At 39.6% G+C, this 116,270-nt stretch overlaps 1 protein-coding gene and 1 long non-coding RNA gene across 11 annotated transcripts; both read right to left on the reverse strand.

Moving 5' to 3' along the window:
* Nucleotides 1–24,322: 24,322 nt before the first annotated feature.
* Nucleotides 24,323–66,352, reverse strand: LOC123379811. Its single transcript, XR_006584679.1, has 3 exons — nt 66,126–66,352; nt 38,099–38,177; nt 24,323–25,577 (listed from the first exon to the last, which is right to left on the reverse strand). It is a non-coding gene; the product is annotated as an uncharacterized LOC123379811 (long non-coding RNA).
* Nucleotides 66,353–79,599: 13,247 nt separating this feature from the next.
* OTOL1 (otolin 1) lies at nt 79,600–109,504 on the reverse strand. Of its 10 annotated transcripts, none has more exons than XM_045037343.1 (8): nt 104,361–104,894; nt 102,572–102,758; nt 101,410–101,515; nt 101,141–101,306; nt 89,007–89,378; nt 85,718–85,807; nt 81,447–81,518; nt 79,600–80,835 (listed from the first exon to the last, which is right to left on the reverse strand). In XM_045037343.1, the coding sequence occupies exons 5-8, from the start codon at nt 89,368–89,370 to the stop codon at nt 79,937–79,939; spliced, it is 1,425 nt and encodes a 474-aa protein (XP_044893278.1). In that variant the 5' UTR covers nt 89,371–89,378; nt 101,141–101,306; nt 101,410–101,515; nt 102,572–102,758; nt 104,361–104,894; the 3' UTR covers nt 79,600–79,936. The 10 variants fall into 10 exon arrangements, with proteins under 10 accessions (XP_044893278.1, XP_044893282.1, XP_044893280.1 ...); XM_045037347.1 differs by having other exon boundaries at nt 101,410–101,494; nt 102,624–102,768; XM_045037345.1 differs by having other exon boundaries at nt 102,624–102,768.
* Between the last annotated feature and the right edge of the window lie 6,766 nt (nt 109,505–116,270).

The raw sequence follows: 116,270 nt of genomic DNA on the forward strand, positions 1-116,270 counted from the left end.
TTCCAGAACATGAATCTTAAAGAATTTGCAAACTTATGTTGAAAAAAAAAAAACGGCAAAAAAAATTAAATATTTGTCAGAGTTTTTCAGTAGGGTGGCCTATGATATTACATATGAAACACGAGATAAAAATACCTTGTAGAAAGAAATATCTAAAGAAATTTAAATATGTTAGGAAAAGCAGTCCAGATGCCGATTTCCTCTTAGATGGAGAGCCTGGTGAAAATGTTTTATTTTGAAAACCTGCTTGAATTTCATTTGATGGTTAAGACATTAAATTTGACCATGTCAGTCCCTGCATAAAAGTTCCCCTAGTGTTCCATTTTACATGGAATTAAATGCAAACCTCATACTATAGCCTATCAGGTCCTACGTGATTTGACCCCCTATGATCACATTTTCTATTCCTCTCCCACTTCTCGCCTAGCTTCAGCCACACTGGCCTTTATCTTGATTTTTAAACATGCAAATCTTATTCCCACTGCACCCTAGAGCCTTTGTCCTGCTGATTCCTCCTCTGAAATATGTGGGCAAGCATTGCATAGGGACCAGAACTAGAGAGACCCAGCACTCTCCAGAGAGAAGCCTGCATAATATTAGAACCATCTGGGCCCTATCACAGTATGGGGATCCCGGAACTCCAATCCAACCTGCTGAATTAATTCTGTATGGGTCCCAGAACCGTATTTTTAAATATACAGATAATAAGGGTCACCACCCTTTTGAGACAGGAATAGTATGGGACACTTTCAGCCAGGCCCAGCAAAGGAACTGCATTACAAGGTGGTTGTGCTGCCTTCTTCACACCTAACTCTCAGGTTGGTATAAGTAATCTTGATGGTTAGATTTAGTATCTTGGAGAAACTGGTAGTATGGTCTAGTGGTTAGAAGCACATGTACCTCGGTGCCTAATACTAGCTCTGCCACTCTTTAGCGGATATACTTGGGTGTTACTTAACCCCCCAGAGCCTCAATGTCCTCACCTATAAACTGGCAAGGGCAAAATAACAAAGCTATCTCAAAGAGTTATGAGGATTAAATTATTGAATATACATAAAGTACTTAGAATTGTGCTTGGCCAATAGCAAGAGCTCACTAAATGTTGACCATGACTTGTAAAAGGCATCATGCTGGTAGGTCAGCCATCCTGGGTTGAGACATGATCTACTTTTTTTTTTTTTTTAACTTTTTTTTAATTGAGAGAAAGAGAGACAGAGTACAAGCAGGGGAGGGGCAGAGAGAGAGGAGACACAGAATCCAAAGCAGGCTCCAGGTTCCAAGCTATCAGCATGGAGCCCGATGTGGGACTTGAACTCACGAACTGTGAGATCATGACCTGAGCTGAAGTCGAACTCTTAACCGACTGAGCCACCCAAGTGTCCCAAGACATGATCTACTTTTAATGTAATTTGGGTAGTGTTTGAAAAATCCTCCCTTAGTATCTAAGCCCACCTATCTTTTATCTTTCAAAGATGTTTCAGGGTGCCTGGGTGGCTTAGTTGGTTGAGCATCCAACTTCGGCTCAGGTCATGATCTCACAGTCTGTGGGTTCCAGCCCCACATCGGGCTCTGTGTTGACAGCTCAGAGCCTGGAGCTTGCTTTGGAATTTGTGTCTCTCTCTCTTTCTGCGCCTCCCCTACTTGCGCCCTGTTTTTCTCTTTCTCTCTCTCTCTCTCTCTCTCTCTCAAAAATAAATAAACATTAAAAAAAATTTTAAGGCTGTTTCATGAAATAAAATGAAAATATCTATGCTCTTCCCATTATCTTCTAAACCACTTAATCAATGGTATTAGGCATACAGGCAGTGTAATCTTTACAATTGTATATAACGGTTACTTTTCTCTGCTGACATGTACTGGATTATCCAAAGCCACAGGAAAATAAAATGTCAATAAAAATTTCCCTTTTTATTCTTCCAGACTCCCTGCAGACTTCTCCTCTCTTCTCGTGGCTAAACCAAAAGGGCACAGATTACTGCAGAAGCTGTAGGATACACAAATATATATTCTAAAATAGGTAAATTCAAGTGGGATTTTACCACTGGCTGTCAGGCCCTAAATCCATAAAGGATGTGTAATAGTACTAACACTTTGGCCTTTTCCAACTCAAGAGATAAAAGGTTGTTTGAACCTAGACAAATTGGAGAAAGAAGGTGTTTGTCCAAATCCAATAGAGGGTAGCATTCAACTAGCCTACTCATGAAATTTTGGGATTCCTGAAGACCACGAGTTTAGAAATTTCAATGGTCTCCTTGTTCCCATAGGAGTCGGCTATGGGCTAGAGCATGCAGGCATGCCCTTTGGTGCTGGGCACTAAGAAAAGAGAACCATAAAGAAAGGGCAGTGTGATACAAGTACACAGAAAATGTAAGGACAGAAAGGACCTCTGCATGGTCTGGGTCTGAACTCTCTCTTTCCATCGCAGCTATGGAAAGATCCAGCAGTGCTTTGAGACCAGAGAATCCTTTTCAAATGGTAACTGGGAGGGGCGCTTGCGTGACTCAGTCAGTTAAGCATCCAACTTCCGCTGGCATCATGATCTCAAGTTCAAGCCTTGCATCGGGCTCTGTGCTGACAGTTCATTCCCTGGAGCCTGCTTCAGATTCTGTGTCCCTCTCTCTCTCTCTGCCCCTCCCCTGTTCACGCTCTGTCTCTCTCGCTTTTGAAAAATAAATAAACATTTTTAAAAAGAATAAAAACATAAATGGTAACTGGGAGCATGAATAGTAGAAGTACCCAGCCCCACAAGAAGGTAAAAGGGTCACACATTGGCGTTGGCATGGATTTGCTAGAAGCATAAGAAACAAGGCAGCCAGGTGTCCCACAATTAACTCAAGTGCCTTATGAATAGGATAACCGGGAGAGTCATTTTTTAAAGAACTAGCGGTAAGTTATGATCTGCACCAAAAACCAAGCCAGGATTTGCACAAGCATGTCCGGCTTGGTCCTCCATTGCAGGTGCCTTACTATAACATCATCAATGCTGTGGGAAAGCAAGGCAGGCAGGCAGGAAGTCGAAAAGAGAGTTTTCAAAGGAACAGTGCTGGGACCCAACCAGTGACTGAGTCAACAATACCCAAACTGGACTATAAAAACATATCTGAATCTGATGGACCTGAGAACAATTGTTTTAAACTAGAAGTGACTGGAATATGTAGAAATAAAAGATTCCAACTTTCTGCTGATGAGCAGTAATAAAGACTCAAAAAGGAAAATAAGTTCTTAGAAAAAGTTCTACTTTGCACACACCTGATAGGAAATTATTGAATTCATACATATTACACATTAAATCCTAACATCTCTTTTTCTCAAACCAACCTTTCATTTTCCAAACAATAAGCCAAAATTCGGGAGGGGGTGGGGGAATTCACAGAAGTCATTGTCAGCTGGCTCAAATGTAACTATCAGTGTTTTTCCCATGAAATAAGCACCTTGCACCTTACAACCTTGGTCAAATCATGGTTCCAGTTTTCTCATGTGTAAGATTAGGAAGTTGGACCTAATGGTCTAAATTTTCTTCCAACTCAATAATTTAATGACAAGGCAAAAACTTTCTCTCATGTCTTTGTTTAAAATCAAGCTCATAATTAAAGCACTTGAGAAATATGGGACTAGCTTCCCTCTGGGAAATTTGACTATCCCAAGATTCAGAAATGTCCAAGCATTTTAATATTTCACTGCAAGGTGTTTGTAGAATAATTATTCCATATATTTATCTAGGTTTACCTACCAATTTTTATTTGATCCAGGATTAACTCATAAATCAGACAAACATAAATGAGCCTTCATGAACGGGTCTCTTACAAGAATTAAACATTAGCATGTCATTAGCCACCTTCTTCAATTGAATGGAATGTTAAAGCAACATTTATACCTTGTATAGTACTTTCCTCTAGAACTTAAAATTTCCCACTGGAAAGATAAAAGACGTTATTTATTTTGCTTAATAAAGACTTACGAGAATAATAACATTTCCAGTATTAGCAAATTTGAAAACTCTATAAATCCCCCAGAGCTGTTCCCCTTTAAGTCTTTTAAATCGGGAGATTCTAAGTCTCTTTTAAATCTCACAGAATATGATTCCTGGTGATTTACTATAAATCCCAATGCAGCTAGGAAATGTTAATGCATTTTGTTCGATAAGACTTTCTTATGGATGCACAGCTATCATGTTTTCCAATATATGATTCTATTCACATCTGCTATAAGGTTGGGAGGAGAGGCAGGCATTGGCAATATTGTCAAGTGTTCTCGAAGCAACAGAAAGGAAAAAAAAAATCATAATTTTCTACGGGGATAATTTCTATGCCACACTGACACTTTTAAATGTTTTCAATAGTGTTGATTTATTGGAAAGCTTAGAAAGGTAGTGCTTAGAACCAGCTTTTCCCATAAAATCTCAGTGACAGAGAATAACTTTTACATCTTTCAAACTGTCCATTGTGAAAGATTTTTTCATTACGATGAAGGTGTTTAGAGGTTTTTGATTTAATGTAGAATGATAACTCCCTTGAGTCTCAGACTTCTGGAAAGAACAAACAACGAAACGTATCCTTCCCCTGAGTGAGCTCAATAATGAAATACGTTTGGCTATCCATGGCAACAAAGTACTTCCCTGACTTGGCTGGAGTTCTGTAATGCAGAATGCTTATTCTTACAAAATAAAATTTATTTATAAATATGGTACTTTGACCTTGTGTTTCCAAAACAAGAGAAGCTGTAGCTTCTGTCTATTCATCATTGTTATTGCAGTTAATTTAGGCAGTTTCCTACTTAACTCTTGGAGTGAGCAAACACAAAAGAAGCTCTAGAAGCTTAACATTCTTTAAAATGCTCTGAGAAGCTAACTTTGGAGTGTTCATCATGTCTTAAAAATTTGAAAGTACAAAGTGAAGAGAATACACCAGGGATGCCACGATATCTCAGATATGGCTATTTTAATAACTTATCTTTTTTTTTTCCAGTGAATGTGGGAGGGTTGCTCAAGTGCAATTAGTACCTGGGGAGTTTTTTGCCTTAAAAATAACTATATATGTGTGTGTGTGTGTGTGTGTGTGTGTGTGTGTGTGTATATATATATATGTGTGTGTGTGTGTGTGTGTGTGTATACATATATATACACATATATATGTGTGTGTATATATATGTGTATATATATACATACATATATATACACACACACACACACACATATATATATATATATTTTTTTTTTTTTAACCGCTCTTACATCCCCTAAGAGAATCTTCTGGGCCTCTTTGACCACCTGTACTCATAGCCCCTACTATGAGTAGTAAGTAAGTCTGGAATAAAGTAGCCAATGGTCCTGGTTTATCCTGGCCAGAGGATTTCTGGGGTGCTGGACTTTCAAGTGCTCAGAACAGAAGGGAGAAGCCAGATGGGTTGGTCATCCTGAGCAGTTTCCAAACTTTAGAGTGCCTCAGAATTACCTGTAGGGCTTGTTAAAATCCAGATTTCTGGGGCATCTGGGTGGCTCAGCTGGTTAAGCGTCTGACTCTTGGGTTCAGCTCAAGTCATGATCTCATGGTTCATGGGTTCAGGCCCCACATGGGGCTCTGCACTGACAGCATGGAGCCTGCTTAGGATTCTCTCTCTCTCCCTCTGCCCCTACCCTGCTCATTCTCATTCTCTCTCTCTCAATAAACTTAAAAAAAAAAAAAAAAAGACTCTCAAAACCTTAAAAAAAAATTCAGATTTCTGGGCCCTACCACCAGAATTCAGAAAAATTCAGAATTCAGAATGTCTGTGGTCTGGTCCAAGAATTTGCATTTCTAACAAATTCTCAGGTGATGCTGGTGCCCAAGGGCCAAACTGTGAGAAACCACTGCCATGACAGTACCTCCTGGTCATGAGCTGATGAGTGCAGGAGTCCACAGCTGATCCAAATGATATTAGGATGGCTTTCACAAGACTTTGATATTGAAGCTCAACGTTTATGTATCGCTTACGTCACTCATGTAGAAAGGATTTTACATATGATACTAGTTACCTAAAGAAAGGGGATATGTGGAGGATTGCCTTGATACCTAACGTATTTGCAGTTCCTCCTTCCAGCCTTCAGCAAGGCTCGATTGGACTTGAGGCCCTCCAGTTCCATGAACTTTCTTCATGGTCTACCGACACATTATTGGTTTTGACCTCAGCTACTTTTAATGTCTTATGTTATATAACTCGACATAACCCTGATTAAGACTGAAATGTTCTAAATAACCACAACAAACAGAGAAAATAATCAAGTCCAATAAAACACTATATTGGCTTGGAGCAACTTTAGTCCATAGCTAACTTTTTAAACTGTCAGAAAAACTTCTAATCGTTCATATTATGACAGAGCTGGAAAGTTCGATGCATTTCTTTTATAAATATCTCAACCAAATAAGGAAAAGACTGGAAGGAGAGAAGTAAATGGAAGAATTGCCAACTCAAGTTCGTTAAGGATGCCCAAGGAGGAAATTTTACCACAATGCCTGGGCCCACTGAAATCTCCTGAAACAGAATTTTTGAGTAACTGATGGATTAGACTGGGTGGACTTACACTCCGTGGAATCTTACAGGCCAATCTCAGGGACAAAACTGAGATTGTTAGGTTTTCTCCATCTGAAAAGGAAACACGTTTTGAAGAGGGTTGAAGAGGATTTTAAAACCACAGAGCCCTTTGCAGCCTGGGTCGTTAATTACTCTACCTCTCTCTATCACCCAACAAAATTACCACCTGTTTTTTTAAAAACCCTTAAGGAGATGGATTTTAAAATCTCCCCCCAATAAAGCTTTTCTAATAATTAACAGAATTCGCCGCCCAGAAATGTCTTTATGACTTTCCTCCTTCTCTCCTTCTCCATTTGTGGTTTGCTTCTTTTAGCCCAGGAAACAGCCGATCAGGAGCTCTAAGTGACAAACATGCCCTTCAAGGCCATTGTGATATTCTGTCTTTCATATTCTCTTGGACCCTGTACTGTTGCAATCCTCTGGAACTGCTTCATTTATTGTATTTTGTTACTCTATCCAAACCTACCTGTGTCTGAATTTCTTAGCATATTAAGTAGCACTCAGGAATCTATTCTCCCGAACACACTATTTTCTGTTATGGGTCCCTAGTTACTTTTAGTCTCCTTTGCATATTCAATATCTTTCTAAAATATGTCCTTGAATCTGACCACTGTGCCCATTACTTTAACCATTCTGCCATTCTAATCACATTTCATGGGTTCTACCGCCTTTCGTTAATCCGGCTAATTTTGAATCCCATTCTGTCATCCAACAAGCTACCCACCATCTCTTCATCCCCATTTCCCAAGTCATCAAAAACCTAGTATGTTTTCTTTCACATCTTTCAGATAAATACAGTACAATTTTCAAAATTCTGGACTTCGAATTGATCCCTAAAACTTGATTTGTGACCCACACAGAACTCAGGACGTTACAACTCACAGATAATATGCACAGCATTTGTTATCAGCTGCACTAGCAGTATAGAGAATGATTACACTGCTTTGCCATTTAAACTGCACTCTGTTTTTGCCCCAGGTTTCTCCCTTTTAGGAGTATTTATCAGAGTAATCCTCATCCAGTTTCATTATGTCCTCGTTAGTATGTGTCTGTTATCTTCTCACTGCCAAATCAAGAGTAAAGGTTCTTTTTGTTTTATGATCCCTGTGGGTGAATGTCATTCTTGGCTGAACACATCGAGTGCCCATAAGGTTCTAATAGTTGAAGTGCTTAAAGCACCTGCCATCCATCAAGGTTTATGATGTGGTTACCATAGCTACCAAAACCCCATGCATTCCTGATCACATGGGATCTGTTCTGTTAAAAAAAAAAAAGAGAGAGAGAGAGAGAGAGAGAAAGAAAGAGAAGACAGAGAGGTCTGCCAGGGAATAATCCACATGAATCCAGTTATAATTAAACAATTAAAATCAGTCAACAAATGAGTCAAAACATGAGAAAAACACAATGCGCAGGGTTGGTAGGATGAGCTGAGGCCAAATGAAGGCCACCCTGAGCCTAAAATAGATGGACAAAAATGAATCCATATCACTTCTCCTTTATGCTTCATCATATCAGCAGATGGCAACGTGTACAATTTTCAAGACTTCCTTGGAGATCGCCTTTGGAAAAAAGTACTGGAGTACATGACTTTTAATCAAAAGTTACTGTGAAAGCCTTTTTTCTTTCCCCAAAGAAAGTTTGCTTTTAAATAACAATACTAGAGTTGTAGTTTATACCCAACCTTTCATCCGAAAGGCACATAATGCTCTATAAATGTATTAATCCTCACAACCTTCCTGGAAAGCACAGGGGTAGCACACTCCCCAGATGCGCATATTGAGTTTTTAAAAAAGCAGGTTAAATTGAATCAATAGTCTATTCAGAAAGGAAGGTTAAAAAGGTAGGCCCTTCACCGTGTCTTAATAATCAAAGTCCACTGGGAATTTATTAGACTGTGATAAAAGAAAAAGAAAGAAAAAACTTAAGCTGTTATACATTGCCTATTTGGCTTATATTGAATGCTATCTACCATAGAAGGTCATTTAATATTGCTAACTTCAGCATGTTGCCATGTCACTTTGCAAACAGAAACTATTACCCAACCCTCAAATTATTCCCCAATAAGAAGTGAGAAAGAATGTATAATTCTACTATGTTATTGTTCAAAAACAAGTATTTAATAAAACTTGGACTGGAACTGTTAAAAACAGCAAACATTCTAATACATATTTGGGCAATATGTATCAAGAATCTTCAAAATATTTATGTTCTTTGTCCCAATAATTCCACTTCTGGGGATTACTTTTTTTCCATAGCAAAGAATGCAAGATTCAAATAAAGATTTATTATATGACTTATAGAATTATAGATAAGTAGTAAATTGAAAATATTTAAAATACTTAACCAAGAAGATTAAAAAATTCAGCCATCTGTTCATTTATTTACCACTTATTACAGATTCCAATGATCCAGGCAAAAGAAATACAAAGACAAATAAGACGTGCTTTCACAAACATCACAAACATCACCGCTGCTTTATGGTGAGTTATAGTCTAATGCGGAGAGAAAGACATGTAAATACAGTACGAATGTAGGTGCTCTGAGAAAAGGGATGCACAGTACGGCAGAAAATCACAAAGGAAAGAACGTTTAAGTTTACATTGGGATGAGGAAAATCAGGAAATTTTTCATGGGGTTGATCTTTAGTCTAACTTTTGAAATTTGAGGTGCTCGGCAAACACATTGAAGATCACTAACGTCCGTGATAAGAAGGGGCTGAGTAGCTGGATTCGGGAGACTACTAATACCATAGGACTCAGTTGGGACAGTGGCTTTGGAGAGGAGAGGAGGGACAGACATGAGCGGTGTGATGATGGCTTTCCTTCAGGACTTTATGACTTGCCAAACAGAGGGAATGAGAGGTGAGATGAAGGAGCAAATGTGATTGCCAACAGTCTGACTCTGGAACCAGGCGGGTGGGAGAGGAAATGCAAGAGAGAACAAAACAGAGAGAAGGGGAATAGTAGCACTTAAACATGAAGAGTTGGAATTATCAGAGGAGCATCTAAGTGATAATAACCACTGGAAAGAAAATTGGGTCTGGAGTTTGTCCTTGAGAGTGGACATATATGGGTTGTGAATGTGATCATTGGAGAGGATAAGTCTGAAAATTGAAAAAAAAGAAGCAAGGACAGAACCTCGGGGGACACCAGCACACTTAGGTGTAGGCAGAGGAAGAGTAGCCCTTCAAAAAAATATGGCACAGAAAAGATGGCAAAGAAACCGGTAGGTTGAGTAGGCCAACTGTCACTGGTGCCATTTTCCAGAGCAAGTTGTACAGACTTATGGAGGCAGAAGACTGAGTAGAATGGCTTTAAAAATGAGTAAGAGTTGACTCCCAGGAAGAGAAAGGGCAGTAATTAGAGTGGAATAGAGGATTACAAAATGATATGTTGAAGATGGGAGAGACTTGTACATGCTTTCACATGGCAGACACTAAAGTGATTTAAAGGAAAAGATTAAAATTACAAAAGAGAGATGTCTCTGGGTGGCTCAGTTGGTTAAGCATCTGACTCTTGATTTGGGGGCTCCAGTCATGATCTCAAGGTTCATGGGATGATAGGATCGAGCCCTGGGTTAGGCTCTAGGCCAACGGTGCAGAGCCTGCTTGGGATCCTCTCTCTCCCTCACACTCTACCCCTCCCCCGTCTCAAAAATAAATAAACTTTTTTTAAAAAATAATAAAATAAAATAAAATTCCAAAAGAGAGACAAGAGTAAATGCTGAAAGGATGCAGCCCTTTTAAAGCGTTTAACAAATAGCACACTCACGGGACAAATAATTTAAGGAACACTTTTTGAAGGGGTTTTTAATAAAACTATGATACTTGGCATTAGTAAAAAAGTGAAAAATACAGGGGCGCCTGGGTGGCTCAGTCGGCTGAGCGTCTGACTTTGGCTCAGGTTAGGATCTTGCGGTTCCTGAGTTCAAGTCCCGCGTCGGGCTCTGTGCTGACAGCTCAGAGTCTGGAGCCTGCTTTGGATTCTGTGTCTCCCTCCCTCTCTGCCCCTCCCCTGCTCACACTCTGTCTCTCCCTCTCTCTCAAAAATAAACATAAAAAAAATTTTAAGTGAAAAATATAAAATTGAATGTATATTATTTTGTCAGCTTTGTAAAACAAAACATTTGTTAAAAGGAAGAATGAAGAGAAATATATGGAAAGGCTAATGACGGTGGATGTTGAAGAATGCCATTTTTATCTTATACTCTTCCATTTTTATTAAAATTGTCCAAAATAAGCATGGATTAATTTTATAATAATTTCTTATAGTTCTCAAGAAGAAAGGCAGTTGAAAGGAGGGAGGTAAGAGAGAAAACAGAAAGGATGAAACAGAAGAGAGGAAGAGAAGGAAGGAAGGGGTGCAGGCAGGGAAGGTCCCCGTAACTCAGAATGTGAGGAACACCAGAGCGACACACACAGAACCAGGCACAGGACCCAGATTACAGGAAATCACAGCATTTTAGAGGTAACCTGTTTCTACTATTTTACATATAAAATCTTTTACTTCCGTTTGATCTCTAGAAATGTAAAAAAAAAAAAATTCTTTTAACGAGTAAACAAAACTGCATCTTCACAAATTGTGATACTTGCTACCTCTTAAATATTGGTCTTTTCGCCAGGGTGATGTTATGCAGTGTGAATGAAAACTCCACACTGTGAGGGAAAGGAATCAAAACTTCTATTGTTGGAAAAGAAAAATGTGGCCTGCGTAATAGTCACAGACTGAAGATGCTATTAAACCGTTAACTTCATCTGAAATAAAATGTGATACTCATGAACAAAACAGATAACAAAACTATCTTGAATTTAGGCATTTGTTCTACTTGGAAACTTTTTTTTTTAACCTGCCAATACATTCATACGGTTGACATTTTACAAACCAAGAAAATTAGAAGTCATTGATCCAACCGTATCATTACATATTGATCAGTAAGTACTACACCAGAGGTTTCTCCCCATCTTTTTTTTTTCAGATGTTTTGACAGAAACATGGCTACACTGAGTAGTCATTTCCCAGAAGGCTTAAGGCTTGGCTGCAGAGCCTATAAATAGAGAAAGCATCCCCAGCAAAAGGCAGCCAAAACAAGGGTTCTTTGTATGTGGTCGAGCCAACTACAGCTTTGTTGCACTCCTGGGTTATAAAAATATATTTCACTTTTATTATTTAGCACTGCGGCACCATAGGAACTTGGAACTGCAATCAGCATCACTTCATTTTCCTTGAGAACATTTAAAACTGGAATAGGAAAATCACATTCAACTTAATATTTCACCATTTGCTTGGACTGTTTTCATTTTTCCTTTAGGGGAGAAAAAAATAAAAGTTATATATTCAAATAATTGCAGCAATATCTTTAAAAACGAAATCACCAAAACAAAACTGTTTATTGTTCCGTTCAACATTTTAAGTCTATGTAGCTTTCTTGCTATAGAGGGGTATGTTTTTTTTCTACTAAGTGTAGGACTTGGGTAGACTTTTCTAGTCAGTTCTGCCATGTACTAGGTCCTAAGTAGGAAAAATACTGAAGAAATATACAAATGTTTACTGTCCGATTGCTACAGGTAGAGAACAGCTGACCTTAAAACTGAATTATATAGAATCACTTGGTTTATTTTTTTTTTAATTTTTTTTTCAAAGTTTATTTATTTTTGGGACAGAGAGAGACAGAGCATGAACGGGGGAGGGGCAGAGGGAGAGGGAGACACAGAATCGGAAACAGGCTCCAGGCTCCGAGCCATCAGCCCAGAGCCCGAAGCGGGGCTGGAACTCCCGGACCGCGAGATCGTGACCTGGCTGAAGTCGGACGCTTAACCGACTGCGCCACCCAGGCGCCCCTAGAATCACTTGGTTTAAAATGGAAGGCAAACCTAACAGTTTGTAACTAGAAAACTTTTTTTTTTAATGTTTATTTATTTTTGAGAGACAAAGAGACAGAGTGTGAGCGAGGGAGGGGCAGAGAGAGATGGAGACACAGAATCCGAAGCAGGCTCCAGGCTCCGAGCTGTCAGCACAGAGCTCCACGCGGGGCTCCCACCCACAAGCTGTGAGACATTTCCTGAGCCAAAGTTGGACACTTAACCAACTGACCCACCCAGGTTCCCTTACAACTAGAAAACTATCTACATTTATCTTACTATTTAAAGAAATCCTCTGCAGGGTGACCAGCTGGCTCAATCAATGGTACCTGTGACTCTTGATCTTGGGGTTGTGAGTTCAAGCCCCTGGGTGGCTCAGTCGGCTAAGCCCCTGACTCTTGATTTGGGCTCAGGTTATGATTACATGGTTTGTGGATTCAAGCCACACTGCCAGGACATAGCTCACTTTGGATTCTCTCTCTCTCTCTCTCTCTCTCTCAAAATAAATAAACTTAAAAATAAATAAATAAAAATTTTAAAATTAAAGAAATTCTCTCCAAAGAATGCCCTGACCTACTGCATTTTATTAAATGTTTCAGTACACTATTATTAGAAATTTTAATTCCACAGTGGAGGTTCTCAGAGCTTCTTTAAATTGACATTAAAAGATATGAGAAGGGGCACCTGGGTGGCTCAGTTGCTTAAGCATCTGGCTTCTGCTCAGGTCTGGATCTCATGGTTAGCGAGTTTGAGCTGCGTCAGGCTCTGTGCTGACAGCTCAGAGCCTGGAGCCTGCTTTGGATTCTGTGTCTCCCTCTCTCTGTGTCCCTCCCCCACTTGTGCTCTCTTTCTCTGTCTCTCAACAATAAATAAATGTTTAAAAAAAAATGATACGAGAAAATCTGCCTATTAGGACCTGGACAGGATTTCAACTCACAGTTATGGAAATGTCCATAACAAACAATAATAAAATCTGTTGTTGAATCCAGAACCCTACGTAATATAGATTAATATAAAAAATGGTTTCTCTGTGCAATCAATAAGGCACATAAATTCTTTCCTCTTGAGTGCCAGAAGTTCACCATATCCAGTAAGTGAAAAGAAATTTACATCTTTATTCTCTAAGAAATATTACTCTAGATTTGTAACATAGAAAAGAATTCTAGATTTGATTACTCGGAACAAGTGTTGGAGGGGAAAATAAGAAAAAGGCAGTTTAAATATATAAACAGGTAAATCATTGTTTTTCTTTACTCACATAAAAGCCTGGTATTCTGTTTAAATTTTGGTTAAGAATGGCTAGCTAGGCAACAACAACAACAACAAATTCCTGACATCAATTTTCTTAATAAACCAAAGTCAGTCTTAACCTTTACTTTTTCAAACAAGTGTTTTCATTTATATATCCCTCTGATAATAGAACATCTGGCACCTTCTATCTTACTGATGATACCTTCTAAAATGAACTGGATTTAGTCTCAAACACCATGTCTGCTCCTACTTTAATGTAGTACATTTTTTGCACGATTTCCCTTTCACCTCAACTCTTCTACCAGAGCCAACTTTAAGGCCCAAACTAAGTCTGCTTTCCTTCCATGAAATTTTTCTCAGTAAGTCAAGGCAAATTCATCCTCATTTCTCCTTACTTCCTCCAGCAATTTTCCTTTGTACCATACACATTGGCCAGTATACTCTATTATTTTATACTCTTTTCTAATTGAAACATGAAATCTTTATCTCCTTGTAAGGTTCTTGGGTTTTTTGAAAGCAAATCCCCTCTCACAAAGGTCTTTTACAGGTGCATAACATTTTGATGCCACTTTTGCAAACTGAAGTAATAAAAAACAAGTGATTACAATGCATTTTCAAATAAAGTTTGCTTTTTTTATTTTAAAAAAAGACACATACTCCTCGTAAAAGATTCAGGATTCGGTAATTCTATGACACTGAACTACATTTAAAAACATTAAGTGTTTATCTTTCCAAACTTTTTTCCCCTATAGGTACTTTTTCATGTGACAATATTAGACTTGCTTTCTTGTAACTTTATTTCACTCAATAATAGATCATGGAAAAAAACACAGATGCATAATAATATCTGTTGGAGTGATATAACATAACACCTGTTGGATCTATCTATTGGACTGATAGATGGGTTATTTAAGTGAGTCCCTGCCTGGTGGATATGTAAGCTATTTCCTATTTTTTTAATAATGTTTCTTACTCTAGAAAAAAATTTTTACACACATGTCAACTTATTTCCTTAGGATAAACTCCCCAAAGTAAGAACTAGGTATAATAAAGTATACGAATGTCTCAAGATGGCACTTGACACACAGTGAGTCTCAATCAAGTCTAGCTGAAATTGCCAAACCCAATCAGCTGCAAATTTTGTCAATTGTTTTACGTGACCACCTACAAAATTGAGCCAGTTCGTATACACCAGCAGTATACAGACTGCCCATTCCTTCACACCTCTGCTTATTTTAATACTTGATAATCATAGTAAATATACTACAGCACATCGATATTCCCCATTCCCCCTCTCCTTTCATGTACAGGGAAGAATTCTACTGCCTCGCCCTCTTGAAGCTGGCTGTAGCCAGAGGACTTGCTTTGGCCAATAAATGTGAGTAGAAATGATTTGTCACTTTCAGATCGAAGAATTTAAGAGTTGGTGCAAAACTCTGCCTGCTCTCTCTCCCCCATGATCCGTGGTCCAAGGAAGTCAGATCTTCAAGATGGAGCTTCTATAAGACGGTGGATTCCCTGAATTGCAGCATAGAAGACAGGTGCCCCAAACAGTCTTTCAGACCTGCAGAGGACTACATTCTAAGTAGAACATCGCATTGTACGCAGCCTCTAAAATTCAGAGGTTGTCTGTTATCCCAGCAAATCTAGCCTATCACACCTGAATTTTTCACCTTCTAGACAGCTCTGTCAGTTCTCTCTAGTTACTAATAATCTTGCACGTCCTTCCTATAATTTTTAAATAAGGGAGGGGACTGCCTATATGTGTTTTCTAGGAAATTGTTTTATTTTTAACAATTAACTTCTAGCAACTCTATACTAACCTATCCCTCACCTCACTCCAGACCCTCAGGAGTTCTGTGACACTTGAGAACAAAGTATCAGGGATTTTTCTCAAAACTGAAAAACACAAAATACTTTTTTTCATCTTCAGACACCTATTTGCATGGCACATCGGTATGTATGCATCGAAAGGTCCTGCTCCTTTCTTGTATACTCTCTACAGCATCTAGCACTTTGAATTATTATTGAGTAGCCATTAGATAATAAACAAACAAAATTTTCATAAGCTGACGCTAACAGAGACCTCAGAAGTGTTTAAGTTAAGTCTCCTTACTTTACAAGCAAAACCAAGATACCAAGGGAGGAAATAGCATGGCTCCCACAGGAAATGGAGCCAGCATGAACCTACCATATCCCCTTAAAACAAGTGCCCCCAAACCAACCTCCACTTTAGGATGAGCAAATCACATAATGAACTCAAAATGGTTTATTTAATTGTTAGACCATCCTTGAACACTTAAACACGATTTTATAGTTTGCTGATTTTTTTAAAGGAAGACAGAATAAAGAACTTAGACTCACTTTTGTTCTATAGCCAGCTAGCCTTCCATATGACTATACAATTACTGGCATACCACACAAAATCATCTCGTTCCAGAAGAGATGGTTAATCACAAACAGCAAGAGGTTAGCCAATTGTGAGTATTTTCCCCCAGGGTGAGTGGTGTTACCATACCTACCAATAAAATCCACCAGCTTCAGGTACATTTTATGAGGCCAGTTTTCATCAAGGTGTGACAGACTGAATCTTTGAACATCATCATTAAAATCAATGGGAGTTCTAACAGAGTCAGATGTGTGGAATTGGGTGCACTGGCTTTGAAACTGGTGATGTTCATTTAAGCCTACTGTTCATTTTGCAAGCAAAAAGATTTATCCCATCTGACAGAGCAATCCCAAGACTCTCTCTAGTCCAGACTATTCGGCCCTGAGCCGAAAATTACCAGAAGCGGATAACTGTATGTTAAATTATATTTCCCTGAACTTGTCTGCTCCCTTCTTATGTAGGAGTCACTCATCTTAACCATGTTAGGGAAAGGGATTCATTACCCAGAAATGACCCCAATATGCCCTGAGTGTAGACTGCCACAGAAGGAGAAAGCACCCCCTGATTACAGACAGAACAGACACCCACATGGATGAGATTGTTCCTGAACTGCTCCGGTGGCTAACCAAGATCCTACAGTCAGTCAAAAAATTACAAGTCACTAGCAGTTTTGTTCCAATGTATTTGAGAATCTCCTTCCAGGGCTCTGTTAGCCAAGAGGCAGATGGAGCATGTCCCTGAGGCCCAGAGAGACAGGGAAGAACATCTAGAGATTCTAGAATTTACATTTTGTGCTCTTTCCCTCCAAATTTTTATTTCGAACTCTAGGATTCTTTTTGTTTTTAATTGTAAGTAGTATGAGGTAATAGCATGACATTTTCAGACCCTGAGTCCCCTACAGCAATGTTTCTCTAGTGATCAGGGATGAAGGAACAGTTCTGTTGTTGTTTTTCCAATCCATCATAGACTGATTGAATGGTAAACTTCAATAAAAATTAACTACTGAAAAGAATAATTAAAAATAGAGACAATATAAAATCCAAAATACAGGGGCGCCTGGATGGTGCAGTCGGTTAAGCATCCGATTCTTGATCTTGGTTCAGGTCATGACCTCACAATTTGTGAGTCAGGCTCTGCTCTGGTAATTCTCTCCTTCATTCAAGTTTTTACTGAACGCAACTCTGGCAGGCGCTGCTGGGTTGCAGCAGTGAGCAGGGGCTCTACCCTCCAAGAGTTCCCCACCTTCAGTGAGTCCCCATCCAGTCAACAGACAGCCACTAGCTACTTCTGTACTTCTTTCGGCCAGGAACTTTAAAACCCCAGTCTTAACCCTACAGAACTGAAATTAGGTCATCGCTAATTCGCTAAGGCTGGTGCCATGATAACACCCTGTGTTTCTTTCCTTGGGGCCTGACTACCTCGCTCGAACTCCCCGCACATGCCCCCACTGCACACTTCAGCCATTACCTACTCCTCCTTGTGGTACCTGAACAAAAGTCTTTTAAACACGGTGACATCATGGACATTGGTGATTCAGGCAAAGCGTTACTGAAGAGGCTGGGCACCTCCCAGTTCCATCAGTCACGGCCAGTCCCAGTAAAGCCACCTCTATGGAGCTTACTCAAGTCACCTTTCATGTCATTGCTTTCTGCTTCTCTTTGTGTCTACAGGAGGCTAAGATTCATCAGGAATCTAATTAAGTTCTTTCTATTCTCCTTTTAAGGAAAAAAAAGGGGCCCCATATTCCCAACCAAGTATAACTTGAGATGTTCTGCAGATCATGAGCTTACAAACGTCATTTTCTTTATGTTTTATTATAAATTTGTTAAGTTTAACAAATAACATTTTCCTAGATTAAAGTTACATCTCCAAAACTAGAAACTGAACACCAAAAACATAAGGTTAAAAAACTTGTTCTAGGGGTGCCTGGCTGGCTCAGTCAGTAGAACATGAGACTCTTGATCTCAGGGGTCAGGAGTTCGAGCCTCACGTTGGGTGGAGAGATCACTTTTTTAAAAAATTGCTAAACACACTGTCATTTTAAAGTTTGGTTTTGCTATAGAAGAGCCAAATAAAACACTAATAGTTGTCTCTATTTTTTAAGTCCAGTATATTGCCCAGAGTCAAAAATGCAAGCACTTGGCACTCACTTTTTATACCTAACTAACATAAGAAAATATGAAGGAAACAGTTAACCTATGCCCCTACGTAACCACATCATTGCTCTAAATAATTTCATTTCTACCATAAATTTACCTTCAATGTTGATCATTGCCATATCTTCCTTTTCCTTTAAATGTCCTCATCAAGACCAGTTATAACGTCCATTGAAATAGCTGCTGTGCCTTCTTTCACCTCATGGGGTAATACCACCATCAAGCATCCCTGTATCGGCTGAGAATGCATTATTCCCAGAAATGCTAATGACCTCCTTAATGTCCCATTCACGCTTTGCATTACTTCACTTAATTTAAAGCAAGACCACAAATATTTTTCTTTATCAAAGTTACATGACCATAGCATATATTTCATCAAGTTTAGTCCCAGGTAAGTCTAATGAGATGCATGGGATTTTGAACCAATGAACTGTAATATCCAAAGCAAGGCAAACTTGCTACTTCTCTACAAGTCCACTAAGTCAATTCACCTTTTGAAGTGAAGGCAAGCAGAAATAAAGCAAGCGAAAGCTATGCAGGCAGAGAGATCTGGAATTTCAGAGCGTTCGCTACAAAACACCTAGGGAAAGCTTGTTCAGCTTGCACGGACAAAACAGAGACTTTCTGTTTGTTCTTCCACTCTCACACGATTATTGCTCTTACATATATCGACTCCCAACAACTTCCTTTGTTTTCCACACTGCCACGAGTTACCCCTGCTACAGTATACCCCTTCCCTGATTTTCACAGTAAGTTAAAAATTAAAACATAGATGAGGTCATAGGGTTCTGTCTTTTATTTCCCTTCCTGACATCATATCTCCATATTTAATTTCCCCATGATGTATGGGCTGCAACCATTCGGCACACTTCCTACTGCTCCTCCAGATCTGATTAATACACATCAACTTCTTATTTATTGGTTTTCATTAATTACACTTCCCTCAGAAATCTTAAGAAAACTTGACTTAGGTCAAAATTAAAATTCAAGATTTAGTACTTCTACTAAATCAAAACTATATCTAATAATAACCGTGGGTGATATTTGTTGGACACCAAGTGGATGTATCATAAAAGCCACCTTGTTTTCTAGCAAGAATCTGTCTCTAAGATGAACTAATGTCAGAGACAGTAGTTAGGGTTGCTTCAACGTCACAGATATTTTTCCAAGACAGTTTTGTTGCGTAGAGGCGTTTTCTCGTGTGTTGTAAGGTAGAGCTATTTTGCCTCTCTTACCTCCTGTGTTATACTATCCCCTCTCTGTGTCTCCTTGTGTCTGTCCATGTGTAGCAGACATGCCTTCCATTGTACACCATACCATGAATTTTAGGAAGAAAAAACGCATATAACTATTTCTTTGGAAAAAAATCTAGATTTGCTTTTATGGTCAACTTAGAGAAGATAACATCAAATGTTTTTATTCTAGTAGCACTAGATTCTTAGCCACTCTCATTAAACCATCATGTCTCCAGTGGGAAGTTTTCATTATGCCAAGGTACTAGAGAGTTTACGAAAGTTCTAGGTCACTCATTGTCCTTCCCCTCCACTGAAAGACTATCTATGTACCAAATCAGGGATGCCTGGGTGGCTCAGTCAGTTGAGCATCTGACTTCAGCTCAAGTCATGATCTCACAGTTCATGAGTTCCAGCCCCACATTTGGCTGGCTCGCTGCTGTCAGCAAGGGCCTGCTCTGGATCCTCTGTCCCCCTCCCTCTCTGCCCCTTCCCCTTCTCCTGCCCCTGCACTAAAAAAAAAAAAAAAAAAAAAAAATCAGTTTTTGTCTCCTAATTTAACAGCCATCAGAGATGGTCCACAGCATTGGAAATAGCACTGGCCTCTTCCATTAAGCTCACAATGTGATATAAACACGCGCTTGCTTTGAAACAATAAATAAATTTTACATCTCTCCCGAATCCAACATACAGTTAGAAAACAGTTACATTTTGCATATTTTATTTATGAACTCAAGAACTCAAGGAAACAATACATACAAATGCATTCTTTTATCCGTGACAAAGAAATAAAGAAAGAAATGTCACCAACCGAATGCTCAGCATAGGAAAGCCAAAATACCAGCAACAAAGATCTTTTCCTCATTGTATTATTATCTGTTACAAAACTATGCCTTGTCACCATCGCCTTATTTAGAAGAGACTCGCTTCACAGTTTCACCGGGGGGGGGGGGGGGGGGGGGGGGGGGTTCTATATCCTATTTTCTCCTGTTCTTAATTTTAGATACAAAAATGCAAATCCTTCAGGGAAATAAACAGCATTATTCTGGAATGTCGCGAAGTCTGCCCAATGGCCTTACCATCACACCTCTAGTCTTGCTTCTGTGGTCTCTGTCTCTACCACAGTCCACAGAGCACTATCCACAGCTACCCTTCTACCTCCTTGCAGTGATCATGACAGCATCACTACAATCCATCTGGACTCACAAAAGTCTTTCCATTCCTTAGAGCAAGAATTTTATAGAAATATATTCAGAAGCCTAGAATTACTTTCTAAGCTTCACCAGTGCGATCACAGACTGAGAAAATACCAATTTCCCTCAGGCAAAATCCTAATCCTCTTCTTGAGGAAATCCTATTCATTTTTATATCAATCCTAAAATTGTCAACTCTAAAATTTACCACCGTTGTGTCCAAATATGCAACCCAGCAGTCATTCAGATGAGAAAAGCAGGCATGATGCAAATTAAGAAGATAAACAATTAAGAAGCAACTAAAACTAGAAATAGGAAAATAAAATGAAGCCAAATATTAGTTAATTAGCTATATGATTTTTGGGGTCATTGGTGTTCACTGTTAATTATTTCATGACGATCTGGAATAATAAAGTTAGGTTTATAATGTACTTGAAAGCATTTTATAAATTGTAAATGCATTATTTGGGGCTTTGTACGTGCCTGGCACTTACTTGAACTAATAAATTTGTGATTTCTAAAGGAAGGAAAAAAAAGAACTAGTAGATTCCCTTCATTTTTTTATATGTAGCAGTCAGAAACCATTATTATGCATCTATTCCTAGTCACTGTGTAGCTTCACTTCAAGGTAACCCTCATTTTTGTTTAAACACAAAGATATAAATATCAGGAGTGTCTCTCTGGCAATCCTACTTTGAGACATAGGGGAAAACTCAGGTCCGCACTGTAAGCTAGCCTAAAGAGTTCACAGTTGTATGATGGAGAGAGTATAAGTTTTTACCTGCCAGGTTTAATCTCAATTTCTGGGCTCATATCAGAAAAAAAGAGGAAAAAAAAAAACACACTGGGTGGAAAAAAGCCACCAAAATTCAATTGTCATGCAGGTAAGAAATAAATTTACTTATGGGGCACCTGGGTGTCTCAGTCAGTTGAGCGTCCGACTTCGGCTCAGGTCACGATCTCACAGTTCATGGGTTCAAGCCCCACATCGGACCGTGTGCTGACAACTCAGAGCCTGGAGCCTACTTGGGATTCTGTGTGTCTCTCTCTCTGCCCCTCCCCCATTCGAGCGCGCACGCGCGCTCTCTCTCTCGCTCTCTCTCTCAAGAATAAATAAACATTAAAAAGATTTTAAGTATGAAAAGAAATAAATTTACTTATAGCAATACATGCAGGTAACAACTTTGTGCTAAAGTGTTTACGTATTTTTGAGACATTGCAAAGATATTGGCCATGTGATTTTTTTTTTCTTCTCAGAGGCATTCATCACAATGGTGTATATCTCAAAAAAACACAAATGTATCCTGCTAGTGAATACAAAGTACAAGCTTGCAAGTTACGTCTTGAAAACTAACGGAGATATATTACTACAGTATAGTAGAGCCTTTACAAAAAAACTCTTTTTAGCAGATGCAGCTAATATACTTTATTTGTCAACCATGAGGTCATGATGATTTGTGGTTTGTCAAAGGACACAACTGGATAGAAAGAATACTGGAAGCCATGTATGGATTAAGGAGCCAGTGTTAGAATACAGTTTTACTATTCTTGCTCAATTCACTCATGGTTATCAGATAAAGAACAGAAGTAAGCAGATCCCATTAGATATAATTCGCTTTTTTTCACTATAATTCTTACATAGGCCAGCTCGATTTGTTATTTCTAGTTATGAAGTAGGTCCTGGATTAACTCTATTTTCCCTATATCACCAAAACTCAGTCTACAGTGGGATTTTTCCTCTTTTCAAGAGTAACTTGCCTTTAAACTTTCATTTTTTTTTAATGGTTTATTTTATTTATTTTGAGAGAGAGAGAGAAAGCATGAGCAGGGGAGGAGCAGAGAGAGAAGGGAGACAGAAGGAATCCCAAGCAGGTTCCATGCAGATCCCAATATAGGGCTCGAACTCACGAACCTTGAGATCATGACCTGAGCTGAAATCAAGCATCAGATGCTTAACCAACTGAGCCACCCAGGCACCCCTAAACTCTTTTTAAAATTAAACAATTAACAACTTAGAAACCTCTTTTAGACTGCATAGATGGGGAAATCATTGTTAAGCCAAAGGCCATCTATATATCTCTGTCTCCTGCCTCTACTACAGTGGGGGCCTCATTCAGAAGTTCCCCACTTATCTTCCCCATTAGCCAAAGGTCAGTGGTCCCGCATTCCACTTTAACAGATAAGGAACAAGGAGGCTGATGCAGTTGGGAGAAAGGCTAAGATAACCAGGTCTCAAGCAAATCAAACACACAATGCTGCAGTCACTTCTCAAACTGCTGAAAGCTGCCATTCTGTGCATTTGTCTCACCAAGATATTAGCAGATTCATACATTATAGTAACATGAAAGGAGATAGAGATGCTAAGTAAGAGTCTTACGGTCCAGTCTGGCCTCTCTCAACTGTTACATACACAGGAGCCACACGGATGCTTCAGTCCACACTGTGGACAGTAGTTCAGCCCACCTCACACCCGTACAGCACTTGCCATCCCTGTGGGGACAGCTGCATTTGGTGGCTACAACAGCACGCACTTCAGAATTTCACAGGTTTGGATTTAAATCCTGCCTCTGACATGAAACTTCTCTGATCCTCAATAAAATGTCACTAGTGTAATATCTACCTCAGAGGGCTGTTGTGGGGATTAAATGAAGTAAGGCATCTGAAAGCACTTAATACACAGTAGATGTTTGATCATGATGCTGTTTCCAAAGTGGAAAACACCCAGCTTACTTGCAGGGCGCTGGCAGTGGAGATGCGTGAATGGTGATGCAGGGCAGGACACCGGATAAATCGGCTTGCTCCTCCTGCAAGAAGTCTAATCACAGAGACCCAGAAAACTTCATTGAAAGAAATCAACCAATTAATCTTTTTTTTTTAAAAAAAAGGCATTCATGGCCAGTTCTGTATGAATATCTGGGGTAAACATTTCAGTGAAAATATCTACAAGGCTCCCAATATCTCTCAAAATCTCACGAACCATATTTGCCCATCTGCCACAATTTCAGAAGCTATCTGCTGGCATCATAGGCCTACATCCCCACTAGAAAGCTGCTTTGACTTCTATGCTCTGAGCTCATGGGGCAGCCACACAGTCTCTGAGGCTGATCCAATAGCTTCCCATAAAGTCCAGACCTGTCACCTAAGAGCCACACACGATTTCCAGGCACACAGAGAGGAAAGCCTCAGCATCCCTGCTCAGGTCACCTGCCATTTCAACTCTCCTGAGGAATTCCCAGAGGCTCTGCTCCTCTGAAGCAGACATGAAATCAGATGGGTGCAGACTCTAAAATTCATGCTGCCCTTCCTGCCTAATCACCCTACGACTGACATCAGAGAAGCAGCTATGTGAGCAAGGCGGGCAGCCCACAGAGTGAGGCCCATTGCCGACCCTTAATCAGGGTTTGTTGAATGAATGAGCGTCACTCATGGCCATTGGGACAAAATCTAGTCAGTTGTGAATCATCGTCTGGCCCTTTACCTTGTTGGAATTCTGTCAAAGGGAAACTCTAATCCAATTAGGGAATCAATATCCAGAAAATATCAGAATTGTTTTAGCCATGCTTTTTTAGTTGTTGTTCTAAGTTATTATTCTGTGGCATTTTAATGCCTTCAAAGGACATAGAAACAATAGTAATAAAATGAAGCAATCTAAAATTAATGAACAGATTGATGTGACATACTACAGGATATACAAAGAGGCTCAGAAAATAACACTGTGAAATTAATTTGAAAAGTCACTGGATTTTTTTTTTCTTTTTAAGCTATCAACTAATGTAGAGGGGATAAAAAGACCTTTATAAAGGACAAGTAAATTTAATATAATTTTGAAAATCTTTCTGGGACGTTTATTTAAAAAAATAAGGTTTAAGTTAAATATAACAATACCAAGCCAACTTGAAAAATTGATGTCCTAATTTGGGCAAAATCAAATTTAGTTCTGTTGGACCCTGATGGGCCCCTCCATCCCTCACCGCAGGAAGCAGAGAATGAAATTGTGCAGGCCAAATCAATCTCCTTAATTGCTTTGGTCACCATCGCATGCCATTTGAACAGGAGTCCTGCTAAATAGCAAACAAAGGCCAAATAAGATATGACATTGAGAGTAATCCAGCTCCATGACTTCCCTCATCCCAGTGTTATTTGAAGGACAATTGTCTGTTTTGTAAACTCTCAAAGTATAGAAAGTGTCAAAGGATCTGAAAAGATTCACAAACTTCTGGAATGTCAGAGCTGACAGTAACCTTGGAAGGTAACTTATCCCTGTCTCTTCATTCTCTAGTAAGAAAAGCATAAAGGAAAGGAAAGGGAAGGAAAGGGAAGGGAAGGGAAGGGAAGAAAGAAAAGCATTTAGTTATGTTTCCTCTCTGTGCACCTGTATCAAGAGATCTTTCCTCTTGTGGCAGCAATTATTGGCCTGTTGTAGTTTCTATATGTAGTATACACAAGACAGACATATAAAGACCTGTATTTGTCTACATGCAGTAGACACGCGCGCACACACACACACATACACACACACACACACACACAAGCCATGAGGTGAAATTTTTTGAAGGCAGTGATCATGTTATTCACATATGTGGTTCTGAACCTGTCAAGAACTATACAAAACTCAATTGAATAAAGTTACACAAGACTCAAGTAATTCTCATCCTTTGAATTCACATCAGTGTCAGTGATTCTTCTGAATTTTCTTTGAGCCCTTCATTCGGTCTCTGCCCAGGCTCTAATTTGGTGGGGAGGAGGCAGCTCTTGCTGTGGAGCCCAAAATTCTGAAGATCTGGTGGGAATTATCCCTCTGGTTCTGCACCAGCCTTTTCCAGTGGCATCTGCAAAGCCACACTGCCACCTGCTGTGAGCATCTTCAAAGCGACCGAGGAAAAGCCTGCCAAATACTGTGGGACGCCTTTGTTCTTCAAAACACAAGTCAAACTGCAATTAATCAACATTTATTAAAATTAATTCAAACACGTTCATTAACTTTTAAGAGAATTACAAGGCACACAGCATTATTGAATGTCTACATGAAATGTTCTCTCCAGGAGAGAGAACAACATTAATAGGATGGGAGGTACTGAATGGGGGGGGGGGGTGCCTCAGATGCTAATGCACTAGGAGGCTTACATGGAAAATTTTTATTATGTGCTTTAGTCAGGTCCTTAGAAACCTTAAACTGAAACCCTGCACATTGTCTGCTAAATGGGCCTATTTTACCACAACCTGCAAACATGTGCTGCCCCACCTTTCCCAGATATGACATGCACAATTTCTAAGACTCACAACTTAAGAGATCTGAGATTGTCATGTAAGAAGGTGTCCTTAAAGGACAGGACCTCAAGGTGTTGATGCATTATGTCTTCATGTCACCTTATCCTTACCTATTGAAAAAAACTGATAAATATGTTTAAACTTCCTTTAGGAGTTAGTCCACACAGTATTCTCAACATATTTTAAAAATAAGAACCAAACTTCAGACTTTTCTCCCCTATATATGGAATTCTATTTTTGTAGGCACACAGAGAATATTATTTCTCTTTCTACTGGGAAGTAAAATATTCAAAGATCTGGACTTAAAAGAATGAACGGTTAGGGGTGGACAGAGCAGGAATAGGAAAGAACAAGGTGGATTTTTCTTTGGTTTGAGTTTTTGATTTTGGATGCTGCAGGCCTCAGAAGTTATACAACAGCGCCACTCTAGGGCCTCTTGAGGAATAATTACAGGCCAGCGTTTCCCAGCCCACTTTCTCCCTTTGTGATCCCCTTTGTACAGGGATAGTTAACCTGTCTCAGGATACGTTTTAATATTACCCCATTTCTTTCACTTTCTAAAATACAAAGAATTGTAAACCAGGATGCTGAAATATCAAAAAATCTCTATTTTATTGATCAAAAGGTATCAACTAATCTTTTAGAGGACTTGAGGCAACTACTAACTAGGTGCTTTTGGGTAAGTCCCAGTGACCTCACTGGGTCTCAATTTCCCATCTATAAAATGCATGGGTTGGTCTATAAATCTACAGTCTAATACAATAGTCAGTAGTCACAAGTGGCTATTTAAATTTAGATTAATTAAAATTAAATAAAATAAAAAATTCAGCTCTTTGGCCTTATTAGCCATATTTCAAATGCCCCATAAATAGCCACATATGGCTAGTGGTTACTGATTGGCACAAGGCAGATATAGAACATTTGCATCACAACAGAAAGTTCTATTGGCCAGCACTGGCATAGCTAATATTTATGCTTTCTTCCAAACTGAATCTGCCTGCTTACAGCAAAAATATTTTAGAGACCAATTTGATCACAGTGAACCATACAAATAACAATTTGAAAAGCAAACCAGAGAGGAAGAGAAAGGAAAAGAAAGAGGAAATGAAAATGAAATCTGGGTTCTAGGCTTCCTGCCACATTCATTGCTGCTATCTGATAAGCCACTCATGTTTTAATTCCAGTCTTCAAACCAACTCATCTGCAAAATGAGGAGAAATCAAGTGCCTGCATCCAGAGTCAGCATTACAAACAAGGGAAGACCTAATGTGCAGCATAAATTTTCAATGGTGACAGCTCAGGAAAGAATTTGCTGACAACCCTGTGTGGGCTTACAGAGCACAGCCCACACGGCAGGCTGCCTGGTTGCCTTAAGGACATTTAGGTGATTTTCTACTACCACACATCAGACGTGTTTCCGAACAAATCAGTTGCGTGCTGGATAGCACAAGTCTGGCATGACCTGGCCTGCCACGGTGGACCTTGGCCACACTCCAGAGAGCAATGCGCTTGGTTTTGCTGACCGTGCGCACGCATCCAGCGGCTGGAGCCTCGGCAAGGTGCCGGGACCTCGCGGTAAAACCAGTCGGCCAGTCCTGAAGCCACACACAATGCTTGGCTCTGGCCAGCGCAGGCCTCTGCCAGGGATCCGGCCAGCCATCAGAGCCGCTGCAGTTGGCTTTCTCAAATATTCCCTTCTGTAAGAGCAGGAGCTGGGGTGAGGGGGAAACTGTGGGATCGTTAAAACCTGGGGCTCTTCCCTCAGTGCTCGGTACCCTGGGGGAAACCCGATGCAGCGGTCTAGCTCACGTCTCCTTCCCGGTTGAAAAGCCATCAGGGCCCCACAGTTCTGAGCATGGGGACGGCCTCTTAAAAGGTGGGGGTGAGAGCTTGTTGTCAAGCTGTCATCTGTAAGCTTAGATAGAATGTGCAGCATTGTCCCCCCTCAGGGAATCTCTGCTGACCTTTCTGGAATGCAGCCGGGCTGGACACAGCGGTCCCTGCACCCAGCCATAACTGGATTTAGCCAGTGCGAGGATGGGGCCAGCAGAGAGACCGGAAGCGAGTCTGGCCAGGGGGGTGGAGCAGTCTGCGGGTGGGGAGAGCAAAGACAAGCTTTAAGGACCCCTGAGGCCCAACCTCAGTAACACTGGGTAGAAGGACCTATGGCAATCAGAGGGAGGGGTAGAGGGAGGCTCTTTCTGAGCAAAAGCAGCAGGCGAGTTGTGTCACACACCTGAGGCAGAAGGTACATGGCTGGGTTCAGGACAGGGGGCCCTGAGCTGGGGGGTTGGGGGGGTGGGGAGTAGGGAGCAGATACCCATTACTCCCTCCAGACACAAAAACAGCAGAGAATGAGTGTGTTTGTTGTGCTGTCTCAAGTAAAAAAGACAACGGTAACCATGGAGGCCTTTAAAAAAAATCTTCCCTTCCAAAAATAATATAAAAACAGGGAGAGGGACAAAACATAAAACATTCTTAAAAATGGAGAACAAACAGAGGGTTGCTGGAGGGGGTGTGGGAGGGGGCATGGGCTAAATGGGTAAGGGGCATTCAGGAATCTACTGAAATCATTGTTGCACTACATGCTAACTTGGATATAAATTTTAAAATAAATTAAAAAAATAAATTCTTCCCCTCAGACTGCTAAATATAACATCAAGTTCTTCTGAGGTGTCTTGTTCATCACTTGCATTATCTGGAGATTCCAAATCCTCCCCATGGAAAAAAAAAAAAAAAAAAAAACACGACAATGGTACACTGTTCCCTGTAGAAGGGATGGGGAGAGCAGAGAATTGCAGTGAAAAACAGTAACATAAATGAGCTCCGGCAGGGCCTGGGGAATGTGAGAGGGTCCAGGGAAGGGCTGAATGTATTCATTAAGGTCGAGATCAAGGGCCTGCACCAGCTGGTGAGCACAGTGCTTCCTTCTCAGCCCCACGGTGATGGGCCTTTTCCCAGCCTCACAAAGAGGGGACATCTCCCTAGTAGTAGGACAGATATAAACACAGCTGGGGAGCAGATTTGGAAGCAAGGCTGACCCAGAGCATTTTTCATATTCAGTTATCAAGGTCTCAGGGTATTTCATTTTCCAAAAAAAGAGGTGAAGCGTGAGCTGAGAGAATGTGTACAGACACACACGTACAACTGTGCACCCTCTTAATGACAAGAATTATGCCCTGCCTCGGCAACAATGTGAGCATGGGGATTAAAGCAGTGCAAATCACGGCCAAGGATAAAGAGATAAAGGCCTAATGACCCCATTTGTCCAGGCTACAAGTGAATTCCCCCACCATGCATTGGTCTTGACATATGCGGGCAAGGCAGGGATCACACGGCTGAAAGGTCATAAAATAGCCTTTGCTCTTGGCTGCATTTTCTAATTCAGTGAGAAGGAGATAATGCAGCGATGTTTCCGAAGGCTTCATCGCTCGTTTACACAACTGGTTTTGACAGAGAATTCTCTCGAAACCCACCAGATCATTGAACTCTGTGGGATTAAAACAAAACAGATGAGCAATGATTTTACATGGCCATTGATCACTTACTTTGGCAGTTCTTTTTGGTCATCGTGGCTCTAGCACTCCTTTCCTCAGCTCTCAGCCCCTTTTCTTTTCAAAAACCCTAATACGACATCAGAAAATACCTTCAACACCACTCAAGGAAAATACAAGTGAGGCTCCACCATTATAAAGCATCCGTTGGAACTAGAAGGTGGAGTAGGAAATAATCTCCTGTTTCCATCTTCTCTGTCTCCGTTTACCCATCGTCAGTCAAATATCCGCCTGGGAGAAAGCCTGTCATTAGGTAAAGATATTGAGTCACATGCTATCTGCCCCAAAGACCATTCTAAGTTGGGTTTGGGGTAAGAAGATGGATGATGTGGAGCAGACAGTGGAGAGCAGGAGAGAATCAGACACACAAAAGCAGGCATCCCTAGACCTGTCTGGTCTCAGTAGATTCAACAGGGTGGGAAGAACATCTGAAACATCAGACACGGAACTGGGGGAAACCAGTGCTGATTTCTCAAACAGAACAGGGAGTCTGGGCTTGGGATGAAGTGCCAAGAGGTGAGCATACCGTCTACCTCTTCTGTTATTGTTGACCGCCTCCCTTCTGATTCACCTGACATGAGAAGGTTCTAAAATAAGGATTCCTGGCCTCTCCCCCAGCTTACTCAATAAGATGTCTCAAGATCTCTGTTACAGAACTCTGTTCAAAATGGTCAAAAGTGAAAGGCATTTATCTCCCTCAAATAAATCTCTAGGCTTGTGACAGTGACAATCTGCAATCGTTACTATTCAAGTAAAGACCGGTTTGGCAAAATGCTATGTTTTTCTTCAAAGTATATTTAGGTGCTAATCTGACATTTCTCTGCGTGTCCCCTTGTTATACTCTTCTTTATCCAAGTGTAACATACACTCCTTGACGTAGTCCTTTCAAGTCAATCTTCATCTCTCAGCTGTTTATCCCTTCATTTTCCTTAGGCAGATAATCAGAGTACCTGTCAATCCACTAGGCGGGAAATCATTCAGAAGAAACATTGAAAATAGAGGTGTTGTCTGCTCTCCTGAGGGATGTGAAGAACAAAGGTTAAACAATGCCACCCCCGCCGTCCAGGCGTCCTGTGCTCATCTGTCTCTGCTGTAAGTAGTGTGGCTCTGAGTGGCATTTGTGGGGACTGAAATGGTGGAGTAGCACTTCCCCTGACATGGTAAATCCAACCACCTTTTCTTACCACAGGGAAATCTGCACTGGTTCAGATCTTAAAAGATCTTCTCTCCCATATACAGATGAGTATTTAAGATGAATTTAGTCGCCTTCATTAAAATAAGTACCAGCAAAGAGATTTATACATCTGCTTTGTTCTACAAAGAATGTTATTTATGTGCACGTTGTTTTATTTCTTCAGTTCATTTCTTTATGATTAAATGTGGTGGGCTGGACCACACAGGGTAGTTGAAAGGGCACAGCAACGCTGCAAAAGCACTTAATGGGATGCGTTACTTTCTGATCTGAGATGTCCTCCGTGGATTTAGAATCCAACTTTACACCTGCAGAGGAAGATACAGGTGCATTAACTGTGTCTGTAGAAACTGCCAAACCCTGCTTTCCGCTCCTGCTGGATCTTCCCAAGGAGCAAAAGTAGGGCAGCAGCCCAGGAGGAATAGTGGAAGGCCCCTTCCATTGCAAGTTGCTGTTATACATTTGTCACTTTTCTTCTCCTTTGGGGGCCTTGTAGAGACCAAGCACCCCCACACTGACAATTGTTTCATCCTGCAATCTGGGGCCATGGATTCCGCGGAGGTCCAGTCATTTATCAGGGTGAATCTGCACGGAAGGCAGTTGTGCGTCGTCTACAGCTAACTAGAAAATCTGAGTGGGAAAATTCAGTTGGAGCTTGCTGTGAAACTGCCAAGAAGTCTCTTGAGCTCAGGAAAGAATTGGGGTGAAGTGAATAAAGACGCAGGAAAACGTACCCTGTGTCTTTATGGTGTCTGCTCTGTACCTCGTCCCCCGTAGGTGGCTTACCTTAAAACCTAGTACAACAGTACCATTTTTTTCTCTGTTTCTTTTAGAGTTAGGTTATACAGGGTTTCATTATTGGGAGTTTTTCCCCTAAATACAGATGGCTCAGGGCACTTACACTAAAGTAATACTCTCCATAGGTTTTCTTAGTTTATTGGCCCCATTCCAATTCAAACTATTTTGTATAAATGTCGTGGTGAGTCAATGAAAACAAAGCTAGATTACCCCGTTGCCCTTTAAGAGGCTTGTTTTTGGTTTCTTGTGTCTATATTTCAATAAAGGTTTCGATCATCATGCGATTTATTGAGTGCATATTCTAGGCCTGGAAGTGCACCAGATAGCTTAAATTTGCCACTATATTCGACGTTCATGACAATTCATTCAGATAAACACAATCGCTGCAACTTCACAGATGGAAAAACTGAGGTTCCTAGAAGTTCAATTAATTGCCTAGGACTTCAGAGCCTTCTAGTGGGTATGGACATGGAAGCGGGCTTGTCTGGATCCAATGTGCATAGTGAGTTCACTGTCCTACACAACACTGCTAAAATAGAACACACCCTTGGGAAGCACGGTTTACCTGCCTAGACTTCCTTTCCTTCATCTCACAGAGAGGAACAGAGCAGAAATAACTGACTAATTGCTTCAAAGTTTCTTGGCTGAAAATATTCAGAGAGAAGATAACTAGATCAATATTTGCCCAAAAATATACATTCTGCCTCGTCATCAAGAAGCGTGCACGTGTGTGTGTTACATATTCGCATGAGGATGTGAGCAGATTAGATCATCTCGCTCTGTGTCCGTGAAAAGTCCAACCAGGAAACACCCCAGCTACTGTTATTTTCTGTTCCTTCCTTTAAATCCCAGTGGAAGAGCAAAAACTTATTTCAAAGTGCCAGGAGTGGATAGATTACACACAATTCAGCCCTAAGAGTCTGTCTAATCAATGTACTGGCCCGTATTTTTCACATTTTATGGGACAGCCGGGAAAATTGTTGAGAAGAGCCAATTTGCAGCTGTGTTCTTAATTACGCCTTCTATGTGAAAGGAGGCGAATTTTTCAGCAAGAGACTGCAGCTGCATTCATAAGGCAGGAAGACCCAGTGTTTCCCGCAGATAATTGAATGCCATAATGGTCCCAGATCCCAAGGTGGACCGAGCCGCCACCTCTCTGTGTGGCCCGGTCAAGCCACTTGACTCCTTTGTGCCTCAGTCAAGCCTGCTGCCGGTGTGTGTTCAAGCAGCAGGAGCTGACTGAAAAACAGATGCTATATGTGGGTAGAACTGTCCTGGATAATTATATTCCCCCAAGTCACTGTCACTTGCAAAATAGTGGAGTTCAAAAGTTCCTGCCTGCACTGAGTGTCTTTGAGCTGTTACACTGCTGAGTCAGAATGATCTCTTTCACACATTGGGCAGTTTACTTTGGGCCATCTGGAAAGAAAAGTATGAAATCCTGGTATATCTCTACTGATTAGTGCCGGGTGTAAAGGGGAGGAATAGCAGACCACCAATTCAGGTGTGTAAGAAAAGTAACTGTATTTTCCTATAACTGAACTTCATTTCTACTAATATCCCCATTCCCCAAGAGGTAGAGAGAGGGCAATTCAGAGATTATCCCCATTTTCCCTGGGTGGCATTTAGCTATCGGATTGTTTATAACGCTTGCAATAAGGCAAGGGATAGTCCCCGTGTCTGAGTCATCATTTCTGTGTGTTGGCATCCCCTAAGACACTGTCGTTCCTGTCATGTGTTACAGGTGGTCATTGTTGAGTTGTCCTTGTTCCCTAATGCAAGGCTACTTATAATTCCCATGTCCCCTCTGGAGCTATGGGCAGTTCAAGGAGGCCGTCTGAGGCTTTTCACCTCTCCTGGGCATCTTTTAGGAGCAAGGGAATCGTTTTACCATTCCACTATCACTGAGGCATGAGGCGAAACTGGGGGTCCCTCTGAGTAAGGAGCACAAGTCCCCTCCCCTCTCGGTTCCCCCAATCCTATCTGAATTTCTGTCCTCTGCCCTTAGATTAAGCTGGGATGACAAAGAGCAGAGGGTTTCACTTTCATGACACAGCTCAGTCTAATATCATTTCACTTCCCCTCCTGTTCTCTCACTCTTACTGTTCTCTTATTCAGGAAAACTTCATCTGAGTTCAGGAAGAAGAAAACCTTAGACTCAGGTACACCGGAACCTGGGATTTCTTTGTTTCTGCTACAGCATTCCTAACAAAGGCAATGGATGTCTCCTGACCAGATAAGAAGAAACCAGGAACAACAGAAAAATATGTGAAGTAATACCTCAAATGTTCCCATCCTAATATTATTGTTTATTTATACCAAATATACCTGGGTGACTTTGTCTATTTCCTACTTTTCCCAAACTCTGCCAAGTGAAAGGATTAAGAATGAGGTCTTCCATGGGGTGCCTGGGTGGCTCAGTCGGTTGAGTATCCGACTTCGGCTCAGGTCATGATCTTACGGTGAGTTCAAGCCCCACATCGGACTCTGTGCTGACAGCTCAGAGCCTGGAGCCTGCTTCAGATTCTGTGTCTCCCTCTCTCTCTCTCTGTCCATCCCCCACTCATGCTCTGTCTCTCTGTCTCAGAAATAAACATTAAAAAAAAAGAAATAAAATTAAAAAAAAAAAAGAATGAGGTCTTCCTTAGCAACTACAGTCCTGATTTCCATCCAGTAAGCACTGGGCAAGCCATAGTGATGGTTAAAATATTAACATCATTCCATACTGTTCGGTAAATAGTGGCCGCAAGTTTTGCCACTACTACCCTGTAAGCTCCAGCCCCCCCACCAGCAACCTCCTGAACCTCCAAAGGAATAAAAACTGGCTCATGGTGGGAGGTGGGGGAAGGGGGCGGGGAGAGGGGAGGCTGGGCAGGGCTGGGGGAATGTTAGAGGATTCTTGCTCTAGCACAATAACCAGTGTCCATTCTTATTGGTCAGCCCTTGCACATGACCCACTGTTGAATGTTTTAAATTTCACTCCAGCTATTTTCTTGAGACTTAGAGAGGGCAATCAGGGTGATGATCTCTGAGGTAAGCCTGGCACCTGGAGGTACATATCTCTCCTTCAAATAGAGATGTCTAGACTTGTGTTACTGCTGAGCTGCTAGGTGGGAACCATTAATAAAAACTAGAGAATCCCCTTTAGATATCATGGCGAATCCTAGGAAAAGCACTGGAGTTGGTATCAGAATAACCTAAGTTTAGCTGGAGCTCCCAAAGTCATGACTTTGAGCTAACAATCTCTGTATGTCCTTATCTCTACAAAAGGTGGTAATAACTCCTATATCATAGAGAACAAATAAAACATCAAAAGAATGTAACTATCTTCCTTCCATCCTGGAGAATTGAATCCAAAAACAATGAGGCAGGGCACAGCAAAGTGTGATATGCAGAGTGGAGAGGAATAGAGGTGAGCATAGCCCCATTCAGAGTGTCAGAGCCTCAGCAGTGAGGTGGGTAATGATGGCACATGGCAGAGAGTGGAAGAATGCTCCAGAAGGTCATAGCACTGGCCCACTCTGAGGTTTAGAGCCTAAATGGGGTAGGAAGTATATTTAGGCAGAGCTAAGAATGGGAGGGAACAATGATTACATAAGGGACTGATCAAAATTGTTTTTAAAGATTTATTTTTAGAGACTGTGTACAAGCAGGGAAGAGGGGCAGAGAGAGAGAGAGAGATAATCTTAAGCAGGTTCCATGATCAGCACAGAGCCCGAAGTGGGGCTCCATCCCATAACCCTGGGATCATGACCTGAGCTTAAATTAAGAGTCAGATGCTCAACCAAATGAGCCACCCAGTCACCTGGGACTGATCAAATTTAAAAATATATAATGAAGATAACGGAAGCCAAATTTTTCACTGCTGGAGAAGAGAACTACGAAAATGAAAAGAGAGAAAACCGGAATAAACTTCATAATGTTATATTAGAATTGCAAGTATTAATATAACTCCTAGTTTTCAATTACATTGCTAGGTACAGAAGTAAATTCATGTGGGTATGTTCTCACACACAGATACACACATTCAAATACATATCAAATAGCTCTGTACAAGAGCAAAACACCCCAAGAGCATGGAGTACATTTAGTACCAGATCTTGGTTCCTAAATATTGTTCTCCACTAAAGGAAAGCAGGGTACCCTGGAGACATAGATGGAGGAAGGAAAGTACAAAACAACCCTGAAATCCTGTACCAAAAGTTAAAAAGGGCTTCAAAAATGACAGAGACACTTTAAGATAACAGAGAAGCCAGCCTGAAGGAGTCCCACTGACCAGATCTGGATCAATTTGAGCATCAGAATAAATAATGACACTAACAGATTGTAACCCATCAAATAACATAGGAATTCAGAAGATTATACTGACATAAATAAATAGAGGGAAGGGAGAGGTTTTTCTTATAATATCAACTAATAAACAGAAAAAAAAATAAAAGGAAAATCATTACTGGGTGTGTCATAGTGATAATCAATCAAGCTATTAATTAAACATCGGTAGATATTAAACTAGTTGATGAAATTTAATACAAAGGGGGATATTTACAAAGTCTCAAAGTACCTGACCACAAAATATATATTAACTACAAAGAAAGATAGAGTTGTTCTCTATTGTGGATAAGCTTCACAAACACCACCTCAATGAAGTGATTAAAAGGTAACATCACAGGTAAAGGAGCTAATGGAAATTACGTAACACCCGACAGAACGCAATAAAAAGAACACAGAATTGTGTCTGTGATATTCCTGCCAAAAACACGCAAAATGAATTTTTTCATAAAGAAACATCAAAAAAATCCAAATGATGGATATTCCCAACAGCCACCTACTGTAATCTTGAAAACTGTCAAGGTCAAAATACACTGAGGATTTCAGGTGAAAGTACACTAGAGGAACATAACAATTAAATGCAATGTATAATTTTGACCTACACCTTTTCGTTATGAAGGACACTATTAGGACAACTGATGACACTTTGAAGGGGGAAGAATTAGATGGGAGTAATATACAATGTCAATCTCCTGATTTTGAGGATTATACCATGGTTGTGTAGAAAAATATCCATTCCATAGGAAATACAAACTATTTTAGGATGGTGAAGCATCATGTCAGCAACTCGCTCTGAAGTTCAAGGAAAAAGGTTCCTGGATTCTTACAGCTTCTCCATACGCTTGAAATTATTTTAAAATAAAAACAATTCAAGTGAAAGAGAAAAATAATAATGAACATAATTAAGAGAAATAGCCTAAGCATAGGAGGAGAAGGAACTAGAGCTGGTCTACAAAAGACACAGGAAGACCTTTATTTACTGCACGATCTCACTTTTAAGTGGAATCCAAAATAACCAAACTCCCAGACTCAGAGAGTAGGATGGTGGCTGCCAGGGGACAGGGGAGAAGGAATGGGAAGGTGATGGTCAAAGGCACAAAGTTCCAATTATCTAAGATGAGTACGTTTTGAAGACCTACGAGGCAGCATGGTGCCTATAGCTAACAATACAGTTACCACTTAGATCTGATGTTAATTTTTCTTACCAAAAAAAAAAAAAAAAAAAGGAATAAAGAGGGTATGAGGAAACTTGAGGTGGTGATGATTATTTGTATGGCCTTGTTGCTGGTGATGATTCCAGGGTGCATACTTCTCTCCAAACCCACCAAGTTGTATACAGTAAGTATATACAGCTTTTTACATGTCAATTATGCCTCAGTAAAAAACTAGAGGCGCCTGGGTGGCTCAGTTGGTTGAACGTCCGACTTCGGCTCAGGTCATGATCTCGCGGTCTGTGAGTTCGAGCCCCGCGTCGGGCTCTGTGCTGACTGCTCAGAACTTGGAGCCTGCGTCAGATTCTGTGTATTTCCCTCTCTCTGCCCCTCCCCTGTGCATGCTCTGTCTCTCAATAATAAATAAACGTGTTAAAAATTTAAAAACAAAAAAACTAGAACTGTCCCTGGTTGTGACGAGTCAACTGCCACAGGAGCTTCAGGAGCATGTTGCCTGATCCAACCATATCTTTAAAAAAAGAAAGAGATCTGCAGAACCAAGGACCAAAAAAAGTTATTTATAGCGCTTAGAGGCTACACCACTGTATTATTTTAAAGAGTTCGAATGGACCCCCCCAGCACTGTGTATTAGAAATACAAAGCTTGGAGATACACCTTTAAATCTAGAATATTAAAAAGTGGTCTCTGATAATGGCTCAAATCATTATCACTGTTAGCTCTTGACCAGAAACAAAATCAATTAGGAATGATTTTAGTATCTCTCATTCCTTTAGCCAAATAAAAGCAGCAAAATTAGTCATAATGGAATTAATTACCTTTTTATCAAAGCACTGGCAGTGGCAACCCGACTTCTACTTACTTGTACAACCCTTATGTCTGAAAGATTCCTTAATTACACACATAGCTTATGCAAGCCAAAACCCACCCCAATTCTCACATCTATTACCACAGAAAGAACTTCAAATTACTTTCTATGGCTGAACAGAGAAACTGCCTGAAAAATGCTGACCTAAACCTTTCTCTTTCTAATAGTAAAGAAATTGAAACAGATCCAGTAGAGTCGTCAAGGTGACAGGAAAATAAATTAACCAAGGGTAGGGTAATGGTTAAGAGCACAAAGCTTAGAGCCAGACTTCCTACCTGCAAATGCCTCTCGCACGATATAGCTGTGTGATCTTGGGGACATTGACTTAACCTCTCTGTGCTTCAGGCTTGTCACCTGCAAAGTGAGAGTAATAGTAGTGTCTGGAAGCTGTTGCAGGACTTAATGGGTTGCTTCATGCAAAGTGCTTCAAACACAACTGGTGCATGATGAGTGATCAATGATCAGTTATCATTTAAAGTGTTTTTTATCACTTTCTTATGTGGTAGAACCCCTGATCCCAAAACAGAGTCTTAAGAGTTATTCAGATTCTTCCACACTTCACAACCAAGTATCTCAACGGATAGAGTAACACCAAATTATACCCAAAGCAGGCCAAAATCACTGCCTTAACTGATTTGACTAGTTAGGACAAAGCAAAGCAACCAAAGTTGGTCCAGCAAAAACCTTCTACAAATTGTTACACTGAACCATTCAAATTGTTGTGTGTTTCTAGCTAGTCTAACTAGCGTCTGACTAGTTTGACCAGTAAAGCCAATAAAAAGACGATTCCATCTGAAAATAAAGAAAAATACCCGCAGTCTGTTTCCTAGGGCACTTTAACATTGATCTGAGATGCTGGTGGGAATGGTCATTTTAATTCAACATCAGATATGTTCTCCCACAACAACAAGACCTGAATAGGACTTTGAGCGAATGAAAATAATGACAGAAGCTTTTCTCTTCATATTAACACTACGCTGTAAAAGACTGTAATAACAATGTTGCCATTACTTTAAAAAAAATTAAAAATGATCTTTAAGGCAAATGAGTCTCTCTACTTTGTCAAAACAAAAACAAGAGAAGAATCCAAGAAATCATTAAGGAAAAGAGGCATTTCATTATACAAGAATTAAAATACTTGTCTAGGGAGGTAGAAAACACCAAAAATAGTATTAAAAGGGGAGAGAGAAACAGAGAAAAAGTGTTTACAACCCATAGAACAGGTCATCCGTAAGGCGCAGAGTTTCTATTCATTTATAACAAGGAAAAATTAGTGTTAAAAAAAATTTAGTGTTCAAAAGTTCCTCTGCTCCTGTCATCACATCTTTTCTGACTCTGATTTCTTGCCTCCCTTCTCTGAAAACTCTTGTGAGGACATTGGGCCCACCTGAATAACCCAGAATAATTTCCCACAGGAAGACCCTTATTTAATCATGTCTGCAAAGTCCCTTTTGCTATGTATGATAACATTCACAGGTTTCAGAGATTAGGGTATAGGTCTCTTTGGAGGATCATCATTCTGCCTGCTATATTTATACACACACGCGCGCATGTGCACACATACACACACACACACACACACACACACACACACACACTCGCTATTCAGAAATTATATTGGGCAAGCAGTTCTCCATAAAAAAGAAATTGAAGCTGGATCCCTACCTTATACCTCAACCAAAAATAAATTCTGAAGAAATTGAATACAGGAATACAGAAAATAAAACTAAGTCTATTAGGAAAAATCTATTAGGAAATATCTTAATAAAAATTTGTTTAAAGAAGTAATTTGTAAGACAGACACAAATGACACAGGATTTGCACTTGAGAATAGATCCTAGAGAATTCCCTCATTTGTATAAGACAGGTACATTATTTTGAGTACAGCAAGATTTCTAGAGGCCAAAAATTGTAAACAACCTAAATTTCCATCAACAGGGTGATGGATGAGTCAAATATGATATATCATATGATGAAATATATTACAGTAACTATGTTAAAAAACATAGTTTGTGTTTTTTTTTTAATTTTTTTTTTCAACGTTTTTTATTTTGGGGACAGAGAGATACACAGCATGAACGGGGGAGGGGCAGAGAGAGAGGGAGACACAGAATCGGAAGCAGGCTCCAGGCTCCGAGCCATCAGCCCAGAGCCTGACGCGGGGCTCGAACTCACGGACCGCGAGATCGTGACCTGGCTGAAGTCGGACGCTTAACCGACTGCGCCACCCAGGCGCCCCAAAACATAGTTTTATATAAAAAAAAACTTTATATAAAAAGTTTTATATAATTAGTTCTTAAAAACAATGTTGAATGAAAACACCATATTATTCTTCGACTCAAAACCCAGAAATGACTTCCTGTTTTATTCAAAATAGCTATAGACTCTACAGCGGCCTATAAAGCCCTATGCAATCCAGTTCTCCTATTACTTCTCTGAACATATTTACCATGCAGTTCATTCCAGACACATTGGCTTCCTGGCTGCCCCCAAATACACCAGGCACACTGTCACCTAAGAGCTTTTGTAGTGGTCTGCTCCCTCAGCCCACAATTCTTTTCGTCCCCTATTTCCCTCATCTTCTCAAAATTCTGGTCAAAGGTCACAATCTCGCGGTCCGTGAGTTCGAGCCCCGCGTCGGGCTCTGGGCTGATGGCTCAGAGCCTGGAGCGTGTTTCCGATTCTGTCTCCCTCTCTCTCTGCCCCTCCCCCGTTCATGCTCTGTCTCTCTCTGTCCCAAAAATAAATAAATAAATATTGAAAAAAAAAATTTTTTTTTTTAAAATTCTGGTCAAATTCCTCCTAACCAATGAGGGCTGTCTTAACTACTCAGATTAAAATTGCAACTCAATTCACCTCAACCCCAGATACTCCCAAATTCCATCTCACTATTCCACTTTTTCTTTTTTGTGTAACACTTATCACTTTCTAGCACACCCTATAATCCAATTTTATTGTGCTTATTGTTTATATATATAAATATATATATTGTTTATATATATAAATATATGTTTATATATATAAATATATATATAGGAGATATATATATTTATTTATACATATATATTGGAGAGAGAGACAGTGCGAGTACAAGAGGGGCAGAGAGAGAGGAGAGAGAGAGAATCCCAAGCAGGCTCTGTGCTGATAGCACAGAGCCCAAAGCAGAGTTCAATCTCTTGAATGCTGAGATCATCACTTGAGCCAAAATCAAGAGCCGGATCCTTTGAGCCACCCAGGCACCCTGGTGTCCCTTAGCATTAGCATAAGCTCCATAAGGACTGGGAATTTGTTTTGTCCCTAAGTGTTTCCCAAGAACCAGAAGAGTACCTGACACATGGTAGATGCTCAATAGATAGATGTCTAACGAATGCAAGGATCTTTATTGCAGCATTGTTATAGAAGGAAAAAAAAACCCTTGGAGAAACATGAAACACCAACAGTAGAGAAATAGAATAAATTCATTATTATGGAATCTCATAAACCTATTTTAAAAGCGTGAGTTACACCCGTATCTGCTGATTTCAAAGAGGTTCATGATGGAGAAGACATGTACCAGTCTGCTCACCAGTACCAGTTGGTTACCTTGATGAACAGAAGAGAAAAAATGTTTTAAATAATAAAAGATTAATAATGCGGGGAAAAAGTACGATGTAACATTAAGAAAGAATAAAGACTAAAAAGCTCTATCTGTGCTATTACTATAGAATGTAAACATTTTAAATGGAAATGAGTACTGACTAGAAAATAACTTGGACACAGAACAATGTTGACCAGGTTTCTATGGACAACTTTTGTCTCTGATTTCTTGCTGTTTTAATAGGTTTGGTTAAAAAGTGACATTTTTAAAGGAATATAAAGAAATCTTGACCTATTATATTTCCACAAAAAAACTTCTACAAAGAAGCATTTTCACTGATTTTGGAAGTAGAAAAGCCTCCTTGGTTAATGAATCTTTTTCCACGTACAAACACATTCAGTCCTGGAACAGATCTCATTCAGTCTTTCCCAGGCATTATTAAAAAAATGAATATTTCCCAAAATAAAACTCTAATAAGCAGCATAAATCTGCCACTTAAACCTACTTAGCATTGGGAACAGTAAAAGTAAATTCACTGTTTTCCTCTCAGTAATGTTATTATGCTATTTTACATGAGCAGGATACTTTATCATTACTTTTCAAATTCTTTTCATGTCATTTTTTCTTCTGATTGTTTTAAAAAAGAAGTGATAAGAAATTGGTGGAGGAGATATTCTTAGCCTGATTTTACAAATGAAAACGAGAAAGTTTGAATGACTCCCCAAGGTCACTCAGCTAGTTAAGTAGGAACAGTGCCCAGTTACCCTGACTTTATTTCAGTGTTTTTCCATTTTTATCAGTAAAAATCTGGCAGCCCCATTCTCACAGCAGTTTCTTAAAGTACTAATGAAATATTTTATCAAGTCTCTCCTGTCTTCAGCTGAGGAGATCACTCACCAATTGCTTTTCCTTTGGGATAGAAGAAAAATTGGATTTTATAACCATGGCTCATAGTCACCTCCCTAGAGTCCCCAGTGAGAATAAAGATCAGATTATTTAGAATGGCATCTACATCACTGCTTATCATTCATAGCCACCAGGAGAAAGAAGGTTGATGGCAAACTAAATAAAATAAGTTAATAACACAATATATGTTGTGAATAAGTGGGCCAAAATTCATTCTTACAATAGTAAGTAAAAATTTTCACCAATGTAGGTTAAAGATGCCCAGATGCTTTTCCATTTATTTTGTCAGTGGACAGAAATATATATAAATGTAAATTTTTCCTTTTTTTTCCCCCCCAAAGGAAACTTACAGAAAGAACAGATCACTGGGAAAGGCTTGGAATAAAAGGATAGAAATACACAAAGGATAGAAATACACAAAAAGAACCAACAAGTATGCCTAGAACATGTTTTACCCTTAAGGTTGTATTGTCCTGATCCAACAAACCAGTCCTTTTGGGGTTCCTTTTCCCTCTGGATGTGATTGACTTGCCCTGATGCTCTCTGCTCTCACTTCCCCCCAGTGAGGAACAGCCTGCGTTTGTAAGATGGATGGCCATGTAAAGAGTGAAGAAGCCTCCTCCTCTTGTGATAAGGCCTTCATTGTCAATTGACTTCATTACTACGACATGCTCCTGTGCGCACAAATTAAGGCAAAGAGGAGAGGAGAGCTTCAGAGGAGAGAACATGGGTGCCAGTCGTACTCAGAATGTCTCTCATCTTCTACTGAGACCAAATAGAAATGGAGCTTGTGAGACTTTTGACTGCTATCACATTTCCCTGAGTTACAGACCCTGCCTCCCCACCAAAAAACAAAAAAAAAAAAAAAAAAAAACTTCCTTCTGGGAAATTAGGTTAGGGATATTTGTGATAAACTTCAGGGGAAACAGAGAGTGAGACAGAGAGAGAGAGAGGACTAAAGTCCCCAGCACATCAAGAACAATGAATGCTCAGATTTTAGCCCCAAGAAAATGTGATAAAAGAACTCTTCCAAACTTCCAAAGAGCACGTCCCTGCTCCTCACAACACACACACATTCTGAACAGCTGCCTGTGGGCTTGTGGCAGTGACTCTTTTACTCATGTTGGCTTCTTCAGGGCTTGCTTTCATCTTATATCAAGAGCTGGGAATTTAAAACACATTTAAGTTGCCCCTAATGTTATTATGAACAAGATATGTAGGTGGATACATTATAAATGGAACACAAAGATACCGAGTAGCTATGAGAAATAAAATTGTTGGATTCTTGGGGTAGATTCTGACACTGGTCAATGTTTTCAGATCACATGATTTTATGGTATTATCAAAAATTCTCCAAAAAGTAATTAGCTGAATAAAATAGGACATCCTGCAAAGGTAGCCCAGGTGAAAGATTGCTCTGACAATTACTCTTGATAAACCCAAAATAAAACTTAATAAGATCAATAAGCTATAGTTACTTCTTTGGAAAATGGCCACACTGAGACTGGAGAGACAGAGGGTTCCGCCCAGCCCGGGGAGAACCTTGTCTGGCTCCATCCCCACAGGCACAATGCTGTCCTATCTGAAGGTCAGTGTCTTCATTTGTACAATGACAGAGTAACCAGATATAACCCCTGGGAATGTTTTAAGGTTAAAAATAAAATCACTTGGATACCGAAGAATAAATCTAACCAAAGAGGCAAAAGATCTGTACTCTGAAAACTCTAGAACACTTACAAAAGAAACTGAAGATAAGACACAGAAATGGAAAAACACTCCATGCTCATGAATTAGAAGAGAAAATATTGTTAAAATGTCTATACTACCCAAAGCGATATACACCAAAATAACACCAGCATTTTTCACAGAGCTAGAGCAAACAATTCTAAAATCTGTACAGAACCAGAAAAGACCCTGAAGAGCCAAAGTAATGTTGAAAAAGAAAAGAAAAGTGGGAAGCACACAATTATGGATTCTGGATGTAAGCCATATTACAAAGTTGTAATCATCAAAACAGTATAGTACTCACATGAAAACAGACACATAGATCAATGGAACAGAAAAGGAAACCTAGAAATAGACCCACAACTTTATGGCCAACAAATCTTTGTCAAAGCAGGAAAGAATATCCAATGGAAAAAAAAAAAAAAAAAACAACAATCTCTTCAACAAATGGTGTTGGGAAAGCTGGACAGTGACATGCAGAAGAATGAACCTGGACCACTTTCTTACACCATCCACAAAAATAAATTGAAAATGAACGAAAAACCTAAATGTGAGATAGAACTGAACCATCAGAATCAACACAGGAAGCAACCTCTTTGACCTCAGCCACAGCAACTTCTTACTAGACACATATCCCAAGTCAGGAAAACAAAAGCAAAAATGAATTATTAGGACTTAATCAAGATAAAAAGCTTTGCACAGTAAAGGAAACAATCAACAAAACTAAAAAGCAACTGATGGAATGGGACAAGATATTTGCAAATGACATATTGGATAAAGGGCTAGTATCCAAAATCTGTAAAGAACTTACCAAACTCAACACCCAAAAAAGAAAGAATCAAGTGAAGAAATGGCAGAAGACATGAATAGACACTTTTCCAAAGAAGACATCCAGATGGCTAACTGACACATGAAAAGATGTTCAATACCACTCATCATCAGGGAAATACAAATCAAAACCCAATGAAATACCACCTCACACCTGTCAGAGTGGCTAAAATTAACAACTCAGGAAATAACAGATGTTGATAAATATGCAGAGAAAGGGGAACCCTCTTGCAACCACTCTGGAAAACAGTATGACATTTCTCGAAGAGTTAAAAATAAAACTACCCTACAACCCAGCAATTGCACTACTAGGTATTTATCCAAAGGATACAAAAATACTGATTCAAAGGGGCACATGCACTCTGATGTTTATAACATTATGAACAATAGCCAAATTATGGAAAGAGCACAAATGTCCATTGACTAATGAATGGATAAAGAAGAAGTGGTATACAGATACAATGGAATATTACTGAACCATCAAAAAGAATGAAATCTTGCCATTTGCAACAACATGGATGGAAGTAGAGTGTGTTATGCTAAGTAAAATAGTCAGAGAAAGACAAATACCATATGATTTCACTCATTTGTGGAATTTAAGAAACAAAATAGATGAACATAGCAGAAGGGAAGGAAAAATAAAATAAGATAAAAACAGAGAGGGAGACAAACCATAACAGACTTAACTATAGAGAAAAAAAACTAAGGGTTGCTGGAAAGGAGATGGGTAGGGGGATGGGTTAAATGGGTGGTGGGCATTAAGGAGGGCACCTGTGATGAGCACTGGGTGTTATATATAACTGATGAATTACTAAATTCTTCTCCTGAAACCAATGGCACACTATATGTTAACTAACATGAATTTCAATAAAAACTTGGAAAAAATATAATAAGGTAGTTTGGTAAAAGGTATTCAGAAATTTATAAATTTGCAGGTTGTCATTTATTATTTTTTTTAATTTTTTTAATGTTTATTTTTTTAAATTTTTTTTAACGTTTTATTTATTTTTGAGACAGAGAGAGACAGAGCATGAACAGGGGAGGGGCAGAGAGAGAGGGAGACACAGAATCGGAAGCAGGCTCCAGGCTCTGAGCCATCAGCCCAGAGCCCGAAGCGGGGCTCGAACTCACGGACCGCAAGATCGTGACCTGAGCTGAAGTCCGACGCTTAACCGACTGAGCCACCCAGGCGCCCCTAATGTTTATTTATTTTTGAGACAGAGAGAGACAGAGCATGAACGGGGGAGGGTCAGAGAGAGAGGGAGACAAGAATCCGAAGCAGGCTCCAGGCTCTGAGCTGTCAGCACAGAGCCCGACATGGGGCTTGAACTCACGGACTGTGAGATCATGACCTGAGACGAAGTTGGACACTTAACCGACTGAGCCACCCAGACACCCCGTCATTTATTATTTATTAATAAAAGTATCAAAAATGAAAACCATTTAAGATATGCAGATTATTAAATACTGGGTGAGAAAAGGAAAAAAAGGAGTAAGGACTGTTATTAGAGGCAATGTTTGTTTTTTAATGTTTATTTATTTTTGAGAGAGAGACAGAATCCGAAGCAGGCTCCAGTCTCTGAGCTGTCAGCACAGAGCCTGACACAGGACTCGAATTCATGGACCACGAGACCATGACCTGAGCTGAAGTCAGACTCTTAGCTGACTGAGCAACCCAGACACCCCAAGGCTATGTTTTTATCTTTTTACCACCTATAAAAAAGAAAAAAGAAAAACTAAAAGCACTCTTCGGTAGGGTGTTTCAGGAAATACAGTACTAAGAACGATAACAATAATAATAAGCTTGGCACCTGTCTTTATGCTAACTTAAAACTTAAAAACTCACTTAACCTTCCCAATATTATTATTCCTGTTTTACAATTAAGAAAAACATTAAGTGGCCTGCTCAAAGTAACCCAACTCTCAACTGTAGAGCCAAGAATGAAATCCAGTGTCCTGAGTTTTCCTCATATGCTCTCATGAAGTGCTATTTAGCAAGATTTGCTAATGAAGATAGATGCTGCTATTAAATGACCAAATTCAAATAAAAAGTTCTTAAGAAAAAATAACTGAAAATAGCACCATGTTGGTGATGTGGAAAAACTGGTGGGAATGTAAACTGATACAGGCACTGTGGAAAATAGTATGGAGTCGCCCCCAAAAATTAAACATAGAATTACAGATTCTGAGTAGTTTTGCCATAAACATCTTTTCCTCAAGCATTTTTTGCTATAAGCACTTCCACCACGAATATTTTCAACAGAAATATTTTCACCACCTAACTAATTGGGCCTATGGTGATTTTGCCATAAAAGATAAAATCATGAAAAATAAAAGGACATAATAAAACATGAAAATGAAATAAAAAATTTTAAAGATTACAAAATATTTGAATACATGCAAAATGTATAGCATGGATTCATGGCAATACTGTGCAAATAATGGATTTGATTCTGCTGATTGCACCTAAGCTCCTGTCTTCAAGGTCTTTTGTTCACAGTATTACACAATTTTGTTTGTTACTTTGTTTATTCATCTCATTTGGCATCACAGTTTTTCCTTCTCCACTAAAAATTCTTCTTTCATTAAGAGAGATATCTACCTCCAAATACTGGGGTGCACATTTGTAACTGATTTGCATTGCACTGCAAAAGCCTTCTACGTTGTTCTTTCTTCTTGGCATATTGTCACATGTTTGTTGATACATGTTCCCAAGTTCTACAGGCAATGTGGGCTCAAAACTCTATGTCACTCTGTGCAGACCATTATGAGGTTAAGATTTACACAACATAAAAATGGGAATACTGCATCAATGGACAAATGAAACCAAACTGTCAATAAGTTACATTTTTATCTTTTATGGCAAAAATTGTCTTACAGCCAATTAGCTATGTGGCAAAAATGTTTGTGGCAACAATGCTTGCACAAAAGATCTGTAGCAAAGATGCTTGTGGTGAAATACCAGACATACGAATTACCATGTAATCGTACCGTCCAAAAACTTCACTTCTGACTTGAAAGCAGGGATGTGAACAGATATCTGCACACCCGTACGCACAGCAGCATTATTCACAATAGCCAAAAGGTGAAAGCAACCTAACTGCCCATCAACAGATGACTGGATAAGCAAAATGTGGTCTCTACATACAATAGAATATTAATCAGTCCTAAAAAGGAAGGAAATTCTGACATAAGCTACAACATAGGTAAACCTTGAAGACATCATATTAAGTGAACTAAGCTAGTCACAAAAGACCAAACACTGTGTGAGTCCACTTACGTGAACTGCCTACAGTAATCAAATTCATAGAGACAGAAAGTAAAATAGTGGTTGCTAGAGACTAAGGGATGGAGAAATAGGGAGTTGCTATTTAATGGACACAGAGTTTCAGTCTTGTAGGATGAAGACAGTTCTGGAGACAGATCATGGTGATCTTGGTACAACAACGTGAACGTACTTAATGTCACTGAACTGTATACACTTAAAATGGTTTAAATGGCAAATTTCATATTATAATATATATGTACATATAAATATATATGTAGCTTTTTACAATTTTTTAAAAATAAAGAAAAATCTTTTATATAACATATCCATTCATTGAAAAGTATCTGTAATAGTTAAATTTATCCACCAACTTGGCTAGACTATGGTGACCAGGTGTTTGGTCAAATATAGCCTAGATATCACAATAAAGGCACTTTTTAGATGTGATTAACCTTTACAATCACTTGACTTGCAGTCAAACAGATCACTCTCATAATGTGGGGGGGGGGGAAGGGGGGGCAGAGTACCTCTTCCAATCAGTTAAAGACCTCAAGAATAAAGACAGAAGTTTCTCAAAGAAGGAATTTGGCTTCCATACTGCAATATAGAAATTATGCCTGAATTTCCAACCTTCAGACTTAAGGCTGCAGCTTACTCAATGGATTTGACATTTGCCAGCCCCCACATTTGCATAGTCAATTCCTTAAAATAAACTGAATTCCTCTCTGCCTCCCTCTCTCTCTCTCTTTCTCTCTCTCTCTCCCTCCCTCCCCGTGTGTGTGTGTGTGTGTGTGTGTGTGTGTGTGTGAGAGAGAGAGAGAGAGAGAGAGACAGAGAGAGAGAGAGAGAGAGAGAGATCAAAAAAGAGAGAGAGAGATCCTATTCATTCTGTTTCTCTGGAAATCCTTGATTAATATAGTATCTAAAAATCTTAAAGAAGATTCTTTAAAAAATAACTAATGTGCCCAACATTATTAACCAGCTGAAAAATTCAAAGTAAAACCACAATGAGATTCCATTACACACCTATCAGAATAGCTAAAGTGATGCTAATTGAAATTAGTCAGAGAAAGATAAAAATCATACGACTTCACTCATATGAGGACTTTAAGAGACAAAACAGATGAACATAAGGGAAGGGAAACAAGAATAATATAAAAACAGAAGAGACTCATAAATATGGAGAACAAACTGAGGGTCACTGGAGGGGCTGTGGGAGGGGGGATGGGCTAAATGGGTAAAGGGCACTAAGGAATCTACTCCTGAAATCATTGTTGCACTATATGCTAACTAATTTGGATGTAAATTTTAAAAAATTAAAAATAAAATTAAAAAATGTACTAAAAGAAAAAAAAAGAATAGCTAAAGGGAAAAATAGTAACACCAAATGCTGGCAAGGATGCAGAGAAACTGGATCATTCATACATTTGTGGTGAGAATGTAAAATGGTACAACCACTCTGAAAAACAGTTTGGCAGTTCCTTTCAAAACTAAAAATGTACAATCGCTAGATCATGTAGAAAGTCCTCTTCACCATTTATCCCAGAGAAATAAACAATTATTTTCACAGAACTTCTACACAAACATTTATAGCAGATTCATTCACATTAACCAAGAACTGGAAACACCCAGGTGTCTTTCAAAGGATGAATGGTTCAACAAACTGTGGTACATCCATACCATGGAATACTATTCAGCAATAAAAAAAAAAAAGAACTATTATAACAACTGAATGAACCTCAAAATTATGCTCAATGAAGAAAGTAAGCCTCAGATATTGAAAGATTCTCTGTGTGTAACAATCATGAAATGACATAATTATAGAAATAGAACAGATTATTGGTTGCCAGGGAGTAGAAACAGGGGAAGGGATGGGTATGCTGAAAAGAGGAAACACAAAGTGAGTCTTAAAATGATACAGTTGAGTATCGATTGTGGTAGTGGTTACACAGTTTACACAAGTGATGACATTGCATAGAGCCACACATACACTCACAATGCATGTGTAACAGATGAAATCTGAATAATCTTTATGGATTGTGCCAATGTCATATTCTTGGTTGTAATATTGTCCCATGATTTTGTGGAATATTGGCATTGAAGGTTTAGGAAGGAATGCATGGGACTTCTCTGCACATTTCTTTGCACCCTCCTATGAATCTATAATTATTTAAAAATAAAAGTTAAATAAACGTAACAACTTCATTCTTTTTAATAGTAACATAGGGGCCCCTAGGTGGCTCAGTCAGTTGAGCAACCAGCTCTTGACTTTGGCTTACATCATGATCCCAGGGTAATGGGATTAAGCCCCGTGTCAGGCTCTGCACTGAGTGTGGAGCCTGCTTGGGGTTCTCTCTCTCTCTGTCCCTCTGCCCTCTCCCCAACTTGCATGCTCTCTAAAATTAAATTAAATTAAATTAAATTAAATTAAATTAAATTAAATTAAAAACTTTCTGTCTGTAGGAAATTAGACCCTGTTCTCAATAAATTCTTTTTATTCTAGAGTTAATATGCATTTTTCCTGATCCAATCTAAGACAATTTTTTGTCCATTTCATTTGCCACTGACTTATTTCCCAAACAGTAAGTGCCATGTAATGAAATAAAAGTATTAAGAGGCAGACTTACATTCTATTAAGGCTGTTTACAGATTTGTGAAATGTAGCTACACAAAAGACATCAGGCCTAATGAACAAAATAGCCATGTCCACTCATATAAATAATGTGATTGTAGTATTTTAACAGTTTATGGGCCCCTTTAAGAAAAATAAACTTTGAGATTAGGAATGCCGAAGACTATTCCACCACCGAATATTTTTATCAACTGGGTCAGTGCCCTTTCAATACCAAATTGATGAGCAATCATGGCAGACAATCTTATTAAGCTAGTTTGCATATTTATGAAGACCCGGTAGCTTAATAAACTGTTATAGAGCAATGAAAGTTTATGGAGATCACTAGAAATGTCAGAATAGTACTCCAAAGACACAATAAAACTCAGTAATTCACATTTAAGTCCCAACCCATCTAAAATAGAAACCAGCAGGTTTTTTTTTATTATTATTAGCCCTGTCTCACACATAACAAAATCCAATTTTCTCAAGTAGCATTCTGTTTACCTAATATTTAGTTGACCCTATTGAAGCCCTGCCATGGCCTAGAGTGGATGCAATAAATTTAAGGCATTTGGGTTTAATTTCATGAAAGCTGACTTCTACATTCTTTAGCTGTACATGTATAAAGGTGATGGATCATAAAGAGAAGAGGAATGGTAGCTAAGATGATAAATAATACACCGTACCGATAAAATTGCAACAACACTACCCCTAAGGCTAAACTATTAAACTACCACACTGTTGTCTGGAACTGGATGACGAATCACATGCTCTTGTTTTAAACAGAGGATTTATCAGCTTAGAGTTTATCTCCACAGCGATGACCATAACTGTTCAAACTGGAATTATAGTTAAGCTTTTATGTATTATGTAAACTAAAAGCAACTGATAATTTTATAACAATAATAGCCTTTGAAAGAAGGATTCAGTAAGTTACTTGTCACAATCTAGTTAGAGCCCAGGCTTTTTTCTCCCTGCCACAGCATCACCCAATCTTCCCCCATTCCTGAGTCTGGACCCGTTCTCCTGGCTGGCTGAGAAAGCATGGAAAAGGTAAGTACCTGAAGTTCCACTGTATATCCCAGTCCATCACAGCATATAGGATTATTAAGATGATTTCTACAAAAATCAAAGGGGAAATGTTTCTACAAATGTATTTGTTTAATTTTAAGCAAATTTCTCAGATTACCCCCTGAGAAATTCATAGTAGTGTTAAAGTCTCTGACTAACCAAGTTTAGAAGGACAAGTGTTTTGGTTTGTTTTTTGTAACTAAACTACTGAGTATGTTTTTCAAAAGGATTCTCTATATAGATCCAGCCAAAACTATCTATACTTATAAGCCAAACTCCCTCAACTTCTAGAAAGAAAAATACAGCAAAATTAAATAACCTTTGAGAAGGCTCAGTTTGCAGTTAATATTAGATTGGAAACTTTTCTTCTCCCTATCAAGGTTTCTTCACCAAAGCATGAAATCACAACAAATTGGCCTTTAAAAAGAGGCACCAGGAGTGCCTGGGTGGCTCAGTTGGTTAAGCTCTGACTCTTGGATTTTGGCTCAGGTCATGATCTCATGGTTTATGGGTTCAACCCATGTTGGGGTCCATGCTGGTAGTGTGGAGCCTGCTTGGGATTCTCTGTCTCCATCTCTCTCTGCCCCTCCCCTGGCTGGCTCTTTCTCAATCTCTCTCTCTCTCTCTCTCTCTCTCTCTCTCTCTCTCTCACACACACACACACACACACACACACACTCACAAAATAAATAAATATCAAAAAAAAAAAAAACCCTTGGCCACAAAAAGACCCTAAATTCACTCTACTTTCTTGCTGATACAGTTGTTTGGTTTTTTATTTTATTTATTTATTTTTTATTTTTTTTTTCAACGTTTATTTATTTTTGGGACAGAGAGAGACAGAGCATGAATGGGGGAGGGGCAGAGAGAGAGGGAGACACAGAATCCGAAACAGGCTCCAGGCTCTGAGCCATCAGCCCAGAGCCTGATGCGGGGCTTGAACTCACGGACCGCGAGATCGTGACCTGGCTGAAGTCAGACACTTAACCGACTGCGCCACCCAGGCGCCCCTATTTATTTTTTTTACTTAATGCATCTCCGTTTTCTTCTTTCTCCTTCAATCATTTCAAATCAAGTAAGCAAATTTGACACCTTATAAAGTTAAATGCATTGTTAAGAATAATAGTTCCCATTTAAATTCTACTGAAACAAGTTGGGCCCTTTTGACTCCATTAAATCCCTTTAAAATAATTACTGTAACACCCTTATAAGCTACATGGAGCTAAGATCATGTCCTCCATTTTATAGATGAAGAAACTGAGGCTCATACAAATTAAGTGATTTCCCCAAATCACACAACTAATTAACAGAAGAATTAGCAATAAAAGTTTCCTTTCACCTTCACTGTGCTTACTTAGAAATAGTCACAGTTTACAAATACATTTTTAAATAATCTTTTGTTTGAAAAAAAAATGTTTTGGGATTAAAACAGAAATCCATAGCATACATCATTTACTTTCCTTTCAAATTTCAATTGGATAACCCCATATGCTGTTAGTACTGTCAGTAACTGCAATATAATCTTAGATTTATCTTCAATTAATTCAAAGTAGGAAATCTTTGAACAGACACCTTTTTAATGACTTTAATTGATTCCAAAGCCAATTATGCCTTATTTTTAGTCTCCCACAGAGCCCAATTCTTAATAATCTTCCTTTTGTGCAACTTAACTGTTTGAATGAATCTTTTCTGACTTTTTAGAAACTAAACATGCCTGCTCAGTGGAGGGAGCTTCAACACAAAGCTACAAAAGACACCACAGCTATGGACATACCATTTACATACAGAAATGGGAGAGTTGTGTATTTATTAGAAAATGTTTCTAAAAGATAGCACTCAAGCGGCTCGCTCTAACAAAATCATTATGCCTTGATAGTTGTTCAACAGATGGAAGTCAAATGTTTTGTAGAAGAATACCTTTTTTATTTCACAAAAGGATGTCTTATGGGCTAGCAGTGGTCCTGCAGAAATCAAATATCTATAAAATATTATCCATGCAAGGCAACTATATAAAAATCTTTAGGTGTCCCTAAAATGGGAGTTTTCAAAACTAAAAGGAAAATAGGAAACAGGCAACAGATGTGACAAAGCTAATAGCTTCAATTTGTAAAAAGTACTTTTAAATGTATAAGAAAATAATTTTTAAAAAGAAAACAAAAAATATAAATGGCAAAGCTCCAGGAAAAATTATTAAGTACCACATATGCTTAACCCCATTAGTGTTCAAAGAGTGTGGTTGAGGCTGTGGTTAAAGTATGATTAAGGAATGCCGCTAATGGCATTATGAACTGGAAAGTCCTTCTGAAAAGGAATAGGAAAATACATAGTAAGGGACAGAGGAAAATCCATAGCACCCTGACCCATTTCACCCTTGAGACTGTATACCAGATATGACAGACACTGTAGAGTCACTGACCCATCCTCAACACTTTTTTCCTGTGCCACCCTCTGACCAGATGTGGCCATGCCTCACAGTAATGGTCAAAGAGAATAAAAGCAAGTCTGCTGGACACCTGTTATTCTTCCTGATTCCTGCTTTTAAAGCGAAAGTGGTAGTTGCAGCCGTAGCAGCCATATTCTGAACATAAAAGACCAAAAATATTGTAGATGTGGCCTGGAAATCAGTGAACCACCAAATCAATGCCAACAACCACCATATACAACCTCCAAATCTGTTATGTAAGAAAAACAAACCCTGATTTATTTGAGCCACTTAATGATACACAAAGGGATGAAATCAAAAAGAGGGGGAAAAAGTGATGTGTTTATAACTAGTACAAGATTTTTCTATAGGAGTGAAAAAAGGAAGGCAACCTATTACCTACTAAATGGGAATGATTAGGAATAGTGATGTAAATAAATCAGACTTAAATGATCAACCTGAAGATCATGAGTGTGATAGATTGCTTGTGTTAATGACCCCAATTTTTTTAACCCTTTCTTAGATTCATACTCTTTGCCAGGAGACTTTGCAGTTACTCTCAACAGAGGCAAGTCGATTTTTCTCCCCCTTGATTCTGAGTTCAGCCATAGGACTTGCCTTGGACAACGAGATATGAACAAGCATGGTCCATGTATTCTGGTCCCCACACAAGCACTGTGGCCAACTCTGTGAGAATAATTCCAGGCGAGCCTGCTAGAGGCTGAGACAGATGGAATGGAGTCAAATATCCCCAGTGTCTGAGCTGAGGTTATTCTAAACTGACAGCCAGGTGGGGCGCCTGGGTGGCTCAGTTGGTTAAGCGTCTGACTCTTTGATTTGCGCTCAGGTCATCACCTCAAGGTTTGTGAGGCCCCGTATCAAGATCTGCACTGACAATGCAGAGCCTGCTTGGGACTCTCTCTATCCTCTCTCTCTGCCCCTCCCCAATTCGTGCTTGCTTGCTCACACTTGCACGTGTGCGCTGTCTCTGTAAAATAAACAAACATTAAAAAAAAAAAGTGGTTCATAAACTGACAACCAGGCAACTCCCAGATACATGAGGGAGCCCAACCAAGATCATCAGAGCTGCCTACATGGCCCACAGCTGCCACATGAGGATGCCCAGATGAGATCAGCTGCGCCCACCCAGACCAGCAGCTCTCTAGAGATTTGTGCAATCGGTGTTTACTGTTGCTTGTCGCAGAGGTCTTGTAGTTGTTACACAGTATTTATGCGGCAATAGATAAGTGATCTAATGCAAAAAGAAAACCAAATTGGGCTAAATATTTATTCATCCATTTAATATCCCTTGCACATCTACGGTATATCAAACATTATGTTCAGCAAAGAGAGGCAGGACACAGAATTGCATTACTCTGGGAGGACAAAGTTGTAAACAAGAGGACATATATGGGGAAAGGCTCAGAAGGGTGCCAGTGCCACACGTTGTCTATTTTTTTGTTCGCTGTCGCTTTAAAATGGCCTTTCAAGCACCATTTTCGTAGGCTGATGGCATGCAAAGGATGGAGAAGGAAATGTGAATTGAAAGAGTGGAGCATCTGAGTGACAAGAATGATGTAGAGGTGGGTAGGGAGACATTAGAAAGATGTCAAGAACATGGAAACATTTGTAAGCTCGAGTGAAAACACTGTTAAAGATGCAGCATCGGAAGATGTGAGAGACAGGAAAAGGGATGTGCACAATCAGTGACGAGACAGGAGGACACAGGATGTCCAGCACAGGTGAGGGCTTAGCTGGGAGGAAAAGGGAGGGCGTCTCTCTATATCACAGTGGAAAAGGATGGGACAGTTTCATGTGCTTTGACCAGTAGAGGGGCAGAAACATGATGAAGCTGCTACCACAAGGTGTCTATTTTCTTAAGCCCCAATGCAGCAAAATTATATACTCCAAGTAAATATACTACGAGTATATATACTATATGCTACGAATAGAGACTGACATGAAGAGGGAACAAAGGGTTTGAAAGGGTTTGAATAAATAAAAGTCTGTGGAAGGGGGCTGAGTGTGGGTCACCCAAATGATTCCTGAGACTTCCTTGATTTGGCTCAAGGTAGCCAGGCAAACTTAAGCTAGGACAACTTGGTCAAAGAGGATCTGCAGAAGCTCAACAAAGAGTACCTTACCTTCTCTCAGAAGGAGAAAGATGGCGGCATAGGAGGACGCTGGGCTCACCGTGTCCTGCTGATCACTTAGATTCCACCTACACCTGCCTAAATAACCCAGAAAACTCCCAGAAAACTAGCAGAATGGATTCTCCAGAGCCAAGTGTAGACAAGAGGCCCACGGAAGAGGGTAGGAAAGACAGAGAGGCGGTGCGTGCTACAAGGACTGGCGGGAGGGAGCTGGGGTGGAGGGGCAGCCCGCCAGTCAAGCAGAGACCCCGAGTCTGGCTTGCAAAAGCGGAGGGGCCAGACGGAGTGTGTTCTGACAGCAAGCGGGACTTAACATCTGGAAGGTTATAAGTTAACAGCTCTCCTCGGAGAATGGGAGGGCTGGAGGACAACGGGAGGGGAGTTGTTGAGCCCCGGACGACAGAGCTCAGATTGGTGGGGAACAAAGGCGCTCGCCAGCGCCATCTCCCTCGCCCATCCCCCAGCCAAAATCCCAAAGGGAACCAGTTCCTGCCAGGGAACTTGCTTGCACCGCACAAACACCCAACGCTGTGCTTCTGTGGATCCATCCCTCCTGCGGTGGGTCTGACTCCCTCCTGGTGCCGCAGGGCCCCTCCCAAAGTGGATCTCCAAAGGAAAAGCAAGCTGAGCCTGCCCCTCCCGCCCCCGTGCACCTTGCCGATCCACCCCAAGTAATACACCAGATCCCCAGCACCACAAGCCTGGCAGTGTGCAAGTAGCCCAGCTGAGCCAAGCCACCCCACAGGGAATCCCACCCCAAGGAGAGGGGAAGAGAAGGCACACACCAGTCTGACTGTGGCCCCAGCGGTGGGATGGGGGCAGACATCAGGTCTGACTGCGGCCCTGCCCACCAACTCCAGTTATCCACCACAGCACAGGGGAAGTGCCCTGCAGGTCCGCACCACTCCAGGGACTATCCAAAATGACAAAACGGAAGAATTCCCCTCAGAAAAACGTCCAGGAAATAACAACAGCTAACGAACTGATCAAAAATGATTTAAACAATATAACAGAAAGTGAATTTAGAATAATAGTCATAAAATTAATCACTGGGCTTGAAAACAGTATAAAGGACAGCAGAGAGGGGCGCCTGGGTGGCGCAGTCGGTTAAGCATCTGACTTCAGCCAGGTCACGATCTTGCGGTCTGGGAGTTCGAGCCCCGCATCGGGCTCTGGGCTGATGGCTCAGAGCCTGGAGCCTGTTTCCGATTCTGTGTCTCCCTCTCTCTCTGCCCCTCCCCCGTTCATGCTCTGTCTCTCTCTGTCCCAAAAATAAATAAACGTTGAAAAAAAAATTTAAAGGACAGCAGAGAATCTCTTGCTACAGAGATCAAGGGACTAAGGAACAGGCAGGAGGAGCTAAAAAATGCTATCAATGAACTGCAAAATAAAATGGAGACAACTACGGCTCAGATTGAAGAGGCAGAGGAGAGAATAGGTGAACTAGAAGATAAAATTATGGAAAAAGAAGTTGAGAAAAAGACAGATAAAAAAATCCAGGAGTATGAGGGGAAAATTAGAGAACTAAGTGATGCACTAAAGAGAAATAATATACACATAATTGGTATTCCAGAGGAGAAAGAGAGAAGGAAAGGTGCTGAAGGGGTACTTGAAGAAATTATAGCTGAGAACTTCCCTGATCTGGGGAAGGAAAAAGGCATTGAAATCCAAGAGGCACAGAGAACTCCCTTCAGACCTAACTTGAATCGATCTTCTGCATGACATATCATAGTCAAACTGGCAAAATACAAGGATAAAGAGAAAATTCTCAAAGCAGCTAGGGATAAACACGCTCTAACATATAAAGGGAGACTGATAAGACTCATGATGGATCTCTCTACTGAAACTTGGCAGGCCAGAAAGGAATGGCAGGAGATCTTCAATGTGATGAACAGAAAAAATATGCAGCCAAGAATCCTTTATCCAGCAACTCTGTCATTTAGAATAGAAGGAGAGATAAAGGTCTTCCCAAACAAACAAAAACTGAAGGAATTCATCACCACTAAACCAGCCCTACAAGAGATCCTAAGGGGGATCCTGTGAGACAAAGTACCAGAGACATCACTACAAGCATGAAACCTACAGACATCACAATGACTCTAAACCCATATCTTTCTATAATAACACTGAACGTAAATGGACTGAATGCGCCAACCAAAAGAAATAGGGTATCAGAATGGATAAAAAAAACAAGACCCATCTGTTTGCTGTCTACAAGAGACTCCTTTTAGACCTGAGGACACCTTCAGATTGAAAGTGAGGGGATGGAGAACTATTTATCATGCTACTGGAAGTCAAAAGAAAGCTGGAGTAGCCATAGTTATATCAGACAAACTAGACTTTAAATTAAAGGCTGTAACAAGAGATGAAGAAGGGCATTATATAATAATTACACGGTCTATCCATCAGGAAGAGCTAACAATTATAAATGTCTATGCACCAAATACAGGAGCCCCCAAATATATAAAACAATTACTCACAAACTTAAGCAACCTTATTGATAAGAATGTGGTAATTGCAGGGGACTTTAACACTCCACTTACAGAAATGGATAGATCATCTAGACACACGGTCAATAAAGAAACAAGGGCCCTGAATGATACATTGAATCAGAGAGACTTGACAGATATATTTAGAACTCTGCATCCCAAAGCAACAGAATATACTTTCTTCTCAAGGGCACATGGAACATTCTCCAAGATAGATCACATACTGGGTCACAAAAAAACCTTCATAAGTATACAAGAATTGAGATCATACCATGCACACTTTCAGACCACAATGCTATGAAGCTTGAAATCAACCACAGGAAAAAGTCTGGAAAACCTCCAAAAGCATGGAGGTTAAAGAACACCCTACTAAAGAATGAATGGGTCAACCAGGCAATTAAAGAAATTAAAAAATATATGGAAACAAACGAAAATGAAAATACAACAATCCAAACGCTTTAGGATGCAGCAAAGGCAGTCCTGAGAGGAAAATACATTGTAATCCAGGCCTATCTCAAGAAACAAGAAAAATCCCAAATACAAAATCTAACAGCACACCTAAAGGAAATAGAAGCAGAACAGCAAAGACACCCCAAACCCAGCAGAAGAAGAGAAATAATAAAGATTAGAGCAGAAATAAACAATATAGAATCTAAAAAAACTGTAGAGCAGGTCAATGAAACCAAGAGTTGGTTTTTTGAAAAAATAAACAAAATTGATAAACCTCTAGCCAGGCTTCCCAAAAGAAAAGGGAGAGGACCCAAATCGATAAAATCATGAATAAAAATGGAATTATTACAACCAATCCCTCAGAGATACAAGCAATTGTCAGGGAATACTATGAAAAACTATATGCCAACAAACTGGACAACCTGGAAGAAATGGACAAATTCCTAAACACCCACATGCTTCCAAAACTCAATCAGGAGGAAATACATAGCTTGAATAGACCCATAACCAGCGAAGAAATTGAATCAGTCATCAAAAATCTCCCAACAAATAAGAGTCCAGGACCAGATGGCTTCCCAGGGGAGTTCTACCAGACGTTTAAAGCAGAGATAATACCTATCCTTCTCAAGCTATTCCAAAAAATAGAAAGGGAGGGAAAACTTCCAGACTCATTCTATGAAGCCAGTATTACTTTGATTCCTAAACCAGACAGAGACCCAGTAAAAAAAGAGAACTACAGGCCAATATCCCTGATGAATACGGATGCAAAAATTCTCAATAAGATACTAGCAAATCGAATTCAACAGCATATAAAAAGAATTATTCACCATGATCAAGTGGGATTCATTCCTGGGATGCAGGGCTGGTTCAACATTCGCAAATCAATCAACGTGATACATCACATTAACAACAAAAAAAGAGAAGAACCATATGATCCTGTCAATCGATGCAGAAAAGGCCTTTGACAAAATCCAGCACCCTTTCTCAATAAAAACCCTTGAGAAAGTCAGGATAGAAGGAACATACTTAAACATCATAAAAGCCATTTATGAGAAGCCCACAGCTAATATCATCCTCAATGGGGAAAAACTGAGAACTTGCTCCATGAGATCAGGAACACGACAGGGTTGTCCACTCTCACCGCTGTTGTTTAACATAGTGCTGGAAATGCTAGCATCAGCAATCAGACAACAAAAGGAAATCAAAGGCATCAAAATTGGCAAAGATGAAGTTAAGCTTTCACTTTTTGCAGATGACATGATATTATACATGGAAAATCCGATAGATTCCACCAAAAGTCTGCTAGAGCTGATATAAAAACAATGCCTCTGTTATTATTTTGATTATTGGTATTTCACTTTTTAAATTCCTTGTTTAGTGAGAGTTCAACATATATTCAGTAAAACATGGAATTTTAAGCATAAGGCATCAAGAATTAAAATCTAGAATAAAAATGCCCAGATGAGAAAAATTTTTAAGTTGTCTTCATGCACTCAATTTACAATTATAACTTTAATTAGAACATCTTAACTGCTCCATTACTTGCTGTGGGTTTTTTTTTCCTAATTCTATTTTTGTTTCTTTAATAGTTCTGCCCTAAACTGCATTAAAAGATTGTATAGCTATAAATTCCTTAGTAGCATTTTGGAAATAAAATAACATATATATATGTATATATATGTATATATACATATATATATACATATATATATAATAACATATATATATATAATAACATATATATATTTGGAAATAAAATAACCTATATATATATATTTGAATATATATATATTTGAATCTAACCAGAAACATACATATAAGAGACAATGACGTTTTTGGTGAAAAACATGATTTAACTCCCTTTCCCCATATTACTTTGTTTTAAAGCATGTTGGAAGATGCTGACATAAATTAGTTGAAAGCTATTTTAACTGTGACAACCAGGGAATTAAAAGTTTTAAGTTCTGAGGAAAGGAATGGAGTGGGATGCAAAGTTGTTGACACCCACTGTTTCCTTGACTTCACCAACTTGCAGAATAACCTGAGTAAGTAATAGGATTACTTTTGTAATCACGGATGGCTGTGTCCTCAGAAAAGCGGACAAACTCTGCAATACTTCCTCCAGAGGTTCCTAACCTGTTAGGACTCATAAACCCTCCACGAATGTATGTCTGTGTACACACACTGAAACTTGGTGCACCATTCCAAGATGTCTACGGATCCCACAAAGCCCATCCAGGGGTCCTTGTTGAACCTCTTCTAGATCCCGTTTTTGAAGGTTCTGACAGATTGAGGAGAACTGAACCAAACAAACGTGACTTTTGTCCTGTTCAGTGCTGTATCAGCCTTACCTAGAGTGACAGCTGAGCGTTACCAATTGGTAACCAACATGTGGTAGATATCAGATCAAAATGCAGATTTTACGGAGGAAATTTTGAAAACTGGTCCCCTGACTCTTGGATGGGTCAGCCAGGCTAAGAATTAAAGAAAGAAAGAAAGAAAGAAAGAAAGAAAGAAAGAAAGAAAGAAAGAAAGAAAGAAAAGGTCAGAGAAAGGGTTTTAGTTGAAGGATTCCTTTGGACAAAACCACAGTGTCACCTTCAAATACCCTTCACCTAACTGCTCCCTCACCTCAAGCCTAGTAACCAGGGACTTCAATTAGCTACTCAGAGAGCCCAGTCCATGTGACTTACATCCCTCCTATTGGGAGACAGTAGAGCAGAAGCTGACTCCTGACCTGGGAAATCCAAGGGGGTGCACACGAGTGACTGACTACCATTGAGGGGAATTACTGACAAGAGCTGGAACTGGCCCATACTCCTAGAAATAAGCAAAGGAACGAACACAAAAGTGTTCCCATGTACCTGCACTGACTGTACACAAGTAAGAGCCAACTTGAGGTCAACATGAGTCTGGTCCAGAAGGCAGGAAAAGACTCAAGCAACAAAAAGCATACGTGAAGTCCAGACATCCTAAAGCTCACAGACAAAGGCGCAAACATCCACCAACATTGATTTGCAACCCCTGCTCTTCCCAAGACAAAGTCAGGTGAGAAATCCCCAGCAATGGGAATCATAGGAAAGAACCCTAGACCGTGAACTTTAAGTACCTGTCTGAGCCAGCTCACAGCAGCACATTTCAGGGAGGAGCTATCTCACCCCCCTGCCTCTCTCCTCTCCCCTCTCTCCTTTCTTCCCTGCTAGGAATAATAAGAAGCTGGGACTTGAGAGAAGAGGTAAGGAAGAAAGAAAAGAAGGACCATGATTCTCTCTCCCACACAGGCGGCCCAGCTGAGGGAAAGGAGAGGATGGGTGACAAATCAGTTATGAAATGTGGGTTATTGTGGAGAACCGAAGATTCTAATTTCTGAATTGTTTGTGACTTGAATCCATTGTGGGCATGTCTTTTACTTAGGTAAAGTTCACTGAACCTGCTCACATTTTTTTAGTGAAAAAGCCTCTTCCACTAAATAGAACTTTAGGGAGATCGGGGAGACAAAGACCAAATTGCATTTTGATCGTGTCTCTCAAATCATTTGTTCAATCTGTATGTACATTCAATCTATAGCATGAAAATTTAACAGCATTTAGGAGGTTGCAAACTCTTGGCATGCATGCTGATAAGCCTAGGAGATAAGTTTGTTTCACTGCCAAAACGATATTTTTAATCTAATGTGAATGCCTTTAGGCAAAATAGACATCCTCCAGTTCAATCTCTATGTGGCTTACACCCCCTCCCACCTACCCTTCAGAGTCAGCCCTTGATGTGCCTGCCTAATCAGTGAAGGCATGTGAGTTTGACATAGGAGTGCCTCCACCTGAGAGTAGCAGAGATGGGTTTTATTTGGATTCAAGCAATTGAGTCAAAATTCTAGCTTCGTTATATATTGGCTTAGTGACCATGAACAAGATAGTTAATGTGTCTGAAAGTTCTGATCTATAACATATATCAAATGTCTGTCTTACCAGATTCCTTCAAAGTTAAATAAGATACTGTGTGCAAGACATCTAGCACAGAGTGATGGCCCAGTGAATATTAGCTTCCTTCTTCCTCTTTATTTTTTATTGCTCAGTTCATTAGATGAGAAAATAGGGTTGTATAAATAACTGTTCATTACATATACTGCTAGCTTTTCTTTGAGCTGTTTTGAAGGCTTTAGCAAAATTACATTAAGGGAAAATTCTACCTAATTATAAATAATAACCAAAAATTGAGTTGGCCTCAATTAAAACAATTTCATCCAAGATTCTTCAAAACATTAAAGTTGAAATATGTGGCAACAGTGTAATTAAAAAGTCAAAAGTCTTGTAATTGCCTTGTTTTTGCAGTGAGTAAAGGTAAATGCATGAAATTTTTTAATTCTCTCCAAAGGACTGTGTTTACCTTTCACTTGGCCTCATCAATTTTTATTTGTTTTTTACTGTCATATTAAGGTCCTTTTCAATGACTACTTCAATAACTGTAACTTCAGGGTGATTAAGCTTCGTCTTTGAGTGAGCAGTTTTAACTGCTGGCTTTTCCAAGGAATTTCACATTCTGACTGGCATCAACGACTCACCAAGTGAAGAGTTAGAATGGCTTATTAATAGATCGAATTCTAAATGAAGGTTGTATTTATGTTGACATGACTATAAATTAAGACACAGTCAAAGCATCTCAGAAGGAAGAGTAATCCAAGCAGTTGCCTGGTCCAAACATATATTCTGGATAGGAGCCTCTCAATCATCTCTCTGATAAATGATTCTCCCCCTCTGCTTGGAAACCTCCAGTGAAACAACTCACTATGACCGGGAGCATCTAATTAAATTTTAGGGCAAGTACAATTTTTAGACAGCGTTGTTGTTTTTTGTTTTTTGTTTTTTGTTTTTATCAGAAACTGAAATTGATGGCTCATTAGCAGAGATCCGTCCAGTTGCTATATCAGATCCCTCCATTCAGAGCCAGTCAAATTTTGTCTGCTTAGAGTCCTGAACTGAATGTCATCTAAGATGTTAAGCCAGCTGGCAATTGTCTCCAAAGGCAAAAAAATTGATCTTTTTGAAGGGGTGTGTATGTGCTTAACTTCTTTATGAATGATTTCTAATATAAGCAAAGTTTCTGGTCAGTGTTACAGATGGATGGTATCTGGTAAAAGTGGAATCCTCAACTTACAAGAGAAATCCCTTTTTCCACATCACTGAATATTCTTCAAAATGAAGAAACAACTAGAAAAGAAGCTGAGGAACCCACATAACCTGCAGGGACTTTTGTGATTGTAGCTTTCCTATGTAGCAGACTCCATGCTGAATGCCTTATTCTTACCTAAACCTCCAGTCACCACAGGTCAGTACTATCATTGTTGCCTTTCATAGTAAGGAAACAGGGAGAGAGAGCACGAGCACGCTTGCGTGCACATATGAGAAAGAGAGAGCAATTGTCCAAATTTACACAAGTAGGAGGCAGCCTCCTCACACTATCAGTTGGTTCCTAGAGCGCAGTACCTTCACCACTGTGCAATCAATGTCTTTATCAGCAGCCAATTACCCAAAACATTTAATGCGAAGTTCACAACCTATATTCTGGGTTTTCTTCTTCAGAGACTACCTATGCAATCCATAATCTACTTAACTTCTTCAGTCATGTTTTTCATAAGTTATACACATTTTAGGGTCTGGGTCAGGAACGTGTGAAATCCAGGAGAGTAGTTCAAGATGGTTTCCAGGAGTATAAGTGGTGCCGATGCCAGGTAAAACTGCAAAATTCATCCCTTCTTCTCTCTGTCTAGATAACACTCTCCACCTTACTCTCACAAAGAAGTCAGGATAGTTAGAGCACTGGTGGGAAGTTGGTCAGTTGATGAGCTCTTAAACTATTTAGGCTGTTAACAGACTGATCAACTATTGGAGACCATTTCTTTTATATTCCTGAAGCCTGGTGGTACCAATTATAACTAACCTTCAGCTAACAAATCAAGGAAGCTTCTCTCAGATGACAAGATCTAGGAGAGCTTTGCCCACCCCACCCACATGTAACATGGATCACCCCCCTCAACACCCACATGCAAACATACAAGCATACAGGCATTCATTCACACATGTGAATAAATGAAGACCAAACATGCTAAATCTGAAATAACATCCAACATTTAGGCTATACTCTCCAACCCAGGTAATCTAAGAAGCAGAATGGCCCCAGGATTATAACAGTGGACTAAATTACTCAACTTTTATTTTCACAGACTACTATCTATTAGCTATACCAATGAGAGGAGACAGGCTTCTAATGTACCTTGCTGGACCAACCATCCCTCATGTCCTCGTAATAGAAGCCCCAACATGACCGAACCTCCAGTGACCCCATTAGGTTCCTACTCCAAGAGTGGGTCTGGAATAACCTTAACCAATCGTTGTAATCCTATCCCTCTTTGCCAATGATTAGTTCAGCAACCTAGGTTTAAGCCAATTAACACACTCCATAGGTTCCCATGAAGACCATTTCTGGCCTAGGGATGAGCACTTGACCAAAGCAGACAGAGAAAGCCTGAAGAGTGGACTTTATTCCACTTACCACTGATGGTAAGGACATCAGTTCAGGAAACTTATTCACAAAAACCTAAAGTAAAACCAATAGTTTATTATTCTATAAAATTCAAGCTTGTAAGGTAGCTGTCCCCCACAAAGCTGTCAAATGGCCCAGCCCCTTTCTTCTACCTTACACTCTGCCTTTTTCCATACCAGACTTCCATCTCAAGGACTAAGCCCACCAACAAACCCTCAGTCCATTACATAGAAGAGGAGATTTATCATAGAGATTGACTTACGTGATTATTGAGGCCGCAAAGTCCCACAATCTGCCATCTGCAAGCTGGAGAAAAATCGTTCAACTCAATGAAGTCCACAGGCCTAATAACCAGGGAAGTCGATGGTATAAGTCCCATTATGAGTCCAAAAGTCAGAAAATGGAAGGAGTACAACTGAGTAAGTCCTGGTCTTACTCTTGTTTTTGTAGTCTCAAAAACAAGAAGCACCGATAACTCAGGGTATCCCAGCTCAGGCAAGGAGCAAATTTGCCCTTCCTCCTCCTTTTTATTCTCTTCAGGCCTTCAGTAGATTGAATGATGGTCACCTGCATTAGTGAAGCTGATTTGCTCAGTCTGCTGATTCAGTGTTAACCTCTTCCAGAAACATCCTCACAGACACCCAGAATAACATTTTACCAGCTATGTGGGCATCTCTTAGCCTAGACAAGTTGACACATAAAATTAACCATCCAGATATGGTTTCACTCTTATGTGGATCCTGAGAAACTTAACAGGAACCCATGGGGGAGGGGAAGGAAAAAAAAAAAAAGAGGTTAGAGCGGGAGAGAGCCAAAGCATAAGAGACTGTTAAAAACTGAGAACACACTGAGGGTTGATGGGGGGTGGGAGGGAGGAGAGGGTGGGTGATGGGTATTGAGGAGGGCATCTTTTGGGATGAGCACTGGGTGTTGTATGGAAACCAATTTGTCAATAAATTTCATATAAAAAAAATAAAAATTAAATTAAATTAAATTAACCATCCAGTATGTGACAAGGAAGAATAGATATTGGGTAAAAACTAAAATGTCTGACATATTGGGGGAGCATTATTTCCTTTGGGACAAGATCAAGGACGCATGTTTCCTTGGATGTTGCTGGCAACCATGTCATTACAATGAAAGATGCCAGCCTGAGAATAAAGGCAATGCACAGCAGAGCAAAGAGCCAAGAAAATAACAGAAATACAGTGAGCATCCTGGTCTCGTGGCTGGGGCCCACACTACCTCTTGACCACCTGTTACGTGAGATAATAAATCTTTATTGGTTGAATTAGGTTTCCCATTAGTAACAGCTGAAAGGACCCAACCACATAATGTGATAAAAGGAGAAGGAGAGAAGCAATTGGACCCTAATTATCTCATAACAATTTAATGAGGGCTTTAATTTCTCTCTTTAGATGCAAGATCAAATTTCTCTACTAGTTTCTACTCTATCCCCTTAATACATTTTCTGTGGCTTCAAGAATACTAGCAAGCAGTTTTCTACAGGAATGTTTTACATCATCTGTATTTAAAAACAGAACTAGGGGCACGTGGGTGGCTCAGTCGGTGAAGCGTCTGACTCTTGATCTCAGCTCAGGTTGATCTCATGATTCCTGGGATCGACCCCCGTGTCGAGCTCTGCCCTGGCAGTGTGAAGCCTGCTTGGGATTCTCTCTCTCTCACCGTCTCTCTCTGCCCCTGCCCTGCTTGAGCTCTCTAAATAAATAAACAAACAAACATTTAAAACCAGAACTAATTTGATGCACACAACAGTATGGGCTGCCTTGTACAGAATTGGGAGTCACTCTAAGCATGGTACACAATGATACTTCTTAATTAGAGAGGTTCATTGTGATCTCTACATCTATTGAAATTACTCAATGGCTCAGTGTTAAGTAGTGGTCACTGAAGCTTCAGAAGTGTTAATAATAATCTACAATCATTATCGTTGCACACTAAGAACAACATCTAATACCAGCATAAAATACAAAACTACAAGAAGGAATGGATAATGTGATGTTTTCATCACTCTGTGGAATGTCCTCCAGTCACTTAAATATTTGCACAAAATACACTGCATTGAAGCTCTTCTAAGTTTTAATCCACAATACTATAACCAAGTTTAGCTCACAAGTTCATACCTCAGATGGAGATTTATAGTCACATAGCAAAGACCGATTTATGCTTTTTCCCACACACAGGGAAAATGACGACTTCTGTCACTTGTTAGAACAGAAATTATGGCAATATACCACCATATAGGGAAAATTGGTTGGAAGGCACATTCCTCAGGTAAACAAAACATAAAGACTCTTATCAGTAACATAGTAATTATATGTAGCTTAATCTACACTGCAAAACATTCACTATCTCTCCCACTCCATCCCAAGCTCCCCCGCTAAAAAAAAAAAAAAAAAAAAAAAAAAAAAAAAAATGTGTTGTCATGTTTGAAGACCTATGGGCCACTCTAATCCTGCCTGAAGAGCTAGCATTATCATATCAGTTGTAAATTAATGAATAACTGCACAGACATTTCTCACAAATGGATACCTCCAAATTATGATAGCCTGAATTTGAATTGTTCCCACAGTAATCTCACCCCAACGCGAGCATTTCAGGTCATTACTATGTATCCACTTCTAACATCAACTTTTCTAGTGTAACGTGAAAGAAAATCTGAGAAAAGAACATTTCCTTTGAAATGTGGTATTTTCTAATAGCTTCTATTGGAACACTTCTGAGAGACATTTCATTCAGTTTATCTGTAGAAATTATTTTACAAAACAAGTACATAAATACATGCATGCATGCATGCATGCATATATACAAACATCGCGGTAGGCTGTTTTGAATAGCAAACATTCACCTACCATCTCCCACCCTTGCCCTATGGAAAAGTATACTTCTCAGCCCAGCTATGGGTTTGGTCAAATGACTTTCTTTGCAAATGGAATTTGAGTGAATATAATTTATACCATGTCCTACCAGAAACTTTTAGCAGAATTGCAAGTTTCTGTCATTTGTTGAGCTTTAGCCCTCCACCATGAAGAAAACTTTTCCATTTAGGTCCCAGAATGAAAGGGTATACAGGACAGACTTAAACCCCGCCCATGACCATGACCTGGAGCCCAGGCTAGCAGAGCTAAGCAGAGCTGAGAGAAGCTACAACCAACCTGTAAACACATGAGTGAGAAATAAAAGTTGCAAGCCATTGAGAAATGTGGGCATTGTTTGTTACTGCAGAAAAAGCTCACTAATAGGAATATGATACTTACAGATTTGACCAGAAAACAGTCATTGGAAACCCAAAGGCAAATTTTCTTCCTGACACTTAAATAGGTTTGTCTTTTGTCTGATCTGACACTTCTCAGTAGAGCTGAATAGCCCAAAACTGCTACACAAGTCTTGGAACATCTGATGGTAAAGGATGGGAAATCCCTATTAAAAAATGCAAAATTCTATAGTGATTATGATAGAATGAAGCCAAATTAACCGTGAGCCTAAACTCCTTCCATATTAATCCACCTCTCAATTTCTCTCACCTTAATATCATTTGGAAATGCCATTCCTATATTCTATTCTAAGAACTATTAAGGATAAGATAGGGACCCTGTCATACTCATCTCTATTGTATCCCCCAGTGTTTGTAAGTACCATACACAGAATGGGTCTTACTTAACCTAAACAAGATGACAAATAGACAGATTGATCAATCTAGCTATTCCAGCCTGTGGTAGATTTTACCTACAACATTTTGGGGAGAATCTACTTCACTAGATTCTCATCAAATGCGTTCCACATGGTTGCAGCCACCTGCTGCTATTTGCAGTTCTCCAAATTCACCGACCTCTTTCTAAACTCGGCAAATCTATCTCTCAGAGCCTCTGCCAGAAATGGCCTTCCTCTCTTTTTCACCAGAAAAGGACTTTGAAACATAGTTCAATGATATCTCCTCTGTCTTTCCCAATAAACTGTCAGCTCCATGAAGGCAAAAATGCATCTTTCTTGTTCAAAACTGTATCCTCAGCATCTAGCATAATGCCTGGCATGAGGTATTATTGTATGGAGAAATAAATTAATGCAAAAGCTCCCCTACTCCTCCCAGGTGCCTTCAACCTCTTTTCTGTTCTGTTATAATTAATAAATTCTTTAATTAAAGAATTTGCAAGCTTGTATGATGATTATTAGAGCACCTGACAGTTACTGACCAATAAATATTTGAGGAGTGAACTATTGATGGTGGAAACAGACTGGATTCTCAAATCTGTGCCCCCATTCTGTTTTTAGCATACATAACTGAGAACTGGATCCATAAGGAGAGATTAAATAATTCAGTTTGCTTGGGTTGGACATCTCAGAACCATGCTTTCTTTTCCAGCATAATCTCACCTTGAGGATGGTCAGAGACTACTTGGGTCTGCCAAAGCACACACAAACTTTTTTAAATTTCTTTCCACTGCTTTGGGTCCCTCTTTCTTATCACATAAATAGCCTTCATTGCTATTTATTTTTACCTTTTCTGGTCTTTTACCCTTATTTTCAAGCTCATCTTAAATCATTCTCCTCCCTATAAGATGTTAAACTCCACTTCCCAGTTTAATGTCACTAACTTCATAAGCATGCTTTGTAATCCCCTGGAAAATCGTTACTGCAATGTTAGCACTGGTTTCTAAGACAACAGTCTCCCTGGAAAACCACACTGTAAGGCTCCCAGGCTGTCAGTAAGCCACTGATGGTCAATCTTTGTTGAAAACAGTTCTGAAATCAGTGATCCAGGTATAACCCCATATTTTTTTATCCTTTTTTTTTTGTGAAGCAATTATTTGTTGATAAATTTATTTTTCCTTTATCCAACATTTCTTAAAGCTATTTGGCCCAAATTCAAAGGAAACGTTTGGAAATGACAGCATTGTCGGACTTCAGAGACCAAAAAAAAAAAAAAAAATGTTTCCAATTGGTCATTCTTGTCCCCCAGTCTCCTTCCAAAAAACTCCCCATCAACTTCCTAGTTTTTGAAATTCCACCATTAGCTATTCTGTTGGTAGGTTTCATTTCTTTTGAAGAGATAAATATCTAGAGGCTAAGGTAACAAACAAAGAACTTTTAATCATTTACATCTAAGCATTAATTTGCTTTTTTGGAAGAAATGTTAGTACTATAAAGATAGAGAACCATCAGGGGAGCTTACTTTTGAGAGTTTGGGAAACCTAAGAAGAGTGAACAAAAGAGAGGAGGGGGTTCAGGAAACAAATTGACTTAACTTATAGAAAAAAAGAAGTCAATTAAAACTCAAGAGTTTTGCATGCGGTCTAAAGACCTACTGATAACCCACTGAAATTTGGCAAAAAAAAAAAAAAAATTAACAAGCGCTTCACAAAAGAGTATATACAAATGGCCAATCATCATATGAAAATATGTTCAACATTTTAAGTACTACTTGTACACACAACAGCATGAATGATCTCCGAGAGAGAATGTTGAGGAGAAAAGCCAGAAATGAAAGATTACAAGCTGCCTGATTTTATTTATATGAAGTTCGGGAACATACAAAATTAATCTATGATAATAGAAATTAGGGTAGTGGTTATGTTTGTGCAGTGAGGTGATTTGACTGAATGCAAGCACAAGGAAGCTTCCTAGGTACTGGAAATTTTTCGTATCATGACATGGTAGCGTTTTCATAACTCACCACTTGTTTAAACTCCTCAAGCCATACAGTCAACATTTGTGTGCTTTTCTACAGGCATATCATATCCCAATTTTTTTTTATGTTTTAAAAACAAGCTGTGCATCCTTGGGTCACATGTTGGGAGTACAGAATCCAGACTTGGATTCTTTTCCTCAAGAGAAGCTGGTGAGGTGATTATTGAGATGCTTCCTAAGCTCAAGGGAATGCCTCTGCTATCTTTGTTTTTTGTTTGTTTGTTTGTTTTTTTACTTTCGTTAGGTCAACTTCTGATTTCCCCATAGAGTTCTTTAGTCCTCTCTTGCTTGTCAATCCAAGGTCTTAGAAACAAGATTTAGGATCCCACATGGTAACACCCAATTGTGAAAATGTTGTTCTTGGATTTTTTTTGTTTGTTTACATTTTTCTCCTGCTGAGGCTGAACCTCTTGAAATAAATTGCTTACCTAGTACTCTGTGGGGTAGTTAAATAAGAACATCAATCAACCAACTGGCTGGATTAAGTGTTTTCTCAATTTCCCCTGTAATAGCCCTGGCATTTAGGTCCTTGGCCATCCCTGAGACAAAAAAGATGGAACATCCATTGTCCTCACTTAGTCGCCTCTTCCATTCGACTGTGACTTCCTTGAAGACAAGAAATTATCTCATTCATCTTTGGATCCCTGGCACGGAGCCCAGTGCCTGGTACATAGTAGGTGCTCATTAATTTCTCTCGAATTAAAATGAATGAATAAGGCCTTCACAAACCTTTTGCCAGAGGCAATTTTAACTTGCATTCAACATCCAAGGAGAGTGGGCGTGCTGCTTTGGCAATAACTCTGACATTGAATAATCTGGATGTTCCAAATTTCTTGTTGCTCATTTATCCTCAAGAAAAAAAGAAGAAGAAGAAGAAGAAGAAGAAGAAGAAGAAGCAGGGGAGGATCATGTTTGTGGGCCTGGCAGACACATCTCAGACTCATCGCCCTGCAAGACAGATCAGATGAGGCAGCAGCAAGACCAAGGCCGCCTGCCCTGCTACTGTCTTCTGACTGCTGATGCTGCTTTAATCACTGAGCCGATGCAATTTCCTGCCACTAACCCCGCTATGGTCCACTAGGAGGTCTCGTTTGTCACTGTCATTACCTTTCATATCAGCAAAACATCCATCTTTAGTTGGGCCCTCCTTCAGAGTTTTGTTCAGGTGTAGAGGAAACTCCTGGTCAGCATGGCCCTCCAAAACAGTGGCTCCGGGTGCCAAAATACGAAGATGAATCCATGCACTCTGGTATGCTAGCTCTTTTAAGACTAACTTCGACGAAAGGGTGAACCTCAACCTCATTTCAGAGGAAAAACATTTTATTTGTATGTATCCTTTATAAAACACACTTTTTTGGTATTTTTTGAAATAACTCTGATATTTCACAGGAAGACCTGGATTAAATGCAGAGCTCCAATCCAACCAGCACTATCACCTCTGATATTACACTGAGCCTAAACCCATCCTGATTTCACCTCCCCTTCCACTCATAAGCCCATCAGCTGAAAAACTAATATGTATCTGACCCGAAAAAAGGAGTCTGAACTATACACAAAATGCATCCTCTCACATTTGACTTTAATAGAGCTGGTTTTCTTACTATGTGCCAGACACAGTTCTAAGAGTTTTCCAAAGATAAATTCATTTACAACATCAAAATCCCATTTTATAGATGAGAAAACCAAGGCACAGACTAAGTGTCTTGCCCAAGGTCACGTGGCTAGTAAATGAAATTCTAACCCAGGACATCCAGTTCCTGAGTGCACACACTTAATTACTACAGTCAGACCAGAACATTCTTTGGACCTAAACGTCAGGCCCAAAGCTCCCAATAGTGCTCCACAATTAACTAATTAATTCTTCAGCCCTGGCCTAGAACAAAGGAAAAAAGTATGTAGGTATGTGTATGTTCCTGTGCACGTAAGTGTGCAATGAACAAGTGGCCCACGAAATTCTGTCCTCTACCACTTTCTCTCACAGTTTATGTCTCATGGCCACCAGTTGGGTCTCTAGAACCAGATGTTCAGAGAGAGTCTGAGGTGCAAGATGTTTATTAGGAATCAACCCCTGTGAAGGGAAGGAAAAGGAGGCAGAACTGGGCAGGGAAGAGCTGAACCATGATGAAGGCCCAGCAAAGCCTCAGTCACCCGCGGAAAGTTCTGGAGTGAGGATAGCTAATCAGGGAGGCCATGAAGGACTCCCCACCTTGCTCGGTTACCAGATTTGGGCTGCCCTGAGAAAGGTATAACCTCAAAAGGGGCAGTTCTTGCAGCTCAGGCAGAGCCTGAGGGAGCTGAACTTAGTTCCCTTAGTGGGGCATCTAGTGTTTTCCTTGATGAGGATGGTGCACTTCTATGTCTGCCAAACTCAGAGTAAAAACAACGCTTCACAATAGGCTAAAAGTCCTACACGATCTGTGACTCCATTACCTCTCTGACCTCACCCCCTACTTCCTGCAGTCCCAATGGCCTCCTCAGCAAGCAAGATCCTACCTTAGGGATTTTGTTCTTGTACTCCCTCTGCTTCTCAGATATTCATAACTTGTTCTTTTGCCTTCTTTATATCTTAACTCAAATATTGCATCTCAGTGAGGTCTTTTCTGACGTCTATTTTAAATCTTTCTCACCCCTACCACCCAATTGTAATACTCACGACCTTCCATCCTGCCCCATTTTTCTCCATAGCATTTATCACCTTCTGATATACTATATAACTAATAGCTTGTCAGATTTTCACTCCTTCTCCTCATAAGCTCCATAAACACAGAGGGGTTTTCTCTCCCTGTCAGGCTCACTGACTCATCCTCAGTACCTCAGCCAGGAACACAGAAACCCTAAACAAATTAGTGACTCCACAGAGAGTGTGTGAGACTTCTGCCTCATCAGCTCCTTCTACAAGCTCAGGACAAGGCAGGTTTCCATGCATTTCCCCACCTCAAGGAAGGAATATGTACATCTCTCATACCATCTCTGTTAGATGCAACCTAATTCTTATAATTCAATCAACAATAAGTATGCTTTAATACTAGTTTCTAGAACAATGAAGCCCTCCTACTAAATTTTTCCATCAAATTCACATGGAGTAAACACTAGGCTGATCAGAACACCCAAGTACAGTCCCGATTATCAGTAAAGCCCTTGCATTCACCTGCAGTTTTACAAGAGGCCCACTCTTGCACCCCCTGCTGCGATATCAGTGGATTCTTGTCCCACTTCTCATTCCCTTTCCCACTTGGGGTGCTAGCCTTGAGAAACTAGGCTAGCACCATTCTTTTCCGCATTATACCAGGTTTCACTAGCCAAGCTTTTTAGAAAACTGTCCTGCTCCATTGGTTAAGAGTGGGTTCATGGCTCCCCCACCTAACAGATGGGTGTCCTTTAGGACTTGGGGTGATTAGGCCCCAAGGTATATAACGCTTAAGGCACTGTAGACACATAAAGCTCTGTGCTTGGTACATTGGTGGGACCTAGGAAACAGTAGTTACCATGACTCCATAATTCCCAACATTTCTCTCTCCTGCCTGTCCCCATTCATCTTAACCATTGGCAGCTGCACTGCTCCCAGTTTTTCTTCTCCCTACATCCTTCCAGGTTTGATAGCATTCTTAAACCTTCAAGTTTATAGTCTTCTTGCCTCATTTTAAACCTTTTTGTAATTGGGTTTACAGCTATAGAATATATTAATTCCCAGGACTGAAAATGAAGCTATTTGGGGCTGGAGTGGGAGATAAAAATCGATTGGGCCCCCACTCAGAAGCAGGATCAAATCCAGATGACAGGAGACATGTTCCTCTTCCATAGTTGTAAGTCTCTCACAGCAGCCCCAGAGAAGCACTCAGAGTCCTATGTCCCAACCGGGAAAAAAAAAAAATGTGTAGCTGAGACATGATAAAATGTAAAACATTGTATTTTGTGAAGCCAGTTTCTTAATTATGAAATCAAAGTCACCATTTTATTTACTTTGCAACAGTTTGTTGCCTTTTAAGATGGAAGCCTAAAGCAAAAATAATCTGTGAGCACCACCTTGTGGAAAGATCTACAACAACATCAATCTTTATTCATCGAACACCTATTTAATGTGCTGGTGCTGAGGATAGAGCAGTAACCGGACAAAAATCCCTGGCCTCGTGGAACTTACTTTCCAGCGGAAGACAGAAAATAACAGTAAGTGAAACACATGATGTTTTAGAGGGTGCTGAGTGCTATGGAGAAAAATAAAGCACAGAAGAGGGACAGGGTATGCAAGGCCTTACTGAAAATGTGATTTTGAACAAAGGCTTGAGAGAGAGAGAGGGAGGAGCCGGCCATGCAGTTACCTGCGATAAGAGCCATGTGGATAGAAAGGCACATGCAAAGCCGTAAGTGGAAATGTGCTTGGTGAATTTGAGGAATTAGCGTTGAAGGCACTGCCCAGAGCAAGTGTGGAGGAGATGGCAGGAAAGTGCGAGGGAAAGCAGGGGGCCACATCACATAGGCCCTTTCTGGTCATAGTAAGGATTCAGCATCTACTCCAGATGAGACAGGAGCCTTACGAGGCTGTAAGCAGAGAAGATGATACTTTTTTTTTTAAAACAGGATTTGATTGAAGGAGTCAGGGGAAGAAACGGAGATACTGTTTTTGGACCCAAGCAAGAATGGCCCCTGCCCTGAGCTCCATGCTTTAGAGGGTTCTGCATAAAACAAACACACAGCATGTAAATTTATGATAGTACCCAAGGCATCTTTTCTAGAGATCAAGGCTCCATTCTAGCACAGCACAGCTTGCAGTCTTAAATAAGTATTCCTATTACGATCAGTTTCAGGCCCTGGGGAAACTCGTCTCCACACCTCTTGCCTAATGTTCATCAAATAAAAGGTGATTGTCTCCAAATGCCATCAAGGCTAATGGGCGGTATTGCTGCAAACATAGATGGATACTCCTTTCGGGTGTGAAGAGGGTTTGAGCAATGAATGTGCTTAATTAAGAGAAATACAACTTATCAACTTCCTAAGATTGTATCTCAGGTGTGCTGAGCATCCATTTTCTTGCTCTCTTCATGTTCCTGTTCATCATTCTTGAAGTACTCATGACTTGCCTGATGTTTGCAACAGTTGCATGCTTAGTGGCTGGAAAAATTAAAGAATTCATATCTCTCTAAATTTGTATGTATGCAGGCCCACACAGAAAATTCAAGATGGATCTAGATTCTAGAATATTGTGTTAAGAGATGGTGGAAATGGCAGTAGAAGTGATCATTGTTTATATGATGAAATTTAAGTATTTGCAAAATTGTTTACCATCATGATAATGCATTATGCACAACCCTAATTACAATTTTTGAACATGGTATGTACTATTCAAGGTTCATTTTTAAAACTTATTGTTGGGGCGCCTGTGTGGCGCAGTCAGTTAAGCGTCCGACTTCAGCCAGGTCATGATCTCGCGGTCTGTGAGTTCGAGCCCCGCGTCAGGCTCTGGGCTGATGGCTCAGAGCCTGGAGCCTGCTTCCGATTCTGTGTCTCCCTCTCTCTCTGCCCCTCCCCCGTTCATGCTCTCTCTCTCTCTGTCCCAAAAATAAATAAAAGTTGAAAAAAAATTAAAAAAAAAAACTTATTGTTAACCCAGCTAAGCAAATATTCTCCAAATCGAAATTAACTTTTAGAAATTAATTTTTTAGGGGTGCCTGGGTGGCTCATTGGTTAAGTGTCTCACTCTTGATTTCAACTCAGGTCATGATCTCACAGTTCGTGAGTTCGAGCCCCATGTCAGGCTCTGAGCTGACAGTGCAAAGCCTGCTTGGGATTCTCTCTGTCTCTCCATCTCTCTCTCTCAAAATAACTTTTAAAAAGTAATAATTTTTTTTAATTTTTTTCTATTTTTATATCTATTTTTATATTAAATATAATTTATTGTCAAATTGGCTTACATACAACACCCAGTGCTCATCCCAACAGGTGCCCTCCTCAATGCCCCTCACCCACTTTCCCCTCTCACCCCCCCCCCATCAGCCCTCAGTTTGTTCTCAGTATTTAAGCTTCTCTTATGGTTTGCCTCCCTCCCTTTCTGTAGCTTTTTTTCCCCCCTTCCCCTCCCTCATGGTTTTCTGTTGAGTTTCTCAGGATCCACATATGAGTGAAAACATGTGGTATCTGTCTTTCTCTGCCTGACTTATTTCACTTAGCATAACACCCTCCAGTTCCATCCACATTGCTACAAATGGCCAGATTTCATTCTCTCTCACTGCCGAGTAATATTCCATTGTATATATAAACCACATCTTCTTTATCCATTCGTCATTTGATGGACATTTAGGCTTTTTCCATAAGTTGGCTATTGTTGAAAGTGCTGCTATGAACATTGGGGTACAAGTGCCCCTATGCATCAGCACTCCTGTATCCCTTGGGTAGATTCCTAGCAGTGCTATTGCTGGGTCATAGGGCTGACACTGCAAAGCCTGCTTGGGATTCTCTTTGTCTCTCTGCCTCTGTCTCTCTCTCAAAATAAAATATCTTTTAAAAAGTAATAATTTGGGGGGCGCCAGGGTGGCTCAGCTGGTTAGGCGTCCGACTAGCTCGGGTCATGATCCCACAGTTCTTGAGTTCAAGCCCCTCACGGGGCTCTGTACTGACAGCTCGGAGCCTGGAACCTGCTTCAGATTCTGTGTCTTCCTCTCTCTCTGCCCCTCCCCCACTCACTCTCTGTCTCTCAAAAATGAATAAATGTTAAATAAAATTTTTTAAAAAGTAATTTTTAAAAAATAACATGAATTATGTGGAAAACTTAATTATGAAAACATACACTTTGCTAAATTTAAGTTTTAAAAATAACATCTAGAGGATAAAAGTATAGTAATTCATTAACATCTTTCTCTACTAGTCATCCAAATACCACCTGCCCATTAATAGAACAGCCAGACACACACAATAGTAATTTAGTCATCTTTGATAGTTTGTTAACTGTCAGTCCTAAAAACCATAGCTTTTTTTTTCACTTTTTCAACATGAAAATATACATTAAAATAAGAGGATAGAATATATTTTCAATAAATATATTTTAAATATACATATAAATCTCAAAAGGGAATCACATTTTTCAAAGTTTCTTTGTCTGGAAGAGCGAGACCAGAGAGCTGCCTATCACCCACTTCCCAGTTTGACTGACTGAGGTTTTCAAATCTATGTGACTACAAGCCTTCATTGATCCGAATTTAATTTGGATTCAATAAATTAGTTTCTTTTAAAAATGAGGCTGCTAAGTTGTTATATATTCACAATTATTGAATATTCACATTGCAAGTGAATTCCCAAATACCCACCTGTTCAGTGAATAACCAGAATTAATTAGTATAGACATGATGATAATGAAGCCAAACAATTTATCCAAATTAAATGTTCTTCCATGAAGAAAGGAAGGGCTGAAATTTTAGATCAATAATGATTTAATTTTACTCTTGACTCTTTGGGGGACATTTAGTTTTTCTAAGCACAACAATTTGATGAATGGCTGGATCTTTGCTATGACTCAGCAATAGCTTTATCAACTTTCCTTTATTTTTAAATATTTATTTTGAGAGAGAGAGAGCATGTGAACATGCATGTGTGGAAGAGGGGCAGAGAGAAAGGGAGAGAGAGAGTCCCAAGCAGGCTCTGTGCTGTCAGCAAAGAGCCCAATGAGGAGCTCGGTCCCACAAACTGCGAGATCATGACCTGAGCCGAAATCAAGAGTCCAATGCTTAACTGATTGAGCCACCCAGGAGCCCTTTTACAAACTTACTTTTTACCTTTTATCCAACACACACGGCCACCTAATACAGGATTTTTATGGGCAAACTTTTACATTGATTAATTTTGAAGACATTTTAGCTATTTTTTATCATTCTTTCTGTGCATTCTCCTTGAATTAAACTGACAAGGGAATAGCTCCATTTCGTTGGAAGACAATCCTAACAGTTTCTAAACTCTTGAGACATACCAGCCCATCATGTGTCACTTGTTAGCCTTACACTCACACAGAAAAGAGTTGCACACACTTATATGAGATATACAAGATATTTGGTAAGAATATATTTATTAATTACAGATGTCAATCATATTTTATATGCAGATATTATTTAAATGGCATGGGAAATGGCATTATAATGCTAAATGAAAAAAGCTAACTACAAAATTAATAGACACATGTTTCCAATACCTATAAATATATTTTTTAAAAGTGATGTCTTAAAATAGGCAGAGTAATTGACTTTAGGTTATACAATATTTTTCTTATTTTTTTTGTATTATTTTTATACTCATGAAAAACATAATGAAAGTTGTTCTTTTTAGTAACACTACCTGTGTTGCCTGACTTATTCCACTGAACCCAAACTACAGCATTCAAGACACAGTTTATGGTGAAATTCCAGAATTTTCCTCTGGGTACAAAAGGAACCCAGTAAAAATGCTGTCATCCTCAGGGCTGACATAGACCCCATTCCAATCTTTCGAAACTTCCAACCAGACTTGGTCCCCTGCACTTAATTTCAGGATGATAAGAAGAGAGGCCTGGTCTATTTCATGGCCATAGAGCGTTTCTCTGGACTTGAACTGCTTCTTATTCCGGGCCACCAGGCTGATGCGAGCGGGTCTGCCCCTCACAGTGACATGGTAGGAAAATACATATGCGCCAGGAACACTACAGTTAAATTTGCCAGTGACAGGGCTGTAATTCCCTTGGTCATTATAGAGAACCTTGTCAAATTTGATTGGGATGTTGGGAGGAGGGAAAGGCTTCGATAAAGTGGCGCTGAAGGCTGACCGCAGCACTCTGGCCACCTCCCCCTTGGAGCCTTTGAAGCCCCGAGAGCCCTTCTTGCCAATAGATCCCCGGACCCCTTTGCTCCCAACCTCACCTTTTGGCCCCACAGGCCCCGCAAGACCAGGAGGACCTAACTCTCCCTTTTCTCCTTTAACTCCTGGATCCCCTGGGGCCCCAGGCAGGCCATCTGGGCCGCCTTTGCCTTCCGTTCCAGTATCTCCTTTGCTACCTTTTTCCCCTTTCAGACCTTCCTCACCTTTTTCTCCCTTCCCTCCCCTCTGCCCAGACTCCCCACAGCAGCCCTTTTCCCCCATCTCCCCTTTCTCTCCCTTGGCCCCAGGCTCTCCATTCAAGCCAGGTGAGCCCGCAGCCCCCTGGTCTCCTTTATCTCCTTGGGTACCATTTGCACACGTGTCCCCTTTGGAGCCTTTTTGCCCCTTCACTCCGGTCAGTCCGATGTTTCCTCTCTCCCCCTTAGGACCAAGGCCACCTGAAACAGAAAGTTCAAATGACATTCAAGGATCACATTGAACAGAACGCTATTACCACAGAGCTCACGAAACAGAAATGACACCTACTGACTGAGACTGGAACCCCAACTCCTGTCTCAGCCACAGCTGTGCCATTTGGATCCTGCGGCTCTCTCACAGGGGGAGGAGTTAATGCCACCAAGGCGTGACAACCTATATTTAAATCTCATAAATCTAGTTCTATTTTTTTTTTTGTACTTTTAAGATAAGAAACAGGATTTAGAACCACAGCGACCCATGGTAGTCCATTACCCTTTGTGTTTTGGCCCAACCCAAGTATTCCCCTACATCTCCACGAAGTCCATCCAAACCCAAAATCTCACAGGCAGAGAAGCTGAAGCTGTCTTTTTCCCAAGGACAGCTAGACTGAGGACACGAGCTCAGAAGCTTTTATTTAGTCTCCAAACTACCTGACCAGCACTTGTTGCACTCCAGCAATCAGGACACTGAAGTATGAGAATAAAAGCAATTCATATGTCCATCTTACCTCCTGCATAAGTACAAACAGGAAGGAAATTAGGGGCTGTGCTGCACACATGACTGAACGCAATAGATGCAGTTTATACTTTACCTGGTTCTCCGGGTTTTCCCGGGTATCCTGGGGCTCCACTTGTTCCTTGGTCCCCACGTTCCCCCTTAAGTCCTAAAATGATACCAAGATTAACTTTCTTCCAACTATATTAGTTATGGTATAACTAACATCCATTTTGCAACCATGTTAACAATCCAACACTTCCTCTACCAAAATGGATAAAGGAAAAACGGTATGGGAAAAAAAATTATTGAGCACGATTAGGAATATTTTGTTCCAGTTGATGGTGAACCATTTAAACAAGATTTGGGATCGTGCCAATCTCTTTGCACAAAATTCAGCTTTTCCCCCAGCATTCCCCTTGCTCTTCAAATCTCTCATGAAATTCATGATATTTTGTCTTGTTATTTATATGTTTGTTTTTTCTTCTTATGAATCTTGAATAACAGTTAAAATATCCCCTTCTTTATGTTCCCCACAATGCCTAAAAAAGAGTGTCACCACCATATAACACAGAGCACACATTCTGCAATTAGCTAAAACTAATCATATCAAAAACCCTTCCCGGGGCACCTGGGTGGCTCAGTCGGTTAAGCTCCCGACTTTGGCTCAGGTCATGATCTCATGGTTCGTGGGTTCGAGCCCCAGGTTGGGCTCTGTGCTGACAGCTCAGAGCCTGGAGCCTGCTTTAGATTCTGTGTCTCCCTCTCTCTCTGCCCCTCCCCCACTCATACTCTGTCTCTCAAAAATAAATAAAATATTAAAAAATTAAACAAAAAAAAAACATCCAGGATAGTGAATATAAATACAAATATAAATATAAAATGTAAATATACAGTCCTTGACATAGAGCATTAGGGAAAAGCCAATTTTCATTGTGTTTGGAATTTTTTTCATATGCTCTTTGGACAAATCACAGAACTGTAAAAATTCATGTTTGAAAAGAAATCTAAAGATCTAGGTTTTGGGATATTTTCCCAATGCCACAAAATGCATTTTTATACTGGACCTGCTAAAGGCCCCTCCTTGTTAGAGTACAATCACACTAAATTCATTTTTATTGAAAATGATAATAGCAGTAATAATAGTAGGAGGAATAATAGTTAACTTTTATTGAGCATTTCCTTTGTGCCAGGTAATGTTCCAAGTTCTTAACAAGATTTTTAAAGAATTTAATCCAGGGGCACCTGGGAGGCTCAGTCAGTTAAGCATCTAACTCCTGATTTGAGCACAGGTCATGATCTCACAGTTTCTGAGTTCAAGCCCTGTGTTGGGCTCCACACTGAGAGTGTGGAAGCTGCTTGGGATTCTGTGTCTCCCTCTCTCTTTGCCCTTCCCTTGCTTTCTCTCTCTCTCTCTCTTTCAAAATAAATAAATAAACTGTAAAAAAAAAAAAAATTTAATCTGGTGGCTCAGTCAGTTAAGTGGTCAACTCTTGATTTCCCATCAAGTTATGATCTCACTGTCATGAGATCCAGCCCAGAGTCAGGCTCTACATCCAGCATGGAGCCTGCTTGGTATTCTTTCTCTCCCACTCTCTCTGACCCTCCCCTGCTCGTGTGTGTGCATGTGCTCAAGTGCTCTCTCTGTCTTTCAAAAATAAAAAAATAAGTAAATAATTTTTAAAAATTAATCCAACCTTTTAAATTCAAAATTAATTCTCATTTGATATTAACATAGCCTCTTGGATAACAGGGAGACTCATATAACAGAGCACATTTCATCAATGGGAACATTTTTCATTTACAGAAGTATATAGCATCTCCCCTCAAGAAAGATAGAGCAGATATTTTTACCACTTTTTATCACAGAAGAAACTGAAGTATGAATGTTTACAAATTTGTATACAGTCAAACATGACTGTGTGTAACATTGGTTGGCATCAGTTTGCCAACCATATTATTTATGATACAACTAATATTTTTTACTTTTTAATTTATTAATTTTTATTTATTTGGTTTTATAGATATAACTCCTTTCTTATGTGCTGAAAATTTTCAAATTTTACTTTCTTTTTTTTTTTTTAATTTAAACCCAAGTTAGTTAACATATAGAATAGTAATGATTTCAGGAATAAAATTTAGTGATCCATCATTTATGTACAACGCCCAGTGCTCATCCCAACAAGTGCCCTCCTTAATGCCCATCACCCATTTAGCCCATCCCCCCACCCAATATCCTTCCAGTAAGCTTCAGTTTGTTCTCTGTATTTAAGAGTCTCTTATGGTTTGCCTCCCTTCTTATCTTATTTTTACTTCCCTTCCCCTATGTTCATCAGTTTTGTTTCTTAAATTCCACATATGAGTGAAATTATGTGAAATTTGTCTTTCTCTGACTTACTTTGTTTTTTTGTTTTATTTTTGTTAGGGAAAAAGAAATCCCATGTCAAATTACAAATCGTGAGAAAAGACTCCCCCCACCACCAAATTTCACAAGACCAGCTAGAGAAATCCCACATAAACTGCTCAGCAGTTTTCTAAGTAGCTGACCCCCTTCCATTACCATGCCACATAAAATTTACAATTTGGAAATTAACCCACAGGCCATCAGGAGAATATCTGTATCCGTTTGGAGAGAACCCAACTCTGAATGGAAGTGAAGGACTATTCTAACCCCCGTCCTTGTCGATACTCATATACCAGCCTTACTGCACAGTTATTCTGGTTCTCAAGTTCAATTTAACTGCTTACATTGAGTTTACTTAATCAGGTTGTGATGAGCCAGAATGCAGTCATTCAACTCATTTATTATTTTAACTTTCAATCTTAACCAAGAGTCCAAGCGAAGTCTGGAAATAAAAAGAAAGTAGAGTTGCCCCTTTATAGAGACTGGCTGGATGAATTTCTACTTTTGATCTTTCATCAAAGTATAATCTTAAGAACCTTATCTTAAGATACTTCCCTGTTTTTTCTTCTACTTCCAGAAGTCTGGCTTCCAAAATGTATGAATCACTGGGGAGGTTCATCACTCATCTTTATTTCACAGGGCTTTCCGCTAACATGATTCAGCCACAAAAGGATTAAATGTTTCCGAGAATGAAAATCGCATAACTGACAACTGTGAAGGAGCTCTTTCTTACCTTAGCATCTTTTTGGAGTAATTACTTCACTGAATATTCTACTAGAAATGAGTTAGACAGTTCCTCAGCCATGTGGAGGGTGATGTATAGATGATATTAGGTCTTTTGACATGTGACACTGAGGCTAAAACATTTAACTTGATGGATAGATGGTATTTCTACAGGCTGGTAGTATTCACTGCGGAATTTTTAAATGTCCCGGTGAATCTATAACCTTCCCTCAATGTCTTGAAGCACTTAGAGAACCAGGGATTTCCCCTGGCTGATAGATCTATGGAATTACAGAATTTCTGAGCCGGAAAAGATCTATGAAAGCACACATAACCACAAATCTTCTTTGATAGTAAATAGGGTATAAATAAATACCTAGTCTAGTCCCCATTGATTTCCAGATGAGGTAAAGTGACTGGTACAAGGTCATTGCTACAAGCTTGATTTCTTCCATTTTAATTCAGTGCTCTTTCCACTCCTGATTGGAGTGAGCCAAAAAGGCATGTCATATTCTCCTTAGTAAGGATGCTATCCATCTAAACAGAATAATTCTATAGGGTTATAGTCTGCTCTAGTTAGTCTTATCTAATACAAAATTAATGTGTATCATGAGGAAGAGCTCACTCAGGAGTATACCGGAAAGGATCCTTCCCCAGAGACTATACCCTGTGGTTCCCAGTCACTAGGCCAGCTGTGTGGCCAACAAGACATAGAAAAGATGTGTGAGGGGTGCCTGGGTGGCTCAGTCAGTTAGGTGTCCAGCTCTTAATTTCTGCTCAGGCCATTATCTCATGTTCATGAGATTGAGCCCCGCATCAGGCTCTGGGTGGGTGTGGAGCCTGCTTAAGATTCTTTCTCTCCCTCTCCCTCTGCCCCTCCCCTGCTCTCACGTGCCTGCGCTCTCCCTCTCTCTCGCTCGCGCACTCTCTCGCTCTCTCTCTCTCTCTTAAAAAGAAGAAAAGACAAGATGCGTGAGAGCCTACATGTGTGGAGGGGAAGGAGGGAGGGTGGAGAGAAAGAGAGAAACATTACCAGAAAAGTTTAAAGTCCCTCAATAGACTATTTATAAAGTTAACATTTTTATATCAAATATAACTTGCAATATGCCTTACCAAGTTTTTTACATTTTTAAAAATTGATCCACCTGCAAGAATATGGTATTTACTTAGCAGGTTGCTCTCCTGAAAAATGATACAGAACATGTCTTGAGTTTTGACACAAAATGGATACAAGTACCTACCCTTCTCTCCTTTCTGGCCTTTTGGACCTGGGGGTCCAACAATTCCTGGTGGTCCTGGGATCCCCATTCCACCAGCCTCTCCCTTAAGACCTGGAAATGAGATTTAAAACCATTAGGATAAAAAAAAATTCTCTTGAAATTCATTAGTTCTGGAAAAAAAAATTTTTTTAGGCGTCATTTCATTGAGACCAATAACTGTCAGAGTCTTAATAATAAAATCCGAGTAAGACTAAAACAACTACATAATCCTAAGGACAATATTTTTGTCTGATTTATAATTTTGTGCCACCTGAATGGATAAATTGAGCCCATTAGTCCTTGTCACTGGATTCATGGCAGCAGTGAAACGATTCAGGGAAGCACTGCCATATCAAACAACAAGGACAAAATGATTATCTGGCTCTTAACCTCACATGGACCACACTCTCTAATTGGAAGTAAAACCCAATACCTAGCATTTTTGGTTTTCTCATTCATTCACTTATGCATTTTTTCAAGAAGTATTGCTGAGGCCTCCTAGACACCAAGCACCATACGAGGTGTTAAGAATCAGCTATCAACATCCCAGCTGCTCTTTCCCTGGTGGAGCTGAGAGCCTGGGAGAGATAAACACTGAACAATAACCACACCAATAAGTAGAAATTATCACATTGCAGCTAGTGAGGCAAAGGAAAACAGGAAAGTCCCATTATAGATTGTGCTAAAAGAACCTGATTTATGCTATCAGAGGAGACATCCCTGGGAAAATGACAAATGAACAAATTAGGATTTTCTGAGACAAAAAAAAAAAAAAAAAGAAAAGAAAAAAGAAAAAAAAACAACCCCAAAATACATAGATGAGCATTTCGGGGAAAGACCATGGTGTTTTTAAGAAACTGAAAGACGAGCACAGTGGGTGGGGCGCCTGAGTGGCTCAGTTAGTTAAGTGTCCAACTCTTGGTTTCAGCTCAGGTCATGATCTCCAGGTTTGTGAATTCGAGCCCCGCATTGGGCTCTGCGCTAGGGGTGCAGAGTCTGCTTGGGATTCTCTCTCTCCCTCTCTCTCTGCCTCTCCCACACACTTTCTCTCAAAGTAAACAAAGTTTACAAAAATGATAATAAAATAAAATAGTTGGGTTTGAGAGGGTTTATTGTCATTTTCAAGTTTGTTTAATGTCCCTCTTATGCTAGATTTCTAACTTTTTAACCAAACAGCGTTTTTGAAACACTGAAACAGTAGACTAAATATCTATGAATCTCAGAAACAAGACCCTATTAGGCTGAGAAGAGGAAAAGACTCCTACTACAGCTAACTGGAAAAACAAACACAATTTATTGAGCACTTATTCTATCAGGTACCACAGCGAGTCTTTACCTCTATTACCTCATTCTGTCTCTTGATGACCCCATGAAGTTGGTACTATTCTTATCCCATTTTACTACTCTCTTTATTGTTTATTTATTTTTGAGAGAGAGGGGGGGAAAAAAGAGAGAATCAGCAGGGGAGGAGCAGAGAGAGGGAGACACAGAATCCAAAGCGGGCTCCAGGCTCTGAGCTGTCAGCACAGAGCTGGTCGCAGGGCTCAAACTCAAGAACCGTGAGATCATGACCTTAGCCAAAGTCGGATGCTTAACTGACTGAGCCACCCAGGCACCCCTTAATTTTTTTTTTTGATTTTCATTTATTTTTGAGACAGAGAGAGAGAGAAAGAGAGCACAAGCGCAAGCAGGGGAGGGGCACAGAAAGAGAGGGAGACACAGAATCCAAAGCAGGCTCCAGGCTCTGAGCTGTCAGCACAGAGCCCAACACGAGGCTCAAACTTATGAACCATGAGATCATGACCTGAGCCCAAGTCCGATGCTTAACCAACTGAGCCACCCACTCACCCCCCACTTCTACTACTTTGCAAACTGAGACTTAGGTAATGACGCTTCCCAAAGGAAGGACCATGATAGACAAGACATTCTGAGCTCTTGAACACTCTGCTCTGTGCTGACTTGGTCAGACTAAAACATATGAGCACCCCAGGCAGGCAAATAATTTGGCATACGTCCAAAATGTTTGTCCTATGTATTTAGAGGAGAGACTGAGCTCTGAGAACGGCCCAGCTAATCTACCAAAGGGTAAAACAAAAGCTCTCATGTGACAGACCTACAGCCTTAGAAGACAGTTTAGCAACCAGCTGTGTTTACTTGACCATGCCCTTGGAGGTCTTCACCCTCAAGCAGCTCACCAGACAGATATGATACTAAGAGGAATTCTGGTAAATGTGATTTTCTCGGTATCATTGCATTTCCAATAATGTTTCAGCAATCCAGAAATCTTCATGCCCTGACCACTGCCCAGCAACTCTACCTTTTAATTCCAGCTCTGCATGAATATTGATCACATTTCCCAAAAGGTTCCTACTATAGGATGAAATGAATGAAAAGCTTAATGAGGGTGCACAATTTCTGCTTTTATAACTTTAAGTTCTGCAGGCAAGACATAACAAATATATATATGTCATTTTTTCAGGGAATAGCGAATTTTAAACTGACACTCCTCTCTCAATTTTACCTGCGTTCTCTGCTATATGACATGTAAAAGCTGAAATGTATTACAGTAAAACTCAGTATATGCATAATGTATATATTAAAGATATCTTAAATTTTGAAATATGTAACCATGATGTTCAATGGAGAACATTGTTGGGCAAGGATACAGTGTTGCCTTGGAATCTCAATGAAGAGCAAACTGAATCCTGCCCCTTATTCTCCCCGTCCCAGACATGCCATTTCTAATCCTAACTACAAATAGCACTCCAGAAATCCATCAGTCAAGACACATTCTAACTAGCCAGCAGAATTTTAATTTACCCTTTTTACATCAGCCATTAACAAGAAGACTGTACTGGTAGTAAGTTTGTAATGTGAAGAACTGTGTGCCAGGGCTGGGGTTGGGAGCCTGGTTTCTGCTCTAGCCAGCGCTGTCCAATAGAACTTTCTGCACTGATGAAAATGCTCTGTATCTGTACCACCCAATACAGTAGTCTTTGGCCACGTGTGGCCATTGAGCATTGGAAATGTGGCTAGTGTCATTGAGGAACTGAATTTTTAATATTAATGTTTATGTTTATTTTTATTAATAGCCACACATGTGGCTGGTGGGCAACACAGCACCCATTTGCATTTGTCACAGTGTTACACCTAGACCCTGTCACCATTTGCAGGACGATGTAGAAACCTTTGGGACAATTCTACCTCCAATCCACCTCTCAACTCCAAGAACATCCAGGTAGGAAATATGGCTTCATGCACTTTCAAATACCTGGCTTTCCAGTCTCTCCAGGTTCTCCTTTTTGCCCTGGGACAGATGAACAACAATCACAGCAATTCAGAAAAAAATCAGCCGTGTCAAGAGTGAAGTTTTCAAAGGGGAAGAGAGTGGCAGTACCGAAGGCAGAATCTAGGGCTGGGGGGTTGGGGGTCGGTTCCACCATTTCAGCCACTTCTGTGAAAGGAATTTCCTCTTCTTCTGGAGGTGGGCCACTGGACGGCTTTAGACCCTTCGGCATCTCTTTTCCCTCAGATTTCTTCGTAAATTTGGGATGCGGTGTGGTCTTTGCTACTGTGTCCATACCAGCAAAAGCCAAAATAATTAAAATGGCACACAGCCAAGAAAACATCCACATAGTTGAGGCTGGAAGAAAGATATAATGGGAATATATACACACATATGACATGAGATCCAAATGTAATGATTAAGTGATATAAATATATAAGAAGGAAATATATAAACGCATATGAACCATAAGAATAAACAATATGCATAATATTGAATGGTATTTTAAATGCATTTTAATGCAAATATGTACTTGAATCACAACAGGATATTTTGTTTACTTAAAATATTTATCATAAGGAAGATTTTGCTTCAATTCTCCTTGCTGGTTGTTTTCCTAGTGCTACATGTTCTAAAATATTGTTTTCAATCATTCAAATTATCTTGCCAACTAGCGAACATGATCTATAATAAATGCAACATGACTTAATAGCTCATATACCCTGTGGAAAACAAATATGTATAATTTCCTGACTGACCTCACTCAGATTTATAGGAATCAAATACATTTGTATTAGAGGGAGATGAAAAATATTGAGCTGAGTAGTTTATTCCAGCAAACTCAATTATTTCAAGAAAAAATACTGGTGAAAGGGTCCTTAAATCTACTAGGGATAATGGTCCTGTTGTGAGAGCAATTTTTTAGAATCTATTGTAATAAATGGAGAGAGAGGGAATAAAAAGATCATAAACTTGAATATATGCTATATCTTCCGATTCTTCACATGTCATTTAACTCTCCAATTCTTCACTTCATCATTTGAGGAGTTTTCCTGAAAACTCACACTTATCCTTGCATTATTTTAATGGGGCAGAGGGTGGTTATTCTTATTAAGGCTTTTATTAATCAGAGTGATATGAGACAAAGTTCCCAATGAAGTGAAATTGTGAAGTGCAGTCCCCAGCAACTCACAGCCGTTCAGATGCTGCCAACAGATGGCCAGGGGTAGAAATGCATGATTTCTGGTTGGAAAAAGGAGCAGTATGAGGGTAAAGAGAATGGGTTAAGGATCGTAATAACACCTACTATTTATAGAGCTCCTACTATGAGCAGCTGCCTTACACTCACCCATCTAATCAGTTCTCAAAACTGCTCTGCCAGGTAGAAGACACTATTCATCTTCACGAATGAGGACACAGGAACCAAGGGGTTCTACGCCTCATTCAAGATCACGCAATCAGAAAGTTATGAATTCAGAGCTGAAATCCAAGTCTGTTTAATTTCAAAGCCTCAGAGCACGGGGCTGGCTCAGTCAGTTAAGTGTCCGACTTCGGCTCAGGTCGTGATCTCACAGCTCGTGACTTCGAGCCCCACGTTGGGCTCTGTGCTGACACCTCAGAGCCTGGAGCCTGCTTCAGATTCTGTGTCTCCCTCTCTCTCTGTCCTTCCACTGCTCATGCTCTGTCTCTCTTTCTCTCAAAAGTAAATAAACATTTTAAAAAATGCTTTTTTAATTTCAAAGCCTCAATCCTTTCCCACAAATCACATGGCATTTGTAAGGATGACACTAAAGAACAGAAATCCAAGTGCAGGATCAGTGGAAGAATAAATCAGAGGAGATGAGAAAGGGTTCAGATAAGGTGCTGCATTTCTAAAATCATATAAAAATCCCAAAACGCTAACTTCCCTCCAAGTTGTCTTCGCTGCCATATTCACCCTCTCAACTAGTATTTACTGAAAATCAACAATGTCACAAACACTGAGAAATCAAACATAAGCCATGGTGTTTGTCCTTAAGGAGTGTGCAGTCTGCTAGGAAAGATGAAAAACAGCAAAATCAAAGAGGAAAGTGTGAAGGGCAAGTGATCACACTGCATTTTCCCAAATATAGACCTGATGCCCCACTCTCCTCCAACCCCTGCAAAAGTGAGCGCAAGTGAGCGCATAAACCAGAGTTACTAAGTATCAATCAGCTAAATTCAGGCCCAGCAAAAACCAGACAACAGAAGTATTCCATTTAGATATAAAATAGTTCAAGTTTCATCAATTCACACAATGCTGTCAGTAAAACCTTCATTTATTTGTTCAACAAACATTTATTTGAGCATCTCTGAAGTGCCAGGTCCTGTGCTGGGTCACAGAACATAAAGACAAGTAAAACCCAGCCCCATCCCTAAGGATCTTGTCTGTGCTGAACATCCGAACACAGCAAATATCGAAAGTGCAAAGTATCCAAAATGAAATATTGGTAACTTCTAATTCTCTCGCCACTTTGCCATAAGAACTCAACTTTGCAGAATGCTGAGTATAAATGCTCTAAGACATTGCTTATGCTCTCTTAAACAAATGAAATCATATGGAAAAATAACCCTTTTTCTCCTCACTAAAACATGTCTGTGTTTTACCATGCATACAAAGTATTTCTGACCCTGAAAACATGTTATGATAGCCTCTCGGTAAGCCAATCCTAAGGTGGCCAATAAGAGAGAAGCTGATATAGTAAGAGATAAGCTGTTGGGATTGGGAGGAGAAGGGATCTGACACCAGGAACATGACAGGCATCCTCCAGGCACTTTATAATTATTATTTCAATTACATCACACATGAACCATGCAAGATAAGATTTACTATGCCCATATAATGGATTATAAAACTCAGGCACAACAAAAATAGACACAAAGATCAATAGGACAAAATAGGAAACCCAGAAATAAACCTACAATTATATGGTCGATTAATCTTCAACAAAGCAGGAAAGAATATCCAATTGGAAAAGACAGTCTCTTCCACAAATGGTAATGGAACAACTTTCCAGGAACATGGAAAAGAATAAAGCGGACCACTTTCTTACACCATACACAAAAATAAATTCAAAATGGATGAAAGACCTAGATGTGAAACCGTAAAAATTCTAGAAGAAAACAAAAGAAGTAACTTCTCTGACATCAGCTGTAGCCACTTCTTTCTAGATATGTCTCCTGAGACAAGGGAAACAAAAGCAAAAATGAACTATTAGGATTACATCAAAATAAAAACCTTCTGCACAGCGAAGGAAACAATCAACAGAACTAAAAGCCAACTGAAGGAATGGGAGAAGATATTTGCAAATGACATATCAGATAAAGGGTTAGTATCCAAAATATACTAAGAACATATAAAACTCAACACCAAAAAACAGATAACCATTCAAAAAATGAGCAGAAGACATGAGTAGACATTTTTCCAAAGAAGACATATGGAGGGCCAACAGGCACATGAAAAGATGCTCAACATCACTAATCATCAGGGAAATAAAAATCAAAACTACAATGAAATACCACCTCACACCTGTCAGAATGGCTAAAATTAACAAAAGAAATAGCAGGTGCTGGTGAGGATGTGGAGAGAGGGGAACCCTCTTGCACTGTTGGTGGTAATGTAAACTGGTACAGCCACTTTGCAAAACAGTATGGAGGTTCCTCAAAAAGTTAAAAATAGAACTACCCTAGTACCCAGCCAAGTGCACTGCTATTTACTCAAAGGATACAAAATTACTAATTCAAAGGGATATATGCACCCTGATGTTTATAGTAGCATTATCTACAATAGCCAAACTATGGAAACAGCCCAAGTGTATGTCGATCAAAAAATAGATAAAGAAGATGTGATATGTATATATACACATACATGGTATGTTACTCAGCCATAAAAAAAGATTGAAATCTTGCCATTTGCAATGACATGGATGAAGCTAGAGAGTATTAAGCTAAATGAAATAAATCAGTCAGAGAAAGACAAATGTCATATGATTTCACTCATATGTGGAATTAAGAGGCAAAACAAATGAGCAAAGGGTGAAAAGAGAGAGAGAGAGAGATAAACCACGAAATAGATTCTTAACTATAGAGAACAAACTGATGGTTACCAGAGGGGACGTGGATGGAAGGATGGGTTAAATAGGTGATGGGGATTAAGGAGTGCACTTGTGATGAGCATTAGGTGATATATGGAGGTATATATCATATACTATATATATAATTCTCTGTATTATATATAGTACTATATTATACACCTGAAACTAATATTACACTATATGTAAATTAACTGGAATTTAATTAAAAATTCCCATCAATGGATGAATGGATAAAGATGTGGTATATATATACAATGGAGTATTGCTCAGCAATCAAAAAGAATGAAATCTTGCCATTTGCAACTACGTGGATGGAACTGGAGGGTATTATGCTAAGTGAAATAGTCAGAGGAAGACAAGTATCACATGACTTCACTCATATGAGGACTTTAAGACACAAAACAGATGACCATAAGGGAAGGGAAGAAAAATCATATAAAAACAGGGAGGGGAACAAAACATAAGAGACTCGTAAATATGGAGAACAAACAGAGGGTTACTGGAGGGGTTGTAGGAGGGGGAATGGGCTAAATGGGTAAGGGGCATTAAGAAATCTACTCCTGAAATCATTGTTGCACTATATGCTAACTAATTTGGATGTAAATTTAAAAAATAAAATTAAAAAGAAAAAGTACTTAAAAATTCAGGCACAGAAAGTTAAGTAGCCTGCCTGAGTTCACAGTTTAGTAAGCAGTAGAGCTAGGATTAAAACCTAGGCCCATTTGACTCCAAAGTCAGCCCATGCACTTTCACTGTCCCATGTTGCCTGGGGATTAATGAGTGACCATTGATGCTGCAGAAGGTATTAAGCTGAACCCTTCATGGAGCTCAGCTCTAGGCCCTTCAGTGGAAGAAAGATATTTCCCACTGAGAAGAAACAGGAACTTAATGGGAGACATGAAGAAGAGAGATGAGAAGTCTGGCTCTGATGGTGGAACGTACGAGTGTGGAGCAAACAAAGTTACAGAGGGAAACAAAGCACATCCAGCCAGAAACCAAAGAGCTACAGAAAAGAATGAGCAGAGCAACAAATGTAAGGAAGGTGCTTGGTGTCCGTATTTGGAAGTGTGAATTGTCCTCATATGTTTTCCTTGCATTGTGGCTTCCTGCTTCCCAATTTAAGTCCAGATGTTAAAGGATAATGTAGTTGGTACATTAAGACTATGATGAGGCTCCCCAAGAATTTGTACATGAGGAAAACATAGGCCCTTTGAAAACCAACAGAGGAAGAGTTGATAGCAAGCTGACAGTACATATATGTAATTTCTTTTCAATTGAAATTTTTTCATGTTGATGAAAAAACATAAAAACCTAACCGAACGCAACTTCCACGAGTTAAGCAAGTAAGGGCTTCTAATCAAATTTTAAGTCACTGAAACAATAAAACATGACTCAGATGCTAGCTAACGCTGAAGTTTAATGCAGGTGTAAATCTTAACACAGTGATTAGAAGTAAAAATTCTAAATACTGCCTGGAACATAAATGTTTCAAGAGCAAAAAGTTAGGTATCTTTTGTTTCTATGTCCCCAGCGCCTAGCATAATGTTTGCGAATAATATGTATCCTATTAATGTTTGCTGTACTGAAATGAAGTACATGTAATAGATTGCATTATTTTCTCCAATTTCCCATTCCACCCTGTATTCACACTGTTTGATATATGAATTTTGCACAAAAGAAATGAGGTCTGTACTCCAAACCCTTGACTTTGAGTTCAGCCATGTGATTTTGGCCAATAGAATGAGATGGCAGTGACAGGGTGCCATATCCAAGCCTAGGTTCCAAGAGCCCTTATGTGCTTCCACTTGCTCTCTTGCAGTTTGGCCATTTCCCTAGAATACGCATGGACAAGTTTGCTTGTCACAGAGAAGGATGAGAGACACATGGAGCAGAGTTCAGGTAAGCTGCCCTAGTCAAGTACAATCTAGATAATAGTCCCTAGCTGATCTTCAGACATATGAGTGAGCCCAGATGAGACCGGTTAAGGCCAGTCTAGACCAAACAACCCTCACGAATCCCACAGAACATGCTAGTTATCTACTCTTGTGCAAAAAAGACCTCAAACTCAGAAACTGAAAATAACTTTTATCGTAGCTCACAATTTCATGGTCAGGAATTTGGGCCTGGATCAGTTATGCGATTCTTCTGCTCTATGAGACATACTTAGGGTCACTTAGCAGTATTCAGCCATTGCATGGGATAGTCTAGAAAGGCCTCACTGCAAGTCCAATGCCTTGTTAGAAATGGAAGAAAAGTGGGCTCTCCAATCACCTGGCCTCTCTAGCGTGCCAGTTTCAAGATTGTCAGGTTTCTTCAATCATGCCTTGGGGCTCCCAAAGAGAGAATTCCAAGAACATGGGAGCTACCAGTCCATTTAGGCTATACCTAAGAATGGCACAACATCTGTGTTAAGTTTCATTCGTCATGGCAGTCACAGAGGCCAGGCAGACTCAAAGGGAAGGGGCATAGCCTCTACTTCTCAGTGAGAGGAGTGCCAAATAATCTCTGGCCATCTTGAATCCACCATAGACACTCAAGCTATAATTTGTAAGTCATGGAATTTTGACAGGATCAGCAGCAAAAGCTAACTAATATCAATAGCTCCAACCTCTAGCCTAACACCATATTTGCTATCGTTGAGACAGAACTAAGCGGCTTCCAGGCAGCATCATCTTATCTTCAACCAGCAGCAGACATCCTGTGTGCTCCCCCAACTCGTCAATCTGCCCCCATAGTCCTGGAAGTTGCACCCATTGACAGTTCCTAAACAGAGGTTGAGCCAACCTTTGTTGAAAGGCTATCAGAAGGGATCTTGAAGATTCTTCAAACTTGAATGCCCCTTCCAACCTTGAGAGTCTATGATGTGGTCTTATAACAGTAGATACTTTTACAATAAGTGAAAATCTTTTCATAACATAAAATTTCACTCTAAGTGTAGGGGACACTACATTTCCTCTACTGATATACTTTTCTCTCTCATTAAGATAGTGCCCATGCTTGGGAAGACATCCTGTGAAGATTCATTAGTTCTTTTCTCAACTTAGAAGTAAGGTATTTATATTGATTTAATAGTCTACGTTTGTAAAATGACTTGACAAGTTTCATGTGGAGGCTAGGGCCATGGATTACAAAGAAATTTAATAACTGACTAGCAAGTACTCTACTATAAGGACTAAAAGGGATTGGCTTTGTAGCCGGCCAGTCATGAGTAGGGTTGAGCTCTTCCACTTACTAGTTACTTCATTTGGAACAGGTTAGCGTACTCTCTAAGTCTTGGTTCCTCAATTCTAAAATGGAGATGATAATAGTAGCTTCATTTTGTACGGTCGTGAAAGTTAATGAGATAATGCATGAATAGCTCTTAACACAGTGCCCTTAGTAACTGTTGGGCTATTATTTTAGTGAGGATTAGATCTAATGAAATTAACTAGCCAGAAATAGTATTTCAAAGCAGTGACAAGTGTTTCCTATTCTCATATTGTGTCAGACTGGCAGTTGGCCCATTTCTATCCTCTTTTATGTTCTCCTCTATATCTCAAGGGCTCAAAGCCTAAGAACTACTTTTCCCAGAATCTCTTGTCATCAGGTTCCAGTTTAGTTTCTGCCAGTGAGAGACACTTACACAGAAGACAGGAAAATAGCAAAAGCCATTATTCTTCTGCTGGCAGCAGCTGGAATGCAGGGACTTCAGCAGAATTGAAGTTTGACACACCAACATGATTTCCTGCCTTGGTTCTGTGGGTGGCTGTGGCCACTGACAGAAGTCTTCTGCAGGTCCTGCCCTGGGCATCAGTAGCAAAATCCCAAATCTCTGAAGGTTAGAGGCAAACCTGACAGCTAGTGACAGCCCTGTACCTCTCCCGCCTTCAATGACTGCATCAGTACCCAATTACTCGTACTACATTCTAGATTTAATCCTGTACTGCATCCTGAATCCTACATTATTATTCTTCTCCAATTACTTTATCTCCACTTCCTTTATCATAAACTCCCAGGCTGTCTTTATATACTGTCTTATATCCAATCTTACATTCTTTTTCTTACCCTAACCACTCTTCATCCATCTATAACATCTTAATCTGTTAGAAACTAGCTGGATCCAATTATGTCCCAAGAAGTTTTGTCAGAAGATCCTCCCACAATGTTCTGAGCCTGCACATATGTAATCCACACCAATGTTGTATTCCAGGTGCATTCTTGAATGCTGATTTAAGTATAAATGTTGACTTTGAAATAATTTGAAGCATGTGGATATGTATGGATCAGTTCTCCATCTGTGAAAGTGTTGACATTTTTTTTTTTACTTTATATAGAGCAACCTTCACCCTGTGACCTTTGTATAGTTATATAAAATTATTAGATGAACTTTTATGTGTTTCGTATTCCTTTTCTATCTTAATAGTTACTTTTGGCTTCTCACATTTCATTATGACCGATATTCCACGCTGTGTTCCTTCTCATACCCAAGTTTCATGCTATTCTTTCCTTCTTTCAGTCAACAGGTGTTTATTAAACACCTATGCTGAGTCATACATTGTATTATATGCAGGAGTTAGAGGGAAAAAAAATATCTGCTGTCACAGAGCTTACATTCTAATGGCAGTGACAAATATCAGATGGTAAAAATAATCAATATTTCAGACTGTAATAAATGGTAGGGAGGAAATAAATAGGGGTATTTGATAAAGAGTGACAAGGAAAGATTGTTTCAGACAGGTTGCTAGAGAAAGCCTATCTGAGCAAGTAGCACTTAAGCTGATAGCAAGGCCTGAGGAAAGAGCATTGATGAATCAGAAGGAGCTGGTCACGAGACAGGCCAGAAGAGTTTTCCAAGCAGCAGGAACTGGATGTGCCTTGGTACAGAGAGAGAAGGAAGGCCCAGAGGCCCTGGAGGTATGGAGAGAGAGGGAGCCTGGCATGGTCCCCCCACCCCACTCCCCTGGGACACACTGTGTCACTGCTGTTGACCTTTGTAAGGATTCGGGGTTTGTTCTACAGGCTGTAAAAGGTCACTCAATGTTCAAGCAGGGGAGAGGCCCTGGCTGTTGTGTGGAGAATGGTTGCAGAGGGGACAAAACAAGAAGCAGTAAAAGCAGGTGGGAGCTTTGTAGCCCAGGCAGTAAGAGACGAGAGAGGCTTACAAGTTTGTTGCCATTATTTTGCCAATTGAAAGATCACCCCTTTCTGGAAAACAATCATTATTTTCTTTAATTTCTATCTGAAAACTGCATATTCAACTCATTTAAATTGGAATTTAAGTTTACAGTTTGAGTTTAGAAGGTTTCTTAGGATTGTGGTTTAAATCTATATCACTTTGAGAAAACAAAGAGACCACACTGAGTCTACATGTGGGAAAATTCTTGAAGAATATGATTAATAATTATTTTCCTTTAGAAACACAAGGTGAGGTTGAGTTGTTGGTCAAGGTTTTATTTTAAAATATACAATGAATCTGGGGTACCTGGGTGGCTCAATAGGCTGGGCATCCAACTCTTGATTTCAGCTCAGGTCATGATCTCACGATTGGTGACATCAAGCCCCACTTTGGCCTCTGCACTGACAGTGCGGAGTCTGCTTAGGATTCTCTCTGCCTTTCTCCTGCTTGTGCATGCTGTCTCTCTTTCTCTCAAAATAAATAAATAAACATTTAAAATACACATATACATGGGGCACCTGGGTGGCTCAATCGGTTGAGCGCCCGACTTCAGCTCAGGTCATGATCTCACAGTCCGTGAGTTCGAGCCCCGCGTCAGGCTCTGTGCTGATGGCTCGGAGCCTGGACCTTGCTTCAGATTCTGTGTCTCCCTCTCTCTCTGTCCCTCTCCTGCTCATGCTCTGTCTCTCTGTGTCTCAAAAATAATTAAAAACATTAAAAAAATGTTTTTAATATACATATACATATATACATACAAGACATACACACACACACACACACACACACACACACACACACTAAATCTGAGATAGTTTTGCACTAGGAAGTACAACCTAGACACACAGATGTTTGCATAAAAATGATGCTTGGTCAATTTTGTCTCCCCAAGACCAGAATAATAAATCCCTAGTTTCCCTGAGTGGATTTAGGAGATCTTAAAGTAAGATCATAGCCCCAACTCCTGATGAAACAGCTTGAGTGGGACAGACTGGGTTGGGCTGAGAGGCTTTCGAGGTAGGGTTGTAAGAGGTCTGAACTCCAGTCAAGTAATGGGATGATTTCAGAGCTTGTTCATCCTGAAGGGATGCTGGCATCCCCGTGACTTCCCTGCCTAAATAAGTAACCTAAAGTGTAATGAAGAGTCGGGGACAGCAGTTACAAGGGCTCACTACCATCACAGCCACTTCTTGTGTGTTTACCCTCAGGAGGGAGGTCCCAAGACAAGGGCATGGTATAGAAGGATGTGAGGAAAAGGAGATTGGGGAAGGACAGTTGCTACTGCTTCTTCCTTCTCTTGCCTTGAGAGCTACATCCATTGAATAATCCTTTCTTTGTAAGGTGCCTCGTGTTGAGTTCTCAGTGCTAAGCCACCTTGGTGTGGAGGATTCCTGATAAGCTGTTTTCTCTTGCCCCATTTTTCCAACAAACTCGCAGGCCTCCTAAAGCTCAGATTTTGAATTCATTCACAAATGTAATGCCATGAAAAGGAAGGAGAAATTTTGTAACTGCAGATTCCTATTTCCCACTTTATTTTTTAAGGGCAATTCCAGAGTGATTGTAATCAGCTCTGATAAGCTTTGCTCATCCCTTTGTGTTGATAGATGCAGCAAAAGCACCGCCATTTCTATTATCCAGTGGGAGACTATTTCTCCCAGAGTGTCTAAATAAGCGAATCCATTACAATTTTATTAAGCACATTGAATATAATATTACATTCCACCACATTAAATGCTTCTTGTATATAACAAGGGTGCAGTAAAATAGAAACATTCTCAGCATTTTTCTGTTAGATAAAAGGGATTGGCTTTGGTTCAGAATCTAACACTGTAAAAAAAAAAAAAAGTCTAGAAGCAAACATGGATAGTTTGTTTGTTTTTTCTTTCTCTATGCATGCCACCACTTTGTCGCCTACTCCTCTTCCCCTGAACCCCGTCTTAAATCAAGGTGGTGGGACAGGAAGCAGAATGTTCCAAATGGCACATGAGACCCATGGCACTGGATTAGGTGCAGAAAAAGAACTGCACTCAGGAGAGCTGGGAGCAATCAAAATAGGGCAGGACAAAGTAATAATTCAGGTGACCAGTTGGTGGAAAAGCAAACTCACCTACATGGATGAATAGACAGGTTAAAAATACACATTAAATTTAGACATGAAAATAAGCCCTCGTTCCACATCTCCAAAACCTAAAAGAAACCTTAAAGGATGGGACCAGGCAAAGACAAGAACAAAATTATTGCTTCTGTTTCATCTTTTTTTTTTCTTTTCCTTCTCAGGGATTTCAAGTTTGTCTGCCAGAGTGGTTTTCTGACTTTAGAGACAGGGAGAAAGGAGGCGGTGAGAGCATAGTATGAACGAGCGAGTGTGCCGCTGGACAGCATTGCAGGCTGACTTAGTCCACCCGTTATAAGAAAGCAGTGAGGCATAGAGTGTAAAGGTGGGCTAGGTGGGGAGATGGGTACTGTCTGTACTTCCTGCTCTGCTCTTCTGGAAACCTAGAACTACTCTAAACAATCAAGTTCATTAATTAAAAAAGGAAAAAAAAAAAAAAAAGCAACAGAGCCTGAACATGATCGATTTGTGTACTATTTATTTATTAGTTGGTCCCAGCAGCAGTTAATCACCTATCAAAGTTGCTGTTGAAAAACTGAACTTAAAATTTACATGTGCTCCTAATACCTGTTTGTTAAGTTTGGGCATGTTAATAAAAATCAGTGATGGAGCCAAACTGAGTTCCGTAGTAGAAACCTCCTCCAGGAAGCAGAGATCTCAATGAGATTTTCCTACTTCCTGGGTATAAATTATTTATATGCCCATTTAATAAGTATGCCCAAACCTAAGCAAACCACATTACCTTTTGGAGACCAAGAAGAATGCTGTTGTAGGATATTCCTCTGTAGGGCTGGGAATCACTATGGAAAAGGACTAGAAGATCCTCACTCCCGCTTCATCCAGTCCATCTACAATTAGCCAGAGGTTCTCTGAAGGGGAGGTTCCGGGGAAGCTTCAGGATATAGAATCTAACAGATTGGAGGGTTTTAAGGAAAAGGAGTTTGTCTTTGAAGGGAAAGGTTGTTTTCGAATGATGTGATAGCTACAGAATCGTCATCACTGGCAGCTTACCTTCCGTTGATTACGCTGCTCCTCCGTGTGGAAAGACGTATGTTGGTCCTTTCATCAGCCCACTCACATGCTCAGATGCAGGGAACTCAAATATGAAGTAAAACTACTGCAGTTACAGCATGAGAGAAATGCTCTATCATACAAATATCTCCAATAAACAAATTTCCATTTGTCTTTAATTTCTGCCGTGTTTAAGATCCATCCCCCTTTTTTCTCAGTCTGGGGCTCTGAACCTACTACTCCAATGCTCTTCTTCTAAACAAACATTCAGAAAGTCAGAAGTTTGTCAACAGACACTGGGTACATCCCAAAATATATCAGTCCCTATCCTGCCCATTGGAATCTGTACTAGTTCCATCAAATAACTTAAATTAACAAACTTAGAGCAGACACTCTAGAAACATTTTAATCAGGAGTTACCAAGAGAAATCGATCTAGGCTTATAGGTATTGGAGTTCATTCCTACCCTCTCTCTAGTTCTCAAAAAATTCTTTAAAAACCCTTAATCACTCCTAACCATTCATAAGGCCATTGTCAATGACCTGTACCATCATTTAGAAAAGGCAGAAACAGGGGCACCTGGGTGGGTCATTTGGTTAAGTATCTGACTCTAGATTTCAGCTCAGGTCATGACCTCATGGTTCATGGGATAAAGCCCTGCATTGAGCTCTGCACTGACAGCACAGAACCTACTTGGAGTTCTCTCTCTCTCTCTCTGCCCATCCCCCACTAACATTCTCTCTAAATAAATAAATAAACATTAAAAAATTTTCTAAAAATAAAAAATAAAGGTGGAAAAATTGAAGGATATAGGCCACACTGTATTTGTCTGGGTTGTGCTGACATGCTGATCCCAGCACCTCCCTGCTTGGCTCTAACTATGTAATTTGGCGTTAGGCTCCAAAACATTTTCATGGATCTGTGTGCTGTTAACTCCATGAAAGGAAGCCCAGAGCCTGGGCACTAGCAACTGCATGAGACCTGGGGTAAGTCACTCAGCCACTATGGTTCAATGTCCCTGTATTAAAAGCAGTCAGTTTGGACTAGATGAGCCATAAATAAAGTATTTGCTAATTCTAAAGTAGTAAGATTCTTGTCCCAACAAATTCTGACTAATCATAGCACTCAATAATTAAATATTGTTATATCTTCATTTTGTCACCTGCTCCGGGGCCTATTCCAGGATTTCCGCATCAGGTCACAGAAAGCTCTACCTGTGGCAATGGCTCTGGAAGACGCTTTAGAGGTCAAGGGCTCTCCCAGAGGGAATTGAGAATCCCAGAATAAGGGTGTCTCTGATAAGCATCAGGTTTGGTATCAGCCGAGAGAAGAACAGCGGGGGTCTGTCCCTGAAAAAAACTACCAAGACATTAAAGCTTCACATGAAAACCAGCAGTCACTTTCTCTTTCAGGACAGCCTTGCTATTTAATACCCCAAAAGACCAAGGACAAAGAATGGCATTGTATAAGCACTGTAACTCAAGCAATTAGCCAGGTAATGGTCTGTGGGGTTCATTATAGCAGAATGTCAATTAAAACACTTGGAAGGAGATTATGCAAAGCCCTGAGATTTCAAATCTTATAAACTACCCAGTGAGACTAAATTATGGTAAATGTCATATTACTACAGTGGGTATCACATAAATGAAAATAAAATTTTTCTAATATAGACTCTTGCTTAATATCTCATAAATCCCAGAAATTGAAAAGGGCGGCCAAGTGTCTAGTCTTGATTCAACAGTAAAGAAAATGAGATCAAGAATGTCATGTTTGAATTGAATATCTTCTTTCCCACCTTTGGCCTAATTAAGGAATACTTTGTATATCTCCAGCTAATTGTTTTTTGAAGATTAAAAAATATAGCTATTGGTTTTAATTTGGATTTCTGCCAATGGACTTGAAGCAGGAAGATTAGAAAAGGAATGGACACAATATGAATTTCAGAAAGAAAATTATTTCTCAGAAAGATCTTTAGATAAGATTTCTCTGTTTAATGACTTGTCTGACTTCATTCTCACAGAAGCATAGCATTTCTTTTTATGTGTATGTGCAGATATGTCATCAGAAAAATTGACTTCTTCAAAATCGACAATAAATGATAGAGTTCTTTATGAAATTTCAAAAATTGAAATAGCATTTGGCATCCAAATAGATGTCTATAATTATTTTTCCTAAACACTGGTAGAAAGAACACGATATGTAAAAATTTGTTTCTGTCCTAAACCCCTCCAGTCAGGTTTAAACCAGTAGTTAATTTTTATTCATGAATTATAAGTCCTTTAGAGAAGCGAGTGAAAATAAAATAACTAATAGATCTAGAAATGTAATGTTCCACTAATTCTATCATAGAAAGCCAAATGCATGTTAAATTTGTGTCTTTATTTATAATTGTTCTGTAAAATACCACAGGCATATCAAATTTTTAAAGCAAAATGTCTTTTCTCCTTGCCAGATAATTGTTGTGATAGAAAACATATTTTTAATGCAACTGCCTACATCATCTTAACTGAAAATATACCACACCATTATAATCTAAACAAAACCTGATTTTTAAGACTTTCATTGCACATCGTCTCTGCAAGGGGATTAAATATTGCATGGAACCAAAAATACGTAGTTCTATCCCAGTAATCTCAATATATTACAGTCTCCCTTTAGAATTTAGTCATTCTGCTTATCTCACAGATATTCATAAACTTAGTGACTTTAAAATTAAAAATGATTCTACACTCCATACCACAACCTTCCACATTTCAAAAATCAATACAAAAATAGATTTAACACCACAGAGGAAAGACTGCTTTCTATCAATTGCATGCTTTTATCATTTCTATTCATATTCTTATTTCCTTGAGGCAAATTATATCAACAGGACTTTTGTAAGCCTGGGATCTTACTGCAAAAGACTTGATGGAAGATAAAATAAATCAATGTTTGTAATCATCGCCTACCTTATGGATGTTTCCTTATCAGGAATTCCTCTCCTGGAAGGCACATAGGAAAGTTCAATTTCATTTATCATGAGATAGGGGTCTGTTTTATTTCTTTCAAGATTTGCCCCTACCCAATGAGAGGTGAGTGCCCTTGATGAGGGGAGTGGTGACTTTTTCTGACTCTGAAGAAAGGCTCTGAAATCTGATGAAAGGCAAATGCCTCAGGAATACTGAAGTCTTAGCTGCTCACTGGCCTGACCTTGTCTGCCAATCCCCTCGGTTTAAGGAATTGCCTTCATCCTAATACTTTCAGGTCATGACACCATAATGTCAAACAACTCTCCAGTTTGGGAAATACTATATTTTTCTGAAGGATCTCCACTGGAATCTGTTATTCAGTCAGTATTTGGGTATATCTGTTTCCATTGCTGAGTGAGCCCTCCCTGGAGGAGAACAACCACTTGGGTGACATTTGTGAACACACTCCCACCACCCTCTCTTTTACTGCACAGGCTTGCCACCCATTGAGAATTGATCAAGACTTGTAGATTCTTGGCCAGGTTCATTTCTAAGACGATATCCTTGTCATCTTATTTGGGACTACAATGAGATGTTCCCAAGAACTTATAAATTACAAAAGCAGGGGTGCCTGGGTGGCTCAGTAGGTTGAGCACCCAATTCTTGATTTCTGCTCAGGTCATGATCCCAAAATGGTGGGATCGAACCCCACACTGGACTCCACAGTCATCATGGAGCCTGCTTGAGATTCTCTCTCTTTCTCTCTGCCCCTCTCCCCCCATTCTCTCTCTCTCTCTCTCTCTCTCTCTCTCTCTCTCTCTCTCTCAAATAAAAAAATAATAATACATAACAAAACCACTGTAGGCCTCTTGACAGATCATTCATTTAGCAAGCAAGCAGGCAAACAAACGAGCATTCATGAGAACCTGACATGCGCCTGCTCTAGATGCTGGGCACAGAGCAGGAGAAAGATTGACAAGATTCCTACTTTCAGGAGTTTATATACTAATGGGAGAGACAACCAAAAATTAAAACAAAAAGATGCAAACAGTACATATCAGATACTACTAAGCGAATAAGCATTATGCTCAAACTAAAAATGAAGTCATGGAGAATGACTCAGTGACTTCTTTAAACTGGATGCTCAGGGAAGATCTTTCTAACAAGCTGATATTTAAACTGCTGCAATCTGAATGACAACCATGGAAGTGCAGGAAGTCAGAGGATAGACAAGAGCATCCCAAATAGAGAGACGCTGAGATGGCAACAAGTATTAGACTGGAAGAGCAACATAAAATGTATCAGAACACAGACCCAAAGAAAACCAAATTAAATCCCAGACAAGCAAAATGGTATATGCATATGATTAAGTATATTTACAGACTAAGACCGGACCTATGGAAGAGCACTGCTCAATCATCAAAACAGAGAAAAAGGAGTCTGCGAAGCACAGGAAAAATTAGAACCCATCCAGACAGTCCCAAGGAGCCTAAGCCAATGGGACTTACATATTACAGTCCCATTAGTAAGTTGATCCCCATTATGAACTGGATACAGCTGATTAGCTTAACCAGAAGCCATGAAGTATTTGATTAATGTAAATCCTCTCATTCTGATGCCACACTTACCAAGTGCTTCCTGATTCTGCCTCAGAGAGAATATGCTGTCATAAGACTTCAAATAATTTGACACAGTGATTGCTCATGGTAAGTTACAAAGTGGGCTTCTAATTATCATTTGGCTTCCCTGTAGCTTGCTGGCATGGAGAAAATGCTATGGTCAGGCTGATACAAGTACAGTAGCCCATGTGGTTACATTTCTCATTGTACACTAATGAGCTTTATGAAAGCTACCTGCCTTCTCCTCGGTTTAGTGTTTCTGGGGTCTTGATCACTGCTGAAACCTAAAAATGCAAAATTAATCAAGCCTCTACCTAGAGTGTCCCAGCCAAGCTCTAGCTGGTCTTTCCTTAGCAGCCACTCCCTCCTGATGCTGAGGAGATATGCATATAGCTATGGCTACCCCCTCTTCATCTAAAATGCCTGGTAAGGTCAACTAGGCATGATGAAGAAAGCTAATGCCCTGGAACCAGCAACCAAGCTCATTGAAGTCTATCTTTGAGATTATCTTGCTATCTGAGATCCTTGGCAGACAAATATCAGTTTCCTCATCTGTAAAATGGGGGAGTTGGGCTAGGTCTTTTTTCATAGACGTTTAATGACACAAGTAATATGTAAATACATTTTCTCTGTAAATGCATAAAACATGACAGGGAACAACACCCCAATTACTGCCTCCTGCTTCTACTGTCCCAAGGTGAGCACTGTTATCACACATGAATCCTCCCAAACCTTTTTAAGCATTTATATATGTCTACACATCTATATCTACATATAAAATATAGACAGTAGCGTTCACTTTGTCTTGAATAAATGGTTCCACACTGCACATCCTGCTCTGTAACTTGTTTTCACTCAGCAACAAGTCTTGGAGATTCTTCCACATCAGAACATACAGCTCCCCCTTCATGTCTTTCACTGTTGTGTAGTACAACATAGGTGACTACACCACACATCTGTTCACCGTTCTTCAAATGGGGGCTAGTTAGACTTTTTCTCATGTTTATACTCCACGAAACGTTGCTGTAATACCCTTGTACATCCTTTATTGTGCACATAAAGAGTAGCTAGAATAGCTCCAGAAAGAGGAACTAGCAAATGATGGCAACTGAGTGTAAACTCAACTTATTATAGTCCACAGACCACCTGAATCATAGGGGAGTTTATTCAAAGTAAATAAATATGTAAGAAAGTAGAAGGCAGCTTTCTTGGTTCCACCTCAGACCTTCTGAGCCAGAATTCACAGATGTGGGAACCGGAAGCAATGTTTTAAACACTGTGGGTGGTTTTCACAGTAAAGTGGGGGAACTACTAGACCAGGTGGCTCTGGTACTGTCTCTAAAAATGTACAAAAATGTTCACCTGCCAATCACCTCCATGCGCAAGGCACTGCATGAAGAGTTTCACACATATTTTCTGTTGAACTGTAACTCCCATAGTCCAGGACCAGATCTGGGTTGCAATTAAATCTGGATTCCAATCCAGAGCTATTTCTAATAAAATATATGAGAACTCACGGACACAGCGCTTCACTCGCAAGTACACCCCCAGAAGAGTGTACCTTTCACCCCAACATTCCACCCCTGTGCCTATCCCTTCCAGCCATGTCTGTTTCCCCACCACTCCCTCCCAGGATGTGCTCTGATGAGGTCTGTCTCCCTAATGTGTGCCAGAGTGTGATTGGCCTGCTGTCCTGACAGTTTGGTTTTCTTCTTTTTTTCCCTCCATTACTACCAGATCTGCCTGAGAAGCCTTTCTCCTTAGACTACAGGAAGAGAAGCTAAGTGAACAAAGATCCATATCCACTGTGTTTAGAAGATTACAGAGAAAGCCAGAAGAATATTAACTTATTAATACTTGTATTTAGTTAAGAATTTACCATTAAATGAAACCTTGTAAGGTAGGTACTATCATCTGCATTTATAGATGAGAAAAATGAGCACAGAAAAGTTAAGAAACGTACCCCAGATAACTAACCAGGGAAGGGTAGACCCAGCATTCAAACCCAGGTCTGATTGGTGCCAAAGCACAACTCATAAGTCTGCGTGATGCTGTTTTGTCTCTAGTCTACATGTACCTGTGATTTTTATCCTTCCCCCGTCCTGGGCATTATTGTAGGACTTCATTGCTGAAGTATAAGAAACAACCTTGAGCGTGAAGTTTAAAGGAGTGTGGCCTACAGAAACCTTCATCACTTCATTTGAAAGTGCTCAGCAGGCATCACGCATTATGCTGAGTCACATTAGGAATTCATGCCAGGCTATAATTCTTTACACTCTCTGGCATGCTAGCCCTGGATGGATTTATGTACCACTAAACTTAGATAGCTTAAAACACCTCATTGCCTAAGCCCTCAGTAATGCTTATAAAATATACGTAGCTGCACTTTTAAATCATTATTTTTACTTACATTTTAAAAATTGAAAATAATGTTTTCCAAGAAGTTGTTGGACAGTTGCAACTCACTATAGATGGGCTACAGTTGCTTTTTATGCCCTGTATCTCCATACTAGATCACCTTTTATGTAGTTATTATGGACTGAATTATGTCCCACCCTCCCCCCAAATTCATATGTTGAAGCCCTAACCCCTAATGTGATGATATTTGGAAATTTGGGAGGTAATTAGACTTAGATGAGGTCATGAGGGTGTGGCCTGCATGATGAAACTAGTCCCTGCATAAGAAAAGACACCAGGGAGCTCTCTATCATGTGAAGACACAGCAAAAAGGCATCCACCTGCAAACCAGGAAAAGAGCTCTCACCAGAACCCTGCCATGTCCTGGCACCATGATCTCAGCCTTCCAACCTCCAGAACCATAAAAAAATAAATTTCTATTGTGTATTCCTCCCCACTCTATAATAGTTTGTTATAGCAGCCCAAGTTGACAAAGGCAATGGTATTATATCACTGTTTTGGTGATTTCTATGCATTTCTCTTAGGGTAAAATTAACACAATTTTTTATATTTATAACCTAGTTCAAACTTAGTTGAGTGAAAGAATGTACTTATTCTTAGAGCTAAAAGTTAAAGTATTTAGCTTTAGTGAAATATCATGATGCCTACAACTTATTCTCAATGGTCCCCAAAAACTCATGTATAGAGAGATAAAAATTCCAAAATGTTAACAATTATTAAATTTAAGTCAAGGGCATACAGGTACTCGCTCTATTCTTCTTTCATTTTTCTATAGGTTTCAAAGTTTGAAAAATGAAAAGTTGACAGTGTGTTAAGTCAGATTCTGCTATGATGATGTTGTATAACAAACATCCCTAAAATCTCAGCGGTTTACAACAAAAAGCATTCACTGATTTCTCATTCACAGCTTTACAGATTGGGTAAGCAGCTCAGCTTTAAAATGTAGGTCAGGTTTATTTCTGTTCAACATATCCCCGTACTGATACCAGTAGCTACCCAGTGTATGCTCATCTTGTAGCAGATGATGGAGTCCAAGAGGTTAAAAGAAACATACATCGTGGGGCACCTGTGTGGCTCAGCCTGTTAAGCATCCAATTCTTGATCTCAGTCAGGTCTTGACCTCAGGGTCATGAGCTCAAGCCCCACATTGGGTTCTGTGCTGGCTGAAGTCTACCTAAAAAAAGAGAGAGACAGAAAGAGAGAAACATATTGTCTCTTCAGATTAAAATCAGAACAGTCATTTCTTCCTATATTCCACTAGTCATATCGAGACATGATCAAGTCCAATACTGATAGGTCTAGAAAGTATATTATATCCACATGAACATAGCAAGTATGGGGAGAGGGGAAGAATTGTTGACAAGCAATACAATCTATCACAGAAGAAGCATTTCTCAAATACCAAAAGTCTCACTGGGGACAAACATCAAGAAGGAAGAGGATGAAGAGAGTGTTTACAACATAAAGTTGTTATTTTTTTTAAGTCAATTTTAAAAGATCAAAGGAAGCTTCACTGAAGAAGTCATGTTACAAAGCAAGGAGATGTCTTCTTGCAACTTTTAAAAAAATGTTTATTTATTTTTGAGAGGGGGACACGAGCAGAGAGAGGAACGGAGGATCCAAAGGGGCTTGGTGCTGACAGCAACGAGCCCAATGCTCGACTTACAAACTGTGAGACCATGACCCAAGCTGAAGTCAGACACTCAACCCACTAAGCCACCCAGGCGTCCCAAAGAGGTGCCTTTTTGAATACCTCCAGATTTCCAGCCATTCAAGATACCAGAGAATCGCCCAAGGCAGCTGCCCTAATTCACTATCCCTGCAGTCACGTATCCATGAGGAACTCTGGGATAAAATTCAATCTTCAGCTGTGCTTTTGACTTCTGACTTATTTCACAGTAAAGTGTGCTTTCCCTGTCACTGAGCAAATTACCCGGAAAATTAGCAATTTTTTTGTACTAATGCAGGCTCTAAATACTAACTCTCCTTTAATGATCATTATAATCACTTAAGAGAGTCTTTTCTGTATATTAAATTTTAAAATAGAAATATGTCACGTGTCAAGGTGAAATTCAAATTATGAGCAGTATAAAATCAAATGAAGTATGAATATACACACATACACATGAACACACACACAACCAAATTAATTCATAAAATGTTTTGTGTTCCCTTCAGGGTAGCATTTGTACTCAACTTATTAAGAGGAAAACAATGAAGGCTCAGAATAAAGCTCTTTTTATAAAAAAAAAAAAAAAAAAAAAAAAAAAAAAAAAAAAACTACATCACCAAGCAGATTACATTCCTGACCCTGAATTGAAGAAGTTTGTCAGCTTTCTTTCCAAGGACATCAGCCCTGTCAGGCTTCAGTCCAGAAAGCTTCTCTTTTAGCTCACTTTATCTCTTACTGACCTTTACTCCCCAGATGTGTATCTCATGTAACAGGTCTGTACACTTGACCCTGACCACTTTGATCAAACACAGAAGAGAAAGGAGTTAAAGGAGAAAGCTTCCCTTTCTAAGCAAACAGCAAAAAATCTTCATATTTCAGAGCCTTCTGTTTCTAATAATATAATTTTCTCTGAAACTTACCTATTTAAAACTTAGTTTCACCAGTAGCATGGAGTTCAGGAAGTTCCAAACAGTTTGAAATTAATTTTATACTTTATACGATTTTAATTGCTATGATGTTTTAGTTCATCCTTCCTCTTATTGAAAATCTAATTGCAAAAATATTCATTTGTTTTCAGCTCTGGTACAATCATAAACCTTACAGTAGATAATTTAAATGGGAGAGAGCTTCCTTCTATTTTGTAATTTAATGTGTAAATAAAGTCAAATTTTAACTGCTAGATGTTGTACTATGCTTGTTCATCTTTCAAATTGACTACCAGAAGAAAAGAAAGATTATCTTTTTGGCTGCTTCAAACCTTTTTCTAAAACCATTTAGCTTTGTTCTCATTGATTCAAGCAATAAGAGACCTAATGTTCCTTGAACAACTTGTATTTGAAAATGCTTTTTGCTTCCTGAAAATATTCAAGTTTTATAACATTGGGATTTTTTTCAATAAAGTGGAGTTCAAGAATATAAGCAAATCTCTCACCAGGGACCTTTGAAATATTGCAATATATCAGCAATTCAATTGAAACACTAAAAATAGTTCCTTTTATATCATACATTTTCTTAAGGTCTGATAGATTTATACTTCCCTCTATGAAACCAATTAATTTTTGCTAATAGGCATCCATCACTAGTATACATTAATATCTAAGTGTTTGTCTTAAATACATGGTAAGGTGCCAATTATAATGAAATCCTTTTCCAATTATTCAAATCCTGTCAGAGCAGTGACTCTATGCATTTGGGAACAGTCCTGGTTAGCCGCAAAACAACCCCGACAATATATTGATTAAACCTGAAATATGTGTATGACTTGATTTTTCTCCAAGTTCCGGGTCACCTAAAAAGTAATCGCTCAAATTTTACTTACTTTTTCATCTCTGTCCTAAGACCCTCCCTTAAGTATTTCTAGGGTTCCCCATGGGTGTGGCCCCACAAGCCCTGCATGGTCCACTGTGCCCCACTTCTCCTCAAGCCTCTGCAGGACTCTACCTCTGCTCCTTCTCCAGCAATAGAGGGTGACAGTACGTTATGAAGCTGGGGAGACACCTCTTGTATATGCCTACTTGAATGTTTGCTTTTCTCTTGATGTCTTAGAGAAATTTAAATGAAAATCATTTCCTGTTTCTCCTGGTCCACATAGATCTCAAATATGAGACCAAAGAGGGCTAGCCTGAGACATAAATACAAATAAAATGGATGGTTTCATTAGAATTCCCCTTTCCAGGTGGCAAACATATATGGCAAGAATGAAATCCTCTCCCAGGAAGAGTTCTCAGTTCTTATGCTTATCAGCTTTCTCATTCCTTAATGCTAACCCAACATTTCCACATGACTCCAGAAATATCTGGATCCCATTTTAAATACAAGACCCGTGGTATATAAAGTAACATGTAGATATAACTAAAACATTTTCAAAACTACTTCTATTTGCACAGCAAAATAAAAACTTTCAACTCCCATAGCTTAACTTTGGAGATACGTGTTGTGATAGACATTTGTGGTTTTTCTGACTGAAAGCCTTCCTTTTTTTGTTTGGCAAATTTTTAAGCTTCAGAGTCCTGCATCTTCAAGATAGAAGCCAGGAAACTCAGCCTCCCTCATAGCTAGGACTCAAACATATGACCTAGACTTTACCAATATGGTGTTCACAATGAGTCTCTGATTTGGAAGTGAGCAGCTTGAGAAAAGAGGCTCTGCGTACAACCCAACATGTTGGGAAGGCTTCCACCAGAACTGCCCAGCTTCCTCAGAGACTTCACCTATGCAGGGATGTATGACAAAGTGAGAGACAGTCTTTTTTTTTTCTGTTTGCCTTTGTTAACAGGATTCCAGAAAGGCTGTGAGAAATTAGGAAGAGCTGTTTCAGTGAAAGTTTCTCACAGACTTTCTGAATTACACAGGACTCAAACATGAGCCCAACAGTGACTACACTCTATTCGTAGTATGTCTTCCTGACTGATGACTAACCTTTTTTCACTGGGCAAAAAAAAACCTTTTTTCACTAAGCAAAATTGGCTTATTCTTCTTCCCCAAGTAAGTTTCCTCAAGCCTCTTACATATATGTGGTGGCCTAATCCGTAATTTCACTCCAGTCACACTCAAACCCCACTTAGACTCAAGCTGGAGTCCCTACTTTATTAATCTCTTAAATGATTAAGTTATCAAAGAGTGAGTATGTTCTAATGAATTGAAACGTGTTTAAGTAAATAATCAAATAATCAAAATGTTCCATTTCAACATTTTAGAGTAACAAAAATCTACTAGTACAATTCCAAGCCCCCACTCTACAATTGCAAGAGGCCCCATCTTTTCCCAGGGTTCTTCTGAGATTCCCAAGGACCTTTAGTATTGTTTACTTAATTTAAAGAGTTAATTACAGTGTGCCTGGGTGGCTCAGTCAGTTAAGCATCGGACTCTTGGCTTCATCTTAGACCACAATCTCACAGTTCATGAGTTCGAGTCCTGAATTGGGCTCCACACTGCAGGTGACGAGCCTGCTTGGGATGCTCTCTCAAAATAAATAAATAAACTTAAAAAACAAAATAAAGAGTTAATTCCCATATATAATTATCTGAGCCTCATCAGACAGCCCAAAAGCCCCAGTACTTTTCTTCCAATGGCACTCTGAGCCACCCAGACAAATGCCCCATTTGCTGTTGCTATTGTAGTTCTGTTGGTACTGGGCCACAGACATTCAAGTATGAGCCACACTTTTGTGCCCAGAGAAGTCTCCGTCTTTTTTTTTTAAGTTTATTTATTTATTATGAGAGAGTAAGAGAGCATGCGAGCAGTTGGGGGCGGGGGGGGAGTGCGGCGGTGGCAGGGAACAGGCAGACAGAGGAGAGAGGGAATCCCAAGCAGGCCTGTGCTGTCAGCATCGAGCCCCACTCAGGGCTTGATCTCACGAACCGTGAGATCATAACCTGAGCCAAAATCAAGAGTCAGATGCTTAACCAACTGAGCCACCCAGGCACCCCTAAAACCAGCCTCTCAGGATTGCTGTAAGCCTGGCCAGACTCACTCTCTTGACTTTTCAGAAGCATAAGTAAAAAAGCAAACTCTGTGCTCCTGAAGAGACCATCTCAAATTCTTAGTTATTCAATCCTTAACAAACCCAAGAGAGGACACTAATAATCCTTATTGAATACCTTTTAGGAAAACTAATTCTGCACCCTCTTTGAGAAGCAAAATATGTACATCTAATTGACATTTACTAAATAGAACACAATATGTGCATTCTTAGATTCAAGGTAACCTCATACCTTTACCTAAGAGCAAGGGGTGGGTGTTTTCTGATCTTACTGACCCAGAATGAAAGAGCCTATTCTGAAGAATTTCCTTAACAAAAGTAGTTCCTTCCAAAGGCAAAGACATTTTTACCTCTATAAAGCCAAATTGCCAGTCACCATGAAAAGAACAGTTTCTTCAGTAAATCTTTTAAAAGGTAAAGTCTTTCTGTGTAGTTTTTTTTTAATCTAAAAACAACTCATGCTTTCTTACCTAAAAGAAAAAAAATCCATTTAAGAGCTTTTTAAATCAAATTTGATACACGTGTTTTTTTAATAAGTACTACCTGCAAATGGTACAAAATTCAAATTTTACAAAGTATATTTCTCTCTCATCCCATTTGCATTCTCAAAAATAACCATTCTGTGCAATATTTTATACTTCCTTCTAGAGATTGTAAAAGAATCAATGCCAGCATAATGACATAATACTTCTTTGGAAGCTTCCTGAGTCAACTACTTATTTTGCAACTTTCCCCATGTTGACGTTCTATCGTGTTCCAGTTTCTGTATTTTTTTCCGGTCCCTATAATTATTTTGAACTGCTACCTTCACATCAAACAGGCTCTTTCACTTTTCTTCTTTTTCCCCAATATAAGATAGTGAGGTAGTGGCTATTTTACCCCTTTACTGGTAACTTTGTTCTGAAGAGTGAGGAAGTTATAATTTTGGTTAGATTTTGCTTATTGTTTTTCTTACCCAGTATAGTTGATTACTTATTCTGATATTTTAAGCTTTCCTGATATTATAAATTTAAGTGGAAAAAAAAAACATGTATAGCATGTCAAGAACTGAGAAGGGTCTGAAATTTTAACCTACTTGCAAATAAAACTTAGCCTCCCACATTCTGAGAGATGCTGGCAGAAGACATGAGACTCCTGAGTCGGAGACAAAGGATGGTTTATTACTCATAGCAATAGCCAGAATCCTATCATTTGTGACAGTTCCCCAAACTTCAATTCCCACAGTGTGACATCAAGAAGACGAAAACATACCTACATATGAAGTACAACGAATTACAGGAGAAGAAACCTCAGTATAATGATCCCAAACCATTTATAATGGGAAGTAAAGTTGTCTGACTTCTGCCCCAAAAAAGAGACATCTTTATTATACTGGTCAGAAAGCAAACCTGCCCGCTGCTTTCCAGGGAGATACTATCTCTATCTTCCAAGGCTGTTTATTATACAAACATCCTTGAAAAGATAGTTCATAATAAACATAATCAGTTCCACTGCTCACACGATGTACAGATGTGAGAGATTAGAATTACCTCCAAACATTCAGTGCCTACAATCTGCTAGGTACTGGTAAGAATTTCAATTCCTTCATTCTGCAAGTTTTTATTGAGCACTTACTTTGTTCCAGGGGCCATGACCAGTGTCCATTAAAGAAAATAATGTATGTGGAGGAATTTTTTGAACCATGGGAGACAAACGTGAGTTATTTTTCCTATTACCATAGTCGAACTATCTTTTTAGTATTTGCCAATAGTAGAGATGACATATATGTCCATTTTTTTTGCAGGTTATCTGCCAACGTCTATATTGGTCTTTAATTCCACAACAGGGGTTTATCTAAGGAGACAGAGTCCTAAAGCCTCAGAGCCCTGGCTTCTTCTGCACAGAACAGGGTTCTCTCTATTCATAGCCAGTTTTCCTGGGGCATTCAGTCCTCTCCATTCATAAAAGGATGAAGACAGAAACTTATTAGCTTGGAACTCAAAACTGCAAAAATTCTCAGTTATGAAATCACACAATATTGAAGCACAGTTAAAAATGTTAAGCCAAAGATTGTTCCACTTGAGTGCTTTCTAATTTGAGTTAATCCATTTTGCTTATTCAGAATTTGGCATGGTGTATATTTAATTATGGTGTGTTATGTAATGAATAAGAAAGTATCGGTTACTCTGAATACTTTTTATATTCATGAAACAAAATTTTCAAGATAAAGAAATCAACTA

Source organism: Felis catus, chromosome C2 (genome assembly GCF_018350175.1).
Source record: "Felis catus isolate Fca126 chromosome C2, F.catus_Fca126_mat1.0, whole genome shotgun sequence".
In the NCBI taxonomy this organism is placed as follows: domain Eukaryota; kingdom Metazoa; phylum Chordata; class Mammalia; order Carnivora; family Felidae; genus Felis; species Felis catus.

Coding starts and splice junctions, on each gene's coding strand:
- OTOL1 (XM_023238566.2), bottom strand. CDS start 109,488: ATGCTTAACAGGCTGAGCCACACAGGTGCCCCACGAT. Junction 81,519..85,717: donor AGGCCAGAAAGGAGAGAAGG/GTAGGTACTTGT, acceptor GTATCATTTTAG/GACTTAAGGGGGAACGTGGG. Junction 80,836..81,446: donor GGGAAAACCCGGAGAACCAG/GTAAAGTATAAA, acceptor TTTCTGTTTCAG/GTGGCCTTGGTCCTAAGGGG.